The sequence below is a fragment of the Hipposideros armiger genome, unplaced genomic scaffold (assembly GCF_001890085.2).
Source record: "Hipposideros armiger isolate ML-2016 unplaced genomic scaffold, ASM189008v1 scaffold_242, whole genome shotgun sequence".
Classification (NCBI taxonomy): Eukaryota; Metazoa; Chordata; class Mammalia; order Chiroptera; family Hipposideridae; genus Hipposideros; species Hipposideros armiger.
The window spans coordinates 1634032-1768471 of record NW_017731592.1 but is presented as its reverse complement, the minus strand read 5'-3'; the positions used below and the strand labels follow the sequence as shown (position 1 = coordinate 1768471).

Here is a 134440-nt window from a genome sequence, read left to right as displayed (position 1 = left end):
AGTGGGGTTATTACAGGCAGAAGGCACAGAGGTGGGGAGCCCAGGGTGTTCAGGAAGGTCAGGTAGTTCAGTGTGTAGCTCAGCAAGGAGGTTGAGGCACTGGGGCAGGGTTGGGCCTGTGCCCTTGCCACACAGTGCAGTTCCCAGCAGACATCACCAGCTGTCTGGGGTCACAGACAGGCCAGCCCCAGCGCCAGTCTCAGGGATGATGCAGACACAGAACAGTTGAATTCAGCGAGCTGGGAAAGTGAGCCTTTCAAGGCCTGCAGAGGCAGGGAGCTGGGGAAGTGCAGGCTGAGACCTGCCTGGAGACTCAGGGCAGCACACTCCTGGGGGTGAGAGGAGGACCCGGGAGAAGGGTTTGCCAGGCAGAGGTGACCATGTGGCTAGGGAGAGCCTGGAGCACTTCAGGAAGGCTGCAGCCCCCTCCAAGAGAGATGTGTGCTGTATGTAGGGCAAGGTGGTGGGAGTGACAGGAAGACCAGAGGGCAGAAGGAGGTGAAAGGCCAGCCTCTAGGTAGGGCTGAGCAGGTGGCCCCGATCTCAGGGTCTCTCCTGGTTCCCCAGCGGTGTGCATATGATGGTAGCCACCCCTGGGCGCCTCATGGATTTGCTGCAAAAGAAGATGGTCAGCCTGGACATCTGTCGCTACCTGGCTCTGGACGAGGCTGACCGCATGATCGACATGGGCTTCGAGGGCGACATCCGCACCATCTTCTCTTACTTCAAGGTGCCCTTCCCTGCCTGGCCAGGGCACTCCTGCCACCTTCCCCCTGTGCGCCTCTGTCAACTGTGGAGGGCCCTGAGGCCCTGCGCTGCCTACCCACTGTCCCCCATGCCCTCAGCCCCAGCCCTCCTTTTTCTCAGGGCCAGCGGCAGACCCTACTCTTCAGTGCCACCATGCCTAAGAAGATACAGAACTTTGCCAAGAGTGCCCTGGTAAAGCCTGTCACCATCAATGTGGGGCGCGCCGGGGCCGCCAGCCTAGATGTCATCCAGGTGGGCAAGTCCTGGAGGGCAGTCTCACCTCTGAGGGCAGGGTCTGGCAAGGCTCCCTTTGAAGCTGATTGGAGCAAGGTGGGCGGTCCACCTTGTGGGCGCTGGAGGTTTCATTATTTGAAGTCCCAGCCCTTAGCAGGAAACATTCTTAGGGTCCCTGGCCCTTGGCGGCAAGAGGCTGCTGGTCACCTCCCAGCTGGGACTGGGGCCCAGCCTCTCTGGTGGGCCATGCTGGTGAGCTTGTTCTCAGGACCACCTGACCTGGCCCCTCTGGTGGCAGGAGGTGGAATATGTGAAGGAAGAGGCCAAGATGGTATACCTGCTCGAGTGCCTGCAGAAGACACCCCCGCCTGTGAGTATAGCCAGGCTGGCCCAGGACACCCCAGATGAGGGAAGAGGGCAGTAGGGACAGCACATGGGAGAGGGTCGGGGACACCTGGGCAGAGGCAGTCGCCGTGACGCATTGGCCTTCCTGGACAGGTGCTCATCTTTGCAGAGAAGAAGGCAGATGTGGACGCCATCCATGAGTACCTGCTGCTCAAGGGGGTCGAGGCCGTGGCCATCCATGGGGGCAAAGGTCAGGGTGGCATCTGCATAGGCATGGATGGTGCTGCCATTGCTGCCCCTCACCTAACCTTCCCCTGCCTGGCCGGCTTGCCGCTACTCCCCAGACTCTTGCTATTGTTCTAACTGCTCCCGCCTCACCCTCTCCAGACCAGGAGGAACGGACCAAGGCCATCGAAGCTTTCCGGGAGGGCAAGAAGGATGTCCTAGTGGCCACAGATGTAGCCTCCAAGGGTTTGGACTTCCCTGCCATCCAGCATGTCATCAATTATGACATGCCTGAGGAAATCGAGAACTACGGTGGGAGCTTGGGGGGAACGTGGGGGGTTGGGCTGCAGGCTCGGCTCCAGCCCTGGGCAGTGGGCCAGAAGCTGTCTCCTCTCTCTGCAGTGCATAGAATTGGCCGTACCGGGCGCTCAGGAAACACAGGCATCGCCACCACCTTCATTAACAAGGCCTGCGGTGAGTATCCCAGAGCCACCACAGCTGTCCCCTGGGTCTTCCAGCTCCTGGTTACAGGGTTGGACCTAATGGCACCCCACTGCCCCACAGACGAGTCAGTGCTCATGGACCTCAAAGCCCTGCTGCTGGAGGCCAAGCAGAAGGTGCCACCTGTGCTACAAGTGCTGCACTGCGGTGACGAGTCCATGCTGGACATTGGAGGTAACTGCGGAGCGGGAGACACTAGTCCAGAGGGGGGGCATGACGGGAACACCAGGTCCACCCTGCACATCAGTGGACTAGGGAGACTGAAGGAGGACCAAGGTCTGGGGAGTGGAACTTGGCCCTGTCACCATGCTGACCCCCTCCCCCTATACCCCATACTCCCAGGAGAGCGTGGCTGTGCATTCTGCGGGGGCCTGGGCCATCGGATCACCGACTGCCCCAAACTTGAAGCCATGCAGACCAAGCAGGTCAGCAACATTGGCCGCAAGGACTACCTGGCCCACAGCTCCATGGACTTCTAGCTGCCTGCCGCCTCTCCTCTCTCCAGAGGCCTCAGTCCCGGGCTTCCAGCCACCTCCCACACACCAGCCCCCTGGACAAGAAGCCAGCATCCTCAGCCCAGTTGGCCTGGGCTGGGCCAGGCCACGCCTGGCTGCCTGCGCCCTGTGGCCCCAGAATTACTATTTTTGCTTCTCTTTACCCCAGCTGCCATTAAAGCACAAGCCTCTGTGGTCTGAGCCCCAGCCCTGCCTCTGTGTTTCACCTCGTCCGCCCCCTGCTTCCTAGTAGCCTCACCCTCTGACCTCGAGAGCCTGGGCGTCTCACTCACCTCAGCCAACACCCAGCCAGCTCGGTTGTGGAAGGAGCCGCCTAGCTGCCCCCCCTACCCCACCCCACCCCCAGTGCCAGCTGGATTTGTGACTCAGAGGGACCACATCGGTGGACAAGGGGAAATCGGTGGTCGGGTTTTCAGGTCTCTGGTTGACTATCGTAACCTCCAGCCCTGCCGCAGCCTCCCTCTTCCTGTCAGTTGTGTGAAGCTCCTAGGGCTTCTGGAGCCCCTTGGGAGGCGACCCAGCCTCAGGCTCCCTGCCCGCTTGCCCACCTGTGCAGGCTCCCAGGAGGGAACCCTCCGCCCTGTTTGCTGAGGGGCAGCAGATGCCACAGGAGACTGCTACAGGCACTTTCTGGCACACTGCTCAGCTTTGCTGGGCAGCTCACAGGTGAGTGGCAGAGAGATCAGACTTGGTCATGGGCGGCAGTCACAAGAATGTTGGCAAATGCATGGGATTTCAACATCTGGCGAGGAGTAGGCAGAGGACTAGCACTGGTGGCAGCTCCTCTGTGCCGGGCACTTCATGTGCAGGCCACATGCTTATCCCAGCAGGACAGCCGTTGCCCAAGCCATGTTTGTCACTTGGTGTGTGGCCTTGGGCAAGTTACTTAATGTTTCTGAGCCTTGATTTCCTCATCATTGAAATGTCAGTGAGAATGCAAAGGGCCTGGTGTGTGGGGCTGAAGCTTGGGGCTTCTTGGGCCACAATGGGCACAAAGCCAGGTGTGGGAGACCTTTGGAAAAGATTTCCTGCCCAAGAAGATACACACCCTATATGTATGTGACCCCCAAACTATATTTCTCAGCCTGTTTACACATTCCTTCCCATAGGTGGCATTGAATGAGTGACATGAGGCTGTCCCCAGAATCAGATTCACACACAGCCCTGATACTGGCCTCCGGTAAGGCACAAAAATAGGCCACCAGGAAGAAGCAAAGCTTAAAAAGCATGTGAGCTCTCCAGGGGCCCACTGGGGCATGCCATCTGCACTCAGATGGGCAGGACCATGCCATGAGGACTGGGGCGCGCTGCTGGGGCCTTTATGCTCTCAGCATGGGGTGGTCAGAGGAGGCCTCCCAGAGGAAGAGGCAGCCAGCGCCCAGAGAGCACTGTGATGAGGGGGCCTCTTTGGACGGGGGAGAGGTGAGGCTAGGACGCAGCACCTTGAGTGCTGGGCTGAGGAGCCCAGGCTAGACCTGAGGGCAGTGGAGAACCAGGAAGCATTTAGGAAGGGGAGAGGGGTGGGCCCAGGTGAGCCAGTGGTTCAAAGGGAGACGCAGGTCTGTGGAGTAGCCTGTTTCTTCCTTTTCCTCTGAATGAATTTATTCCTGCTTTACTTTCATTTCCCTGGCAGGACCACGGCTGCTCTGTCTATGAAGTAGCCTGCTTCTTGCCTTTCCTTAAAAATAAAAAAAAAAGGAGATGCACAGGCTGGCAGTGGATGAGGGCAGCGAAGGTGGAGGGAGGGAGTGAATATTAGAAATATTCCAAGATAAGGACCAGCCAACCAACCAGGGCTCCAAGTGGGAAAGCAAGGAGTTTGCCAGTCTGGCTGGAGAAGGGTGCTGGGGCTGTGGGAATACCAGGCCCCAGGGTGCACAAATGTCCCCAGGGTGGACAGGGGAGGGGTCTGAGCCCATGACTAGGGAGCCAGCCTGCAGGTCAGATGCTCACACCCAGCTGACCCAGGTGCAGGCATGGGTCATTTGCCCTCAGGTGCTCCAAGGCCCCTGCCAGGCACACGGCACGTTGACCAGTCCAGTCGGAACCCCAAGGAAGAAATATGCCCCCAACTGCTATCCTAGCTCTTTTACTGGAGATGGGGTTCCCCTCCCCCAGTCATGCAGCTGCCTCTCTGGACAGAGGGAGGGGAAGTGGCCAGAAGGGGAAGTGTGAGGAGTTCCCCTCAGCCTGTAACCAGTCTCCTCAGGCCCTCGGAGTGGTGGACCCGCAGCCTTGCCCCGGCCATGGAGCCTCTGGAGACCCCTATCAAGGACGGCATCCTCTACCAGCAGCACGTCAAGTTCGGCAAGGTGGGGACCCTGGCTGCCAGGCAGCTGCCTAGAACAAACGGTGGGCCTCCACCCCAGACTGGGACAGCCCACCCAGGCCTGGGAGAATGGACGTGGGAGTCAGGGTGGGGGATCCAACCCAGCGGTTGGGGTGGGTAGAGACCTGTCCTCAACCTGAGCAGGTGGGCTGAGCCTGAGCAGGCTTTAGTGAGACCCTGCCTCATTTACAGATAGGGAAGCCACGGGACAGGAGGGTCTAAGAACCCAAACCTTGGGGGCAGGGCAGAGTGGGGAGGCTGGCTACTCCAACAGCATTCCAACCCTTCCAGGGCCAGGCCAGTCCAGGGGCTGAGCTGGTAGAGCCCCACCCTGCAGAAGAGGGCTCAACTCCTCCCAGCCTGTCATGGGACATAGTGGGGGGGTTTACCTTCAGGCAGCAGGCCCTACACCCCCGCAGCTCAGCTGCAGCTGCTGCCCAGGCAGATAAACCGTCTGTTTCCTTTGCTTGACGCTATTTGCATGTTTCCTTCCTTACCATCATGAAAGGGTGGTCTCAGTCAGCCCCAGTCCTTGTCCTGTGGCCTAAGTAACCTTTTTGGGAGGTGGGGGGAGGGAGGTCCACCAACATAACCGGCAGTGTCGGGTGGTCTGTTCCAGCTGCTAGATGCTTTACAGACATAATCTACAATAGTAGAAGCCCCACCCTGGCCGCCTCATGAGAAGACCAGGACACTAGTGCTTATGAGGGTACCAATTAGGAAAGTGTGGGGTAGATCTGAACCCAGGGCTAACTGAAAGACTATTCTCCCTGCTGGGTTGGCTGTGGTAAGGCCTTTTCTGAGGCCCTGAGGAGTTGGGGGAGGCAGAGGCCCGCCTGAGTGGCCAGAAGCATTTGCTGAGCAGCTTGTGCTGAGCTGAACTGCAGGGAAGGTCTTCACCCCCATCCTTCTCTCCCCCAGAAGTCCTGGCGGAAGGTGTGGGGTCTGCTGTATGCAGGAGGCCCATCAGGCGTGGCACGGCTGGAGAGCTGGGAGTTCCGGGATGGTGGCCTTGGGCCAGCAGGTGACAGGTCTGCAGGTCCCGGCCGGCGTGGGGAGCGGAGGGTCATTCGCCTAGCTGACTGTGTGTCTGTGCTGCCGGCTGACGGTGAGAGCTGCCCCCGGGACACCAGTGCCTTCCTGCTCACCACCACCGAGCGAAGCCACCTGCTGGCTGCACAGCACCGCCAGGAATGGATGGGCCCCATCTGCCAACTGGCCTTTCCGGTGAGCACAGGGCAGGAGGGCAGGGCATTCAGGGGCTGGCCCAGGGGAACTGCCTCCCCCCCACACACCTTATTCATTCCATGCTCACTCATTCTGTCACTTAGCAAGTAACTGCCAAGTACCTATGAGCCTGGAAAACAGCCCAGAAGCCACAGAACAAATCTCAGATGGCCATACGAGCTATGGAGAAAATGCCAGGCTGGGGTGGGACTAGGAGTGAACCAGGGGACATTAGGCAGGATGGTCCAGGAAGGCCTCTCAGAAGGGGACGGTGGGCCTGAGTCCTCAAGGACAACCAACCAGGCAAACATCTGAGGAAACAATGTCCCAGACACTGAGGTCAAAGGAGTGTCCCGAATAGAAGGAGCAACATGGTCAAAAGCCCTGAGGCAGGGAGAAGGTTAGTGTGTTCAAGGGGCAGAAAGCAGGCAGTGTGGCTGGAGGGCAAGGAGTGCAAGGGCTGAGAACCAGCTGAAACCACCTTGGGCCACATGTGGAGTTTGGGGTTTTATTCCGAGTGAGAGGAGAAGCTTTTGGGATTGAGTCAATGACTGAGAGTTTTAAAGCTTTACAGGGTCTGTAATGGACCAAAAGGAAATGAGTCTGTGGTTTCTCAAAAACTGAAACAGAGTTACCACCTGACCCAACAATTCCCAAGAGAATTGAAGCAGATGTTCAAACAGCACTTGTAGTAGAATGTTCAGAGAAGCACTATTCTCAGTAGCCCAAAGGGACAAACAACCTAAATGTCTGTCAGCTGATCATGGATAAAGTGAATGTGGTCTGTCTACACAATGGAATATTACTCGGCCACAAAAAGGAAGCAGCACTGACACAGGCTACACTGTGAATGAACCTTGAAAACATGAAGCCAGACGCAAAAAGACATGTATTATATGATTCCATTTACATGAAATACCCAGAATAGGCAACTCCATTGCAACAGAAAGCAGGTTGGTGTTTCCCAGAGGCTTTCAAAGTAGAGGAATGAAAAGTTCTGGAACTCCATAAAGGTGATAATTGCACAATCTTGTGACTTTATTCAAAGCCACTGAATTACTTTAAAATGGTTAAAATAGAAAATTTTATATTGTATATTTAAATTTTTTAATTAAAATTTTTTTAATTTTAAAAATTTGAAAAAAAGAAGGAAAATGAACAGGAGCAAGGAGACCAGTGAGGAACCCATTGCATTTGACCCTGGCCATACTACCCAGGGCCAACCAAGGTGGTGGTGGTAGAGGTGCTGAGAGTCAGGGCCCAAGTGTGTGAAGGGATGAGGGGTAGGGAGGGGTGAGATGGAGCCAGAGGCCTGGGGGAGGACGCTCCTGCCCCTTCACTGCTCTAAGCTATGGGGGACACACATGGGCTGGCCTGGCCCCTGGCCTAGTGCAAGGGTGAGGGGGCCACCCTGTTGTCAGTGCCTCTGCTTTACAGCTCTCAGCACCCTCCAGGGGGAGCAGGGGTGATTGCAGAGGGAGAAATTAGCTCAGGGGGTGCCCAGGGTGCAGTGTGTCAGGGGCAGAGCTGGGATTGGTGCCAGGTCCCTGGGTGGACTTACTTGTCACAGAGTCCCAAGTGCCATTTTTCCCCATGAGAAAGGATGCAGGAAGCGGAGGAGGGATGACTCTAACCTCTGTTGTTGACCCATTCCCCAGGGCACAGGGGAATCTTCCTCTGGACCAGGGGAGGCGGAGGCTCCCAAGCGGGATCTGGTTCCCATGGAGGAGAACGCTATCTACTCCTCCTGGCAGGAAGGTGAGTCAGGAAGGTGTAGGGGCAGCCTCAGCACCACCGCCGCCGGGGCTGGGGCCTCTGGAGGACCCATCAGCTGTGCCTTCTGCCTGCAGTGGGCAAGTTTCCAGTGGTGGTGCAGAGGACCGAGGCGGCTGCCCGCTGCCAGCTGAAGGGGCCCTATATCCTGCTGCTGGGCCAGGACGCCATCCAGCTGAGTGAGCCGGCCAGCCCGCAGGCCCTCTACTCCTGGCCCTACCGCTTCCTCCGCAAGTTTGGCTCTGACAAGGTGAGGGGCTGAGCCTGCAGGGAGTGGGGGTGGCAGGTGGCCCCTTGGCCACTGACCCAACGATGTCACCTGTGCCCAGGGCGTGTTCTCCTTCGAAGCTGGCCGCCGCTGTGACTCGGGCGAAGGCCTCTTCGCCTTCAGCAGCCCCAGAGCCCGAGACCTGTGCGGGGTCGTGGCCGCTGCCATTGCTCGCCAGCGGGAGCTGCTGCCTGAACTGGCAGCGCCACGGCCCTGCCCCCTGCCACGGGCCACCTCCCTACCCTCGCTGGACCCCCCTGGGGAGTTGCGGGAGGTGCCCCCCGGGCCCGACCTGCCTGGTTCCCAGAGGGTGCGGCTGGCCGAGCCTGGACCACAGAGCCTGCCCCCGCTGCCCACTGAGCCCGGGCTGTATGCGTCCGTGTGCAAGCGGGCCAGCGGGCCTCCGCGTGCCGCCGAGCACCTCTATGAGAACCTGTGTGCGCTGGAGGCCGGCCCCACACCGCCCAACCTGGGGGACCCAGTGCAGGAAGGACCCGGCGGCCGCAGCCCCCCAGACAGCCCCATCTACCACAACAGCGAGGACCTGGGCTGGCCCAGCCCGGCCCACGACAGCAGCCTGGAGGCCCAGTACCGGCGGCTGCTGGAGCTGGAGCTGGGCAGCAATGGTGACGAAGCCGAGGGCTCCTGCCGCCCCATTGCTCACTCGGGCTTCAAGGCCAAGCTGGTGACGCTGCTGAGCCGGGAGCGGAAGAAGGGCCCCGCCCCCTGTGACCGGCCCTGAATACCTGGAGAAGCCTGGCTGGGACAGGAGGGCAGGCAAACAATGGACATCTGGGGACACATCCCTGCATCCACTCTGGCCTTTGGGGACACTGCAGGTGGCCTGGGGAGGCCCCTCAGGAGCCCTGCCCGCCCTTGAGTGTGTAGTGTACAGGTCTGTTGAGAATAAAGCCTTCAGCTCCCCACTTGGTCCTGTGTTCTAGCCCACAGCCCGCACCTCCTCGCTTTAGCTCCTTGCAGTGGCATTGGGGTCCACACAGGCACACAGACCCTCCCTCATATGTGTTGCAGCAAAAACCAGTGCCCTCTGCTGGGCTCTAGGGACATGGATGACCTGGACCTGACCTCTGCTGCCAGTAGGCTCTAGTCCAGTCCAGCAGGCAGGCAGGATGCAGATAATTATGGCTCCATACACAGCAGAAATGAGTTGGACAGTCGGGCAGAGGGAGAAGTGAGGTTTGCTGGTGGGAGAGGCATCCTCTGGATGGAATGGGAAGGGCAGGCAGGGAGCCTGGGGTTTCCAGGCCAAGGGTGGGCGTGGTGGGACCAAGGGAAGAACATGTACACAAATGCTCCAAGGGCCTGAGCGGAAGTTGGTGCCCAACATGAGAGGCCTGATGGTCCTGCAGAGTTTGGTCTAATCCTCAGTGGAGGGACAGACTAAGGAAGGAGCAGTATGGAGACAGAATTTGAGGGAGCCAAACTGGAAACCACCAGAAAGTCTGAGCTGGGAAGGAGGTGATGGGCATGGGGGAAGCAGGTGAAAGGGACTTCAAAAACATGCACACCCAAAACCCCTGTTCCCACTGAGACACTTAACTGCACATTCACTCTGGGGAACCCCTGGCCTCAGTTTCCTCAACTGTCAAGACTAAAGACTATATACCAGGCATGCATTCATTCATTTTTAACTGCGTGTTTTACCATCTGCCCACTCTGCATTAGGCGCTGGGGACATGGCCGTGTTCAAGGAGCCCACGTCCCAGAGGGAGATAAGCAAGTCTCATGAAGACTTTAGTGCCTGCCTTACTGTCCTCCCCTCACGCTACTCCTGTCACCACCCCTGGGACCTCCATGTACACAAGCACCATGCCCCTGAGGACCTGGCCTGCTGGCCCCTTGACAACTCTGCTCCAGCTGCCCATACCTTTGGCACATCCTGAACCTTGTCTTCATGACAGCGATGCTCCATTGTCACTTCACAGTAACAGTCATTTCCAAGCATCTGCCTCTAGCCACCTCCTCCTGTCCTTCTGGCCCACTGCCTCTAGCATGGCACACACGGCTCCTCCTCAGCTGCGCGGAACCACAGTGACCCTTCTCTCACTGTCTGTACGACTGTTGTCCACAATTCCATCCTTGTCCTACTTAGATTCTGTGCTCCCCTAACGGAGTCACCCCCTGCACGTCTGTCTTCTTCCAACTTATTTGTCCAGCAAAGCCCCAGCCTCCAACAGTGCCAGGCAGTTGCCCATGGCCAGAGAAATTCATGTAACCAGGCTGACTGCATTCTTTTCACCAGAGACAGTCTCACCATACTGCCCAGAGATCCTATGTCCCAGAGTAGCTGCTTTTTTTATCCCCAAGACCTTCGCCTTCTCTCCATCCCTGCCAATTCCCACCTTGCAGATACCCAGACAAACAGTGGCAACAGAAGTGAACAGCCTCCACCTCTCACCATCTTACCTACAAGTGCACCTGCAAGTATACCTGCACCATCTCCTTCCTGACCTATGTTGGAAGGAATATCTGTTCCTAAGACGTTCGTGCTCTAACCCCAGCTGTTTTCACCTCCTCAGAGCTCGCAAACTGAGCTGTTTCCTCTCTCCTCAACCCATGAATTCCATCATCATCATTTCCAGCCTCACCAACATGTTCTATAATTTCACATCTTTAAAAGAAACCTTTCCTTGACCTCGAATTCTCCTTCAGCGCCTCCCCACTTCTCTGTTCCTCTTCACAGAGAAAGTCATCAAAAGAGTTTTTGATTACTCTCATTTCCACTTTCTTTCCTCCCATTCTCCCTTCCAACTCGTCTCCCAGTGGTGCCCACGACGTCATTACATGGCTCTTATTGGGATCACCAACCTCCTTGTTTGCCAAAAGCAGAGCAACTGGTCTCCCTTTGTGACCAGGACTCTCCCCACTTCTCAGCAGCACTTGACACCCCTCTTTCACTCAGTTTCTCTCCTCTGCACGAGCTCTGCCCAGGGCTCTGGCCTCAGACACAGTGTAACTCAACCCTGGCTGCACAGAATCACCTGGGAGCCTTCAAAAAATGCCCACACCTGGGCCCACACCCAGGGGATAGGGCTTCAGTCCAGCTGTTTCTTCAATTCCCCAGGTGATTGCAGTGTGTATCCAGGGTTCAGAATCATTATCCTAAGTGAGCCAATCCTGTCTCCATGTCTTACAGACGTGGCACGTCTTCAGCACAGACCTCTCCTTGCCAATGAGCTCTGGATTTAAGCGTGCAGCTGTGCAAGACTCTGGGTGTCTAAGATTCATCTCCAAATGTCATGTGAAGGGAGGTTGGGGGAAGGGGACTGTGTGCAGTGCTGTCCCAGGGTGTCTGTGGCCACAGAAGACAAAGCCTGGAAGGATGTTGCAGCCACGGCGAGGGAAATTTTGGGCCCACTTATGGACATTCCTTCTGATGGTAACGTCTTCCCATGAGCCAACTGGCTGCCTGTCGTAGAGAATGCTGAGACAAGGAGGCTCCCAGTCAAGTGGCTGCAGCAGGGGCCCCTCCACCCCACGGTGGCAAGCCAGCCCTTGCCAGCTCAGCAAATCCCAGTTCACATTGAAGATTACCCAGAGAGTCAGAGACATAGCCAGAACTAGGACCCAGGACTCTGGGTACCCAATCTGGTGTGCTTTCCTTTATTACAAATCTAAGCCTCTTTGTTTCATGGCAGTTGCTGTGAGGTTCCCACCAGACCAGAAGCGAAAGTCTTCAGAAACAAATCTCTGGGATTTTAGGGGCCTTGCCCTGCAGCTCCACGTGTTCTGGCCACCAGGGGGCAGTGTGTCCTAGCCCAGTGCCTGTCTCTACCCCGGCAGCCTATGCAGGGAGATCTAGTGGGCTTCCAAGTGTGAGTCTTGCATAGTCCCTGGGGTCCTGTCTGCTAGAGGACTGCCAGGATCCCAGGCTGACCCTTCTTCCTTTGCTCATTTGCTGTTTCACTCTCTCCATCCTTCCTTCACAGTAGGGACATTGTGGGCAGGCACTGGGGAAATGATGGACAAGTCAGACAAGCCCCTGCTTTCATGGGACTGACATTTTAAAGGGGACAAAAGGCAATGAAGAAACAAACGCTTAATATAATGTCAGATGGTAGTGAGTGCCATGGGGAGAAATAAAGCAGGATACGGACTAGTGCATGATGTAGGTGAGGTGTCAGGGGGCTGCTGTTTTAGATAGCATGATCAGGGAAAGCTCTTCAGAGGCAACATCTCGGCAGACACCTGGACAAAGTGAGAGAGCCTGTTGTTTAGATAACTGGGAGAAAGTGTTTCAAGCAGAAGGAGCCTCAAGTGCAAAGGCCCTGAGGCAGGAATATGTTTGACATGTTGGAGAAACAGTGAGGAGGACAGAGGGGCTGGAATGGAGTGACTAAGGAGGAGAGAGGTAGGAGGTGGAACCAGTTTATTAGTGTCATGTACATCTTAAGGACTTTAGTTTTATTTTAGGTGCAACATGAGCCCACTGGAATGCTAAAAGCCAAAGGTGATGTGGTACGATTTCTGCTTTAAAAATATCACTTTGGCTGCTGCAAGAAGATTCTGGAGTGGGTAAGAAGAAGCAAGGAGATGTGTTAGGAGACTGCTAAGGGGTCTCCTAACGGGTGGCAGCAACAACGGTGGCAGTAGTGGCCAGATGTGGGACATATTCTGAAGGTGAATTTGCAGAATTTGGAGTATGACAGAGAAGAGAAAGGAAGGATACCTTCATAGTTTTTACTGAACCAAGTGGATGAGTAGTGGTGCCATTTAATGAGGTGAGGAAGGAGCTAGGGAGTTGAGAAATCACAAGTTTAAATTGGGACATAATGATTTGAAATATCTAGTAGACATCAAGTAGAGAGGTTGGACAGGTGGGTGGCTATTAGAGCCTGGAGATCTTGGGAGGAGGTCAGGGCTAGACACATAACTTGGTAGTCCTTGGCATATAGGTGTTATTGAAGGCCACAGGAGGGGGTCTCAGAGAGTAGGTGTAGAGCGAAAAGATCTGATGGCCAGGTTGGGGAACAGATGAGGACCTCCCAAGGAGGGGGAGAAGCAGCAGCAATGGAACAGGAGGAGGCATGAGGCCTGGGAAAGACAGAGTGAGCCTGGACCAGTGCTCCTCCTACGTGGGGTCAGAGAAAACCTGAGAAAGCACCATTGATTTGATAACTCAGGGGTCTTTGGAGACCTTGAGAGGAGGGAATTAATTCAGAGAATTGGAGTGGGGAGGACAAGAGCCTGACTGGAGTGGATTCAAGAGAGAACAGGAGGAAAGCAAGTCGAGACAGGGTGACAGACAACTCCTTCGAGGAATTTCACTCTTAAGGGGAGTAAAATAAAAGTCATAGCTGGACAGGGACATAGGGTAAAGAGAAGATTTCTTTAAACACGGGACTCTTACAGCAGTTTGTGTAGTGAGGGGGGTGATACAAAAGAGGGGGGAATGATGGCAGAAGGGGGAGAACAGCAGCAGCCATGTCCTAGAAGGAACTGAGTTCACTCACCTGCACACTCCCCCTTCCTGCTCAATTTCCCCCCTCCGCCTACGCTAGTTGCCTAGGCTGAGCAGGGACGGAGGAGCAAAGGGACTCTGCCACCCCACTAGAGGCGCTGCCCGCTTTGGAGCGGAGTACCAGGACACAGCCCATCTCAACAATGTGGGACCAACACTGAGCGGTGCTACTGCCCAGGGTCAGGGGCTGGGAGCGAGGGCAGGGCTACAGGTCAGGTTCAGGGCCCAGCCAAGGGGCCCCTCCACTTCCGTCCGCTCCTGCCTTTATTTTCTGCGTTCCGTAGTCAGTGCTCTGTAAACCTTGCTTCAAACTTCCCTGTACCCCCACTCTGAACTGACCCCTATTCGATGTGTGCAACCCACCAATTCCCTCTGATTTAAAAATTCTGGAGCCGCCGATGGCTGAGCCTTACGCCAAACAATGCCTGTCTTCACGGCGGCCCTGCGAGGCGAGCATTACCGTCCCCATTTTCCGAGGAGGAAATTAAGTTTCAGAGACAACTGTTTCCAAAGGCGGCTGGCTTTCTTCTCAGTCGGCCAGCGGGAGGCGCAAGGGGCTGGGCGAGTGGCGTCGCGAAGCCCAGGCCCCGCCCAGACCCCATCCAGGCCCCGCCCCAGCCCCAGCCTCAGCGAGCGGACCCCTGGTGGGCTGTGTTTTTTCTGCTCAAAGAGTGATCGGACTTCATGATTGGGCGGGGCGGAAGGATTGGGTGGGGCTTCCCACGGCCAGAGGGGTCAGTCGTGGGCGTGACTTAGATGGGGCGTGGCCTAGGGTACCGCCCCCTTCCGCGGTCTCAAAGCGGACAGCAGCAGCGGGGGCGGGGTCAGAAGACGGCAGCCGGTCTCAACGCGGCTCCTTGGAACCCGCTGCAGAGCAGCGCCCCGGAGGGGCAGCGCAGGTACTGGAGACCGCGCGGGCGTTTGGGGCTGGGCCAGGGAGGGGGCTGCTGGGGAACACAAAGAGCATTAGGGGTCATGGCCAGCACTGAGCTTCCTCCCGCGGGCCCGGGCCCCTGCCTTCGACCCCGCCTCCGCCTTCCTGCCGCGAAGCCTGCTGCGGCGGGGCCGATTGGCGCCTGCCCTGCTTCCTGCCCCGGGACTCGGCCAATACGTAGAGCCCAGGCAGGGGGACCCGAGGGAAACTGAGTCACGTCTGAATATAGCAGGCCTGTGTGGGAGGCGCCCCTCCCACTGAGCTCCAGGATGAATCCCCTTTCTGGCCATGTTTTGGGGTCCAAACCCCCACCAATCTTTGCAGGGGCGGCACCCCTGCCCGCCTCCCCTTCCTGCAGCGCCCAGGGGTCCCGCCCTGGCTCGACTGGTCCCGGAATGGCTAGGACCCACTCCAGCCGCCTCCCTCCTTACCCCTCCCCCCCCGAGTCCCGAGCCCCCGGGTGCTCCCTCCGCTGGCTCTCTGCACAGTGTCAGCTTACACGCCTTATATAGTCCGAGCAGGCTCCAGCCGCGGCCTGCCTGCTGGGACCTGGGGGCGGGGGAGAGGAGCGCCGGCCCCTGACTCACCCCACCGTACGAAATTCAAGGCTGGCTTTGAGGGAGGCCGTGCCACATTAGCTCTGCCGCCCACTCCTGGATGAAAAGAACCTCAAGCCTAGATGCGGCTCCGCTCACCCTCAACAGTCCCTGGGGGAGCGGGGTTGCTCCTGTCTTTCCATAGTGAGACCTGCCTGCCAACAGCCCAGACAGACCTGACAAGGTGCTTGCCTACCTGTGCCCTGGGTCTGCTCAGCGTCTGCCCAGCGTCTGCCCGTGCCTGCCTGGCACCGGTCCAAGGCTGCTGCACGGAGCTCGCCTGCCTGTGCACCCACCATACCAGCCACTCACCTTTCTCTTCTCAGGAGAAGGCACCATGGATTCCTTCAAGGTGGTGCTGGAGGGGCCAGCACCTTGGGGCTTTCGGCTTCAGGGGGGCAAGGACTTCAATGTGCCTCTCTCCATCTCTCGGGTAAGCCTAGGTTGGGGAAGGGGCTCCCTCAGGAATCTTTGGGTGCTCAAGTGTGTATGGGAGGTGCAGGAGGGATCTGAGCAGGAGTGAAACAGGGTCAATAGGCCAGGAGGTATCTAGGTCCAGAGGTGTGGCAGGCATCTGCCATGAAGACCCCCAACTGGGATACTGGGAGAGGAGCCCCACACTTCCCCAGCACTGCGCCAGACCTGATGATATTCCATGAAGCTCCTGGGGCTACCTCTGAGGTCTCTAGAAAGTGTCTAAGCTGCTTGAGGGAGCAATATGTGGAGCCAGGCTCCAGGCAGGGCACTCTTGACTGCAGGATCTCACTTCAACCTCGTTGCCACCCAGAAAATAGCCATTATCATCCTGTTTTTCCAGATGAGAGAATTCAGGGCTGAGAGATGGAAGGGCTCTTTCTGAGATTCCGTGGTTAAGCAGGTATTGAAATTAAGGCACTGGGGTAGCTGCAGTTTTTGTGGGTAGGACGGGGGGCGGGTCCTGCAGCCTGTGTGAGGACCTCCATCCCCACCCACTGGTCCCATTCGGGATGCAGTGGCCTTTGACCCCACGTGGGTGTGGAATGAGATCTAGGGCTCTAACTTCAGCTCCTGAGAGCCTACCCTGGTGGGGGCGGAGCTGGGGGCTGGCTCCTCCCTGTGGCAGGGGGATTGCCTTATAAGCCAAAGAATGCAACCCCACACTGGGATGGCCCACTGGTGGCTGTAGTCTGCAGAGCTGAAAAAGGTTGGCCTAGGCCTGGACCCCTGAACCCCATCATTGGGTGCCTCAGCTGGTGACCGCCAGTCCATGGCTTCAGTTGTAGGGCACAGAGAACAAACTGCCTACCCAAACACAGTGAGGCCTGCCCTTGGGCTGTCTGACTAGCCTAGGGGTTAGGAGGGGGTGGGGACTTCCTGCCCCCACATCCGCCTGTCCAGAGAGGCCCACCCAAGCATCTGGTGGGCAGGCAGCTGTTGGCAGGAAACCCAGGGCAAGCACAGCCCAGAGGGGGCCAGAAGGTTGTCTAGGCACTGCCCAGCCTTAGAGGTGCCCCAAGGCGGAGTCTGTCTCTGGGAGTTGGGCTTGGTGGCTGGGGCAGGGAGTTGGTTACTGTTTTTCCCAGGGACTTTTCAGAGGGCTTCCCCTGGAAACTGCCTGGCCAGCAGGGTAGCTAAAGGCAATGGTCCCCCTACCACATGCACATACCCCCCTATACAATCCTCAAGCCTTGCAGCCCTGAAAACCTATCCTTTATACCCCTCCCTGGGAAAGTGCTAGCTAGTGTGGCTGGGGAGCTGTAGGGCTTGGCTGGCCTCTGAGCCTCACTCAGTTTCTTCATTGGAGGGGATAGGCAGCGTGGTAGCCTGGGGGATGAACTTTGGGATGTGGCCTGTTGGGGGCACTCTTGGCTCCCTTGTCAGCAGCCCCAGCATGTGGGTGGGGCCATCATCTGAGCCCAGCCCTGGAGTTGGACCTGGGCCCTAGTGGATGGGTGGGTGGGGTGGTCTTTTATGAGCTGGGGCGGTTCTCTCCTCTCCTCTGACCCCAGCATGGAGGGAGGGACTCGGGCTGGCTGTGGGCCCAGGCCTGGGAGATGAGGTAACGTCTGGGACTGGGGGGTTGGGCTGCTCAGTGGAGCCCTCAGGCTGAGTCACCCCCCACCCCATGCAGCGTCCAGCCCCCTGGCTTTTTTCCCCTCCTTGGTCCCTCTGGCCTCCTTGCTTCTCTCTCCAGCCAGCATCCCTTCCTGCCCTCCTGGTTCTCTCCTGTTTTTCTCTCCACTTCTCTGACCACTCCCCTAGCCCTCATGTGCTTCCTGTCCGCCTCACTCCCACTCTTGGGAAGAAGGTAGCTCCTGCTCCCCACCCGCTCTGGGATCCAGTGGCTCCTGCCCACCCAAGACCCCCACCTCAAGCTCAGCCCACACTTCCCAGGAGCCAGCCCTGTGGGTAGGGAGTGGCTGGACCAGGTTTCCCTTCTACTGACTCACCGTGACCTTGAGTAAGTCACTTCCCCTCAAGGGTGTCACTTTCCCATGCCCATTTTAAGGGGTTAGATTGAACTAAAGGTGAGATAGGGGATCCAGGCTCCAAACTCAACCCGGGGGCTCAGGGAGTCTTTCCAGGTAGGCCAACCAATGAATTGGGCCCCTCAGCAGAGATGGCTTGGTGTAGTAGAGCCTTAGGGTCAGGGTCCTGGCCCTACCTCTTGCTAGCTGGGCAACTTGAGACAAGTTACTTAACCTCTCTGTTTTCCCATGTGTAAAGTGGGTATCATCCCAGACTACTACACAGGGTTGTTGGAGGATTCAGTGTCAATACTATGTGCTCCATAAAATCTTACTATTTAGCAGGTGAAGAAGGAGCCATCCCATCTTACACTTCCTACTCTCAAGCATGAAATAGAGCCATCAAACCCCTTTCTCCTTTCTTGCCCCAGTGCTGTCATTCTCGAATCTGGTCCCTCTGCCCTCTGTCTGCACACCAACCCACCTGAGGAGCCTCCTGGGGCTGTAGGTAGCCTGTACCCCCCACCCCTCCACTATACCCCTTCCCTGCTGTGAAGTATGAATCTCTCTTCCAATACTTCCCCACAGAAAGCCCACTCATGTCAGATGGCTGGGCAGACCTGGGGACTTAGAGCCATGAACAGCAGCACCACCCCCATCAGGCAGGGCCCAGTGGGGTTTGTCGAGGTCACTTCTATCAGGGACCTGGGAAATAACCCCACCCCAGGCCTTCAAACTGCTAATGGCCCCTCCAACCTCAAGGCCCAATCCTGGTTCCGCCCACCCCCGCCCCACCTTCAGGCCTTCATAAATGGATTGTCTCACCCCCTGGGCAGCACATGCCACTCTTTTCACCAAGGCCCAGCACTTTCCAGAAGTCATCCTTGATGGTCACAGCTCACACTGGTGGAGACCATTCCTTCCAGCCTACTATTGCCCCTCATTTGCCACAGTAGCCAGGAATCCCCAACCAGAGCCCAAAGAATCGGAGGGATGGGTGATGTGGCAATTGAAGGCTTGGGGTGACATTCATTTACAGCCAAGAAGCCCCAGCTGACACCATGGGCCCCCTTCAGGCAGGCACTGTTCATTGAGAACCTGGAGATGAAGGGGGCCTATTCCTGGCTCTCAGAGGGTCCTGGCAGATCCCTGCACATGGCCCCAAGGCCAGGGTTGCTGGGAGTGTAAGAGGTCAGTGAGAGCACCCAGGGGTGTCAGGGAGGAACTTGCCACATGCATAAACCAGAGGGAATGCCTGGTGGTTGAACAGCCTGGGCCAGCTGTGGTTGGAGCTGAGAAGCCTGGAGTGTGGGGAGGGTCATGGAGGTGAATAACTAAATAAACACAGTGATTGTGAAACTGCTGAGACACACCCCTCCCAGATCTCTTTAGTATCCAGCAGCTGCCCAGAATATGTTGAATGAAGAGGCCTCTGGGTTCTGGAAGTGGGGCAGCTTAAGCAGGTTGACAACTGTTGGCCTCAGTTTGGTCTGTAGTCTTGTGCCCGTCTCTCTACAGCTCACTCCTGGAGGCAAAGCTGCACAAGCCGGCGTGGCAGTGGGCGACTGGGTGCTGAGCATCGATGGTGAGAATGCGGGAAGCCTCACGCACATCGAAGCCCAGAACAAGATCCGAGCCTGTGGGGAGCGCCTCAGCCTGGGTCTCAGCAGGTATGTGAGCTATAACCCACCCGGCAGGTGGGAGCACCCTCAGGCCTGGCCCACTCATTCCTTCCCCTTCTTCTCCAGGGCTCAGCCGGCTCAGAGCAAACCGCAGAAGGTAGGTGACTGGCCTGGGCCATCCAGGCAGGTGGGGTGGGATTGGATTCTCAGCCTCGGTACCCCCATCCCTGGCACCAGAGAGAGTGTGTGGTGGGGAACTGGGAGTTTGTTTGGGGGCTGCCGCACGGTCCTGGCACCACGCATGTTTGCCTGTCTGTCCACGCTGCCTCTGCCGGCCTGTGCTGTAAGCCGCCTTGTGGGCTGAGTTCATCACTCCCAAGTGGGCCCCTTGAAACCTGAGTCGCTCCCTCCCCCCAAGCCTCATCCAGATGTGTGGGGGCGGGGCTAGAGTGCCTCTGTCCTCTCTGCGCCAGGGGGCACCCCCATCTCAGGCCCAGGGTCCCACCACCATCTGCCCCCGCACCGTCCTGCCCCCACCCTGTCCCGCTCTGTCTTCGCCCAGGCCCTGGCCCCTGCCGCGGACCCCCCGCGGTACACCTTTGCACCCAGTGCTTCCCTCAACAAGACGGCCCGGCCCTTCGGGGCGCCCCTGCCCGCTGACAGCGCCCCGCAGCAGAATGGGTACGTCCCGCCTGCCCACTGCCCACGTCATTAGTCTATCTGTCCGTCCACTCGCTGCTGCTCTGTCTGCTCTGCGCCCAGCCCGGCCTTCTAGCACCGTTTGGCAGTGACCCCTGGCGGCTGGCTGCAGGCTCAGGGCCCATCCTAGGGTGTGGCTCCTGCCCTATTGGAAGCTCAGAGCCAGACAGCGCCGACCGCCCGCGGCCTGGGGTTGGGGTGTGGTGTTGGGCCCACTGAGCCCTAGACACTCAGTGCAGCCTTGCCCCTGGCCACTCTGACCCCTTGCTATCTTTTTTCTTTTCCTGTGTCTGTCCCTTTGTTCCTTTGTCCCATCTGTCTTATTTCCTTCACAGGTGCAGACCCCTGACAAGTCAGTGAGCCCCCCTCCTCTGCCTGTTCCTCTCTTCCTTCCTGTTGGCATCTGGGCGGTGGCCCCTCCCCACCCTGGCTTCCTCTCACCCTGATTGCCCTCCTCCCCTCTCACTTCTCTACCCCCCTATCCACTCAGCAGAGCCCCAGCATTGCCCTTCCCCACTTTCTCATCACTATGCCCACATGTACCAATTCCAGGGAGGGTCTGCCCCCACGGCCCGCCCCCAACATGAGGTTCTGAGCCACACCCTCCCCACAGACAGCCGCTCCGACTGCTGGTCCCAGATGCCAGCAAGCAGCGGCTGATGGAGGACACGGAGGACTGGCGGCCGCGGCCCGGGACAGGCCAGTCCCGTTCCTTCCGCATCCTCGCCCACCTCACGGGCACCGAGTTCAGTAAGTGGCAGCCCAGGGCAGGGCACTCTCCTTCTGGACCCCAGCCTGGGTATGGGCTCACCTGGAGCCCACTCGGCACCCTGTGACCCTCTGCCAGGGCTCAGGGCTGGGGTGGCCTTCTGCCTTCTCTTGGTCAATGCCTGCCTCTGCCCTCTCAGTGCAAGACCCGGATGAGGAGCACCTGAAGAAGTCAAGGTAAAAGACAGGCACGAGCACCTCTGTCTCATCTCCTGCCTTTCCCATTTCAGCCACCACCCTGTGTCTGCTCCTGGGGGTCTCCAGGCGGGGCTGTCCACTCTCCATCTCTCCATCTTTCCTTCCTTCTTTTTTCCCTCCGTTCCTCCCTTCCCTCCCTCCCTCCCTCCTTCCTTTCCTCTTTCCTTCCTTCCTTCCTTCTCCCTCCCTCCTCCCTTGCATCTCTCCTTCCTTCTACTTCCTCTTCCTTCTCTCTCTGCCCCTTAGGGAAAAGTATGTCCTGGAGCTGCAGAGCCCACGCTACACCCGCCTCCGGGATTGGCACCACCAGCGCTCTGCCCACGTGCTCAACGTGCAGTCATAGCCTGGCGCTCGCCGGCTGGCTGCCCTCTCTGCCTCTCTCTCTGTGTTCCTCCTGCCCAGGGCACCCCAGCTTCTGCCTACCTAACCCATCATTTTCCTGCCCCTGGACTGAGCCTCCTGCTGTCCCGGCCCTGGCTGCCTGCCTGGCACAAGGCCTGGCTCTGTCTGCCACTGTCCTCCCTCTTTGCCCTCTGGTACTGCTGTCTGTCAGGTCTGTGCTGACTCAGGCATGGAAATAAACACTCTCAGCCCTGCTTTCTCTGCCTGTTTTCTGTCTTCGTGGGCTGGGTTTGTATTTTGGGTGTGGGAGTATTAGATGGTTCAGACCCAGTGTGAACCCTGCCAGTCTGGGTCTCAGTGGGAGGGGATACCTGGCAAAGGGGGCCTTGTCATCAGAGCTGGATCACAGGAATGAAGGAGCCCCAAGAGCTGCCCCAGAAGAGCCCTGCTCCACCTCCCAGCCCTATACAACAGACCAGCCTGCTGGAACCTGGCTAAGAGAAGCTGCTTTACCCATCCCTAACCCAGTGGGACCTGGGGTCCAGCCCAACAGCTCTTATGCACCCAGGCATCTCCCATGGGGCCAGCAGAAGCAAGGTTGGGGGGCAGGGGTCACATTAGGAGCCCCAGCTGTGCAGGGCCTTGAATAGCAGATCTTGCAGCCAGGTGCCCAGGACAGAAGCCCCAGTCCCAGCCTCAGCTACACCCCAGGAACCCTGGCCTGGTGAGGAGAGTGGGCTTGGGCCTGGGGAAGGGTGGGTAGCCACAGGGGGGTGGGAGGGTGGGCCTCCCCCAAGCTGCCCTGGGCTCTACCCCCTGTCCTTTGCCATCCCTGGGCACCCCCCTGGAATCACTTTCCTTGGCCCTGGCAGGCCCTACAACCCCCAGCCCCACCAGCCGCCCACCCTGGGCTGTGGACCCTGCGTTTGCTGAGCGCTACGCCCCAGACAAGACAAGCACGGTGTTGACCCGGCACAGTCAACCCGCCACACCCACTCCTCTGCAGAACCGCACCTCCATCGTGCAGGCAGCTGCTGGAGGGGGCACAGGAGGGGGCGGTGGCAGCAATGGCAAGACTCCCGTGTGCCACCAGTGCCACAAGGTCATCCGGTGGGTGGCTCTGTTTTTTTTCCTACTCTGGCCTTTCCTGTCCTGACGCCTGGTCCTAGTGTCTTTCCAACCTCTGCTCCCCTATCTATCTCCCCACTCATCTCAGCTGCTGCTACAGGAGGATAGGATTTAGTTTGCATTTGGAGTGGGGGTAGGGACCTGGCCTGGGTCCTCAGATTCTGAATCCTGCGTCACTTCCCTCCTTCCCTGCTTCCTCCCCTCAGCCTCTGTCAGCATTTGCCCCTGTGAAATGGAGGAAGTGCCAGTGATGCATCAGAACTGCACCGCTAGGCTTCCTGCTCTCGGGTGAGGGAGGGCCTGCCCCTCTCAGCCCCTCTCAGCCCCTCTGCCTCTCCCTCCTGCTCACTCAGTCTGTCTCCGCTAAGCCTCTGCTATCAGAACAGACATGCCAGAGGCCCCTCCTCTTTACTGCTCCCTGGGACCCAGCAGGGTCACACAGCCCCCCAGAATCAGTGTACCAGGTTCTGGAGTCTACCTAGTTCTCAGCCCCAGCCCTGCTCTCGAATGCTGTCAGTTCTGAAGCTCTGCAGAGTACCCCCATTTATCTGGGACTTGGGACCAGATGGAACAGACAGGTAGGACAGAATGGGAACCAGGGTCAGCTCAGGTACCCACTCGTCTTTAGGGCTCATTGGCACTCTGGGCCTCCTGCCCCCCAGGGCTCCAGTTCGTGGGTTTATCTCATTAGACCCAAGTCAGCAGCCCCACCCAGTGTAACCCTCCTCCCTGTCCCAGCACTGCCCCACTCCCTCATTTCCTGTCACAAAGCAATGCAGCTTCATTCTCACTGTGTGACCTTGGTAAGTCACCTCCCAATTCTGTTTTCTCTCCTCTTTGGGAAATGGGGAGAATGGACTTCCCCTTCCAGGCTTCAGAACAGGTGTTCAGTAAACCCCCTTTGGCTCAGCCAGGAGTCCCCACCTCATTTGCCCTGCCCTCCCCCTCAGGGGCCGCTACCTGGTGGCACTGGGCCACGCATACCACCCTGAGGAGTTTGTGTGCAGCCAGTGTGGGATGGTCTTGGAAGAGGGCGGCTTCTTCGAGGAGAAGGGTGCCACCTTCTGCCCGCCCTGCTATGACATGCGCTATGCACCCAACTGTGCCAAGTGCAAGAAGAAGATCACAGGCGTAAGTGGGACTGGCGGATGGGTGGGAAAGCAAGCCTGACCCCGACCCAGATAGCATTGAGAAGTGGTTGAGCGACGCCCACACCTGGGGGCTCTCCCTGGGATCCTTTGCAGCCTAATAAATGGGCTGCTCTGTTGGCCTCACTTTGCATTAGCCAGGATCCTCTTAATAACAAAAATGTATTGGCTCAAAAAACTGGCAAGCCCAGGGGACGCTAACTTTAGGCCCATCTTGCTGCAGGTCCTGAGATCATCAGGACTCTTTCTACCCTTTGCCTCTGTTTTCATCTGTGTTGGTTTCATTCCCAGCTTGCCTTTTCCCTAGAAGGCAACAAAGATGGAGCCATAGCGGCTTCAAGTGACACCTCCCCAGCTTAGCACCACAGAGTGAACAAGGGCTACACTTCTGGGCCAGTGGATGCATCACAAATCCCAGTGCTGCTGCTCATTGGCCTGGCTGGTGTCACATGCCCATCTCCGACTCCAAACCCCGTGACTCTGATTGGCCAGGCCTGGGTGCCACCCACCCAGAAGCCGAAACCAGACAGCCCCACCTGAACTACAGTCTGAGAATGAGGGAGGACTGGTTCCCTGAATTAAAACTAGCATGATGGGGCGGCTGGGTGGCTCAGTTCATTAGAGTGCGTGCTCTGAACAACAAGGTTGCTGGTTCAGTCCCCGCATGGGCCACTTTGAGCTGCACCCTCCTTAAAAAAAAAAACGAAACAAAAAACTAATATGATGTTCCCTGAAGAAGGGAAGTTAGTGCCGGTCAGGCCAAAATAAGAGGTGGCTGCTGTGTCAGTGGCATTGCATTCAGCTACAATAACAGAAAACCCCACGAGAGAGATTTAAGCAGAAGGGGTTATACCTAAATTATAAGGATTCCAGGGCTGGAACAGCAGCTCAAAGAGGCTTTTCCTGCCTCTTTGCTCCCACATCCTTAGCATGCAGACCTTGGTCCCCAAGCTTATCCTATCATGGTCACCAGATGAGCTCAAGCTCCAGGCCTTGTATTCTTGTTGCCGACAGGAAGGAAGCGGAAGGGACAAATGGGATTCTTTTAATGAGGTTTTGCCTTTTGACTCTGGAAGAAAGCATGCATCTTAGATCTCAGTGTTGGAACTGTTACCCTCTGGGCCCCTGGGCCACAGGTCAAACCCAGTACTTTGGCTTTCATGCTCCATAAGAGAAGATGGGGGTTAGTTGTGATAGACTTTTGAGAGGCTGGTCCACAATGTCTGCGCCCCTGATGCATAAGAAAAACAGGAGACTCAGAGATCACTTGATGTGCTTGAAGGTTGCAGGACTAGTAAGTGGCAAAGCCAAAAATTCAGACTCGAAACTTGTGATTCAAAATCCTAGTCTTCCCACTGAGGCTACACACACAGCATAGCCTGGCCGAGTTTCCTGTGGTGCCACCGACCTGCCACTGGAGTTGGGCTTGGAACTTAGATCAGCACATCATCTGATCTAAGAGTGACAGGCCATCTACCTCCCCCATTTGTTCTCTTTGTTAAGTGTGGGCAGTGTCCCATGTTGGGGACACCTCGTGAAGAGACAAGTGTGGGTCCTGCACTGGGGAGGGGCACATGAAGGATGTCAGACTGAGAGCAGAACCAGGGGAAAGGATACAGAACAGACAGAGGTGACAAGCTGAGGGGGTTCTTGTTGCCCATACATGGAAAATGAAGCCCAAAGACAGGCAGAAGCTGCCCAAGTCTGCACAGAGTGGGAGGGCTGAGCCTCAGACCCTGTTGACTCAAGCTTGTGCTCTTCGTGCCACTCATGCTTCTTATTTCTGAATCCAGAGGCAGAGCTGCCAGGCGTGGCCAGAGAGCTCTGTGGTGATACTCATATTAGTGAGGGTTACCTTGACCATGAGTGGTAGAGAACTCAAAATGATGACCGCTTATTTCTCACCTAAAAAAGTCCAGAGGTGGGCATCTGGAACTGGTCGGCGAACCCAGGCTCCTGTGTCTTGTTGCTCAGCCCTTCTTGGTACAGGCTTACTTACCACTCAGTCCATGGCTCTGGAGCTTCAGCCAAAATTTCCACCTTCCAGCCAGCAGGAAGTTGAAGAAGAGGAAGGAATGGAAGGCCCATGGTAGCCATCTTTAGAAGATGCTGCCACCCAGTCCTCTGCTTCCATCCCATTGGCCAGAACGTAGTCATATGACCCCACTGAGCTGCAAGAGAGGCTGGGAAATATAGTCTGTTTGGGGCAGCTATGTGCCCAGCAAAAAGTGGGGGTTCCATCATTACATGGGAGAATGGATATTATCACAGTTTTTGTCCTTTGTCCTTATAGTTGATGTGAGGCACTTACTGTGTGTAGGCGACCAGCTTCACAATCACACTATGAAGTCAGTTTGGTTATTCCATCTTATAGATGAGGGAATTTTGCCCAAGATCACAGCCAGTTCCCAGCCAACCTAGGCCACACCCCGTTGGACTGTTCTAGAAGAATGGGCTGGATCCCAGGACCCCTTGAACTGGGCATCTGGATTTGCTAACTACAGATCAAGGCTCTACTGTTTTGTTGTCTTTTTTTTTTGGTTAGTTTGTTTCAGGTGTAGGGGCCCTACTGTTCTGCCTATATTACACGGTTCTCTTGTCCTACCTCACCCCACCCTTGCAAGTCCTTGGGTACAGGGTTACCTCCCAGGCCACAGATGAGGAGCTGGCTCACAGGGCAGGCTGGCTCCTGGGTCTGGAGTAAGCTTTGATGCCAGACCATGCTCCTGCCCCTGCCCCTGCCCCGGCCCGAGCCACTGGTTCCATAGAGTAACCCTGAGGCCTCAGCTCCCCCTCTTGCAGGGATTCTAGGGCCTGACAGCCTAGGGAGCCCCCACCTCACCCTCAGGGGGTGGGGGACCAGAGGATGACCTCCCCAACCTGCCACAAGCTGTGTCTGGCACTGGGGACTTTGCCTGTGCTCGGAGCTCAGTGTGGAGCATGGGGAGACACAGTGATCAGATTGTCAGTGGAGTTGGAGAGAAACTCTGGAGGGTGGGGGACACATTAGAGGGGGGACCCATTGTGGTCTGGGGACCGTCTGGGACCCTGTGCTCTCAAGGCTCACCACTCACCACTAGCCCCCCTCACCCCGGTAATCCAACCACAGGTGCTGTTTCTTTTTGCCAACGTAGTATTCTCCCCACCACCACCACCTCACAGCCTTTGCACAGATTGTCGCCTGCCAGCAACGCTAGCACCCTCTTACCTCATTCCTTCTCATCTGGGACTCAAATATTACTTTCTCAGGAATACCTTCTCTGATGCCCACCAGGCCAGACACCCTTAGTTTACACACTACCCCCTAGTCCTTTTGTCCCATCTCTTCCTGAGATGTGAACTCCATGGGTTGGGCCAGGGGAGGTGGTCTGCAAACACTTGAAGGAGTGAATAGAAATGGCCTCTAAGCTGACTTAAAACCTGAGTAAGGGGGCTGGCTGAGTGGCTCAGTTGGTTACGAGCTTGCTCAAGAGTGCGAGCTCTGAGCAATAGGGCTGCCGGTTTGATTCCCACATGGGCTCTAACTGAGCCCCAGCTTAAAAAAAAATGAGTAGGAATTAACTTGGAGATGGATCAGGAAGAGAGTGCTGCAAGCAGAGGAACTAGCTTGTGTCACTAGGCAACACCTGGGAAGGTGTGCAGTGAGATGGGAGAGGTGGGTAGGGGCTGTGTTAGGAGTTTGGAGCTGGGGCTGGTGAAGTCAGGTGTGCCTCAGCAAGCCTCTGGGGCAGGGGAACAGCTAGAGAAGGAGGATGGAGGATGCCGGGCCCAGGGTTGGGGCAGTGGGGGTGGATGAGGCAGACAGATTTAGGAAGCTAAGGGGTAACATAGACATTGATAACTGGCTCATGGGTTCTTTTGAATACTGTTAGAAGCCCCAAGCCCCTGTCTTATCAGCGGACAGCAGAGTTCCTTCACCTTGACCCTTTGCTCCCTGAAAAGAGGCAACACAAGGCAGTGAGAAGAGCCAGCTGTGGAGTCAGCCAGATGTGGGCACAAAACCCATTTCTGCCATCCATTGGCTGTGTCACCTGGGTCAAATTGCTTTCTTTGGGCCTCACTCAAATGGGGGTGGCATTAAGTCCTGGCCAGGGTGGTTGTGAGGTGTATGTGAAATGGGACATAGATGTTGTACAGAGCACAAAAGGGCCATCTTGAGAGCTAGATGCTGCCCACGCTTAGGTCTAACTTGGTCCATACTGTCATTTTAAAATGGCCAGCATTTAAAAGTCACATTTCACTTTAACACATAAGATTTCAACCTGAGCTCTCTAGGCATTCCTGAATGAACCGGTCAGCAAGCCCTTGCAGCCAGGATAGGTGCTCCCCATGACAGTCCCCACAGGGCCCTATCTTGTATACCACCTGGCCCTGGCAGGCACTGGGTCGGGTTCCCAGCTTCAAATGTGGGGCCATCCTCATGACAATCCTGCCAAGAATGGGATTAGGTTCCAGTTCACAAGGGAACAAACCAAGTGTCAGGCTAAAGCTGATGGCCAAGTCACCCAGCTAAGAAGAAAAGCTGAACCCACAGATCTGACACCACCACACACACACACACACACACACACACCACACACCCCCACCCCCCACCCCCCGGCTTAAGGCTCCACACTGCCCTCTGCCTGCTCCAGGTCTGAATGCTGCTTCTGGGTTGGCTGGAGGTGGGGTTGGGGCTGCTGAGTCCTTGCTTCCAACGCCCTCCAGCAGAGCAGGCCAACTCAGAGCTCTTTGAGCACCCACAGGGCCAGGCTCTGGTGGGGAATCAGCTAACAGGACAGCTGATGTTTCCTGCCCTCCTGGACCTTACATTTGAGCAGGAAGAAGCGGGTGGAGGGGCAGATGATAGCAATAGATCTAACAGATAAATTGCCAGTAGTATGTTAGTAAGAGTGTTGCCATTAAAGGAAAGTGCAGGTTAAAGGTTCTGGGAGTGTAGCATTGGGAAGGCGGGTTGGAGTATGAGCCGGTGTTGTCAGAGTGAGCCACATGGATACGGTGACATCTGAGCAGAAACTTGGAGGAGGTAAAGGCTGAGCCTTGCAAATAACAGGCAGAGGGAGGGGACAGCTGGTGTGAAACCCTAAGATAGGGTGCCTGGTACTTCAACCACAGGCGAGAAGCTATGTGGGGGGAGCAGAGGGATAGACCAAACCTGCCAGCCTCTGGGTCCTTCCCAGGGCTCTGGGTTTTGCTCAGAAATGTGGAGCAGAGGGGAGCGTGACCTGGCCCGGGTTGATATTAGTCTTAGGAGCAGAGGAAGAAGCACCGAGGCTGGTTTTGTGCAGGAATGTCCAACACTCACATCCTGAATTAGGGAGGCCATAAGAAGCAGTCAGAATCAGGATGCATCTTGAAGATGGACCCAACAATTTTCTGGTGGACCTGATGTGGGGTGTGAAAGAAAGGGGAATTTGGCCTGTGCAGATAGAAGGATGGAGTTGCCAAAAATAGATGAGGACAGCTGAGGAAGGAGCGGGTTTGGGATGCGGAGATTGGGAGCTGAGCTTTGGACATGGCGAGTCAGAGGCATAGTGGGCACCACAGGTGGAGATGGAGAGGGAGGATGGGTGTGCGGACATAACATTACCATGGGAAGGAAGAGGACCCAGGGCCAGCTGTGTCCCCTGCTCTGGAGAAGAGGGGACTGAGCTGCCAGGTGACTGTTGCCTCCCAGGAAATCATGCATGCCCTGAAGATGACCTGGCATGTGCATTGCTTCACCTGCACGGCCTGCAAGACACCCATTCGGAACAGGGCCTTTTACATGGAGGAAGGGGCACCCTACTGCGAGCGAGGTAAGGGGTCCAGGCCAGGTAAAAGGGGCAGGGTGGGGTGAGGGCAGGTGAGAACACAGCCTCTCTTTCTCTCTGTTTCCATTTCCCCCAGACTATGAGAAGATGTTTGGCACAAAATGCCGAGGCTGTGACTTCAAGATCGACGCTGGGGACCGCTTCCTGGAGGCACTGGGCTTCAGCTGGCATGACACGTGCTTCGTGTGTGCAGTGAGTGCCCCCTCAGACTCGGGCCCCACCCCCAGTGCCCTCTGTTCTTCACCCACCACCTGCCTTTGAGATTCATGAGAGGTTGGGAAGGGGCCTCTTCTGCCTCCCCCCAACCCCATATGACTGGACCTTGGCTGTCCCCAGATATGTCAGATCAACCTGGAAGGAAAGACTTTCTACTCCAAGAAGGACAAGCCCCTTTGCAAGAGCCACGCCTTCTCCCACGTTTGAGCCCCTCCAACCCACTGCGGCCTCGCTGCCCAGCCAAAGGGGTCTCTGGTTCTGGAGTCATCGTCTCAGATTTCTGGGTAGGGCTGGCAAAGGTCACCCCAACCCCAACTCCTGGCCCAAGCCTGGGGTTCCCTGGGCCCTGACCCATCCCCTTCACCTCCCCCCCACTCCCTCCACCATCATCACACACCGGTGCTGGCCACGTTGGCCCCTGTTCACATCCAGTGCCACAGTAAACCTTTACCCACAATAAACCCGTGTCCCGTGTGTGCTTCCTCCTGTGCGGCAGGAATGGTGGGGTCTGAGGCGCACAGAAGGGTAGATTAAGCTGGTTTTCCTAGGGCTGACCATCCTGGTGGTACTGTGATAGGCTAATGGAGGGAAGGGAGCAAGGGGGATCCTGTGTGCTGGGCCCAGATGCCCACAGAAGTGGGGGGAGCCTAGTCTAACGTGGTGTGGAGGTCGGAGAAGAGGAGTTGAGGTGATCTGCAGAGGTGGGACTCAGTTGCCAGCTGCCATCCATCTGCTAGAGAGTTGCTGCAGAGGAAGGTGGGGCTGGAGGGGTGGCCCCAGGGTCTGGGAAGCCACAGTGGCAGCCTCAGGAGCTGGGGCTGTGTCCTGAGGGCAGGTTGGGGGGTGGGGTCAGGGCACAGAAGAGTTTGAAATAGTGAAGCAACCAGTTCAGACTTGTGTTGTAGAAAGAGCCCTGGCCGGGAGCTGGGTGGACAGAGGGAAGGAGCCTGGGAGGAGGGGTAGGGCCCAGGGGGAAGGGAGGAGCGAAAAGTGACATGGCAGAGACAGGACGCAGTGACAGGTCTCAGGGAGCCTAGAGTGGGGGCCCCGGGGATGAGGGGTGAGGTGAGAGGAAGGCAGGCAAGTTTGCTAGGCATCTGGAATATACCAGCCATTGCTTACACCATCCTCTGAGTAACCCTGTGAGGTGTCTGCAGTTACTCTCACTTTATAGATGAAAGGTTAGGAGATCTGACCAAGGTCACACAGCCACTGAGCTATGATCTAGGCCGGAAGCCAGGCCTGAAGCTTGTTGTACTGCCCTGGGACTGACTGGCATTGAGCCCCATTCACCAGTCAGTGCCCCACTGGGAAGCTTGCTTCTGCCTGGTACCTTGATGCTTGTTGACTGGTGTTGGCCCCGTCTATGCACTGCCTCTCGCTTCTTACTGGTACCTTCCACCACCCTAGGGGGACTGTCATCCTGCCCCAAGCCTGGACTGGAGAGGGACTGAGGAGAGGGCCCAAACTAGGCCAGGACGACTCAGCATGCCTGTGACCACCTGTTTTTCGGGTCCCCTGGCATGAACATGTGAAGTTGGCATTCTCAACTGGTCCTTGGGCCGATCCCCTTTAAGAGAAGGATCGGGGCAGCGTGGCTCAGTTGGTTAGAGCGCATGCTCTTTTTATTTTTACTTTTTTTTTTAAGATTTTATTATTAATTGGGGAAGGGGAACAATGTCGGGGAATTGGGGAAGGGGAGCAGCCAAGTTGTTGTCCTTCAATCTTAGTTGTGGAGGGCGCAGCTAGCTCAGCTCCAAGTCCAGTTGCCATCCAGCTGCCCATCAGCAGCTCGTAGTTGCTCAGCTCAAGGTGCCATGTTCAATCTTAGTTGCGGGTGGGCATAGCCCACCATCCCATGTGGGAGTTGAACCGGCAACCTTGTTGTTAGGAGCACGTGCTCTCACTAGCTGAGCCATCCTGCCATCTATTGGCAGCTCAGTGGCAGCTCAGCTCAGGAGCAGCTCACTGGCCCAAGTGGGAATCGAACTGGCGACCCTGTTTCTCAGAGCTTGTGCTCTTAACCAACTGAGTCACTCAGCCAGCCCCAGAGCACATGCTCTTAACAACAGGGTTGCCAGTTTGATTCTCACATGGGATGATGGACTGCGCCCCCTGCAACTAGATTGAAAACAGCGACTGGACTTGGAGCTGAGCTGTGCCCTTCACAATTAGATTGAAAACAATGACTTGACTTTGGAGCTGATGGGTCCTGGGAAAAAACACTGTTCCCCAATAAAGTTTAAAACAAAAACAGAGAAGAGAAGGATCTGTTGTGTTCTCTTGAGGACTCTGGGAAATGGGTGCAGGGCTTCCTGTGTTATTTGTATGATGTCTTGCCAGAGTCGAGAACAGTGCCTGACATAGTGGATGGCCAATAAATGTTTGTTAGGAGACTGAACGAGGTGCCTGAGGAACATTTAGGAAACAAATTCAGGGAGCAGCTGAAGATTGAAGTCTGGATTCACCTTGGATTCAATTCTGGAAAGAGCTTGGGACAGGTCTGGGGCAGTTATCACAGATGCTTGTAGTTGATGCCTAGAGAAGGCTGGGGAGCTGGAACAGGCAGGTCACACCAGAAGGAAAGCAGGTGGAATGTGGTTTTCTTTCAACCTAGATATCCCTAGCATATTAAACAGTATCTTTCACTTCCACAAAAAGTGTACTCTCTCCCACTTCTCTTGAACCATGAAGCCCTCAGTCCACCCTTGGTTTCCATAGATACAAGAGAGCAAGATGACAGGGGCAGATGATGAGTGCTGCTGGGAGCTGTCTCATGGGAGCCTTCCCACCTTCTTAGGGCAGCCACCCTCAGACTCAACCTAGGACTGCTACATGGGAATACCCAGCTGTGGCCAGATCTGCCAGTTGATCGACAGCGTCCACAGATTCAGACTTTCATGTGAAGTGTGGCTTTGTAATGTTGGCAACTAAATTAGATTTTAAAAATTCTATTTAAAAAATAATAAACGGGGGCCGGCCGAGTGGCACGATGGTTAGGGGCTGGCTTGGGATGCCAGAGGGCCCCGGTTCGGATCCCACATATGAGGGCCAGTGACGCTGCCCTCTACAGCTAAGATGCTGAACAACAGCTCCACCTGAAGCTGGGCTGCCGTGAGTCGCCGGCGACGGCGTAGGCTGCAGCCCCTGTGGCAGTGGATTGCCATGGGCTACCGTGTGTGGCCAGCAGCCAGCGTGAGCGGCCAGCAGCCGCAGTGAGCGGCCGTCCAGAAGCCGGCGACTGATCTGCCTCGCCCGGGAAGAGCACAATGATGGTGCCAACTTGGGCCAGTGAAGCAACGTCCTCTACAACTAGACTGAAGAACAAAAACGACAGCAACTTGTCTGTTCCCCTTCCCCCAATTCCCCAGCACTGTTCCCATCCCCCCAATACCCCAATAAAAATCTTAAAATAATAATAATAATAATAATAATAATAATAATATTAAACAGGTCAAATCCAGTGTGAGCACAGCTGGGGCCCCAACATAGAGAACATATGGGAGACCAGGAAGCACGAGCATCTCAGCTCTGTGCAAAGAAAGCAGGAGCCGCCAGAGGCCAAGAACAACCAGACAGCTGTGGGCTGGATGACCGGGCAGGGCAGCCAGCTCAGCTAGAGTGTTTCCAGAACCTGCCAACAGTGTCAACCAGGCAGATAAGGTCGAGGAGTCCCCATGGCATTTCGCAACAAGGTGACATTTGCCAGATCAGTTTAGCAGAGAGTTGGGGCGGTTGCCAGGGTTAGAGGAACAAGGGGGAAGGTGGTGAGGATGTGGAAAGAGAGTGCGGACAAGAGAGTGCGGACAGCTCTCTCAGCAGGCTGGGCTGTGGTGACCAGGAGGACCACCAGCAGCCACTCACAGCTGAGCGCCAAGAAGGGTGAAGGGAGCAAACTGGGAGGTATCTGCCAAGGGAAGGTGGTTGAAGAAGGGGAAAGTAGGGTGAAGAGCAGAGAGCTGGGGACTGAATCTCGGGAAAGAGGAACTCACCTAGATGGAAGTAAAAACAAGCATGGGGCACCTGTTCTGAATGGCTGCCTCTGCTAGGACCCACAGAGCAATCATTTAAGAGTATACCGTATTTCCCCATGTATAAGACGCTCCCATGTATAAGACACACCTTAATTTTTGGACCCCAGATTTGAAAAAAAAAATGTATTACATAAAGTTATTGAACTCAAGTTTTATTCATCATATAATTCATACAACTCCTCATCATTGCCTCTCATGGCCTTCTTCTGCTGTGGCGTTTTTAGTAGGGTTTCTTCTTCCCGTAGCCAGTCTCGGATTGTTTTCTCAGTTGGAGGAGGACCAAACTTACATTCAGCAGCACGATTTCCATCACTTCAAACTTGAATTCAGCACTGTACGAAAATCTTTTCTGAGCCATTTCTGGGCAGAACGTAGCAAAACGTAACCTACCGTAATATACCGGTAACAAGTACAAAACATTGAGCGCAAAGACAAATGCGAAAAAGCGGGTAATGCAAGTAAAAAAATCTGCAACCACTGTATAAGATGCATCCAGTTTTTACACCCAAAATTTTTCGAAAAAAGATGCATCTTATACATGGAGAAATATGGTATGTCATTTAATCATGAACACACACTTAACAGAGATGTCATTAAGTGCATATTTCAGATGAGGGACCTGAGGCTCAGAAACAGAAAGTGACCTGGCCAGAGCCACCCAGCCAGAGTGGTATGGGTCTGCTGCTTCAAGGCCGAAGTGCTCCCCACTGCACCTCCTGGCTGCCCCCCATCATAGAGCTGCAGGAATCAGTGTTCCAAAGCTGGGGTGCAAGGCTGTGTGGGTGGAAGCCAGGGCGACTGGGAAATGTCCTTGTATCAGGTAGGGGAGGCCATTTGCACCCTTGGAGAGTGTAGTCTCCCCAGGTGAAGGGGCAGAGCCCGTGGTAGGGGGCTGAGTGGGCAACTGAAGAAGCAGTGTGTAAGACAGGGGCTTTTTCCAGCTCAGAGCAGTTGGAGCTCATTCAAAGTCAGCAGGGAGAGAGGCGGTAGAAGGAGAGGAACTGAGTGCAGAGAACAGGCAGGAACTGATTATTCTGGTGCTGCCTCCTCAGTGCCAGGCCCTGCGTGGCCTTGGAACACATACAAGGTACACAACACCCTGTGGACCCCTCCAGGTAGCCCTGCTATGGGAAGGGAGCTGAGGCCAGCCCCATGCAAGCAGGGAGCAGCAGCGGGCCTGGGATTCTGACCTGATTGGGCCTGAGTCCAAAGCCAACCGAGAGTGGAGGTAGGGCCCCTCCCTAGCTGGGGACTAAGGGGGAGGTAGGGTTCCAGGGGCCCTGGTAGGATGAGAAGAAGCTTGCTGGGAGCCTGGGGAGGACTCAGGAGTCCGGGGCCACCCCTGGGAGATTGTGCAGTGGGGTAGCTACAGAGTGGTCAGGGAGGGTCCCAGGATGGGCCTGGGTCTCATGCTCAAAACCTGGGGGATTATGTCAACTCAGCTTTCACCCATTCCTCTTGCCACTGACAAAAATGACCACTACTTGGGGACTAGGTAGATTAAGAAGGACTCTTTCAGTGAAATTCAAACTAGTTTAGCAGAAACGGGGAGAATTTATCTCATTTAACTGAGAAGGTTAATGGCTTCAGATATGGTGGGATCTGGTACTGTGGGTCTCTCTGCTCTCTCTCCATCTCTCAGCACTGCTTTCCTAAGTGCTGGCTTTATTCTTAGGCGGCTCTCCCCATTATTGGCAAAGACACCCCTCAACCAGCTCCAGACCCACATCCTGCCAACTCAGCAGCCCCAGTGGAGGCTTTCTTAATGATTCCAGCAAAAGTCCCGGGGCTGATGCCCATTGGGCTGACTTGGGTCAAGTGTCCATCCCTGAAGTGGTCACTGGGTCTGACCCACCGGCCTGGATCACGTGCTCCCCTCTGGAACCTGTAGTGGAAAAATCAGCGGGAAGATAAGGGTAGGAATTGTGGAGGAGAGACCCTTGAGCTAGATCCAGCTATAATAGATCTGGACCGGAATAGAGACTGTCCCATGGACCCCTTCCCTGTGCCCCACCTCCTGCTGGTACCTGGAACAGGTCATTGCATACCCCGCCCCCCAAGCATGTAAGGCATTTTCCCCTTATCTGGGTGGGTCATACCCCAGGGCCCCATCCATCCTGCCCTGTCCTACATAACCCTTAGAGCCTGCCACGTGGCCTGGCTCTCATGGCTCCATGTCACCTCAGTGCCACTGCCCAAGATGCGCCTCTTATGTAAGTTCTCTTAATAAACTCTTGATATAATGCTGGAGTTGTCAGCCTTTTTCTTCAGTCTCTTGGCCCCGGGAAGTTTTACATAACAGGGATGCCTAACCATGGACATCCACTGCACTGGGCACTCGTCCTCCATGCCCAGGACTCCTGACCTCTGATTCTTCCCTAGACCCTACAGCTGTAGCGTGAGGAACTACTCCTGACTAAATTCCAAGCCAGGCCAGCCCCTACTTGTGGAAATGGGGGTGCTAGAAGGGGAAGTGGGAGGATATGTGGTATACTGAAGTGACGTGGGACAAACCTGTGTTCCCATCCAGACTTTGCCACTCACCAGTTCTGTCCCTCAGGGCAACTCACTGTCCCTCTCTGGGCCTCATTTTTCCCATCTGTAAAATAGTAATAACAACCAACATCTCAATGGTACCTGCTATGTGCAGTTGCCTTTTGAGCACTTTCTAGATACTGTTTTAACATCCTCAAACAGACCCTATGAGGTAGGTACCATCATTATCATCCCCATTTTGTAGCTGGAGATGAGTGAGGCAAGAAAGTTCAAGTAATGAGAGTCTAAGGTCACACGGTTAGCAAGGTCTGTGGGTTAGCAAGGTCTGGGCAGCAACTGGCTTGTCAGGAGCAGAGCTAATGTGGGGAAAGTGGCTGGCCCGGTGCCAGGGCCCATACCTGCAAGGATGAAGGGGCATTTTTGAAGGTGTGAAGGTATGAACTTGCAGAGTCAGGGTGAGGGCAGAGAAGGTTCCACAAGCCAGTGCTAAAAAAGTCCTGAGGCCAACGTATCAGCATTGAAGGCTTCCCTGAGGTGAGTGGGGAGCACAGAAGGGAAGATGGGCTTGGGAGGGAGGAGGACCGGGCTGGGAAAAGGAAGGGAGGGGTTCTCATTTTCTAAGCCTCCATCCAGTTACATTTTATCTTCACGGCATGTTACCAAAAAGGAAACTCAGAGTGGAAAAGCATTTTAGCCAAGATCACACAGCAAGTGACCAGCTTCAGATCTGAATTCTCCCTCTTTGTTGACTTTTGCACTCTGGGAACCCAGAAACCATCAGACCAGCCTCCCAGTGTGTTAGAGAAGCTCACTTCCTGGGTGGGAGAGTGCTGAGGGTGATAGACACAAAGGCCTGGTGGGAGGACGCCCAAGGAAGCATCCAACACCCACCCACCAAGGCTGGGTGTGTGGGTTTCCAGGAACGACAGGGACAGGGGGAGACAGGTAACAGATATACAAATTATAGGATGAAGATGTTGTGGAGGGGGAATGGTGAGAAGACCAGAAGGGGTGGGCTCCAGGGCAGCCAAGCAGGTGACCTTCTTGGTTCCACATATAAGGCCTCTCTGTACCATCTTTGTAATTTTTTATAAATCTAAAACTATTCTGAGTTGAGAAGCTTATATAAAAATATAAATGGTAAAGAGGGCGTGGCTGAAAAGAGACAGGAATTTGAGGAAGGGAGGGCATGCATGTGGGGCTTGTGTTGTAGATGTGAAATTGAGTGAGCAGGAGGCTGGGAAGGGGGCCAGGGCCAGGGAGGTGGGAGGAATTCTGAGCTGGGACAAGTCAAAGGAAGCAGGAAGGGGCTGAGACCTAAGATCTCCCCTTCAGCCCAGCTGTGGGTTCTCCTTCCCCAGAATCCTACTGACCCTGCCTAGGCCTTGCTCCAAGAGGGGGCTGTGGAGAAACTGCCAGGGCCAGGGATCCATGGGTATAGTGGGCATAGGCAGGGGTCTGTGAAATGTTTTGTTTTAAGAGGGTCTTCCTCTACAAAGTGCTGGGAACCACTGCTGGAGATCAATGCACACACTACTCTCCTTCTCTCTTGGCCAACTCAGAACTCAGAGGCCCAGCTAGACCACCTCCCAGACTGGATTAGGTAGTTTGCTCAGGTTCCATCACCTCCTCTGGGAAGATGAGGCTTTGCAGGTGCTGAGAAAGGCTTCTGAGACCTGGGGAGAATTTCGGGTCCCACCTCAACAAAGAGCAGACATGTTTCTGGAGGCACTGGCAGTGGTGCCCACTCTCCTGCCGGGGACTCCTCTGAGGCACTAGTTAGTGCTTTCTGTGCTCAGAGCTTTGGGAAATAAAGGTGCCAGGGGGCTGGTCCTGGAGGAACCATTCCCTGGGAGTCCGGGGTTAGATGCTGCTACCAGGGGGAAGTCTAATTGGGATCCTCTGGGAGGCATGAGGCTTGGGAGACAAGGCAAAGGATTTCCCGGGCTGGCCCCATCCGAGAGGGCCCAGGAGGCTGCTGGTAAAGGAGGGAGGCTCAGCCTAGGGCTGGGGCAGGGATGGTGGAAGAGGCTGGCGATGCTGGTGTAATAAGCTTGGTTGGGGCTGGGAATGGTCAAGGAGGCAGGAATGTAGAGGTGTGGTTGGGAACTAGGATCAGAATGACAGGATAGGCTGGAGCAAGGAGGGTGCAGCTAGGGATGAGGTGTGGAGAATGGGGGTGCGTGCTAAGCACAGAGTTGGGAATGGGGCTGGAATTGGGCTTTGGATACAGATAGCAGTGGACAGTGGCAGGATGGACGGAATGGGCCTTTCGGAGGTGGGGCTGGGCGGCAGAGGGGCCAGGCTGGCTGACCTGTGAACTGGATTGGGGCTGGAGGTTGGGATGGACCAGGAACGAGGCCAGGATGTAGATAATTAAGCACCGAATGGGGCTGGGCCGGATTGGAATGAAGTGGATTTGGGATCGGGACTGGGAGCTGATTAGAATGAAGCAGGGTTTGGAGAGGAGTTGGTGAGGTGGGGACAGGGATGGGTTTGGGGCCGGGGAAGAGGGTGAGTGCTTTGGTCTGGGGACACGGTAGGTGAGGGTTTGGGACGCGGGTGGATGGGCCTCAGGAGCAGAGGGGCAGGCTGGCCTGGGTGCGGACGCAGGGGCGGTGGGTGAGGAGCGCGGGGGCGCCCAGGGCAGGCCGGGAAGTGGGGGGCAGGCCTCCCCCTGGGCCGGGCCGGGGCGGCGCTAGGACCGAGCGTGGAGGGACGAGCCGGGCGGAGCCAGCGCCCCCCGCCCCCGGCCGCTGGCTCGCTCGACTCTCAACGCTGCAGAGGCTCCGAGGCGGCGGCGGTGACTCCCTCGTTCCCTCCCTCCTCCTCTGTCCGTCCGTCTGCGCGTCTGTCCGTTCGGCCTGGGTCCGGCCCGCAGTATGGCCGGCGTCAGCTTCAGCGGCCACCGCCTGGAGCTGCTGGCGGCGTACGAGGAGGTGATCCGGGAGGAGAGCGCGGCCGACTGGTGAGCCCCCGCCCCCGCCCCCTGGCCCCTTTGTCCCCGCGCCGCCGCGCCTTTGTTTCCTCCCGGCCCGCCGCCCGGCTGCTGGGAAGGGAGGGGGCGACCCCGAAATGGTGCAGCGGCCTGGGAGGGCCGGGAGGGACTGCCTTTGTGCGCGCCGGGGGAGGGGCCGGGCGGGGTGCTGTCGGCCCCGCGCGCCCCGAGGCTGCCCCAGGCGCGCGGTAAGCGCGGTGGCCCTACGCGGGCCGGAGAGGCGCAGGATCTGGACGTGTGGCCCGGGGCCGCATGGTCCTGCAGGAGCCCAGCCCCCGCCCTCTCCCTTGCCCCGGGCTCAGGGGACAGGTGTGCACCGAGCGGCCAAGGGCACCTTCGCTACCTTCTAGCGGGCGCGGACCGGGCGGGGACGGGGCGGGGACCCAGCTAGCGGAGCCAGCTCAGCCTGCCTGGCCCAGCACCGCCGGCCGGCCATAGCACAAAGGAACGCTAGGGCGGGGGAGGAGCAGAGCGGGCTGGGGGCCTCGGCGCCCCGCCCACCGGGGGGGGGGCTTTTCTTGGAGTTGGGGTGTGATGGAAAGACGTTCATTGCCACATGGCAACCGTCCAGTGACTCCTGTACCTCTCAGTGGTCGTGGAGAAGACAGAGATGAAGGGGATTGCAAGGACTGGGCAGCTGGGCTGGGAGATGCCAAGGGAGCCGGCTGGGGACCCTGGGAGGAAGCCCTCAGGCACACAAGCGTGGAGGGAGCCCCTAGAGAGAGATGAAGGGCTGAGTAGATCCACTGAGCCCCTAGCTCCATCGCACAGTGGCAAGGGGCTCTCAGCACCCTGGTGGAGGAGGAGCTGGGCTGCCCTCTTCCCCCTCCCCAGCTGTTGCCTCCCCCGAGCTCTGGGAGGGGTGGACCACCTGCTGTGAGGCTGGAGTCCCCTGGTGGTAGGAAAGCCAAGGGGTTTCCACACTGCCCCATTCAGGAATCATCCTCCCCAAAATACTCTTCTCTTGGGGCAGGTGCCTATTCCGTTCCCAGGCCTCTTCTCCTCCTGGCAGGCAGGAAACTGAGGCACAGAGTGAGGGCAGGCCTGAGGGACCTCACTTGAGCTGGCCTTACCCTCATCCTGGGAGGGCATTTTGGAAGGGACACTGACCTGGGGGCTGGAGGAGGGGACAAGTGGTGAGGTGTCCATGCCACGTTACTGCAGCACTGGCGGGCAGCCAGGCCTGGAGGGATAGATGCGGGAGACAAGCTTTCATGTCTTGCAGGTCAGTCACAGGAGAGGCCAGCACAGGCTAAGTGGGCAGGCGGCCCACCCGTTGTCCCAGCCCTACCCCTGGGGGCTGAGATCATGGGAGGAGTTCAGGGCAAGTGGCTGGCTTGGCCTAGTGGAGGAGCTGGCCTTGAGATACGATGGACCCTGCCTGAAGAGGGGCACAGTCCATCTCAGAATGCCCCCCTCATCCGCAGTCTGGGGTACTGTCTACCACTACCCCATTGCCCCTAACCTCCCCAAAGTAGAGCTCTGGAGGCCCAGTGCGAGGCCACACAACCAGTGCTGGCCCACATCCTCCTCAGTAGAGGCCTGGAATCCCACCACCCAGCAGCATCCATGTGGCCAAAGGGAGTTATTCATCACTGGCGTGCGTCACCCCCATCTGGATTGTGTGTGAGACACACACAGATGCACACACATAGCCTCGCACATGCACACATTTATTCACTCTCAAGGGCCTAGATAGCATTTTGTAAAAAGGGTATGAGGATCACATCCTGCATAGGGGTGCTTCCAGCACCGAGCCAGGGGTACAGTGGGGTCCCAGGACTCAGGGACGGACCCTACACTAAGTCCAGAGGAGGGTGTCTTGCGTAAAATTGCTGCCTGAGCAAAGGAGGCTTGTCACTGCCCTCTCTTACCTTGCCTCTGAGGGGGGCGGAGGAGCAGGAGGGGAGTGCTCACTCCTGTGGCAGGGCCTCTGAGATGGACCACTGCCCAGGTGCTGAGACCAGGGGACCCCAGGAAGTCAGGTTGTGTAGTGGGAAGAGCCAGTGTTGCCCTGAATGTGACATGACTCACTGTGTGACCACACGTAATCCTTGCTCCTCTCTTGTGTTCTTGAAAACAAGGAGACTCAACCATATCTGGGACATCAGGGCCCTTCTAGCTCTAACATCCTGAGAGTGTGATTGTCCTGAGGGGTCCACCTGCCCTCAGCCTCCCACCTTAGCTGACCCCAGCATCTCCCTGGAACTGTTACATACCCTCTAGCTCCCAACTCACCCCAGTCCAGTTTCTCTGGCCTAGATGGTTTCTTGGTATTCGTGCCAGGATCACAGGTACCGACTGGTGCCACTGTGAGCTGGTCCCTGGACCCAGAGAGTGAAGTGTGTTGGTTGACTGAGTCAGACATCCTGCCTCCACGAAGCTTAGGTCCAAGGCAGTGTCTCCAGGGGTTAGAGCTGATGAGACATGTAGATTCCTGGTTCCCCCCAGCCTGACTTCTTGCGGTTTCACCAGGTCCCGCCACCCAGGCTCAGGCCCAGTACCAGGCAGGTTCGGATGTATTTGAGAAGCACTGGTTTAGTGAGATCTGGGGCAGGCTCAGATGCCTTTTCCCATCCCTGCTGGGGTGTGATAAGTGCTCTGGGGAGGTGCGGCTCAGGGCACAGCTTCCTGAGGAGCTGGCATTGGGGCCCTGAGGGATTTCTATTGGGTGGGCATGTGGTAGAGAAACATATGCAAAGGCTCGAGGGTGGGAAATATCCAGAACTGTGTTTGGCATCCGCCAGCGGTCCAGTGTGACCCCAGTGTGTGGTGTGAATACAGAGGGTCTAGCTGAAAAGGCAGGCAGGTGGGGCTCAGGGTTGAAGGCCTGCTGAAGGCTTTGAACTTAGCTATGGTTTCGGTCAGGTCAGTGGCTGGAGCTGGAAAAGTGGCTGAAAGTGGGCAGGCAGGGGTTGAGGATGGAAGGGGCAGAGCATGTGTTCCTGGGAGTAGCAAGGGCCCTCAGAGCTTCTGAGAGGCTAATGGTCACCCCTGGGAGGTGTGCATGTCTGGAACAGTGTCTGGGAGCCAGAGTCTCAGAGTTCTGCCTCAGTTTCTCATCTTTGGACTGGGGAGGGGCAGACCCTGCTTCTCTGAGGACCCTTTGTTCCCAGTGATGGGTTAGGGCAGCCAGACAGATGGTGGGACAGCTGTGCTGGGAAGCAGCTGCTAGCACTGGGGCCCAGGCAACAGTTGGACTAGGAGCTCTGGGCCTCACAGCCCACCTGTGTCCCTTTCCGGAGGGAGGGATCCTGGAAATTGTGTGTGTGTGTGTGTGTGTGTGTGTGTGTGTGTGTGTGTGTGTTTGTCCATCTGTCCATCCTTCTCCTTCACTCGCTTCTTCCCTCTCCTCTCTTCTCTCTCCCCTTTCCCCTCCCTCCTTCCCTCTCTTCCTCCCTCCTTCATTTCCTCATCATACCTTCACTTTCCTCCTTTCTCTTCTCTTTCTTCCTCCTCTCCATTTCTCTCTCTGACTCTCTCCCTCCCTTTCTCTTCTCCATCTCCCTTGTGCTCCTGCCTCCCCGCCCTCCAAGCCCCTAGCCTCCTGCTTTGGTAGTAGGAAAAGGGTAGCTTGGGGAAGGAGCTGAGCCCTTTGGAGCATCTGCAACAGGGCCAGTCTTTCTTGCCCCAGGCCTGTCCTCCCAGGGGGTCCTCAGGAGCAGACATTTCTGCCTTCCTGTCTGTGAAATGGATGCTGTGCCATTACTGCCTAGCGAGAAAAAACTAAGGAGGAGGAAGGCTGCTAGGTCAGTTTTCTGGTGATGCTAAGGCAGAAGGAAAGGCCCGCAGTTTCAGGAGGCCAGGGCCTCAGCTGGGACAGAGGCGGCTTAGGAGCTAGAAGGCCAGAAGAGTGTGGTCACCCAGGGGCCAGAGTCTGGGCAAGAGTGAGCTGGGTGACCTCATCCCCATTTCAGAGAGGAGGAGACTGAGACCCAGGGCGGATCCCCAGGGTCCTTTGTGTTCAGGAGATTGCGGTTGGGATGGGCCAGTCATATGCCAGTTGCTGAGTTGCCATGGTTACCAGGGGATGCCCTTAGCCGAGTGAGCGCCAGGTTCTCTCCTCCCCCTTCCTTGCTGTTGTGGGGAGGGGCTGTGGGTACCAAGGCAGTGCCAGGTAGGTTCCTGGCAACAGCCAATGGGGATGAGGAACGCGGTAGCCAGGGAACAGTAACCAAGGAACCGTTGCCTTGGAATCTCCATCTCACACCTGCTTGGTGGGTTGTAGGCTGCCAGGGCCAGGGCTCTCAGGACACGACACATGGGCAGTGATTTCTACCCCCTCATTGCTTATTCCCTACCTAACCCAAGGCCCATTCTACCAGGTCCCAGGCCCTCCCCCTTACCAGTTGTCAGTTGGAGAGTGCTCAGCCAGAACCCTGTCCTGTCTTGCCCCCTCTGTGTTCCTCCTCCTCCTCCCTAGATCCATTCCCACCCCAGATTGGCGCCTGGGCCCTGACAGTTCTGAGCCACCTCTCCCTCTCCCCAGGGCTCTGTATACATATGAGGATGGCTCAGATGACCTCAAGCTTGCAGCATCAGGAGGTAAGAATTCCAGCCATTCCTTCTTCGCCTTCCTCTCCCGCCCCCTCCTCCTGTTTTTTTCCCCACCCGCCTGGCTCCAGGCCACCTTCTCTCGCCTGCATCCAGCAGACCCACGCTTATCTGGCGGGTGTCCTTCCTGGTCATCCCTAAGATCCCCAGGGTGGGGAGGGAGGGAGCCTTGTTTCCTTTTGGATTATGAGAAGACAGCCTCAGAGCGGAAGAGTGACTTGCCCAAAGTCACGCAGGGGGAGGGGGCCCAGCAGGGATGGCCCAGATCAGCCCCACTTTCTCCTGAACCTGAAGTCTTTATTTTACCTCACTGGGCACTAGTACCTCCTGAGACATGAGGATGTGTGAAGAACAAACAGTTCCTCAGTCCCACCCCAAATCAGGCGCTGGGGGGTTTAAAGGCAAAGCTAGTGCCTGCCCACCACTCTCACACCAGCAGAACTCCAGGTCCCCAGGGGTGCCTGCAGACCCACAAGAGGAGTCTTTCCTGTGGGTTCCAGGCCCTTTACAGGGTAAGGGGTCAGGAGACAGGTGTCCTGACACCCTCCTGATTCCCCCAGATGGGGGCTTGCAGGAGCTCTCGGGCCACTTTGAGAACCAGAAGGTGATGTACGGCTTCTGCAGCGTCAAGGACTCCCAGGCTGCTCTGCCAAAATACGTGCTCATCAACTGGGTATGCAGCTGTGGGCTGGGGAAGGGAACTGAGGCCCCAGAGCAGTCACTCTCCACCCTGCTCCACCCACTGACAATGCTGGAGAGAACCCCACTATAACCCTGGGAAGGGAGCTGGGCGCCTCAGGCTGCTGCCAGCCCTAGTCCTCTCCCAACCCCCTCTTTGTTGGGTACTTTGCAGGTCGGTGAGGATGTGCCTGATGCCCGCAAATGCGCTTGTGCCAGCCACGTGGCTAAAGTGGCTGAGTTCTTCCAGGTGCGAGTGGGGCCAGGGCTTGTCGGGGTGGTACCAGTCACCCAGGGCAGGGTCAGTATGCAGGTGGTAGTAACAGGAAGAAGCCATGCTGCCTGAACACACCTTCTTGCTGCAGGGTGTCGACGTGATTGTGAATGCCAGCAGCGTGGAAGACATAGATGCAGGTGCCATCGGGCAGCGGCTCTCCAACGGGCTGGCGCGGCTCTCCAGCCCTGTGCTGCACCGACTGCGGCTGCGCGAGGATGAGAACGCTGAGCCGGTGGTCAGTGTGTGCCTGGGGCCAGCTGGCCTTGCCCAGGGTTCTGCCCGCCCCACCCTTTCATTCCTCAAACTGTAGGGGTTGGAGCTCCTGGAGCACTCAGCCTGCTCTCTGAGCTCATGCCGGGCCATTTGACTCTGCAGGGCACCACCTATCAGAAAACTGATGCAGCTGTGGAAATGAAGCGGATTAACCGCGAGCAGTTCTGGGAGCAGGCCAAGGTGTGGCCCCCGACCCCAGTCTGCAGGCCTAGTTGACCCAACCCCATGTGACAGCTCTGGGCCTCTCCCCAGCTCCTTCCTTCAATAGTGTGTCCCTTCCCACACGCTCCCCCAGCCAGCTGAACGTGAGACGTATGCCTGGCGGGCTCACCCTATTTCCCAGAACCAGTACCTCCCCAGCCCTGGGTTGGGGGTGGGCAGGAGGAGCAGGGAGTCCCCAGGCTCAGGGCCTACACTGCCTTGGCACGCGTGGTTGCAGAAGGAGGAAGAGCTGAGGAAGGAGGAGGAGAGGAAGAAGGCCCTGGATGAGAGACTCAGGTTTGAGCAAGAGCGGATGGAGCAGGAGCGGCAGGAGCAGGAGGAGCGGGAGCGGCGCTACAGAGAGCGGGAGCAGCAGATTGAGGAGCACAGGTGTGCCCAGCTCCGCCCACCGAGGCCCCACCCCACGCCAGCAGGTCCACTTGGGCCTGTCCTAAGGGGTGCATGCTGGTTTATTTTCCCAGGAGGAAACAGCAGACTTTAGAAGCTGAAGAGGCCAAGAGGCGGTTGAAGGAGCAGTCTATCTTTGTAAGTTCTTAGCCAGGGCTCTCAGTCTCTTGGTCAGGGAAATGAGGATGGTGTTTGTGTTTTTGGGCTTTGTGGGAAGATCAGTGGCTTGGGGACCGTGTTGGGCATTTTGGGTACTGCTGCATGGGGTGTCATGGGGTGTCAGGCCTGCCACTTGACCACGTGGGGTCTGGCCCCTGACGGTAGAAAAAGACCTCCTTGGAGAAGCTTATACTTTAGACAAAGAAAAAATCTATCTTGACCCAGATCCTCACTGACCCCTTGTCCCCTCCCAGCAGGGCCTGAGTGGCTCAGTGTGGATCAGACATTCTTCCTGCACTTAGGGGGCTTAAGAACTGGTCCTTACAACCCAGTGCTGCAGAGTCACACAAATGAATCTGGGCTGGTGCTCTGAGCATCTAATACACTGTGTGTGTGTAGTGTCTCTTTCAGAGCAGTCCCTTGCTCCAGGGGTGCTGTCGGAACCTCCAAACATTGGGGTATCACATAGGGCCTGTGTTTTTTATTATTATTACTTTTTTAAGCTGAGCCATCCTGCCCCACGTGTTGGCAGCTCAGCGGCAGCTCAGCTCAGGCTGGGAATTGAACCGGCAGCCCTGTTGCTCAGAGCTCACTCTTGAGTGAGCTCTTAACCAACTGAGCCACTGGCTGGCCCTGCCATAGGGTCTGTGGATTGGCCTTTTAAAAATCACAGTGGAGTCAAATCCTCATCCTTTGAATGGAGTTTTGTATTTCAGAAATAGCTAAGGATGTTTAGAGCTGAGGATGGTACAGTTTAGGACAGGAGATGGGTGATAACTCAGGGCCACACCCACAGGAGACTAGGAGGGAGGAGGCAGGACACTCTGCAGGCACTGGCATTAAGTGGCTATCATAGGTTACTGCAATCTTATCAGCTCCTGGGCAGGTGAAGATGATGTGTGGTTGGTAAGCTCCAGCCACAATTATTCCTTCAACAAACCCCAGCCACCACCTGCCATGTGACAGGTGTTAGAAACATGCTGAAGAATAAGATGGGCAAGGCCTTTTTAAAATTAATTGATCAGTTTATTTTTATTATTTAAAAAAATTTTTATTGGGGAATTGGGGAAGGGGAACAGTCAAGTTGTCCTTCAATCTTAGTTGTGGAGGGCACAGCTAGCTCAGCTCCAAGTCCAGTCGCCGTCCAGCCGCCTGTCGGCAGCTCGTGACCGCTCAGCTCAAGGTGCCGCGTTCAATCTTAGTTGTAGGTGGGTGTAGCCCACTGTCCCATGTGGGAGTTGAACCAGCAACCTTGTTGTTAGGAGCATGTGCTCTCACCAGCTGAGCCATCCTGCCACCTGGTGGCAGCTCAGTGGCAGCTCAGCTCAGGTGCAGCTCACTGGCCCATGTGGGAATTGAACCAGCGACCCTGTTGCTCAGAGCTTGCTCTCTTAACCAACTGAGCCACTTGGCCGGCCCGAAACTTCCTAATTCTTAAGTGGAGGCAACTAATTAATGTGTTTTAAAAACATACTGGCAAAACAGGCCATGTTTGCGCCATATTCATCCAGTACTCATTGTGACTCATGAGAAACCCCTGGGGGATTTTAAGGTAGGAAAAATCATAGTTGAATCTGGATTTGGGGACGGTCCTTTCAGGGTGTATAGAGAAGAAATTAGGGGAAGAGAGCACGGAGGCAGGGGACTAATGAGGAAGCCTTGGTCATGATGCCGAGATCCAGGCAGCAGTGATGGTGGCGCAGTTGGCTGGGTGCTGGGATAGGAGGTTCAAGAAAAATTGGCTACAAAGCAGGGAGCACTCCTGGATGGTCCTGGGTGCCTGGTTGGATGTGGGGGTGAAGGAGCAGGAGGAGCTGAGCTAGGTGCCCAGGCACCTGTTCAGGCTAGAGATGAGGTGGCTGAGAGTCTTGTGCATGGAAAGAAGAAACCGTGTAACTGCGTGGTGAAGGGAACAGACGTGCCACCTCCAAGCCTTTTCCTGCCAGACCATGGAGGAAACATGGGCCTATAAGAAGGCCAGAGCTGCTGGTGGAGGTTCCCAGGATACTGTACCTTTGGTTTCCAGGGTGACCAGCAGGATGAAGAGGAAGAGACCCAGATGAAGAAGTCAGAGTCGGAGGTAGAGGTGAGAGTTGGTGGGACAGGGCATGTGAGGCCAGCAGGGGCTGCCTCAGTGGGGCCTGACCTGGCCCTGACCCTTTCCTCGTGCCTCCAGGAGGCAGCGGCCATTATTGCCCAGCGACCTGACAACCCACGGGAATTCTTCAAGCAGCAGGAACGGGTCGCATCGGCCTCTGCATCTGCAGGCAGCTGCGATGTGCCCTCTCCCTTCAACCACCGACCAGGTAGTCCCAGGTCCCACCCCACCTAACCTCAACTCCTCAGGTTTTGGCCTTGAGCCTCTTTGGCACCCTTTCTTGGAAGGGAAGCCTTGCCCAAGGACCCTTGGAGACAGACGGCAAGGTTGTTCATCAAGTATGCTTCCATCTACTGCCTCCCAGGTGGCAGGACTGAGAAGGCTGGGGGTGGGAGAGGTCTATGTCAAGCCTTGGCTGAGCAGTGGGCCCAGCTAGAGGTCACCTGAACAGCTTTGGCATGGGCTAAGGCGCCCCCTGGCTGTAGGGAGTGGCCCTGCGGGGGTTGAACCAAGCCCTGCCTGAGGGTTTTTGGTGCATGTGGGATGAGCTGGTGCCCTGGCTCTGGAGCCTGCACCCATTTTCCCTGTCTGGATTCTCCTTGCAGCTTCTGCCTCCCCCAAAGCACCCTTTTGCTCCCTGTCTGCTGGCCTGAGTGCTCCTGCGTGTGCTTGGTCTGTGTTGGGGTTCTAGGGTTGGGGCAGGCTCCTTGCTGTGTGTGGCTGGTGCCGGTGGGAGTCCTTTGACAGCTTGAGGCTATAGCCCAGCTTGGCTGAATGTGCACCCTGGCAAAAGGCAGCTTGGACATCCAGGGCCGGCCCTGGGGGCGGGTGAGGCCTTGGGGCCAGGGTGGGGGAGACTGACCCTCTCTTGTCCTCTGTCTCTCTCTCTCTGTCTGTCTCTCTCGGCAGGTCGTCCGTACTGCCCTTTCATAAAGGCATCGGACAGTGGGCCTTCCTCCTCCTCCTCTTCCTCTTCCTCCCCTCCACGGACTCCCTTTCCCTATATCACCTGTCACCGCACCCCAAACCTCTCTTCCTCCCTCCCATGTAGGTAGCAGCCCCAGGCCTCGGCAGGGGGGTAAGGAGGGCCCCGCTTCCCAGCAGCCCCCCCGCCCTCACTCCCCCAGCCTGACCGTTGATCTCTGGTGTTTGTCCCAAGAGCAGGTACTGCCTGCCTCTTTTCCCTGGCCCTGAAGGGGCACTGGCCTGGCTTACAGGTCTGGAGTTGTGGTCTGGCCCCTGGGGGGCCTGGGGAGCTCCCAGCCCCCACCCAGACTCCAGAGAAGAGGTGCTGACCAGGCCCCAAGGTGGAGAATCCTGGTCCCACCTGGCTCCGGCCCTCACTGACCATCTTGGGGGTTTGTTCCACAGGCAGCCACCTGGACAGCCTCCGGAGGATGGCACCCACCCCCATCCCCACTCGGAGCCCATCTGACTCCAGCACGGCCTCCACCCCTGTCTCTGAGCAGATTGAGCGGGCTCTGGATGAGGTCACGTCCTCACAGCCTCCACCACTGCCACCACCACCCCCAGCAGCCCAAGGTAAGTGAGGGGGCCCTAGCTGCACCAGGCCTCTCACCAGTCCCTATGCTGGAAACCCCACATGGCCATGATAACAACTCCCCAGGGATATGAGCCACCCATCACCCAGACTGCACTGCCCTGGAAGTGGCAGTCAGACCTGTCCTCTGAGCCTCAGTGTCTCTCCCTGGAGTGGGGATCAGGCCTTCCTCCCAGGGCTGCTGAGCTGCTTAAAAACAGTAGGTAAAGGGGCAGCAGGGCCCAGTGGGTGCTGGAGGGTGCATGGAGCTCTTAGTGGAGGCCTTCTTTCCGGAAGGTCATCGACTCCTCAGTGGGTGGGCCAGGTAGGTAGGGTGGCTTCCCAGGGCCTACATTCCTTCCTGAGGGAGCTGGTCACATCTGTCTCTTCCATTTTTGCTGTAACAGAGACCCAGGAGGCTGGCCCTGGCCTGGACAGCGAAGAGACCAGTAAGGAGGCCAGAATTGCAGCCCCTCAGGCCTGGGCTGGCCCCATGGAGGAGCCTCCTCAGGCACCAGAGCCTCCCCGGGGGCAAGGCAGCCCCACAGAGGACTTTATATTCATGGTGGCTCCGGAACAGGCTGTCCTGGCTACCCCTCTGGAGCCTGCCATAGCTGACACCGCTGTAGCAGACACCCTGGCAGCTGCTGCCATTGAAACCGACATTGCTGCTGCTGACACCGCTGTTGCCAACACTGTCACCTCTGCCAGCCTCATTGACCTATGGCCTGGCAACGGGGAAGGGGCCTCCGCACCCCAGGCTGAGCCTAGGGCCCTTACACCACCCTCGGGTGCTGAGGTCACTCTGGTGGAGATGCCCCTGTTGGATGAGGTGGTTCAGGAGCCACTGCTGCCAGCAGGTGAAGGCTGTACCAGTCTCCTCAATTTTGATGAGCTGCCTGAGCCGCCAGCCACCTTCTGTGACCCAGAGGAGACAGTAAAAGAGGAGCCCCTGGCTGCCCCCCAGGCCCCAGTTCTGCTCTCCGCTCTAGAGGAGCTGGATCAAGAGCCGGAGCCGGAGCTGGAGCCGGAGCCTGAGCCACACCTGCTGACCAATGGCGAGACCACCCAGAAGGAGGGGACCCAGGTGGGGCAGGGCAGCCTGGTGGGAGGGGTGGGAGTCAGGGCTGGAGCAGGGGACTGACCCTGCGTTGTTAGGCTTGCAGCAGTACCCCCCTTCTCTGGGACCCACATTATTGGGTGTAAGCTCCATTCCATTCCCCCTCCCTGGACCAAACTCTGCTTTTGTTCCCAAGGCAGGCATCTGTTTCACTGGCAACCGGGGATGGAATCACCGGTTGCCAGGGAAACGGGCTCAGGCTTGGTAGGTCAGTCCAAGCCTTGCTGGGTGGGACCCAGTGACCTGGTCCTTTTCTCCTACAGGCCAGTGAGGGGTACTTCAGCCAATCACAGGAGGAGGAGTTCGCTCAATCAGAAGACCTGTGTGCGAAGGCTCCGCCTCCTGTGTTCTACAACAAACCTCCAGGTAGTACTGAGATGATGGAGTGGAATTAGGGTCGGGGTGCTGGCTTCAAGTGTGGACAGGCACCCCACACACGTATACATAGCTGGCACAGCTCCCAGGGGTTGGAAGACATGGCTGTGGATCTGCTGTCTGTCTACTAACTCCCCTCCCTTCCCAACACCATAGAAATCGACATCACCTGCTGGGATGCAGATCCAGTCCCAGAAGAGGAGGAGGGCTTCGAGGGTGGAGATTAGCAGTGGTGCCTGCCCTCAGGCTGCCCTTGCCAAGGCCACCCACCTGCGCCAGCCTCTGGCCAGATGGCCTGCCGCGCCTGCACTGGAAGCAGCTCCGCCTGGCAACCACTCCGGATTCCGGCCCTGGCCGGGGACTTGGCCACTTCCCTACCCACAGGGCCTGACTTTTACAGCTTTTCTCTCCCTTTTTTTAAAAGTTGATAGGAGACTTGTACAGTTGACCGGTTTTTCTCCCGTTGGTAGTTGAGACGCTGTTGCAAATTCCACCCCCTCCCTGCCCGGTCCAGATTGTAGCGCTTAGTCCTCCCTGCTCACTCAGCTGGCCGGGGTGGAGGCCTCACCCTGCTTGGGGCCTGGCGTCGGGGGGAGCCCTGGTGGGAAAATGTCCCCCCACCTCTTTTCCTAGTTTTATGTTTCTTGGAAAAATATCACTTTGTATTCTCTGTCCAGGGCTTCAGATATTTTGCACGAATTTGAAAACATGGCAATAAACGGCTCGCGGGCTCTGGCTCCCTGGGACCCCCTCCCCGCCCTTCTCTTAACCCCTCCCCACCCGGCCCAAAGGAAGTAGCAGGCCCAGCTGGGGCCCCTCAGCTTCCCAGCCCTTTCCTGCCCTCCTCCTGCTGGGCGGGTCCCAGGCTGGAGGCCTTAGGCGCGATTCAGGTCAGGGCTATGGGTGGGGCCAGGGGCTTGGGTGGCCCCTCCCCAACTCCTCCCTCTTTGCTTGGGTTCCTTTTTCACATTCAGTAACTGTTTTTTGGAAAGCACAAACTTATGTAACGGGTCGTGCTCATGTCTGTTAATAAAGAAATCCAGATCCCTTCGGGCCTGCTGCTCCGGGCCTCCAAGGGCGGATCTGGGGTGGGCCGCCTGCCCTGACCCCCATTCCCAACTCTACACTTCCAAGGCCGCAGGGGTGCCCGCTCCGTGATTTCACGGGCAGGGAAAAGGGGGGTCTGAGGCTCCCGGGGGTAACCAGCCTGTGGTTTGAAGCAGGCTGACTTCAGATTTAGTTCTACACTATCTGGCCACTTTGCAGCGGAAAAGCGCATTCAGGTTTGGTCCTGCCAAGACCCATGCACACCTGGCCACCTGAACCTTGGACGCAAGCAGTGGGTGACCTCTCCGCTTGTACCAAACCAGATCACACACCTTTATTATCCTCAAAATGTAACAAACGGGGTAAGAAATCCCTCCCTCCCGCGCCCCCCCTCCCTCCCGCAGTCCAAGGGAAGCATTTAAAAAGCCCCACAGTCAGGCCAGGAGTCCGCGGGTGGGGCCCGGGACGCCGGGCGCCGCTCTATACGGCTGTAGTCCTCCCGAACAAGGGGATGGAGACCGGCAGGCGCCAAGCTCCGTGCTCCAGCGGCTCGCGGCTGCCGAGTTCCGAGTCGGTCCAGCTGGGGAAGACCCGGCGGCTGCGGTCCGCCTGCAGGCAGAGTGGAGGGCAAGGCGGCGCAGGCCGCGGGGCGCTGGGCAAGTGCAGCGCCGACGTGTAGCCTCGGTCAAGGAAGAGCGGCTTGTAGCTGGGCGGCGGCTGTTCCTGTTTCTCGGAGCTGTCGCGGCGGCTCAGAAAGGGCGTGACGATCTTGCGGTACAGGCCGCGCGTGTCCGTGAGCACCTCGCTGTAGGGCGGCGGCGGCTCGGCCATTAGCACCGCCTCTTCGTAGCATGGTGGCTTGGACATGTCCGATTCCGCTGCGGAATGGGAAGCGGTCCGAGGACGTGAGGCCACCCGTCCCCAGCCTCCCGCATAAGTCCTGGCCAGGCGCCAACCCCAGGCCCAGCCCACCCCCTCCTCCTGGGTTCTCGGGGGAGGCTGTACAGGGGAAACTGGGCGGGTCAGCCGTGAGCCCGCCCCGCGGCCGAGACCCCGCCCAGTTCGGTGGCTCGTGTCGGCCCTGGCGTAAGTCACTACTTACCTTGGCGCGGGTAGCTCCAGGGACGCGGCGGCACGGAGAGATGCGGCGGCGGTGGGTGCGGCAGCGCGTGGTGGTGTGCGTGCGGGTGCGCGTGCGGCTGCGCGGGCCCGTGGTGCAGCAGCGGGTGCACGTGCACATGCTGGTGCGCGTGTGCCGGCGCTTCGAGGCGGCCGCGGTGCGGCGGTGGCGGCGGCGCCAGGCCAGGAGGGCTGCCGGCCAGGCTGCCCTCGAGCTCGAGGGGCTCCAGCTCGAGGGCGCGCAGGTTCTGCTCACGCAGTCGTTCCTCCTGGCGCCGTTTGAGGCGGCGGCGCAGGAAGCTGCAGAAGCAGCAGAGTAGGACAATGAGCCCCCAGATGAGCCAGAAACCGGCGAAGCACGTGAGAAACGTGTAGGTGCCCTGAGACATAACCATGGCGGCGGCGCAGGCGGCGGGTCCTCGGCTGCTTCACTGGACACTGGGCTCCTCTACGTGGCCCCGGGCCCGCGCCACGCTCCCAGGCGCAGCCAGTGTCACCTGGGGACCCGCGGCTGGGGGCTGCCTGCGGCGGGGCTCAAGTCGTGCGCGCGCCGGCGGGGGGCAGCAGCAGTGGCGCCCGCTCCTTTCCATGGCGCCGGCGGGCGCGCGGGCGGGCCTCACCCGGGGCCGCGCGGGACCTGTGGGACAGACACAGGGCGCGATGAAGGCGCACTGCACTGCAGCCCCTGATGACTGCCCTGCCCACGCTGGTGCCCTGCGCAGTCCCGGGGAAGCCTCCTCTGCCGGAACCCCCGCACTCCCCGGGGGCCCGGTGACGTCACCGAGGATGACGTCACGCCTCGAGGTTTCCCGGGTTTTCCCAGATCAAAGATCCAGCCGCCACCGCTGAGCCGAGGGGACTCCAGGAAGGCCAACAGGGGGCGTGCGAAGGCCAGACTCGGCCTCTGAACGAGGGAGATGCGCTACCCGCTTCCCCGGGGTACAGGGTACCCCAGCCTAGAAAGGGTTTCCGAGGTCCGTGGGCAGGGCGCTTAAGAGGAGCCTCAGCGCCGCTTCGTACCGGCGGGGAAAGGGTGGCCCACCTCCTAGTGCTCCCACAAGCAGCCACTAGCCCCCAGCTTCAGCCCTGTGCAAGTGCCTGCTGGCCCCTGGCGTTCTATGTCTTGTACCTGCTCCCACCCAAGAACAAGACACGTTCTAATATCTTGTACCTGGCTGCCCAAAACATGGAATAACCCCGTCCGCACCGTGGCCTCCCAGCTGTCACTGCTCTTGCAGCGGGGCTTGGGCAGGTGGCTCCGGCTGCTACTGCATGCCACCTGCCTTTGTATGCGCGGATTGCCCGCCTGCCCTGCGTGGGCTATTCCCTCTCCTTTTCTCTAGGTCCCTCGGCTTGCCGAATCCCAGTTCGGTTGCCTCCTACTCTTGCTCAGTCCCTTTGGCCCTGCCCTTCTAATTCCAGAATGCCAGGTCACTTCCCTTCAATTCCTTTCTCTTTCTGCAGAGGAAAGGAAAAGTAGCTTGTCTTTGGTACCACCTGGTCCCACATCACTCCAGATGGGCACCTCTCCTTCCATCTCTTCACAGCAGGGTTGAGAGGAAAAACTTGCATCCTAAGAGGTATGTAGGAGGGAACCCTACATACCGGTGACAGATGGCAGGCGACTGACTTTTCACCACGCCCGCAGAACAGAAATGAGCCCTTCAGTGCTTATACCCAGGGGCTTTCACATACAACCCTTTGGGGTACCTGGAATTATTCCTATTTTACAGGTAAGGAAGGGGGGAAGCAATTAGCTATGTAGATGGCAGGTGGCAGTGCTATAATTTGAACCCAAGCCTGGCCACAATACCCTAGTCTAAGGTGGAAGAGTGCTGCTGCTTGAGCTGCTTTGTGGGTCTCTTCCAGGAGTCCCATGGATGCCCCTATCCTCAGTATGTCCAAGGCACACACACATTCAGGTCTGGGGGCCATGGTGGGCCTGAGCCCCAAGCTGAGGGCTCCACATCAAGCCATCTCAGACTGCTCTGGGGGGAAAGCCAGGCCACAGGCTACCCCAGATGGTTCCTGTCTGACTCCACAGCTGCCTTGTGCCATGTGCCACTTGGTGCCCATGCCAGTCCCTTTCTCCTGGGCCTGTGTTCCAGAACAGACAATGGCAGGAACAATAGCTCCACCCGCCCCCTCGTCAACCCTGCCATGAGGCTGCCATGGTGACGCAGCCCAGATAAAAACACGATGCTGCCAGTCACTGGGAATTAATTAAATCTGTTGTTCTCCTTTTCCTGAGCCCACAGGAATTTTCAGGAATGCTCTGAGGAAGCTGGCACTAACTAGGCCTGCAGAGCACGAACAGCTCTGGGTCAGAAAAGGCACTTCTGGGGCTGGAGGTGATGGAGTTTAGCTGAATTAGAAATGGACTGTCTACTGAGTGTCAGGCCTGGTTATCAGCCCCTTTCCATGTAGCATCTTGTGTGATCTCCAACACCAACTTCTCACTGGGAGTCCACTGGATAGATGTGACAAGCTCAGAGAGGGAAATGAACTTGCTTCAGGTCACACAGCTAATAAGGGGAGGAGCTAATATTTAGCCTGAGTCTGAATCCAAAGTCTGTGTCAAAACACCTTACCTCACATGACAACTGAGCTATACATGAAAAGCCCAGTGTATGTGAGCACTGGTACATGAGGACTTGGCAGCAATGGGAACACTGGGCAGACTGGCTAGCTTATAGCCAAAATGTACCTTCCTGTTCGTTCCCACCAAGGCCCAGAACCTTCTGGCCACCGACCCTCAGCTCAAGAGTAAGAAAAGGCGGGCCAGCCGAGTGGCTCAGCTGGTTAAGAGTTGGCTTAAGAGTACGAGCTCTGAGCAACAGGGCCACTGGTTTGATTCCCACATGGGCCCGACTGACACTGCACCTGAGCAGAGCCGTCGCTGAGCTACCACCAGGTGGCAGGATGGCTCAGCTGGTGTAACAACAAGATTGCCTGTTCAATGGTGGCCTATGCCCACCTGCAACTAAGACTGAACTCAGCACCTTGAACTGAGCTGCTGCTCGGATGGCTCAGTGGATAAGGTGCTCTTAACAATAAGGCTGCTGGTTCGACTCCCGCATGGGATGGTGGCTACGTCCACCTGCAACTAAGATTGAACACAGCACCTTGAGCTTAGAGGCCACGAGCTGCCGACAGGAAGCCAGATGGCGACTGGTGCCCTCCACAACGAAGACTGAAGAACAACAACTTGGCTGGTTCCCTTCCCCAATTCCCCAACACTGTTCCCCTCCCCCAACTCCCCAATAAAATATTAAAAAAAAAAAGAGTAGTAAAAGGCTACAGAGTGAAGGAGAGATGGGATAGCAGCTCCAGGGTTAACCAGGGACAAAAGACAGGGACCATGCCGAGGAGCTCAGCTCAGCTGGCTGGGCATTGGGACAGACTAGGACAGGCCACACCCAAGACCTGCTGGATACCACTATGGCGCCTTAGCCAGGAGGCAGGAACCACTGCTGCATTTTACAGACTAGGCCACTATGTGTCCAAGAGAGGAAGTCTCACAGCTGAGCTAGCCCTCTGACCCCACACTGATGCCAACGCCCAGTTTGAGTGGGCAGGACCCGTCTGAGGCCTGCTTCCTGCCCAGTATCTGGCCCACAGGAGTCACTCAGTCCATCTCATCTAACCCACAGTGGCTGCTCCATCCATCATCGTCAGGACATTCATTCAGAACTTTCTAAATGTGATTCTAGACCGGGCCAAGCTGCTCAAAGGCTCTCTGAGGAGCCTGTCATGCTCTTGCCCGTGTCTGGGGACCCTTCCTGCAGACCCTGCTATAGCCTCTTGCTCACAGCTGCTCACCTCCCCCAGCCCCTCCAAACCATTCACAGCAAATACCTGCTCCTTGTCCGACTCCGGCTGTGCTAGGAGTGGTACCTTCAGATGGACTCATCCTTAAGCCTGCCATTTTATGATTTGTTTTCTCTTTTCTTACTTTCTTGACAGTTAGTTAAACATTTTTAAGGATTCTATCTTGATTTATTTGTAGTTTGTGAGCATACTGCTTTGTATGGTTTTCTGAGACCACACGCTCACTGGGAGTACAGCAGGGGGATGAACGCAAGGCCCAGGGCGGGGAGTGAGTTTCTTAAACTCCATGTCACCTCAGTCTCCTCCTCAGTGACCATGGTGAAGACTGAGCTAATCCATGCAAAGGGCTTGGAGATGCTCAACAAACATTAGCTGATGATGGAGGCTTCTGAACTGGGGCTGCAAAGGTGTGTTTTTGTCCCCACGTTGCTCCCCGCCCAAGGGCTGGACACAGATCGTTGTCGCAATCATCCTATGAACTGGGTTAGCATTCTTCCCACTTGACAGATGAGAACACTTGGCTCAAAGAGACTAAGTGACACCCAAGGTCACCCAAATCTCTCATTTTTGGGCCTGGTGCTACCCTGCAGGCACCTACGATACTCCCCCTCTGCATGAAGAACCTCAGCACCCCAACCTCAGACCCCAAAGATCTGCTACTGGGTTGTTTATCTCAGCAGAGGGCCCACCAGTCACTCCATCCACCAAGTCCTCAGTGCAGTGTGCCTTCATCTGTCCACTTCCTTTGGTCCCCCTTCCAGGACACCAGCATCTCACCTAGGCCCCTATTACCATGCCTGCCACTTCTCTCTCTACTTCCGCACTGTGCTCCTGCCCAGCTCACCCACTCTCTCCACATTGCTCATCCCCCCAGGCCCTCTCTGGCCTAAACCCTCCAGCCACTTCCCACTGCCTCAGGAGACAGCCCAGCTCTTTAACATGGTTAGACTGAGTGTCTCTCAAACTGGCGTGAGCCTCAGAGCCACGTGGAGCTTGTTAAGAGAGAATGCTGGACTCCCCGTGTGGTAGGTCTGGGGTGGGGCTGGAGAGTTTGCAATTCTAACAAACTCCCAGCAGATGCTAGTGTTGCTGGTCCAGGGAGCAAGTTGAGAACCACTGACCTAGATCGTGGCCTCTGAGACGAGCTCCCTCTAAGACCTCTTGAGCCTCACCTCTCAGCACCTGGTGCCCCATCTTGCACTGCCTAGCATTCTGCTTTTTCTCCCCCAGGGGCCTGCCACACAGCCCCGCTGCTCTGGCGCCAGTGCTTACCACTGAGCCTCATGGCCTCATCTGTCACTTCCCTGGACAAGTCAGCACCGAAACACCCCACCTCCCAGGGCTGGATGAGCAGCACAGTGATTTCACAGTGTTCTGCAGTAGCCTGTGTCCACCACCAGAGGCTGCGTCTGTCTGATCATCTGACACACAGTAGCTCAAAAACCACTTGTTGAAAGGAGTGACTGACTGGAGGTGCCCAGTTACCTGTTTGGTCTTTTAGCCGTAGAGACAAGGAACACATCAAGAGCTGGGTCTGCATCCAATTCATTCCTGAGAAATGTTGGCCATTCATCAAAATGTCACTGAGAGAGAAGCTGTCACCCAGCTCTTGGCCCTTGCAGGGTGGTTTATAAGCAAGCTGAGGACCATACATCTAAGTGAATAAAAGGAAAGACTACATGGAGACACATGCAAGGGCTCTGGGTGGGCAAAGGGAAGCCCAGGCAGCTGGGGCTCTGGGTCATGAGGTTCCTTGGATGTGTGGCCAAAGCTGCTGTTCAGGTGAAGGGACAGGGACTAAGACCAGGGACAGAGGAGGGAGGGAGGAGAGTGGGGTGGAATAAGGTGGCTGCCAAACTGTGCTGTGTGACCTGCACACGCCAGGCCTGCTGCTAGCCTCTTTACATTCACTATCTCAGTGACACTCAGGAGGTGGCTGTTGCCACCCCCATTCTACAGACAAGGAGCTGGGGCCGGCTCAGACCCACATAGCCAAGTGGTTGTGAAACCCAAGTGACGGCAAAGTCCGCCATCCTAGCAGGAAGGGCATTTCAGGGAGGCACTGGTGACATTTTTACACTCCTCCCACACCAAGACAGATGAACTGAAGCCAGAGAGAGATGACGGGAATTGTCCCAGCTGCCACAGCCAGCCAGATGTGGAGCTGGCCAGAACCTCTTTTCCAGCTAGAGCAAGGTACTGGCTTGGCACCCTTACCTGTAGATAGCATCTCTGTGACCCAACCCTGGCACCAGGCTAGGAACCTAAGGCTTGGGGAACTGCAAACAGGACAACAGAGACTGGGGACCCAGCGACTTGTGGGCACAGACACTTTACTTGGGTAAGTATCTACTATACTCAGATCCATCCCTCTAAGGGAGTTGGCTGCACCTTGGGGGTGGAAGGGGGATGAGGATCCCCTCTTTTGTGGGTAGCCTGGTGTTAACACACAGAGCACTGAAGGGGGCGCCCTGGGTTCAAATGTTGTTTCTGCCCTGCCTGGGCTGTGTGACCCCATCCCAGTTATTCTCATGCCTGAGACGCAGATTCCTCACATGTAAGACAGGGATGATGAGACTTGCCGAGCAGCATAAGGGAGGCACAAAACTGATGAGGGAGATGAAAAGAATTCAAGACCAGCATACACGGCTACACACAACAAACCAAATGCCAGCACCCTGCAGCCTCAAAAGGTTCAAAAAATGTGGAAACCAGCCTATGGCGCTACGTCTATACATGCTCGAGGGTGGCCTGGCAAAAAGTGCTGTCATTTTACCGTGGACCAGAGATCTCAGCCTCGTGACTCTCAGGCTAGACATGGCTGCGTTCTGTGGGCCCACAAGAAATTTTTTAAAATATTCTGATTAGTTGCCAACATTTTAAAACAAGATTATACATAAAAGTATGGATTTCTGGCTCATCTTGAAAATTGGACAATTTGGTCATACCAAATGCACATTCTCATATGGTGACACAAACTGCAGCTGAGTAGCTTCCTGGCCCACCTCACTCATTCCATTGCCCCCTGGGCCCTGGAGGCATTTGGGTCTCCAACCCCTGAGCTAGACTGAGCACCCACAGGGGCCAGCACCACATGAGCTCATCTTTGCTAAATTCCTTCTCCCACAGCCTGGCTGCAAGCTGATCAGGCCATAGAGCCCACAAACAAAGGACTAGGGCCTGGGGACAGTTTCCCAGGGGACTGAGGCAGCCCTCTTCCTGCTTGGTCTTCCCTAGAGAGAGAAAATGGAGGGAGGAAGGGAGAGAGCCAGCCCGGCAACAGCACAGTCCTATAGAGCATCTGAAGAGCAAGAACTGGCCTGATATTTCTGGAAGAAGGAAAGGTGTACCAAGGTCAGAAAGACAGCATTTGTTCACTGGAAGAATGTGAAAGAAGGTTAAGAATGCTCCTCTAGAAGGTTCTACAGATCTTTCCTGCCTTGCTCACAAGAGATGTGAAGTAGGCAGAGGGGCTGTGCCAATAGACAAACCTGCACTGAAAACCTGGTTGTGTGACCTTGGGCAAGTCACTATCTTCCTGAGCCTCGAAGCCTTCACCTCTACAGTGGGAATGATAAACTTACCTTGCACAACTGTTGTAAGGATTAGGAGACAATGGATGCAGAGCCCTTACCACAGGTCTCACACAGAGCAGGAAGGGAATGAAAGGGGCCTGTGAATAATCCCCAAAGCACTGCTGCCTGTTGGAGGGAGACTAGGGCTTGACTCAGGGTACCACCCATCTATGGGCATCTATGCCAAGGCCTCAAATGCCTGGGGCAATGGTCACCTCTGGTGGCCGGGATACCTCCCTGGATGGGAAAGAAAAGCCAAAGGTGGTGGTGGTCAAGGCCTTTGGTTGGCAGGGGCTGGCATCTGCTGAGTCAAGCAGGTGAGAGCTGGCCAGAGGGTCATTTTCCCCCCCAGCATGCTGCCCACTGAGGGGAGGTTGGAAGGGAAGCCAGAGGTCATTTCCTCTGACTCAACTGGCCATTCTCCTCCCAGAGGAATCCCCTGGGGGTCAGAGCATCTCCATGCAATGCTGGCCTGCCTGCCCACCAACCTGCATGCTACCCAGCACAGTCTGGGCTTTGTGCTCAGACAAGAAAGGGACACTTGTGATCCAGACAATGGGCCGGGCGCTCCCATCTGGCCGGGGCTTCAGCTTCCCGGGGTCAGCAGTGTCTTTTCCTCTGCCCCTGCCCACGCTGCTCCCACCCCACCCTGGAGAACGGTGGCTTGGAACACTGAGCAGAGACCCACCACCGGCCCAAGCCGCATTTGGCACATGACCCGGCCATGAGGAGGAGGGATGTGAGCTTCTTTCCTCTCTCCTGGTAAGGAACATACCTCTGGGGCACCCAACTTGGTCGCCTCATTTCGCAGACGGGTGGTGGTAGCGACGGTGGGGATGGCAGGGCACAGACCCCGGACCCAGCCTTCATGGCTCCTCCTGCCGCGGCAGGCCAGGACACCCCCACGTTTGCAGCCACCCCAGAAGCCCTGCTGAGACGACTGCAGCCACGTGGGAGCCAGATCGTGCCCGTGGGGCGCTCGCCCCCCACCCCCACCCTCGACCGTCTGTGGAGGCAGGCACACCCAGACCGGCCAGGGGGGCGAAGTTCCCTCCACCGCGAGAGGGAGAGCCCTCGTATCCCCTCTCCCCCTGCGACCCGAGGCTGCGGCCCCGCGTGGGATGGGGGAGGGGTGGGAGGGGGCGTCGCCGCCCTGCAGTCGCGTTGCCGGGGAGCGCAACCCCGTTGCTGTGGCAACCGTTTCCAAGCGAACCGGTGGCTGCTCTCGCCCCGCTCCGGCTCCCTCGCTCATTGGCGCCCTCCCTCTTCCTGCCTCCCTCCCTCTGGTGTGGGCTGGGGGTGGCGCTGGCCGGGGCGGGGGTCTAGGGCGGCGACCCGGGGCCAGGGAGTGGAGCGGCCGGCCGGGAGGGGCCAGCCACGGGACAGTCTTCCGCCCTCACTCCGTGCCCGCCCGCTCGCCGCCGCCGCCGCCGCCGCCGCCGCAGTACTCACGGGCCCAGACATCCTCCTGGAGCTTGTCCTCCTGGCTCTGGGCGGCGCGGGCCCCGCGGACAGAGCCCCCGGCCGGGAGCAGCGGCCGGGAGCAGAATACGGTAGCGCTGGGTTGCTGACTGCCAGCGAAGGCAGCTCGGAACGCTGGCTGGAGCCGCGGGGCGCGCGCACGGGCGCGTACACGGCGCGTCCCGAGTCCGGCGTGCGCGCGCGCAGCCGCTAGCATAGGGCTCCCGCCCCCCACAGCCGAGGAGGCTATCCCTGGAGCCAAAGGCACAAGACCCTCACCCACCTGCAGCGCCGGGCTCGCCTTGCATAGAGAATGCGCACGCCAAGCCGCACACCTGGCAACAGGCTATCCAGGCCGGACCCACGCAGGCGGATCCGGTACACACAATCGGCGGAGCACACGGGATGCTTAGCCAAGCAGCTGAAGTCCAGACCCCTGAGACACATACATACACACAGCTCAGCCCGGAAACCACGCACACGTTCAGACCCTGGCCGCATACTGACAGGCACTGCATACACGCAATAGGCACAGCTTGGAGCAGGCAGGTACCCCAGTGTGGCTCCAACTCATGAATTCATGGCCCCCTCCAACTGTGTCCCCAGCAAGCATACATCACCACATGCCTACTTAGAAGTAGCAGGAGGAGGAGAACCAAGTGCTGGATCCATAACGCTGCTCATACCCAGGAACAGAAGTGAGCCTAGGGAAGGCCCCACTGTTTAGGCCGAACCTGGCTGTCAACCAGCATCTTTTTTTTAAAGATTTTTATTGGGGAATTTGGGGGATAGGAACAGTGCTGGGGAATTGGGGGAAGGGGAACAGACAAGTTGCTGTCTTTTTGTTCTTCCGTCTAGTTGTGGAGGACATCGCTTCACCAGCCCAAGTTGGCACCATCATTGCGCTCTTCCCGGGCGAGGCAGATCAGTCGCCGGCTTCTGGAAGGCCACTCACGGAGGTTGCTGGCCGCTCACGCTGGCTGCTGGCTACACACGGTAGCCCATGGCAACCCACTGCCACAGGGGCTGCAGCCTACGCCGACGCCGGCGACGGCGACTCATGGCAGCCCAGCTCCAGGTTGAGCTGTTGTTCAGCATCTTAGCTGTGGAGGGCAGTGTCACTGGCCCTCATATGTGGGATCCGAACCGGGGCCCTCTGGCGTCCCAAACCAGTTCTTAACGATCGCGCCACTCGGCCGGCCCAGCATCTTTTTTTTTTTAAAGAAAGTTTTATTGGGAAACAGGACCCATCAGCTCCAAAACAAGTAGTTGTTTCAATCTAGTTATGGAGGGCACAGCTCCTTGGCCCATGTGGAAATCAAACCAGCAACCTTGGTGTTATGAGCCTGTGCTCTAACCACCTAAGCTAATCGGCCACCCCTGTCCACCAGCAACTTAACTGAGTTCTGTCTCATCTGAGGAAATCGTTGCACACCAGGGAGTCATCGTAGTGGACCTGTGAACCCAAGTGCCCTGCTCTCCAATGTAGTGGGTAGCCTATTCCGACTCCTTGGGTTTGTAGTCGGGCTCAGCAATGCAAAGACACAAACATGGCCATAGCATTTTGCTTTTAGGGGTTGTGCCCTGATGAGAATGGGGTCTGTGACTAAGACCCAGGAGCTGTGCCACTTCTGGTCACAGCTCTAGGTGTGTGCATGCAGCAGGTGTAAGCCCAGCCCCATCTAAACCACATGGACTGAGAGGGGTTCCCCAAAGGAAACTTGGGATACTTTTGTACATGCTGGGCAGATACCCTAACATGTTAAAATTCTTCAGAGGCTCCCCTGCCTTGCAGAGGCCCCATATCCTTTCAGCTTTCAAAGCCCTGCATAGCTGCGTCTCATGACTTCGGCTCCACCCCCACCTACCCCACCCCCAGCCATCCTAAACCACTATCCAGTTGGCTCCTTCACCCAGGTCCTATGTCCTAGAGGGCACCAACTCTGACACCTACATGGCCCCTAGCCCCAACACTGGCAGCTCCAGGATTATCTCTGCCACAGTGCTGACCACACTGGGTTCCACTGTTCCCATCTGCCTCCCTACAAGACTGAGCTCCAAGGTGGCAGGGGCCTTGTCTCCATCTGAATCCCCAGTTCCCACCTCAGAGCTGGATGGGCAGGTGAGCTTAGGAAAAGCTTGTTGGGAAGTCAATTCTGGGAGTTTCCTCTGCTAAAGGTCCATTGTGAGCATTCAGGTGAGCTGAACCCTAGTCAAGAAGTTTCCTGAATGCTTCCCTAGCCCAAGGGGGTTTGGTGGGTCTGAAACCACTGCAAGCTGTGTGCCCCAAGGTCCTACTTACCCACCTGGCACCCACTCACCCCTGCCCAGGGCTAGGCTTTGGCCTCTGAGCACTGATACCTAATAACTACCCGCTCTCCCCAAAGCTTGGAAGAGAGAGGCAAATGCACCTTGGGCCCCAACATGCCTCAAGGGCAGGATCCAGCTTCATCTTCAGCTGGCTTCCTTTCTACTCTTCAACAGCCACTCACCAGCTGGAAGACCTTGTCAAGGCCCTTTCCCTTCTTTTTTCTGCAAGTTTTCTTGATAGAGGAGGCAGCGCACACACTCCACTCACCATCAAGAGCTGGGACAGCACAAGAGGGCCCTTCTGCTAAGTTGCTGCCTAGAGCCTTCTGGCTGCCCTTGAGATAGCTGTCAGCTTGGCACCCAGCACCCACTCCCCTGGCAGGGAAGTCCTGCCAGTGACCTAGAGGCTCAAGGAGGGTATCTGGCTGTTTCAGTGGATTCTTGTAGCCACCCTGTGAGGCAAGAGGTATCACACTCATCTTTCCAGACAAGGGGAGGGCCTATGCAAAGCCAGCTTGAAAAGTGAACCAGGCTGGGATTTGAACCCAAAACAGCAAAGCTCAGGTGGCCTCTATAGCACAGGGTGCCTCGCCAAAGCAATGAACAAACCCTTATGGTGGTTACGGGGCATACTTGGGGTGGGGAGGGAAGGGATGCCGCAGCACGGCCTGGGGTCACTGGGAGATTATGGAGCGACGGGTCTGTGAAATCTGGGTCAGACTTGTGGTCAACAGGCTGTCACCCCAAATCTTTGCATAAATGGGATGCTATGGAATGGAATACTTGCCCCATCCCTCTCTGGCTCCAGCTGAATGTCTCTTTCAAGACCTGGCTCAAGTGCTATCTTCAGAGGATCCTCCCTGTAGCCCACATGGTTTGGTCCTCACCTACCCCTGCTACAGACTAACTCCCAATAGCATCCTTGTCTCACCTTTGCCCAGCCACATTTCTGCTTCAAGGGCAAAGCCGAGGAGTGGTTCTAATGCATGTGTGTTGGCCATGGGCCAGGAACACAGCAGGGGTCCAGGTAAGACAGCCGGGGCAGCTGTTCCTAACAGCAGCTCCCACCTTGCTCCTCAGGCGGCTCCAAACCACAAGTGATGGCAAGGCCACCTTGGTCTTAGGGGGGACACTACCAGCGAAGCCTGCCTCTCCAGCACAGGCAGAGCCAGACATCCATGCCCCAGTGTGGATCCCAGGCGTCTTCCCCCAGGACTCATCCCATTTAGGAAGTTGAGCAATCCACTGGGTGAGACCAAGGGCCACCAAGGCCTGGCTGCCTGGAGAGGTTGCCCCAAGGGCAGCCCTGAGGGCTCCGGGGCCTTACTGGAGGGGCAGCCCTGCCAGGCCCACCTCCAATCCTTCCCCACTACCAGCAGGGCCAGAGAAGCAGAGACCCCTGGACACCAGGAGCAAGAAAGAGGCAGGCAGGGGTAGTTGGCCAGGTTTGTGCTCAGACTGTATTCACATAGAGACACGTGGCAACTTACATTGGACAAAATGAGTAATAAAAATTGGCTTTAAATATGGAAAAACCAGGGTCCTATAATCCCATGCTACCCCACACTGGGACTAGGATGGCCATCACAGTCTGTGAAAGGCTGGGCTGGGGTCTGGGGTGCAGGCACACAGCCTCAGCCAGCCCTTCTCTCCCTCTCTCTCTCTCTCTCTCACACACACACACACATATGTACACTCACTCGCACACGCTCACACACACACCGCACAGGCACATAGGGAGGGGTGGATTATTGCTGGGCACAAGTGTCTATTGTTATGAGAGGAGTCTGGAATGTTTGAGGGTTGGCCAGGGACACCCCCCACACACACCTGGGATGGGGCATTTCTGCAAGAGTTGTCTTCAGGACAGGGCCTAGCATGAAGGATGAGGCACCCTGGGAGCTAGAAGGCAGAGGCAGACCCATCTGGGACAGCCTGGGCAGTGGACTGATGGATCCCAGGGTCAGCCCAATCTCTGGTCACACTTTGGCATAGGCCTTGGGGACGCACAGGCCCCAGATCCAGCTCTGACAAGCGCTGAGAAGGGACAGCATTGGGCCCCAGAGATGGTGGCCTGAGTCCAGGGCAGCTGGGGCAGGCACGAGTCTCACTTGGAAGTCGGTGATGGTGAGCACAGTGCTGGGGGCCCAGGGGCCTGAGGAACCTTGGAGTTTGGCAGTGGCCCCTCTGCCAGCTCCAGTGTGGGTCTTCAGAATGCTCTAGTTGCTATATACATCCGTACAAATACATAAATACAGAAAGCCCCGAGCCCCATGGATGAGAGCTGAAGGGACGCACCTTTGTCCCAGGGACAGCCCAGGCCTTGCCAAACTCAGCCAGACCAGAGGCTGAGGCGCAGAGGACCCTGGGGACAGCTCCAGCTGCGTTCCCCAGGTCACAACTTGAGTGGACAATGGGGGGGAACCACTGTGCAAAACTGTCAACAGCACTCAGAGTAGCTGCTACCGCCAACCGCCGGTGGGGGCCTCAGGCTGGGGGCTAGAGGCGGGTGGGGAGCTCTTCGTCACTGTCACTGCAGTTCCCACAGCAATCCTGGAGAGTGGGGAAGACATGAAGGGAGAGAGGCAGAGCAAGCGCCATTAGCCACCAGTGCCATCACTGGGTGGCCCTGCCAGGGCAGGCCAGGAGCTGCTCAGGGCCTGGAGCAGCAGCTCAGGCCAGACACATGTTGGACATCAATGCAGAGGTTGCTGACCACAGGCTGAAATAAGGGGGACCAGGTGGGCCCCAGGCTCTGCCAGGGCAAGGCCCCGTCCAGCCCCTCTCCCCTGGGGCCGGTGGAGGCAGGGCATGGGGAGACAGATGGCTAAGCAAGGCTAGCAGCTTGAAGGTGCTGGGGTGCAGGGAATGAAAACAGTGGGGAGGGGAAGGTGGGGAGCGGGCACCGGACTTCTTTCACCCACATCTCGCCTCTGCCATGGAAGGGCTGCCCGTGGCTCCCCGAGGCCAGGCAGCAAGGCCAACCCACGGGGAGCCCACACTGCTCACCTCTGGAAAGAGAAAAGAGGCCATGAGCCCAGCCAGGGGTCGGGGACAGGTGGGAATAAGGCCAGAGACCCTGGGCACCGCTGGCATGGCTGGAGGAGGCCCACTCACAGCACATGTGGGCACGGGCTCGGCCTCCCCCCCACCATCCCTTGAAGCCAGGCTGGAGGCCCAGGTAGGACACTACTGGGGGTTACCTGGCGACTGAAGAGTCTTTGCAGCAGTCCCTTCTTGGGGGGCGCAGGCGGCTGGCCCTTCCAATCCAGGTCTGGGGGAACCGAGCCATCCAGCCCGAAGACATTCAGCTCCTGGAAGCACTCGGTCTCCACCATCTGCCGTAGGACAGGCAGCTGTGAGAGCTGCCCCCAGGGCTGCCCCCTGGAGCCCACCCTACCAGCTGGGCAGGCCCCACCTCATTCTGCCAGGGGATGGGCACGCTGCCGGTGGCAAACTTCTGGTAGAAGTCCTGGTCGGTGGGCTCCAGCTCCACACCCTTAACCGTGGAGAACTGTTCGATGTCCAGGACATCCTTGCAGTAAATGGCCTGGGGCTGGGGGCACAAAGACAGCGCAGTCAGATAGGAATACTACATGCGCACAGGAGGACAGCTCAGCCCTGAGAATTGCTCCAGCCTTCGTCTGGTTGTGCTCTGCCCCTTGCAGCTCTCTGGTTTGGAGTAGGAAACTGGCACCCCTTGCACTTCCTAAGCATGGCAATCCCTTCTCTCTGAGGCCCAGTGTTCCCTTTGTAAACTGGGGATCATTCTCCCTCACTGACCTGCCGCAGCCAGCCAGCCCCCAGTGCCCGGTGGGACCATTAATGGGCGCCTCCTCCATCTGCACACGGCTGTAGGGTGTGCACCTGGCGAGGTGAGAGCAGGCTGAACCTCAGCAGGCCCTTTTGGCAGGGCACCCTCTGTCCTGGGTTGTTCAATAGCTTGCTCCATCCCCTCATACTTCACAGCCAACCAGAGGATTAGAACAGCCCTCCCACACCCCCAGCACTCGGCTGGGGGGAGCCCACCTCACTCCAGGTAACTTTTTTTCCCATCATTACATTGTTTTCTAAATCCTACTATTAAGGATGTCAATTAAAACATCACCATAGAAAACGGAGTAGCTGCTTTGGAAAAGTCTGGCAGTTCCCCAAAGGTTAAACATAGCATTATATGAGCCAGCAACTCCACTCCAAGGTGTATACCCAGGAGAAATGAAAACATACATCCACACAAAAATTTCTATCTGCATGCAGAGCAGCATTATTCATAAGAGCCCCAAAGTGGAAACAACGCCCATGTCCATCAGCTGATGAAGACAAACATAATGTGGCATAGTCATACACTGGACTACTATTCAGTCAGAAAAAGGAACCGGTATTTACTACAATACTGATGAACCTAGAAAACATTATGCAAAGTGAAGGAAGCCAGACACAAAAGGACTGTATAGTATATGATTCCATTCATCTGAAATGTCCAGAATAGGCAAATATATAGTGACAGAAAGTAGATTAGTGGTTGCCAGGGGAAGGGGAGAATGGGGAGTGACTGCTAATGGGTATAGGTTTTTTTTTGAGGGAGGGGAGGGGTGATTAAAAAAATGTTCTAAAACTGATTGTGGTGAGGGTTGTACAATTCTGAATATGCTAAAAACCATTTATTTAGTGATATACATTAACTGAGTAAATTTATGGTATGTGAATTAAATCCCAATAAAGCTGTTAAATACTATATTGCTTTTCACCTGCTGCTTTCTAAAAAGTTAAAGTCCAAGGCACTGATTTTCTCTCTAACCTTGAATAAAAGATGGGGCAGCGGGATGGTTTCAAGGTTAAATGAGATGTGTATGGGAAGCAGGACTGGCAGCGCCGAAGTAGGCTGCTGATATCAGGCTCAACTGCCCACAGCAATGCCCACATCACAGGGTGCTAGTGAAGCCTATATGACACAATCCTTCAGAGGTGGCAGCTCCCTAGCGAGTCCCCCACTTCCACTCACCCCCTCTATGGCCCAGCCCCACACCTCACATTCCTGCTCAATATTCCCCAAAGACCCCCATCACACTTAGAAGAGATGTCTGTCACACTGGCCCCTAACGATTGTATCATCTCAAGACTGGTCCCTGCCCTAGGACCTCACTGGTTGGCTGTTCCTTCTCCCTGGAATGCTTATTCTACGAATCTTGGCAGGGTTCTCTCCTTTCTATATTTTAGGCTTCTGCTTAACCATCAGCTCCTCAGAGACCATCCTGTCTAAAAATACACCCCTCCCCCATCATTCCTTATCTTCTTCTTAGCCTGCTTATTCTTCACTGTTGCACTTCACATTACTTAATTTTTTTCACTTGCTGGTTTATTTTGGTGTGTATTTCCACTAGAACATGAAGGTAGGACTGGGTCCTAGTGACATCTTTATCTCTGAAGTCTGGCGCACCTGGGCACTCAGATATTTGTTGAATGAATAAACAATCGCATATGTGGTTGACAGCCATCAACCTGACCTACCCATCACCTTCCTGCCTCCCCAGTGTTCCTGGTGAACTTTCAATCATAGGACCCAGTCCACTTACACATGGGAGGGGAGCAAGCACATGATCTAATCTTGACCAATCAGAACATTCTGTGACTTTCTTTAAACCGAGAAGCCTGAATTCGGTGGGAGGACAGTCAACAGGGTGAAGCAGAGCCAAGAGACGGAGTCCTGGCAAGCTGGCGTGAAGCCCTGATGTCGGGGACTAGCTAACCAAGTAAACCAATAAGCTCCACGTCGGGTCCTACCTGGGCCTCCAACCTGGCTCTAACTGTAGGTTGGGCTTCTGCCATCTGGAATCTGATGACTCAAGGATATTCTTGCCTGCAGGATGCCTGACCCACAGAGATGCTCAGTAAATGGGTAAGAATCTACAAGGGGGAGTATTTGCCCACAGAAGGGAAGTCAGCACTGCCAGGTGTGGTGGGCATCTGATGCTCTGCCAGCCCAACACCCCCGCCTCCTGCTGTCAATGGCATCTTGGCTTTCCTGTGAGGAATTAAGTCTCCCCCATTGGCAGTGGTTCAGGTGGGTGTGATCCAGGTGTGGACACTGAGGGGTCTCTGAGCAATCAGAAGCCATGAGCCTCAGACTTAGGTCCCTCCCCACGCCCCCTTTTAGGACTTCTTTTGAAATTATTGGGCAAGAGGTGCTGTCTACTGGAGTGGCTGAGCTGGTAGGATGTGGGCCTGAGCTGCTGCCACACCCTGGGGAGAACTGCCTGCTGGTGAAGACTGCACATTGACCAGTACAGGGAGGAGGGAGAGGAAGAGAAAATTCTTACAACATGCTGGAGCCCCAGATGTGCTTTGCCAAGGTCAGACATCTCCTGGGGATTTTCACTTTCATGAGCCCAGGGAATTATGTCTTGTAGACTAAAGCACTTGGCTTGGGTTTTCCGAAATTTGCACTGAAGGTGTCCTGACTCCCCATGAGTCCCCAGCCCCTACCCCGCATTGGCCCTGCCCTCAGCTGAAGTGGGTGGCACTCACATCAGGTTTGAAGGGTGGCTCCAGCATGCCCGCACCCAGACGCTTGAAGTTCAGCTTCTTAAAGAGAGGGTGCTCCTTCACCTCACGGGCACCGCCCCCACAACACCCCAGGCGCTCAGCAGGGTTCTTGCAGAGAAGCTGTAGTAGGGGAGGGGTGATCAGGGTGGCCTCGGGAGAGGTGCCCCTGCCCTGCCCCTGGCCGGGCCTCCCGCTGTCTGCCATACCTGGGAGCAGAGTGAGCGGGCCTGTGGGGAGAAGCGTTCGCAGTACTCCTCGGCCACCTCCTTCACCAGCCGTTCCACCTCCTCCCTCTTGATCTTCTTTTTCCTCTGCTGGAAGGGTGACTGGCCTGCGATCATCTCATATAAGAGGCAGCCCAGTGCCCACCAGTCTGGGCTAAATGTGTACCGTTCGTTCTTCACCACCTCTGGAGCTGGAAGGTATCAGGTATCAGGGGTGAAAGGAGTTAGGGGTGCCCCAGAAATGCCCAGTGCACATCAAGACAGATCAGTTCAAACATTCAGCCAGGCAGGCACTGTCAGTGACCTGGTGGGGACTGTGGTGAGTAGGAGAGCACACACCCCATCAAAGGGAGCTGATGCGGCCCTGTGAGGGGCTGAGTCTTCCAATTTTTCAAGAGAAGTCAGAAATCCATATTTTTAATGTGAAGCTGTTTGGCTTACTCAATGTTGGCAACCAATTCCAATTGTTTGAAAAACAATTTGATTGAAACACAAACGTAGGCCAAATGAGGTCTGTATGGCTACCAGTTTACAACCTGTGGATTTTGTATTGGAGAGAGGAAAGGAGGAGGAAAGTCATTTGCTAGATGACTGCCAGCGAGGGCAGGGCTTGAGGCGGGCTTTTCTCTACTGCCTCTTTTCATCTTCGAGGCAACCCTGGCAGCAGGTATGACTGCTTTACAGTCAGGGAAAGTGAGCCTGGGAGAACTGGAGGGTCTGGCCCAAGGACACACAACAAGCAAGGGGCAGGGGGCATACTTGGGGCCCTGTTTACGGTGTCATGTCGTCCCTGAGGAGAACTGGGGGCCTCATCTTGGCCCCTCCCCAGATGGGCAGGTCAGGGACAACAGACACAGGTTTGAGTCCCTTCTTGTCCTTCACTGGTAGCCACCTGCAGGCCCACCAATAGCTCAGTAAGTATTTAGTGACTGAATGATGTGGGTTCACACGTGTATGGGGCCCTGGCTGAGTTTTGAGCTCCTAATCTATAAAAGGACATTAGCTCTATTCCCCGAGACACAGAAGACTCCCAAACAGACATGGTGAGGCCAGGCCCAGCACAGTGAAGGGACTCACCCATGTAGCCCACGGTGCCCACACGGCCTTTGATGGTCTGGCCCTCGGGTACGTGCACAGCCAACCCCAGGTCAGAGATGCGGATGTGACCTGAATGTGGGTGGAGAAGCGGAGGGTGCATTAAGCAAGCGGGCCAGACCCCATCCCACTCCACTCCGCCCCAGCTGTGGCTCCCCACTCACCATGATCATCCAGTAGGATGTTCTCTGGCTTCAGGTCCCTGTGGGAGAGAAGGGCAGAGTCAGATGCTGCACAATTTGCCAGGCAGCCAGACAGGGCTACCCCTTCTCAGCTCATTCGCCTCCTGGGATGGGATGTGGAACAAGGTGTAGGAGCCATTTGCTGCCAGGGCAACAGACAGCCCTGCCCCTCCCTGGAAGCAGCCCCAGCACGAGGGAGCAGAAGATGGATCTATGGAGCCAGGACTCCTGGGACTTGCTAGGCAAGTGGAAGGCAGCTCCCACCCAGGGAAGCTCCCCAGATATCACCAGTAGCCTTGGCTCACCCCTGGTATTGAAGGGCTCCCCCCGTGGCACCTCCACCCTTTGGTGGCTGACTCTGCCTTTTCTGTCTGTCAAATGGGGCTGCTCATGCATCCCCTCCTGGGGCTGTTGCAAGGCTCAAATGAAATCATCACCAGTAACAGTAACAGGCAGCGCTCTCTCTGCTAAGCCCTGAGTGCCAGGCTCCAGTATACTTGACCGCATTATCTCACTCCGTCCCTGTGATAACCCACCATGCAGGAATTATATAGCCTCTACTTCCCAGGAAAGGAAATGATGTTGGGAACAGGAATTGGGGTGTAGCAATGCTGGGATTCACACCCGGGCCCCAGAGCCTGGGTTCTGAGCCTCTCCAGTTTGCCCAGTGTGGGTGATGAAAAGCCCACAGCCAGAGCCGCGCAGGGCTTAGAACAGGCTTGTGGCTGCGTGACGGCCCCAGCATACTCACATCCTTCCACCACCTCCACCCGGGCCCAGCTGCAGCACCTGGCAGGGAAGCCAAGCCCCACCTGTACACGATGCGCTCCCGGTGCAGGTCCTCCAGGCCACAGCAGATCTCCGCGGCGTAGAAGACAGCCCGTGCCTCGGGGAAGCCAGCCTGGCCCATGTGGTAGATGTGGAACTTGAGGTCGCCTCCGTTCATCAGTGTCAGCACCAGGCACAGCGCATCCTTGGTCTCATAGGCATAAGCCAAGCTCACCTGTGGCCGGGGGGGAACCCGAGCCCTCAGGCAGGGGCCACAGGCCACCTGGTGGAGGGGCTGGTACTAGCCACCCAAAAAATCTTTCTTGGTGCCACTCCTGGGGGCCTAGCCTGCTCCCCAGGCCTGGTGTCAACACCCCAAACCCGCCCTTCCCAGGCATCTCCAAGAGTGGGAGTCGGTGCCTGGAGGGGGCCGGCTGAGGGGAAGACCTCAGCCTGGTGAGTGGGGAAGGCAAGCTGGTGGCCAGGGGGCAGGGTGGGGTCTCCTGTCTGTACTTACTACAAACCTACTGTTCACTTTCTCCAGGATTTGCTTCTCATTGAGCGCCATGGCCTCCCCTTTCCGCTTCTTGATTCGCTTCTTCTCCAGCTTTTTGCAGGCATACATCTTGCCTGTTGCCCGCACCTGGCAGGCACACACCTATAGCGAGGGTAGATGGGGCAAATGGGAACCAGCGGTGCCCTTGTTGGGGGTACAGGGACTCAGAGAGGGGTAAGGGGCTGGTCCAGGACCCACCTCACCCCTCCCCTCCCCAGCCCTGTACTCTGCAGGGGTCTCTGGGCTGGCCACTCACCTCACCAAAGCCACCTTTGCCCAAAACTCGGTACTGCCTGAAGGTGTTTTTGGTCACTGGCTGCCTGTGGGCAAGAGGTTGGGGAGCAAATGGCTGAGCAGGGGCCCAAGGCCCATGACAGCCCCAAGAACCTGGCCTGCCCTGGCTCAGCCTTCAAGGAGCTCACCTTTCCAGCCACTTCCACTGCAGGAAACGGTTGAAGTAGATGCTGTCGAGGTAGTCGGCAAAAGGGGCCATGCTCAGGTACTCATGAGTCACCCTGTTGAGAATGCCCATCCTGCTAGTCAGCCCGATACCCCAGGTTCTCGGCTTGATGGGCCAGGCCCTGTCAAGTGCACGCTCAGCCCGAAAGACAGCATCCTCTGCCAACCCTCCCGCTAACCCACCTAGGATGGAGACACACACCCATGCTGAAGCTGAGGATGCTACAGAGAGGGGAGGCAACCTGCCCAAGGTCACACAGCAAGGTCAAGGCTGGAATGAGAGACTGAATCCCCTCACCAGCAGCTGAGCTGTTCACAGCCTTCTAGGCCCACGGAAGCCCCCTCTTCAGGACACAATTCTAGGCCTATGGGAAGAAGAGGCTTACCGGGTGAGCTCCTGGAAGAGGTCTTTGTAGGGCCCCTGCTCCAGCTGCTGGGTACAGTTAGTCACCAGTTGCCGGGGGACCTCAGGGATGAGGTCAGGACCCTGGGGATAGGACACAGACAGGTCAGTGCAGGGGCCCCATTGGCCAGCTGCCTACTTCTAGGGCAGAGATGGCAGTTATCTCGAGCCTGTGCTAGGGGCAGCTGCAGCCCCATGGTGTGCTAGCCTACCCTGTTGCTAAATTCAGTTCCTGCTGCGACCCTTGAGGCAGAGCCACTGGCAGGCTGCCTGGCCCACCCTCCTGGGCTCTGTGCCCGCAGTGCTGCCTGGTGAGCCTGGAACAGTTCCAGTGCATCTCTGCCCAGGCAGTGGTCATTCTTCTACCCATTACTGAGCTCTGCCCACTGCCATCATCCTACCACCACTGCTCACTCACCGTGGGGCTCAGAAAATTCTGCATTAGCCGCTGCCCACATGACTTCCGCTTCTCATCAGGGGTCACTTCATACTCAGCCTGTAGGGCGGAAGGTGGAGAGGCTTGGGTATGGGGGATGTGACAGGCCTGGGGTGCTGGGGCACACAGGGTCTGGGACCTCTGCCCACGCTGGGCCTCAGGGCTGGTCTGCACTCACCACCCCATCCAGGAAGGCAGTGCAGCGGGTCAGCTCAGGCCTTGTCGCACAGAACTCTCGGAACAGCAGGCGCCCGATGGGTTGCCGCTCGCACAGGCTGTGATAGTCACGCTCTGCAGGCAGACATGGGAGCTGCTGGGTTCCCGGACCTAGAACCTGCTGGTGGGGCACTGATGTCCACACCACCAGGCCCTGGGCCCCAACAGCAGCTTCTAGCCCTGCACTTATGGCACCCATTATCTCCTACTACATCATAGCTTGGGACTCTTGAGGCCCAGAGAGGCTAAGTGATTAGTCCAAGGTCACACAGCTAGGAGTGTGGCTCCACAGCTGGGACCCTCATCTCCCCCAACTGTCTCTGGTTCATAACACTTGCATTCGTCACAGTGTTGGGGTTGGGTGTGGTCTGTAAGGTTCCGGCCAGGCCCAGGCTGAGCCCACACCTGCTGCCTGCCTGGCGAAAGTACGGGAGGAAGCTGTGGCTTCCGGTGAACTAGAGGCTAGGCCTCCTTCCCAGGCAGTGGAAGCCGTCACAATATACTCCTTGCCCATGTGCAGGCTGTCAGAGGGGCCTGAGCAACCTCCAGTGCTGCTCAGACCAGGGGCCACAGCCCAGATGAGCAGGAACAGGGGTTTTGGGCCCTTCGGCTCAAGGCTTTGCTGAGCTCCCGGGACTGGACTGGGTGGGGCTGAGCACAGGTCTGGGGCTACCGACGCAGTCAATCTGTGGGCTTGTTCCAGCCCCCACTGCATCCTCTGTCCTGAGCCCTGCTCCCCCTAGGCCTGGCCCTTCCTTCCTCTGCTTCTCTCAGACTGCCCCAAATCTGACCCTGCCCTACTCCCCACACCCACCCCAACCACCTTCTGCTGTCCTGTTTGCTCTCTGCCCTCCACGCATCCCAAGCCCAGGAACTGAAACTAGGCTGGGTGGTGCAGCTTCCATCTTCCTGCTCCCCGGACCCTCCAACCCTGCCGTTCTGCACCAGGGTGAGGTCTCAGGGGAGGTTCCCTGGCACCAGCAGGTCCTCCTGGCCTCAGCGCCTCCTGGTCTTCACCCAGGCCTCACCAAGGCTGAGCCGCAGTTCTTCACACTGGCTGATGTGCGGGAACTGCAGCATCTGCCGCCATTTCTTGCTTTTGCCTTTGCGATTCCCGCCACCACCTGTGGGAGCAAACAGGCGCTGAGTTGGGCTGCCTTGGTGCCTCCCTTCTACCCTCAGTGCAGTCCAGAGGTCTAAAGGGCCCAACCTCAGCACAGCCCACTCTAGAGGGTGCCTTGGGCCTTTTTTGCATGTGCTCCAACATGCCCTCACTGAGTTTCAGGACACTTGTGGTCCCCTGGGCCCTCCTGCTAGGGGCTACTGGGCTGGAAGAGCCAAGAGGGTCAGCAGTAAGGTCAGGATGCAGGGGGAAGGTGGGGTTTCTGGGCAGCATCAGCTGCTTCCTACCAGGTAGTTTCTCAAGTGAAGAAAGAAGGATATGACAGTGGTGGGACCTGTGTAAGTCAAGACCCAGAAGAGAGAGATTCTAGGACATATAGGATATGCCTGAGAGCTGCGACAGCCAGAGAGCAGCCTGGGTCACCGGGCCCTGCATCAGAGCTATCGGAGACTCAAACAAGGTGGTAGCAGGAGGGATGGCACTCAGGATCCCCACTCCTGCACACAAGGGCTTCCCTGGCCTTGATACCTGCCTCATTTTACCTAGCTGACCCCCACCTGTAGCTGCTGAGAACAGAGTAACAGCTCAAATGCTTACAGAGCCATACAGGTATGGTGACTGTGGACCAGATGGGAGACAACAAGGAGTGGTGAGGAGTATGGTGAACTGGACCAGGCATGCCCCTTGTAACAGGCAGCTGTAGCACAAGTCCAGCTGTTGCTTGGTTGCTGCTGGGTGGGAATGCTGGCTCAGTGTGGCCAGCTCTTTTGAGTTTTCAAAAGCAGCTAGGAATCTGGACTGTTACATGAAATATTGGTGCATATTTAAAAAAAACACCCACTGCAGTCAAATAAATAAAACATTTTATTAAGAGAGCTAGCCAGATGTGGCCCGTGGGCCACGAGGTTGAGAATGATAGAGGGGGCCTGAATCTTGGAGTCATAGACCTTGGTTGGAATTCCAAGTCACACTTTAGGCTCATCACTTGCCCCCTATGAACCTTAATTTCCCATGTGTACTTTGGGTCCAAAGCCACCTCTGGAGGTGTTGTGAGGGTGACTAGGAGAGTCTGTGTCCTGCACCCAGTAGGGCTGTGGCAAGAGGTAGGTCCTCAGCTCCAACAACTCAATGGCAACCTCAAGCTACCACTTTCCCTTGCCTGGCCTCAGTTTCCCCTATGGTTTACCCAGCCTTGTTTCCATCAGGCCCGGCTGAAGGCAGGGGGAATGGGCTGCCTTCTAGGGAGGAAGCAGGGCTGGGTCCCTCAATGGGCTCCCCTACCTAAGCTGCCTGGAGGAGGAAGTGTTGCAGGGTACCCATTGGGAAACCTACTAGCAACCCTCCTTCAGCCTGCACCCAGAATATCCCCCAGTCGTTGCTTCACTGTGAGTGAGTAACAGACCCCCACCCCCAACTAGGCAAGGCCTCCCCACAAGGGGAACTCCTCCCCACCCCCACAGGTCCCTCACCCAACCCTCCATCCGCCTGCCTCCCCCATCAGTTACTTCCTCCTCCCCCTCCTCCCAGCCACATTAAGGCAGCAGCAGAGTCACATGCAAATATCTTGTCCTGGAACTGCCACCAGAGTCAGTGGGGCTCCTCCCCACCCTAGCCTGGTTTCCTTGCTGTGCCTCTGGGCACCTGGGAAAGGAACAACTAAGTGACCCCAGGGCAGTCCCACTTCATCCTCACAGCAGCTCTGCTAGACCTGGCCCAATTTCATAAGACCCTGAAATGAATCAATTTGTCCAAGCTCACAAAACCTGGAGGTGCCAGAGCCAGGATTCGAACCCAGCACCCTGGCACCATAACCCAAGCTCCTTTCCCAACCCAAATATGCCAGGGAATCCATTAGGTGTCAACGCAATACATACACCAAGGGTTCCCAAACCACTTAGGGCCTCAGCTCACTTGGGAAGCTGGCAAAGACCCAGCCCCAAACTGTCAGCCACTTCATTAAGGGGTTCCGATGCAGCCAGTCCACGGGCTAGGGTTCAGGACTCTGTGACAATTGGGCTTTCCTTTAGTTTTCATGTCCTGTCCACAAAAAAGGTTACTGAAGTTCAGAGAAAAGACTTATCTAGAGCCACACAGGTGGGAGGGCCAGGGCCAGGTGAGGTGAGGGTTCTCCAGTGGAGGCATGGGTCCCCAGTCTGGCCATACCCTTCTACACCTCACTCATGCCTGAGGAAGCGTCTGAAGATGTCCCTAGTCTCTGGCCAGGCAAGGCAGTGCTCTCAGCAGCCTGAGGCCTGAACTGGCTATAGCCCTAGGAAGGAGGCCTGGCCAGGCTCTCCTCACCCCTCCTCCCTGGCTGGCTGGATGACGAGGCAGAACAGAATCGGCAGATGCCCCCAGAAGCTGGGAGGAAGGCCTAGCCCCGGACTCGGACTCGATAAGGGACAGAAGATAAGGAAAGGCACTAAGGACCCAGCCTGCCATGCCCATTTCCAGACAGCACTTCCCTGAGGTCAACAAGCTCTGGGCAGGCAGAGGGCATCAGATGCTGTGCTAGCTGGGGACTCCCCTGGGCTTCCTACAGACTGTGTGGGGGCATCCTATGTCCTAGGCCTGGGTCAATCACAGTCTCGCTATGTGAGCTCGGGGCTAGTCCCTGGTCTGAGCCTTTTCCATCAGTAAAACGGGGCAGGAAGGTGAAGTAGATGACTCTTTCAGACTGGAAGCCCAGCAAAGAGTGGAAAAATGTCACGACCTCCCTGCCCTAGAGTTCCAAAAAGGGTCGTGCTCACTACTGGTCCCCAGCACCCTGGACAGGACACAGCACAGAGTGAGTGGTGATTAAGTTACCATGGTGGACAATAGCAAGAGAGGTGCAGGCTGACCACAAGGCAGTGAGGACCAGTTCTGGCGGCTCTTCTGTGTCCCCCAGGACCCTCTAGAGCAGATGCCTGCTAACATTTGGGGTTGGAGCCATGAGGAGCTCAGTACACACTCAGTTCACCAGACGGGCTCCCTCTGCCAGGCCTTGCACTTACAGTCCTCCCAGCCCAGCAAGCTCTCTTCCTTTAAAGCTGGCTCCCACTTATGTCTGTGTCCGTTTGCCCCACTAGACCCTGGGCTTCCTGAGGGCAAAAATCGTGACCTATTCTTCGGTCTCCAGTGTCATGAGACACCCAGCAAGTGGAGGTCATGTTGGTAGCATATGTATCTAGCAGCTTCCCCAAGTCGGGTGGCCGTTCATTCATTCTCCAAACCTTTAGCCTGCACCAATTCTGTGGCGTTCCAGGCTGTGCGCCGGGGTCTGGGCCCCAGGCACGTGGGGTTAGGCTGTCCCTTCCTGGGGCATCTTCTCATCTTCCACTTGGGAGAGGCCTCAGAGAAGGTCTTGGGGCCCACCGATGCCTCTTCCTTTCACTCCTCTCTCCTTCCCTCACCCTCTCATCCTTCCCCCACCGCGAGGGCGGCGGCCTGACCCCCGTCCCCTTCCTGAGCCCCGGCTACCCGGGGCAGGTGCGGAGGAGGACGCTGTACCGGAAGGGCTAGTGTCTGAGCCGGGTGTGGGGGCACTGAGCACGCTGCCCTAGAGGATCAGGCGGCTGGGGCGCCCCGCCGAGCTCGGAGGCCGCGCGTTCGCGTCCTTCGCACCCCGCCGCCCGCCCGGCCGCCTCACCTTCCCGGGCCTTAAGTAGCACCGTGTTTGCTACGATGTTCTCGAGCTCCATGGGCTGCGGCGCCACCGGGCCGCGCCGCCGGCCAGGATCGCGCGCGGGAGCCGGTGCCGGATGGCGATCGGCGCGGCTCCGCTCGGCTCGCAGTGACCGCGCCGCGGCCTCCCCGGCCTCCCCGGCCGCCGCCGCCCGCCGCGCACTCTCCGCCCCCTCCCGGAGGCCACCCAGTCGCCGGCCACCCCGCCCCGCCCCACCCCACCCTCTGTTTACTTTACTCGACCAATAACCCGGCGGGCGCTCCCCGCGCCGTCTACCCATTAGACAGCCTCTTTATCATCCTCCGCCCTCTGAGCCTGGGATTCGCTCAAAGGGGCAAGGAGGCGGGACTTAATACGTCATCTCTTCCTGGTTGGTTTGAGGTGTGGTTCGGCCCCTAGGTTCGAATTTCTGGGTCTTCGTAGGATACCGAACTGCCAATTAGGGCCGAGCCCTCCTGGAACAACGGAGGTGGGTCCTCTGGGTCACGCCCTGGAGGCCGGATGTTCAGTCTTTCTCAGCAATGCACTCTGATTGGGCCATCAGATGGGGGTGTAGCCCGGGTCCCTGGAGCGCGCCTTGGCTTTTCTAGGGTTTGTAGGGGCTAGATACACTTAATAGGATATCCTGGGCCTCTGGGCCGCGAGCTGGTTTGGGCTATGTGTCCGGCAGTATTCCTATGGGTCGGACCATCCTGGAGGGCACACATCAGAAGCGGGGAGAGGCCCAGAAGAGGCTGGCGGCCTCCCCAACGGATCCCAGCGGCCTCTAGCACGGCCGCCGCTGGCGCCCCCGCCCCGCCCCCGCAGCCGGATGTTTTGATTTCTCTCCTCCCACACGGCCTCGCCCGCCCTAGGCCTCTGCTGCCTTATAAGGCAGCACTACTACGAGAAGTTGGGATGAGCTCACACCCATTATACAGGTGGGGAGCTGAGGCACCGGAGGTCCTGTGGCTGGCTGCAGGCCGAAGACTAGTAAGAAAACAAGGCCGAAATTTTACAGCTAATCAACACCTAGGTCAACATCCTACTCCCTCCACCCCCATTTCACACACCAGAAAACAGACTTACCCAAACTCAGCGAGTAAGGCAGAGCCGAATTCAACTAGGCTTCTGTTACCTATCCATTCATTCATCCAAAAATACAGAGCATCCGCTTTGTGCCAGGCACCAAGCCAGGTGCTGGGAAATACAGTGGTGTCAGTAAGATAGCCAAGCTCCCCTGCTTACATGCTACATACAATAGAAGGGGAATAAAGATGATAATCCTGTAAGTAAATAAATAAACACGACGGTCTCAGAGTGATAAGTGATATTAAGACTGAAAATTAATAACAGGAAACCATTTAAAATGGAGTCGGGAGGCCAGAAAGGGGAACCCCATTGCACTACCACTGCACATCAATTACAGACCTGAAGAGTCAATTATGGACCCCAACAGGAAGCGACACACCTTACAAGTTGATACTACTTTACTCCAGCAGGAGGAAGAAGATTTCCTTTCTTGCCCAGCAACACAACAGATAAGAAACCGGACTGGACCCTGAACTGTCCCTTTCCTCCAGTGGACTTTCTTTTAAAACAACTTCTCCCAACTTCCTCCTCTTTATAAAATAACATTCCTCTCCTTTGCTTCTTGAACTTGCCTATGGTTTTGTTACAGCATGCTTGTCACAAATTGCAGTTCCCTGCTATCCCGGAATAAACCCCTTTTGCTGGTAAAATAACTGGTGATTTTATTTTTTAGGACAAGACAAAAGAATGAGTCAGGGGAAATGGTGTCAGGGTGTGACATTTGAGCAGATTCAACCACACAGAGATCTGGAGGAACAGAGCTCCAAGTAAAGGCAACAGCAAGTGCAAGGGCTCTGGTGTGTTCATGGAATAGGAAGAAGGCCTGTGTAGTTTCAGGGCCCAAGGATCTGAAGATCAGATAAAGGAGGAAGGACGCTAGTTAGGTGGTGGAAAGCTTTGCAGACCATGGTGAGGAGTTTGTTTTTCTTAATTGAAATGTGAAACCTCTGAAAGGATGATTTACACTTAAAAAGATAACTCTAGCTAGTGTACTTTAAGGGGGCCAAGAAGGAAGCAGAGAGAGCAGTTGGGAGGAGGCTGCGGAATTCCAGGGGTGAGAGGATGGTGGCTTGGACCAAGAAGGAGGCAATGGAGATGGAGACAAGTGCATGGATGTAGGATACATTTGGGAGGAAAGGTAAGTACCCTGAAAGAGGGAAACCTAATGGCTAGTACGACAAAGGGCAAGTACCTCACTCAATGAAGGCTGTTGTGTGCAAGTGACACCTGAGAGTTAAGTAAGAATGTGCAGATTTCAGGGGTAACTGGAGAGGGGAAGGAAAGAGCCTTCTGGACAGAGGGCCAGTGCATATTCAAAGCTCTGTAAAGGAAGGCAGTAAGGCTCAGGCATTTGGCCCCTGAGGGCAGAGCACTGGGCTAGAATTCCAAGTGCACATTGGAGTGGGCATGGAGGCCAAGAAATGAGGTTAGGCCTTGGAAGGGCCTGGATCAGGGAGCTCTTTGGAAGCCAGGTAAAGAGTTTGGACTTCATTTTGAGAGTAGTGGGGCGCTATTGAAGGTGTTTTAAGCCAGGGAGCAGTGTGATCAGAGTTGCTTATAATGAGCCGCATTGTGGAAGACCTGCTGGGGGTAGGGATTAAGGGTCGGAGAAAGGGGCTTAGGCTGACTTGTAAACACCTGTTGTTTGGGTGCCCAGCATCTGAACACCCCTCCTCTTTAGGAGGAAACATGAAATGCAGAGATAGGCCCTGCTTTCCACTATGGAAATCAGAGAAGAGGCAGAATTTTCTAAGGTCCCTGGTAGCTGGCACATGTTTCCAACACTTCCAATTAGGTATAGTAAGTCCCCGACTTACGAACGAGTTCTGTTCCAGGAGATCTTTCATAAGTCCGACAAAGTGAGTCTTATACACCTTTGACACAAATATACAATGTAAAGCCAATGGTTGAACGATTCATGTTATAAGAATGAGCGGCATCTATCGTCTTTTCACCTTAGTCCAATCTCTCAATTATTTTCACTTTTGTTTCCATGGTTATTGCTTTGCGCTTCCTAGCAGTCCCCTCCACATCACCACTGCGTTTCTTCTTGTTTCCAGACATCCTGGGCTCTGATTGAGCACTGTACTACTGTACACTAATGCACTATATCATAAGCATACAGCAGCACAACTGTGACAATGTCTGGCAGACAAGTGAGCTACTTCTGCAATTAGTTTGCATCTGCGAATGTTCGTAATATGAGATCCGTTCGTATCTGTGAAAGTTCGCAACTTGAATGTTCTTAAGTCGGGGACTTACTGTATTTGTATCCAATGCAAGTGATTAACATAAGACATCAGAGGGACCATTTAGGATTCATTGCAGAGGCAGTGAAAAGGGAGGGGGAGGTGGTCAAGCCAGGCCCTTCCTGGGCATGGGGATTTCGCAAGCACCCAGGAGCATCTAATCAATTCCTTCCTTGTTTGCTTGTTACCCAGGATTATCTTCGTTGTTTGCAGCCAAGTATCCTGAGTAAGACAGGTGGGAGGCCTTTTAGGAGTAATCATTAGAGAGAGGAATGACGGTGCCCTGTGCTACCACAGTGGCGAGGAGGTACCACAGGCAAGTGGCCATATTGAAAGTGATGATGCAGCTGGGATAAACAGGACTTGGTGGCTGATATGGGGTGAAGAGAAGAAGATGTCACGCAAAGCTCTCAGGTTCTGGCTCATTCTCCACTTACAGCAAAGTGATTTTTTAAAGGGGGCATTTAGCACCCCTCATCGGAGAGATGCATTTCTAGGAATTTCTCCTACAAATATAATGTATAATGTCACCCAGGCAAAACCAGAAAAGGATGTTCAAGGTTATTCCTTGCAGCTTTGTCCAAAAAGATGGACTGCACTAATTATCCTAAATAGGGACTGATTGAGTAAAATTTGGTCTTTTCCAGTACAGAAATTATGTAGCTGCTAAAAAAAAAAGTGTGGGGATGCGCTTCTTGCACCGATAGACATAATCTTCAAGATATATCATTAAGTGAAAAGAACACAGTGCAGAGCAGCGTGTAAGATTTGCTACCATTTTTATGGAAAGGGTCAGGATAGGCTAGGTTATGCTGCAGTAACAAACAACCTCTAAATTTCAGTGACTTAAAACAAGTTTATTTCTCGGGCCGATCACATGTCCAACTCAGGATGTTGGGAGGTGGGGAGGGCCATCAGGGCCATCACTCAAGGACCCAGGATGGCAGGGGCTCCATTTCCATTTGTGTTTCTACAGTGGCAGCTGGAGAAAGGAAATGTTCTATGGTCCTTAAAACTTGAATCGTTCTATGGTCCTTAAAACTTGCGTGTGAAAGTGACACAAGTCCCTTCTGCTCACATTTCATCTGCCAAGGTAAACCACATGGTCACAACTGACTTGAAAGGGGTACAACACTACAGGGAAAGATTGTATTTTCCAAAGATGAGCCTGGCAGTAAACTCCCATCCCACAGGCACTTCAGCAATGTGACCTTGCCATCCCCACATCAAGAGGTGGGCTCTAACTTCCCTGTCCCTTGTGACTCTTGTCACAGTAGAACCTGGTGGAAGTGATGGCATATGAGTTCTGAAGCTAGGTGAGAAAAGGCCACGCAGCCTGCTGCTCTGGCAGTGCTGATTCTCTGGAAGCTTCTCTCGGGATGTTCCCTCGGAATCAATGGCCAGGCTGTTAGAAACCCAAACCGAATGGAAAGGCCACAGGTAGGTGCTCTGCTCCTGAAGACATTCCCATCGCAGCACCATGCATGTGAGTGAGGAAGCCTCCAGGCGATTCCAGCTCCTGGCCTTTAGGATCAGCCCCAACCCTTCAAATATCCCCCCAGGAAGGTCTCCTGGCCTTTGCGGCAGAGAGACGAAGCTAACTCTGCTGGGTCCTGCCTGAATTCCCAACCTTGCAAAATCCATGCGCATAATAAAATAGTTGTAGTTTTATGCCACTAAGTTGGGAGTGGTTTTTTTCACAGAAATGGATGCTTGGAACAACAACTATATGCCTGGAAGGAGAATATTATGGGTAATATTTGGTGAACAACACCAACAACTACCACAGTTGGATTTGCTTTGATGGAGTGCCTCTGGAAGGCCCCATGAGGCCTGGGAACGTTGATTGCTTCTAGGAAGGGGAATGAAGTGGCTGGGGACGGGGGTGGGAGGGAGGCCTTATGTCGTGTACCCTTTTGGACTTTTTTTTTTTTTCCGTTGGGGAATTGGGGGGATGGGAACAGTGCTGGGGAATTGGGGGAAGGGGAACAGACAAGTTGCTGTCGTTTTTGTTCTTCAGTATAGTTGTGGAGGACATTGCTTCACTGGCCCAAGTTGGCACCATCATTGCGCTCTTCCCAGGAGAGGCAGATCAGTCGCTGGCTTCTGGACGGCCGCTCACTGCGGCTGCTGGCCGCTCATGCTGGCTGCTGGCTACACACGGTAGCCCATGGCAACCCACTGCAGCTGGGGCTGCAGCCTACGCCGTCGCCGGCGACTCACAGCAGCCCAGCTCCAGGTCGAGCTGCTGTTCAGCATCTTAGCTGTGGAGGGCAGTGTCACTGGCCCTCATATGTGGGATCCGAACCAGGGCCCTCTGGCGTTCCAAGCCAGCTCTTAACCAAAGCGCCACTCGGCCGGCCCCCTTTTGGACTTTTAATCTTGTATCACAAGACTGTACTGTTTATTTTAAAAACCTGCTCAGAATCCTCTAGCAGCTTCCTGGGGTGGGTGGGCAGCCTCTCAGATGGCCCCAGTGATCCCCCTTCCTTATATTTCCCCCTAACATGACCCCCTTCCCATGAGCATGGGCTGGACCCAATGACTCACTTTTAATGAAAAGAATGCAGCAAAAGTGATGGAATGTCACTTCCAAGATTAGGTTACTAAAAGGCCCTGGTTTCCATTTTAGGCAACTACTCTCACCTCCTCACTGGCTCACTCTGAGGGAAGCCAGCTGTCACGTTTTGAGCTTCCCTGTGGAAAGGCCTACATGGCAGAGAACTAAGGTCTCCCGCCAACAGCCTTGTGAATGAACTTGGAAGTGGATCCTACTGTCAAGATGACTGCAGCCTTGTGAGGGATTGACCCAGAGGCACCCAGTTTAACAGTGTCCAGGTTCTTGACTCACAGAAACTGTGACACAATAAATATTTGTTGCTTAGGCTACTAAATTTGGGAGCAGTTTGTTATCTGTTATTAGCAGCAATAGACAACTAATACACTTCCTGTTACACTTAAAAATAAAACCCAAGCTCCTGCCCATGGCTTACTGAGGCCCAACTTGATTGGGCCCATGTAGCTCTCCAACTTTCTGTCATACCCCTCTCCCTCTTGTTGTCTTGTGTGAAGGTTAGCTACACATTGACCTTCTTTCTGCATTCACCTGGAGCTGCACTTCCAATACAGTAACTACTAGCCACATGTGCCTGCTTAAATTGAAATTAATTAAAATGAAATAAAATGATATTTAGTTCCTCAGTCACACTAGTCCTATTTCAAGTGCTCAATAGTCATGTGTGTTAGTGGCTACCATATTTGCCAATGCAGATAGGGAATGTTTCCATCATCACAGGAAGTTTTGTCAGACAGCACTGGTCTGGGGGAAGGAGTGGGTTCCATTTTTGCAAAGGTTCCATGGTGACAGCCTGAATGACTGAGAGAAAAGTGGCACCCCTACCTGAGAAGGAATGAAAGGTGATGGCCTGGGTACCTTCTGATATCTCCTAAACTTGTCTTTGAACAGGCAGTTCTGCCTGTTCTGCCAGTTCTGCCCCAAGTCTGTGCTACAGAGTACTGGGGTTTGTTTGTGTCTGCATGTATCCAGGCACTTGTGAGCAGGAACTTGATGGTTTCCCACTTCTCTTCCCATAGACCCACACCCCAGCTGTAGAAGACAGAAGCCAGGGCAAGAAGATGATACCTTTCTGCTCTGGTCCAAAGCAGATGATGGAAGAGCCCCAGATGTACAGGGAGGACTGGGGCATGTGTGTATACATTGCTGAGAAGGGGGAGGGTGTTCACATGGGGAAGTTTCTTCATAAACTTCTATAGATTGGGTCCCAACCATATGCCAGGCTCTGCCTTTTCACATGCATTCCCATGCAAACATCTCAACAACTCTGCCAGGCAGTGTGAGTGCCCATCCCCCTCTAAAGAGGGGTGTCAATTAAGGTTCAAAGATGCTGAGTCCCTGATCCAGGGTCATGCTGGGGGCTCAGTGGCCAAGATGGGATTTGAAGATTTCCTGAGTCAAGTTTATTGCTGTTTTTCTACCTCCAGTCCCTGCTTCTAAGGCCATTATTTTCCTATTCTTTAAGCTACTAACTTACAGAGCTGATCGTGAGAAGTTTTGTTTTGTTTTAGGAACTTCCTGGTGACAATGTATGAATTCTTGCATCAGTTAGGACTTCTGGCCGCAATTAAAACTGGCTTAAGCAAAAAAGGAAATTTATTGGTTCAAGTAACTGAAAAGTATAGGTGGTAGTTCTGACTTTAAGGGTCTTGGACCCCAGGTCTCAAATGGTATCACTCAAAATTTGTCTTTGCCACATTCTGATTCTGCGTTTAATCTTTGTTGTCTTTATTCTTAGGCAGGTTTTCCCTCTGAAATATTAAAGATGGCTGCCAGCAGCTTCAAGCTCACTTTTTTTTTTTAAAGATTTTTTTTATTAGGGAATTGGGGGATGGGAACAGTGCTGGGGAATTGGGGGAAGGGGAACAGACAAGTTGCTGTCATTTTGTTCTTCAGTCTAGTTGTGGAGGACATTGCTTCACTGGCCCAAGTTGGCACCATCATTGCGCTCTTCCCGGGCGAGGCAGATCGGTCGCCGGCTTCTGGACGGCCGCTCACTGCGGCTGCTGGCCGCTCACGCTGGCTGCTGGCTACATACAGTAGCCCATGGCAACCCACTGCAGCAGGGGCTGCAGCCTACGCCATCGCCGGAGACTCAAGGCAACCCAGCTCCAGGTTGAGCTGTTGTTCAGCATCTTAGCTGTGGAGGGCAGTGTCACTGGCCCTCATATGTGGGATCCGAACCAGGGCCCTCTGGCGTCCCAAGCCAGCTCTTAACCAATGTGCCACTTGGCTGGCCCACTTTTTTTGTTTTTTAAGATTTTATTGGGGAATTGGGGAAGGGGAACAGCTAAGTTGTTGTCCCTCAATCTTAGTTGTGGAGGGCGCAGCTAGCTCAGTTCCAAGTCCAGTCACCATCTGGCCGCCCTTTGGCAGCCAGAGGCCACTCAGCTCAAGGTACCGTGTTCAGTCTTAGTTGCAGGTGGGCATAGCCCACCATCCCATGTGGGAGTGGAACTGGCAACCTTGTTGTTAGGAGCATGTGCTCTCACCAGCTGAGTCATCCTGCCACCTGTTGGCAGCTCTGCTCAGGCGCTGCTAATTGGCCCATGTGGGAATCAAACCGGCAATCCTGCTGCTCAGAGCTCGCGCTCCCAACCAACTGAACCACTAGGCCGGCCCCCAAGCTCACTTCTTACCAATGTGGCAACTTATATAAAAAGAGAAAGCTTCTATCGTGATGATTCCAGAAAAAATCCTGGGGCTGCCTCTCACTGGTTTGATTTGAATCAGGTGTTCATTTTGAACCAATCACTGAGGAGAGAGAGAGAGAGACAGTGTTCTGGTTGATTAGGTCTGGATTACGTGTCCACTCACCTCAGCTGAGGGATGGGGTAAACTTTATTTTATCCATGGTAGATAAAATTGATGGTGGTGGGGAGGGAATGAGTGCTTCCCCAGAAAAACACTGAGGGTCTAAAGGGTTCCTGGACCCAATTCACAGACACCAGCAGGGTGTCTGAGCATTCAACTCAATTCTGACACTATCTACCTGGAGATAGAACCAGATTTCACAGGTAAAGGGCTCAGTCCCACAAGACCACCCTCCACTTTAGACACCAGGTTTTTATCTGTGCTTCTGACCAACTGGCTATAAATCAGAGATTCTTATGACTCTCTCCTTGGGTCCGACTAATTTGCTAGAATGGCTCACAGAACTCAGGAAAACCCATTTACTCACTAGGTTATCAATTCATTACAAAGGATATTAAAAGATACAAATCAACAGTCAGATGAAGAGACATATAGGATGAAGTACTGAACAAAAGAGCTTCTGTGTTCATGGAGGTTGGGGCCCTGCATTGTGGCACGTGAAAGTGTTCTGGTTTTACAACATGGCAATTCTCCTAAAAATGGCTCATGAGCTGCCCTTTTGGGTTTTTATGGAGGCTTCATTACATAGTCATGATTGACTAAGTCATTGGCCAATAGCTATTTTATTTAACCTTAAGCCCCTCTCTCCTCCCTGGAAATCAGGGGGTGGAGGCTGAAAGTTCCAATCTTCTGATCACATGGTTGGCTCCTACTGGCAACCAGCACCTACCCTTGGGTGGAGTACAAAAGTCATAACAAGAGAAATTCCCACAGGTTTCAGAGCTGTGAGCCAGAAACTGTGGATGAAGACCAAATAAATGTGAAAAATATATTTCGGTCATCTGGATGACCATACTATCTATATATCTATATCTATATCTATATCTATATCTATATATCTATATATCTATCATCTATATATCATCTATATCTATATCATCAATATCTATATAATCTATATTATCTAACTATCTATGAGTTTGGACAATTAAGTTCCCGAACTTGTTGCAACGATGTTGCTAACTTTTTTCGATATCAGAGGGATTATTGATTATGAATGTGTACCAACTGGACAAACAGTTAACCAAGTTTACTATTTGGAAGTGCTGAACAGGCTGCTTTAAAAAGTTAGATGACCTGAACTTTTCACCAATTCATGGCTTTTGCATCACAACAATGCACCAGCTCGCATGACGTTGCCTGTGAGGGAGTTTTTAGCCAGTAAACAATTAACTGTATTGAAACACCCTCCCTACTCACCTGGCCTGGCCCCAATGACTTTTTTCTTTACCCAAAGATATAGGAAATATTGAAAGAAAGACATTTTAATGACATTCATGACATCAAAGTTAATATGATGACAGCTTTGATGGGCATTCCAGAAAAAGAGTTCCAAAATTGCTTTGATGGGTGGACTAGGTGCTGGCATAGGTGCATAGCTTCCCAAGGGGAGTACTTCGAAGGTGACCGTAGTGACATTCAGCAATGAGGTATGTAGCACTTTTTCTAGGATGAGTTCGCGAACTTCATTGTCAGACCGTGTATCTGTCTATGTGTATTATAAATCACAATGTTACAGAGCCATTACTACAAAGAGGGACAATGAATGCTAAACAGGTGTGGACAATAAAGGGGGCATATACAGAAAGTAACCTCACAGGGTGATCTGATCATAAATTCCTAACTGGGCAGGTCACAATGCGTAGTCACAACCCCAGGCCTATGACTTATTTAGTAAAAGGCTAATCTTTGCCTTAAGCAGCCCTGCCTATTGTTTCTGTGCATCCAGGTTAACACACATTTGAAATGTCAGAACTAATCCTCTTTTCCGGACCCCTGGAAGGGTAACCACTTTCAAGGGAGCACATGCTTTCTCCCACCTCCATGTAATCTTCCATATGGTCCCTCCTTAATTCCAAATGTGTAAAAACAGCTGCAAAACTGCCATTCTCCAGAGCATCTGAGATCTCGCTTCCTGGCAATGTCGTAAGTTTGGCTCAAATAAATTCTTATAAAAATTCCCTACAGGTTTGGATATTTCTTATGTGGACACAGGGGAAATGATAGATGTCCACCACAGGCTCTCAAGTTGTGTTCCACCACTATAGTCACCTTGAATTTTCTGGAAGTCAAAGAAAGGGGCAGTAGGAATGAAGAGAAGTGGAGGGATTTGAGAAATATTTAGGCAGTGGAATAAACAACTTGGTGGCTGGTTAACTTGAGACATCAGGAAGAAAGAGAGAGTTCTTGGCTGCAAGCAACAGAAAATTACTCTAGCTATTCAAACAAAAGGAAATTTACTTTACACAAAGGTTCTCAGGAGTTCAGCATCAACTAGAAGAAATAGGCTGGAAATAGGCAAGAATTAAGTGTCCCCTAGAGGACCAGGAAGCAGGAATTACAGCAGACACTGTAGTTGTCCAACTAATACCCATGTTACTCCTTTTCCGTTTGCAGAGTCTCAATTCTGATCCAGTGGCCATTTTACCTCACACACTTCTGATCTTACTCCAGGGTTGACTGGTCTAAGCCAATTGTAAAGATCTCCTACTCTGAGCAGGGATTGGTTTAGGGGTGTCAGGTGACTCAGTCCTGGCCAATGAGCCATGACGGGAGAGGTCTTCTTGGGATTTTTATGAGGAAGGTGTCTTTATTTCTAAGGATTTTTTGGAAATTTCTTCTTCACTGGAGTTTATGTGATTCCTGGAGCTGTGGCATCCATCTCATGACTATTAGGGTTTGCACACTGAGGACCATTGAAAAGAAAAAAAGAAGAAAGAAGTTGGGTTCTTGATGACATTGTTAAACCACTGAAAGCACGGTTCCTGGAGACCCTCTACTCTAGATCTCTTGTGATCACGACACCAAGTGGAAAAAGAACCCCACTTGGGATCTGCAGAAGGGGCTTCTGGCCCGTGTGTAACAAATGGCAACTATGAAGGGACTGGTGGCCTGATCACCTGCCACTCCGTTTGGGGAAGCCAGGTCGACCCTTTGTCCTTTCTCCAGGCTAATAAGTGCTGAAAGAAAGGCAGGAACTATAAAATGGAACTCTATTAACAACCAGGGATGGAAAAGGGAAAGCTGGCAAGTGGAAGTGGGTACCAAGGAAAAGAGGCCCTGGACTTAAATAGCTGAGGACTCTTGCCTGAACCCAAGGTTGTGCTAGGGAGTGCCCTGCACAAGGTCTCTGGTTCCTTGTCCAGTAATGAGCTCCTACAGTGTTCCAGGAAAAGGTGAAAGAGGAACCATCATATCCACAAGTTCAGTAGTTCTCTCCAGGGGACTAGTCTCTCTCTCTCTCTCTCTCTCTCTCTCTCTCTCTCTCTCTCTTTTCCCCCCTCTCTCTCTCTCATCTTTTTTCTCTCCTCTGAAAACCTAGGTTTGTCCACTTACTTCCTCTCCCTTCTGCACTGTGTTGTCCCCTTCACTGGCACCCAATACTAGCTCAGCCAACACAGTGAGACTAGCTACAAGTGTTACCATAGACTCAAAGGGTCTGCTTGCCTGCGCACGTTCAAGCCAAATAAGATACGAGCAGGAGTTTGCAGCAAAGAAAGTAAAGGTTTATTTAAGGAGTTGGTGCCAAGCCTGAGACACAGGTGAGCAAGTGCTCTCAAAAACATAGTTCTTGAGGCAGGCGGTTAGCTCAGTTGGTTAGAGCGCAGTGCTCACGACACCAAGGTTGCTGGTTCAATCCCCACATGGACCACTGAGATACATCCTCCACAACTAGATTGAAACAACTACTTGACTTGGAGCTGATGGGTCCTGGAAAAACACGCTGTTCCCCTATAAAGAAATTCAAAACAAAACAAAACAAAACAAAACAAAACATGGCTCCCCTATGATTTCTAGTGGCTAGATTACATAAGGGAAAAATTGCTAATCGTAGTTACTATGGTAGTTGGGGTTGTAGGCTCTATTGATTGGTTGGGGCTAAGGCAGGCAGCAATTGATCATGGCTTCAGGTTCTGGTGTCAGTCATGGCATTGTTCAGTCTGGTTTCCAGGGGATGCGGTCCATGGGGCTGTTCTGCTTTCATGGGTCCGGAGCTGAAACATAACTGAGGCCAAGGTGTCTTTGTTTGACTAAAACTTATTCTAGCTCAAGGTTTAGTTATTATATCCTGGTCACGGTTGATAGACCTGAAGCTTTATTCTTTTTTTTTAAAAGATTTTATTGGAGAATTGGGGGAGAGGAACAGTGTTGGGGAATCGGGGAAGGAGAACAGACAAGTTACTGTCCTTTTGTTCTTCAGTCTAGTTGTGGAAGACGTTGCTTCACTGGCCCATGTTGGTATTGTGATCATTGCACTCTTCCCGGGTGAGGCACATCGGTCGCCCGCCATTGGACAGCCGCTCATGGTGTCTCACAGCAGCTCACACTGACTGCCGGCTGCCCATGCTGGTTGTCAGCCACTCATGGTAGCTTACGGCAGCCCACTGCAGCAGGGGCTGCAGCCTACGCCATCACTGGCGACTCACGGTAGCCCAGCTCCAGGTCGAGTTGTTGTTCACCATCATAGCTGTAGAGGGCGCAGCGTCACTGGCCCTCATGTGGGATCTGAACCAGGGCCCTGCTGCTCAGAGCTGGCACTCCCAAGCCAACTTTTAACCAACGTGCCACTTGGCTGGCCCCTGAAGCTTTATTCTTAAGTGAGTTTGACACTGACTAGAACCTAATATCCTAAGGGCTTAATAATTAAAAGGAGAGGACATACAATATATGTACAGTAGGAGGATCTGGGCAAAGAATGCAAGGGAGTCATAGTTGTATCAGGCTCACTTGGAATAAACCAGAATGCATGCTAAACAAATAAAATTCACACGTGGTTACACAAGACTATGAGGAAGGGGAAGGGGAGATTTGAGAAGTCCTCACTGGAAATGGGGATGACATAATAGCTATCAACATTTCCTTCTCTTCAGATCTCTATAATTGGAAAGGTCATTCCAATGGGTAACAAAAGGACCCAGAGGGATTCCTAAATCTAATAAGGGGCATCTTCCAAGCCCATTAGCCCAACTTGGGGAGACATTCAAACTTTCTTGAATGTTCTCCTCACTGGAGAAGAAAAAGCCCTAGTCATTACCAAGGCCAGGGAGGAAGCTGACAAGGTAACAGGGATAATGCCAGACATCAAACATATCGGCCTGGCATCCAGGCAGTCCCAGAGGTGGACCTTGAATAGAATCACAGAGATGAGGAGGGGTACAACCCTTTCCCATTTTAAATCTATGATCCTAAGAGGGGTTCAGGTAGCAGAGGGCAAAGGCCTATAAATTGGAATACAATTCAGGAGATTATCCAAGGACCTAAGGAAAACCCCTCTGCCTTCATGGAAAGACTCCGAAAATGCTTTCACATTTATATTAATACTGACCCTGATTTGATAGAGGGAGCAGCCATCTTTTGGTCCCACTTCATAACTTAAACTGCCCCTGAAATCTGGAGGAAACTACAGAAACTAGAATTAGAACCAACCACTCCCTCCTCAAGACTGGTAGAACTGGCGTTTGGGTGTCAACCATCAGGATCTGGAGGCCAAAGCTAAGGAGGAATGGAGAGCTAAGAGGGCAGCCAATATTTTGGTCCTCTCACCCTGCAGGGTTGGCCAGAGCCCAGGGGATGACAGGGTCCTCCTGATAGAGACGCTACAACTCTGGTAAGTCACACAAACTCCCAACCAGGGGGATCAAGGAGACCCCAGAGACTAGGAGCCCACCAACATGCACTCTGCAAAAAGGAGGGTCACTGGAAAAGAGAATGCCTCCAACTCTTCCCACAGAAGCCACATGATCCACAAGGCCCTGACCCATCCTGCCAGATGGCACAATCTGTGGGAGAAGAAGACAAGAGGGGCCATGAGCATCTCATAAGGCCCAAAAATCACCCCTGAGGAACCTTGGTGGATCTGATCAGAGTGGAGGGGAAGAGCGACTGCTTGGCAGAGAGCCTCCTACTTACTTGGTCTTGAACACCTGGCAAAAAAATAGAACCCAAACAATTGTACTTTAATGGGAGTAGAAGGAATGTCAAAGAACAGGCCATCTCTAGGGCCTTTAGAATGTAGTTTAAAGAGACAGAGGGCCGGCTGGGTGGCGCGTTGGTTAAGAGTTGGCTTGGGACACCAGCTCTGAGCAGCAGAGCCCCAGTTGGGATCCCACATTAGGGCCAGTAACACTGCGCCCTTTACAGCTAAGATGGTGAACAACAGCTCAACCTAAAGCTGGGCTGCCGTGAGTCTCCGGCGACGGCATAGGCTGCAGTTAAGCTGCAGTGGGCTGTCATAAGCGTGAGCAGCCGGCAGCCAGCGTGAGCTGCCAAGAGCTGCTGTGAGCGGCCGACCAATGGCCAGCAACCGATCTGCCTCACCCGGGAAGAGCGCAATGATCACAATACCAACATGGGTCAGTGAAGTGATGTCTTCCACAGCTAGACTGAAGAACAAAAGGACAGCGACTTGTCTGTTCTCCTTCCCCGATTCCCCAATGCTGTTCCCCTCTCCCAATTCCCCAATAAAATCTTTAAAAAAACACACAAAAAAGAGACAGGGAAGCTAACCTTTAGACAACCTCTAACTATCTGGACTCCCCATCACACTCAGTCTCTCACAAGGAAGGGGGACAACATAGCTACCCCTAGGGACAACCCCTAAACCACATGTTATACTCCTAAACAACTCAAATTTAACCCTCAAAGTCTGTAATACAGTAAACCCAGCCACCTTCCTCCCTATAGAACAGAACAATTTAACTCACAATTACCTAGCCATATCAAAAGAGGTATATTCCAACTGGCAGGACCTCAAAAGCAAGATGTACTGTGGTTTCCCTTCTCAAGACCATGGAGACTGGTGCTCTGCTACCAGGTGGCTCTGCCCAAAGGGCCAAACTAGTCACCTTAACCAGAGCTTTAGAGTTGGAAAAGGATAAAATTCTTAATTTATCTGCTGACTCTAAATATGCGTATCCCGTTTTACATGAGCATGGGCTGTATGGAAAGAAAGAGGAATGTTAACCTCTGAAAATAAACAGGTTAAACAGAGCACTGAGATTCTATGCCCCTTAGAAGCTATTAAAATGCCCCAGCAGGTAGCTGTAATACACTGTCAGGGACATGGAAAGGGGGACGCTGAAGTCATACAGGAAAACAATAGGGCAGAACTGGCAGCCCCACATGTGGCCATATAGGGAACTGCCTTCCAATTGTCTTTATTACCATCAACCCCAATCCCCACTCATATACTCCCATCTATTCCCCAAAAGGACATGAAGAAGCTCTTAAATGGGGCTATGTTAAGAGCTCTCACCACCCAGGATGGTTAATAAGCCCGCAAGGGCAATTTCTCTCTCCAAGAGCTGTAGCTCAACAAGCTGTTGGAGAAGACCACCAGGCCACTCATTTTGGTCAGGAGACACTCTATAACTAACTGGCTATGCAAAATAATGGTAGCCCCTACCTTCTGAGGCTTAGTCCAGGAGGCAATTGAAGTGTGTTCTACTTACTATCTAAACAATCCTAACACCCATCCCACCAGGGCCCTTGGAAAACAGGTTCATCCAACTCATTATCAAGGCTCCAACCTGGGGAAGATCGGTAAATTGATTCTACTGCCAGGCCAAGGGCTCAGGGGAACTTCAAATATCTACTGGTGCTTCCTGACACTTTCGGGATGGTTACAAGCCCTCCCCATCCGAACCGAAACCACGTTAGAGGTCGAAGAAGACTCTTTTAAAAGAAATTATCCCAAGATTTGGGTTACTATGCTCCAGCCAGAGTGACAATGAGCCAGCCTTTGTATTGGCCATCACTAAAGACATCTCCAAGGTCTTAGCCATCAAATGGCACTTCCACTCTGCCTGGAGACCCCAATCCTCAAGAAAGGTAGAAGACCAACCAAACACTCAAAAGGACCTTTGCCAAGCTATGTCAGGAGACCTCTCTCCCCTGGATTTCTCTCCTCCCCATAGCTCTGAAAAGGTAACAGATAGCTCCAAAACGGAAACTTAAGCTAAGCCCCTATAAATTCATGTATGGCAGGCCTATCCAATCTAGACCTGGTTTGCCACCTAGATTGGAGACATAGTCAAGAACCTCAAGACCTTTGGGAAACCAGGGATTACCGTCCCTCTCTGACTTGACTTTCCAACCTGGAGATTGTGTCTACTTAAAAATTTAGAGGGAAAACAGGCCCCAAGGTCAATTAGAGATTAAATAAAAAGGGCTTTATTTAATAATTCTAACACCCAACTCTATCCTTAAGTCACAGAGAATAATGTCTTAGGTCCACTACACAAGGGTAAAGTAGGTGACCAGCCCAGAGCCTGAGACACGCGAAGATCCACAATATTCCTGCAAGCCTATACCAGACCTCAAACTGTTGTTCTAGAAGAATAACAAACCAGATAACTAACCTTCTAATACTTTGTTAACTAGCACCAATCTATAGCCTCCTCTTCACTATAGGGCTCCTATTTGCTACTTTGAAGGGTATTCTTCTCCCCCCCCCCAATAACTCTTTTATACCATAATGAAGCTCTTCTGCCCTCTCCCATTAATAAACCTCATGTGGTGAGTAAGGGTACCCCAACCCTATCGCTATGGGAAACAAATGCCCTACCTAACTTCTCCCGCATCATCGCACTAGGAAACAATATATCTCGGTACTGGATTTGTCACCGCCATCCCCACACCAAGGGTAACTGTCCTCAATACCATCCAATCAAAATAGTAGTGAACCTCACATTTCACTCAGGCTCCCCCAAATCTTTTCCTAACAGCTCTCCCATAGTCGTCAGACTAGACAAAACAGACACAAACCTTGAATGCATACACCTCACCCAAATTTTTAAGCGGTCTAGCAGAACTGGGGTTAGAGAACTTTTCTGTAATTCCTCAGAAACCCAATGCCTAGACTGCCAAAGTGGTCAGCCTATAAAAACTAGGGCTTCCTCCCTTTCCCCGCTAACATTCAATACCTCTCTGCGGTGCACTCTTAATGCAACCCATTGGTGTCCTGCTAGCCGTAAGATGAAGGATGGGAAAGAAGCAACAAGCCCCCGGGGTCGATGTACAGTTTGGGAAGGGCTTGAAAACAAATCTTGGCGACTCTACTACCTACCTCCTAAATCTGAGAGGGCACCAATAGGGCTCAGGGACCCCGAGTTTTGGGGAGGCCTCTTACCCTCCTGCTGTAATAAAAGTCCATCTTAGGACCCAGTCTTAATCATAAGGTATAACTCCACCTCCCCTCGCCAAGCCTGTACACTCCCAAGATATGTCTTCCTATGTGGCCCCAGGTCTAAAGGCCTCCCCAGCCAAGGGAGGCCCATCCCAACTTTTCCCCCGCTCCTAGCTATAGCTTATCCATGATCAGACAACTCTCAACATGAAGACCGTTGTACCCTAAGACTCCTAGTTCCTGCAGGCATCTCCATACACAATCAAACTACAGATGGTAATAACACAAGGTATGAGCTACAGCCAGGAGGTAATCAGACAAATTTAAGATTAGCTAGGGAAAAATTTCACTCCTCGAATGGGGCCCCTGCCATCACCACCTCCAGTTAGAAGAAGCTACAGAAGACAGAACTTCATCCCTCAGCACTAATTCAAGAATGAAGAGCGAAAAATAAGAAAGGGGGAATTTGTTACCCCACAGGAGGTCTGTGATGAACCCCTCCTGGCTCTAACTCTATTTGTCGGTGAGGAAAGGCAGGCCTGTGGATAGTTGTTAAGTACTCACCCAATCCGGTTGAGACGAAGATGGCTGCCTAAGTGACCCCCAAAGGACTTCAAAGCTCAGTATAATCTAATCTCTGTGCTAAATGACATACCTACTGGTGCCATGACAGTTGACGATCATCATGACAACAGGGGGAAGAGACCATAAAAGGACAAAAAGAAGGCAGAACCCTGATTCCGAGAAAACCGCCACTCCTTTCCCAGAAAACCCATGAATATTCCTCCCATCTATTTATATAAACCTCCTTCTCATTTCCATTATTCTATTTAGACAACCCCCCAACCCCTAACTGAGGAGAAGCTGATGTGAGAGCAAGACTCCCATGTCTCCACTCTCTCCGGCCATGGAATAAAGCTTGTGCGGTTAAGGTTCCCTTTTGGTCTTGTTATTGGCTTCACAGAAGGGGCTTCTGGCCCCTGGGTAACAAAATGATGACTTTGAATTTCTTTCCTGTTTAAGCTTGTGTTTTCAATGGTATCCTGGCATTACTTGTAGCAGGGACAATTTGGTCAGGGCACAGGTCGTGCAGTGCTAGACCTCCAAAAAACAAAATTCAACTGAGTAAATCTGGAGATCTAATTGGCTTTATTCAGCGATTCATGCATCAGGCAGCATCCCATCCAGCAACTAGAAGGGCCCTCTGAGGAGTTGTACAAAGTGGAAGGATTTTATAGTGATAAAGATGAACTGGAACTTGAAGAAAACATAATAGGGCAGGAGGGCCTATGGAAGGAGGTAAGGCTTATGGACGTTCACTCGGGAACCCTACAGGAAGAACTGGGAATTTAAGGAAATTAATCAGGCTGGGAGGTATGTAGGGGGAGCTGGGTTCTTTGAACTCTAGGGTCCTAACTTCCTTTTCATAAAATTCCGTGGTTCTAACTTCCTGTCTCCCTGCCCTTTATATGCAGAGGGTGCCAAAAAAATGTATACACACTTTAAGAAAAGAAAAAACTATTAAAATTGTAGTGCTCAATATATACCGATAACAAAAGATGAATACAAGTCACATTTGACTTCTGCAATTACAAGAGATGCTCAAAGTGGTTACCATCAGCGTCCAGACACTGATTACGGCAAACTACTGCTTGAGCAACTCTGACCAAAGTGTCCATTTGTATACATTTTTTTGGCACTTCCAGTATATCCGCCATCTTGGCATAGGGCAGAATGTGCACATGGCTCATTGGGTCTGCATGTTCTCATGTTGCTGCAGTACTTTTCCCTTTTCCTGAATAAATCCTTTTGGTGACAGACTACCTAGTCGATGTTATTGTTCAGTCGTTCTAACTTCCTTTATAATAAAACTCTATGGTTCTGGGCCAGCCCGGTGGCTCAGTTGGTTAGAGTGCATGCTATTAACAACAAGATTGCAGGTTTAACTCCCTCATGGGATGGTGGGCTGCATGCCGCCTCTACTAGGTTGAAAGCAGTGGCTGGACTTGGAGCTGAGCTTGGTCCTCCACAACTAAGATTGAAGGGCATCAACTTGATTTGGAGCTGATGGGTCCTGGAAAAACATAATGTTCACCTTCCCCAATTCCCCAATAAAATCTTTTAAAAAACCCATAAAACAAAAAAACAACTCTATGGCTCTAATTCCCTTTTCCCCTTCCTTAAATACTCCTCCATCTTGGCTCCCAGGCCAAAATGTGCAAGTGGCTTGCTATCTCTGCATGTGCTGGATTGCAACCTTTTTCTTTTTCCTGAATAAATCCTTTTTGGTGATAAAATACCTAGTTGATATTATTTTTAAGTCAACGATAGGAAGAAGGGTGGGGCAAGGAAGCTATTAGGAAAAGAAAGGATTCTTTTTGGGCCTGGACATCTTTTCTTTGGAGGGAGAGAAGGGGAAAAGTTTTTTATTATGGAGATTGCCTCTTCTTTCTATGGGGGATGGAGACAGCCTATGTGATAGGTTACCTTTCCGGTGTTGACCAGAAAATTCCATACTAACTGATTAAGATTATGTTTGTGGGAGAAGTTGAAGCTGCAATTAGATCAGGTTTGGTATCATGGGCTTTTGGCACAAGTGATGCCATTTTGGGCCTGTGGGTTTTTTGTTTGTTTGTTTGTTTGTTTGTTTGTTTGTGTTTTTAAACAGGTCTCTCTGGCTATGCTATGGTAGGGAGAGGTTTACTTGGTCCATCAGGTTTCCATAGTGGGAGATGGTCAGTAGAAATTACTCTTTCACCACACAGTGGGGGAAGGGTGGCTTCCCAAATAGAAACTGGGAGACTAGAGAAAGAACAGGAAATAGATGTTGAGCACCGAAATCCCCATGAGTGTCCATCTTCAGTCCCAAAGGACTTCATGCCCCATCTCACATTCCCTACAAGGCACCCTGTGCTCAGCTCATTTCCCATCTGACACGCTACATTTCGGCTTTGTGAAGTTGTGTTACTCACTCTGCTCAAGAGCTCTCCCTCCCCCTCCCCCACAAATCCTTATTCATCCTGGAGACCTGTTCTGAAGGCCCCTCCAGTTCCAAGGGCAAGCAGGCTTCTCATGAGAAGGAAGGGGCCAGTATGAAATTGGCCCTGGGCTGTGGTCTGTACTCAGGTGCAATCAAGAACTAAGACACAGGGCCAGCTGAATGGCTCAGTTGGTTAAGAGCTCACTCAAGAGTTTGAGTTCTGAGCAACAGCAATTCGATTCCCGGCCTGAGCTGAGCAGCTGCTGAGCTGCTGAGCAGAGTGGCTCAGCTTAAAAAAATAAATTAATTAATTAAAAAAAAAAAAAGAACTCAGATGCTTTCACTTTAATGACCTCGTCTGTATATCAGGCCTCCCCGAGCAGTGACAAAGATGGACATCAACATCTTCAGGCTTGCATTTTTAGCAACTAAAGTGGGAAGAAAGTATCTCTTTTCCCAAAGTTCTGGCGGAAGTTCCAAGGCTGACTCTGACTGGCCAAACTTGTATATATGCTTCTCCCTGAACCAATTGCTGTGGTCTACAGATACCAGGCTCTTATTGGTCAGACAGAGGCCACACCCCCAGCCCTGGATGGGAGGGTAGAGCTGGCAGCACAGGGACTCATGGAGGGAATAAAGGAGTGGTTCCCAAAGGAAAAATCAGGGTGTCATTACTGAACCAACGGTAATGGATGTTGGGTAGGGAAAACAGCATGTGTTGACCCTATCACCCTCCTTTATGCTCCAAGTGCACATTTTAGTATCCCTTGTTTTAGCTTTTTTCCCATAGGATCATTTACTTTCTTGACTAATTTTCTGTGGTTGGTAGAATTCTAATATGACCCCTGAGATTCTCACTCCCTGGTGTACACTTACCTTCTCCCAGTTATTCATTCAAATGCTAATCTAGATGCTTTTGTGGAAGAATGCTGTAAATGTAATTAAAGCCCCAAATTAGTTGACCTTAAGATAGGGAAATTATTCTTGGTGAGCCTGACCTAATCAAGTGACCCCTTAAAAGGGACAGGGTTCTTCCTGGCAAAGGAGATTCAACATGCGAGAGAGAGTCAACATGGGGGAGACTCTGTTGGCTTGGAAGATTGAGGGGCCATATGTCAAGAAATGCAGGGCTGGACAAGTGGCTCAGTTGGTTAAGAGCTCAAGCTCTGAGCAACAGGGTCGCCGGTTCAATTCCCACATGGGCCAGTGAGCTGCGCCCGAGCTGAGCTGCCAACAGGTGGCCAGATGGCTCAGTGATTAGAGCATGCGCTCTTAGCAACAAGGTTTCCGGTTCAACTCCCGCATGGGATGGTGAGCTGCGCTCCCTGCAACTAAGATTGAACATGGCACTTTGAGTTGAGTGGTCGCAAGCTGCCGACAGGCGGCCGGATGGCGACTGGACTTGGAGCTGAGCTAGCTGCGCCCTCCACAACTAAGATTCAAGGACAACAACTTGGCTGTTCCCCCTCCCCAATTCCCCAATAAAAATCTTAAAAAAAAAAAAGAAAGAAAAAGAAAAAGAAATGCAGGCAGCTTCGAGGAGCTAACGGTGGCCCCTGGCTGACAGTCTGCAAAAGAAGCAGGGACCTCAGTCTTACAAATGCAGTGAACTGAATTCTGGCAACAATCTGAATAGTTTGAAGGTGTATTTTCCCCGAGAGCCTCCAGAGAACTCAGCCATGGTCTCAATTTTGTGATACTCTGAGCAGAAAACCCAGTCACACAGCGCTGGACTTTCCACTTACAGGTTTGTGAACTAATAAGTGGATATTGTTTTAAGTTGTGAAGCTTCGGTTCATTTTAAGCAACAATAGAAAATAACCACACTTCCCAATGGACCCTAAGATCACTACAATAGGGAGCTTCTCTTGGGTCTCCTTAACCTCCTCATTCCCAGTGGGACATGGCACACAAGAAGTCCTTCTTCCTGCTTCCAGTCCCACTATCTGGGAAAGAGAGGGGTAACCAAGCTCTTCATCATTCTATCCTGAACCCCCAACTTCCAACTTCCTCGCCATTGGAGGCGTGCCAAAGAAGCTGCTCTGATTGGCTTTCCACAAACAACCTGTGCCCCACAAGGCCCAGGAGGGCAGCTTGACCAATCTCCGCTCTCCAGGCCTCAGAGACCTTTGGCCAACTCTATTGATCTGGACTCCTGGGCTGGCAGTTGGACCAACGGACAGACGCCATGAGGGCTCTGCTGCTCCTAGGGTCCCTGCTGGTGAGCCTGGAGCCGGCACTTTCGGTGAGGGCTGTGGGAACCAAGAGGATTGTACTGAGGTGGTCCCGGGGGTCCTTATCACAGCCTTGGTCTCTGCACATGACCAGCCCAGAAGGCTCAGGCAGAGGAGAGAGACAGCTAGAGCCTATAGATATGAGGGCATGGCCAGCGTTTCTGGGGGAGAAGGGCCTTGAGAAGCAGGGAGGAAGAAAGGGTCCAGATCTTGTGAGGCAATCTCTGTATTTCTGGGCTGGGAACTAGCATGGGATCAGGGGCAAGCTATGACTTTCTGGGAAAATTCCTTGCCTTCCTCTCTCCCCTTGTAGGCTCCACCTTGGAAAGCCCCCAGTGTACATGAGCACGTAGCGGATGAACACACAGTGGGTAAGTAGCCCAGCTCTGCCTCCTAAGATACTCTTGGGTGGGAATGGGTATGGTTGGGAGTACACCAATGGTCAGTCTCTTGCATCAAGGAGTGGAATCCTGGGCACAACCATCACTCTTGTCCCCAGAGTCATCTGGCTGACATTCAGACCTGAGGGCCTGCTGTGCCCATGGGCGCTGGGGGCCCAGAGTGATAGCGAGTTATGTGCTGCTTTGAGGGCAGGGCTTGGGCTCCTTTGAGGGCAGCTGAGTGCCCATTCCACGGCCTGCCAGTCTTCCTCAGTTTCCCCAGCCTCCCTTCTTCTTTTCCTTTCCTCGATACATCTCGCAGGCATCAGTCTTGCCACACAGAGGCCAGGGCCCTCCATAGACAAGAAAGGATCAAGAGCCGGACTCTGGAGCTCAAATATCTCTGAGTCCTGGCTTCATCACTGATGAGCTGGGTGACTCTGGGCAAATGACTTGACTTCTCCAAACTCCCCCATCTGTAAAACCAGGCTGGTAATAGTAAACCTCTTAAGGTTGTTGGGAAGGAGAAATGAGTCATAAATCCATGTAAGGCACTCAGTCACCATCAGCTGCATGGTAAACGCTTAAAACATATTAGCTTTTCTTATTAAGCTCCCTTTTAGGTGGGGGTTGGTCTGCCATCTCCCACCTCCTCAAACCCTGCCATAGCTCCCCACTGCCTTCATTCTCCCAAGCACTAAAGGGTAGTGAACTCATCGCCCCTGGCGGTGAGCCTGGTGGGGTCAGGCCCAGCCCCTTAGCATGACACTGAGGCTCACTCAGCACATCAAACCCTGACTGCCTCAGCCTCCTCTCATCACTTCACACCCAGCCAAACTGCTCTCTGTCCTCTTGTCTGATCCAACCTAGGTGCCCTGCCCTTGTCTAATCACCTGCTTAGGATGATCCTCCTCTCTATCCATCCCATTTGCATCTTTTTGTTGTTGTTGTTGTTGTTGTTAAGATTTTATTGTGGAATTGGAGAAGGAGAACAGTGTTGGGGAATTGGGGAAGGGGAACAGCCAAGTTGTTGTCCTTGAATCTTAGTTGTGGAGGGCGCAGCTAGCTCAGCTCCAGGTCCAGTTGCCATCCAGCCACCCAGCTCAAGGTGCTGTGTTCAGACTTAGTTGTGGGTGGGCGTAGCCCACCACCCACGTGGGAGTTGAACTGGAAACCTGGAAACTTTGTTGCTAAGAGCGCACACTCTAACCACTGAGCAAGCCACTGAGCCATCCGGCCACCTGGCAGCAGCTCAGGGCAGCTCAGCTCAAGGTGCCATGTTCAATCTTAGTTGCGGGTATGTGTAGCCCATTGTCCCATGCAGGAGTTGAACCAGCAACCCTGTTGCTCAGAGCTCAAGCTCTTAACCAACTGAGCCACTCAGCAGGCCCTCCATTTGCATTTTAAAAGTCCATCTCAGACCCCTCCCTCTTCCTTTGCTGTCCTGTCCCTCAGCAATTGCTATTGTGCCTTTAACAACAAAATAGCAACTAATGTTTATTGAGCAGGTACTCTGGGCCAGGTTAAGTGTTTTATAGGTGTAATCTCATTTAAACCTCACAACGCTCCTCTGAAGTAGATACAGTCAATTCTTGTTATTTGTGGTAGTCACATTCTATAAAGTCACTGCGAACACTGAATTAGCAAATATGTTGAACTAAAGGAAATATAGGGTTGGGTTCCTGTGAGCCTCTCGTCACAATGTTTTCATCAACTGTCAATATATAACCTTGTTTTATGTGTGATTCTGTCTAAAGACATCTTGCTTAATATGTATTATTGATTCGTTAACAGTGAAGTCACAGCCAAAGGTACTATAACTCATGCCTGATGAAACTTATCTAAGACACATATATTCTCCATAAGGCCCATCACAGCCCACTTGTACTTTGGAACACAAGACAGCACTTCAGCACTATGGGGGTCATTTTCAACAGCAAAATCACCTACCAAAAGCATAAAATGTGAAAAATGTGGCACTCAATAGACTGTGAAAAGGACGTTTGTTTACAGTAGGAGAGCTGAAACAAGAAGCAGAGTGTCACCAGGTTTGACCTCTTCTAGGAATGTATTCTTCTGCTAACTCAAATTTTTCATTGCTTTGTACATGTCTGTGAATGGCCGTGAAAGCTCCTCAAGAATTGGTTTGGGGGTTACAAATACATTTTTGCAAGAAGGCAGATTCACAAATACAGAATCTGTGAATGATGAGGCTCGACTGTACAATTAAAAAAATTATGTTTATTGCCAAAACTTTAGAAATTACAGAAATGCAAAAGAAGAAGAAAGTCATCCATAATCCACCATCTTCCAAAAACCACTCTTACAAATTTTGAAAATGTTCTAGATTTCTTTATTATGCATACGTATTTGTATAAAAATAGGACCATACTGACATGCTGTTTGCAACTTGTTCTTTGTTTAAATTATTAACACTTTTTTGTACTAATATACCTACATCATTATTTTAAAAAGTTTTTTTGTGGTAAAATCCACACAACATAAAATTTATCTTAACCGTTTTAAGTGCACAGTTAAGTGGTATTAAGTACATTTATATTGTGCAAACATCATCACCACCCATCTTCAGAAATCTTTTTATCATGCAAAACTGAAACTTTTCAACTGTATAATCATGGCCATTTTACAGAGAGGAAACTAAGGTTCAGAGTGGTCAAGTGACTTCAACATTTAATAAGTATTTATGAAGTGCCTACTTTGTGGCAAGCACTCTTCTAAAGTGGGGAACTGCCTAAGGTAACACAGACTTGCCTAAGGTAACACAGCTAGTAGGTGCTGGAGTCGGAGTGCTCCAGCTGTCTGACTCTGGAACCCAACTTCTTAAGCAGGATGCTTGAAGGTACAATGATCTTTTCGAAGGTCTGTCCTTTTTCAAGTAGACCCTGAGGGTGGTGTCTGGAAGGTTGGGCACAGGGAACAGTCTCAGAGAGTGTTATCCTTGCAGTTCTCACTGTCACTGGGGAGCCCTGCCACTTCCCTTTCCAGTACAACCGGCAGCTGTACCACAAATGCGCCCACAGAGGCTGGCCTGGCTCCCGGCCCTGGTAAGACAACCCAGAAGGGGTTGGAGCAGGGGTCTAGGCAGATGGACCCTGCCCATCCTTCTCCCTAAGGAACCCTGCTTGGAGAGAGGGGGCTGTGATAGGGGAGGGCGGGCCAGCCCCCTGGGCAGAGCTGGGAGCCTTATCTTTTTCTCCAGGTGTGCTACTACCCCCAACTTCGAGCAGGATCAGCGATGGGCATACTGCTTGGAGCCCAAGAAAGTGCAAGGTGCCACACATAGCCTCTGGGGTGGCCCAAGGCCCTCTTCTCCCCACTAGTTACTCTCTTGGGCATCATCAGACCCTACACACCTGGGATTCTGGGTGCACCCAGCTCCTTCCCTCCCTCCAGGGGGAGAATTTCTGGGAGGGGGATAGCCTCATTTTGCAGGTGGGTAAGCTAAGGCCTAGAAACAAGGGCATAAAACAAGCAGGTTCAGGTATGGACATGGCTCCTATCTGCCTGACTCAGGCTCCTCCCTCTCTTCCTCCCCCTGTGTCCAACTCTCAGACCACTGCAGCAAACACAACCCCTGCCAGCACGGAGGGACCTGTGTGAACATGCCAAGAGGCCCACACTGCATCTGTCCAGAACACTTCACGGGGCAGCACTGCCAGAGAGGTAAGGAGATGCCAAGAGCCAGGGAGGGGGGCTGGGAAACAGGAGCAGGCTTGGCCTACTGAAGAGGTCCCTGGACCCCTGGAGACTTGGCATGGTCCCAGCCTCTCCTGAGACCACCGCCCCACTTTATTCCCAGAGAAGTGCTTTGAGCCTCAGCTTCTCCAGTTCTTCCATGAGAATGAAACATGGTATAGTCTTGAGCCCGCGGGTATGACCAAGTGCCAGTGCCAGGGTCCCCGAGCACACTGCAAGCCGCTGGCCAGCCAGGGTGAGTGGATCGGTTGGGAAATGGGCCGGGAGGACTTCCAAAGGTCAGAGGCCAGGAGGAGAAAATACCAGGAGGCCGGGGTGTGTCTGTGAAAGGAGAGCCTCTTCTGGGTCTTTGGGCCCACAGGTGGCTCACTGTGCTCCTTCTCCCAGTCTGCCGCACCAACCCATGCCTCAACGGGGGCCGCTGCCTAGAGTCGGAGGGCCACCGTCTGTGTAGTTGCCCGGAGGGGTACGCAGGACGAAACTGCGACGTGGGTGAGTTAGGGCATACGGGAAACAGAAGCCCCGCTCCCACGTGGGGACAGCATGCGGAGAGGAACGAGAGAGTGGCTGAGAGGGCGGCAGGACCATACTATCCCCTGGCTGCAGGAGCCTCCTCTCTCCCCAGACACTGTGGCGAGCTGCTACGACGGCCGCGGGCTCAGCTATCGAGGCAAAGCAGAGATCACGCTCTCTGGCGCTCGGTGTCAGCCTTGGGCCTCGGAGGCCACCTATCGGAACCTGACTGCAGAGCAAGCACTAAACTGGGGCCTGGGCGACCATGCCTTCTGCCGGTGCGCCGAGTGTTGCAGGGCAAGGCATCCCCTTCCTCCCCATCTGGGGCTCTGGGGCTCTCCACGCTCTAACAGTGCTCCCTCCTGTGGTTACAGGAATCCGGACAATGATACCCGCCCGTGGTGTTTCGTATGGAGGAGCGACCGGCTGAGCTGGGAATACTGCCGCCTGGCACAGTGCCAAGCCCTAGCCCGGGCACCTCCCCGGACACCACTTGTGCACCAGGACCTCCCCTTGCCCCCTCTCAGAGAGAACGACTATCTAGGCCTTGCCTTCGATGACAGGTAATAGGGAAGGGGCGGAAGTCCTAGCAGAGAGGGCGCGGGCGAGCTACGTTCCAGCCGCTCGTGGATCTCCCTGTCCTTAGCCCTGACATCTCCAGAATCTTGAGCGAGGGGCCGGCGCAGCGGATTCCCTTGCCCGGAACAAGCCCGGCAGGCTGTGGTCAGCGGCTCCGGAAACGGCTGTCCTCGTTGAGCCGCGTCTTCGGGGGACTGGTGGCGCTGCCTGGAGCTCACCCCTATATCGCCGCGCTATACTGGGGCCATAATTTCTGCGCTGGCAGCCTTATTGCCTCCTGCTGGGTGCTAACCGCGGCTCACTGCCTGCAGAACCGGCCAGTACCGAGATCCCAGCGCCAGCCCGGGACCTGGCTCCTCTCCTCCGTGCCCAGCTTCCGAGTGACACCCGAATCCCTTCCCTAAGTTCCCCCCTTTCCCCTCAAGAGCTCCCAGGAGGAAGCCGAAACCCAGGAAGGGGCTTGGGAAGGGGGGCACCCCAAGGCCGCTTGTGGCCGGCTCTGATCACGCGTCTTCTCCCCACCCTGCCCGCAGGCCGGCGCCGGAGGAGCTGACGGTGGTGCTGGGCCAGGACCGCTTTAACCAGAGCTGTGCGCAGTGCCAGACGCTGGCGGTGCGCGCCTATCGCCTGCACGAGGCCTTCTCGACCATCACCTACCAGCACGACCTGGGTGCGTAGGGTCGCCCCGCGGGGATCAGGGAAATGAATCGTGGGGAGGGCTTGGAGCCCGGCGTCTCGGGCCTCACACTCCTCCCCGCCCGGGTTAGCGCTGCTGCACCTGCAGGAAAGCGCGGATGGCAGCTGCGCGCGCCCGTCGCCTTCGGTTCAGCCCTTGTGCCTGCCGAGCAGTGCCGCTTACTCCGCCGAACACGAGGCCGCGCTCTGCGAGGTCGCCGGCTGGGGGCACCAGTTCGAGGGTAGGCAGAACGGCTAGGGGCGGGAGGAAGACCTCTGGTCACTGGGGTAGTCCAGAAAAGCCCGAAGCATTGGTACCACCAGGGACAGGAGGCTCTGAACTGGTGTGTTGTGAGGATGTGCAGGACCCTTGTCTCAGCAGCCCGCTCCTCTCAGGGCCTGGGATTCACTGTTGGGGCCCCCAAATTTCCTGAGGGGTACGGGGAGAATCCTACTTGCTCTTTGGGCGCTGGGCTAAAAGGCTAAAGGACACCGGCCCCGCGCTCAAGCAGGGTGGATAGATGGGGAGCAAGGTTCCTACACGCTGACTAGGAAGGGGGGTGAACGTCCAAAGCAGCCCTGCTCTGCCCTGCCCATTCACATCCCGCTTCTTTCGCGCCTCAGTTTCTTGATCTGTGAAATAGGGTTACCGGGAACTCCCTCCCTCACGAGGTTGCTGTGAGGGAGGCTGGAAATCAGTGGGTTTGGAAGCGCCTGGCGCAGTCAGTTCCACGGCCGAGGGGCAAGCCAAGTCCAGAGGGGTGTGAACAAAGAGCTTTCGGTTTCCAGGGGCGGAGGAATATTCTAGCTTCCTGCAAGAGGCGCAGGTACCGCTCATCCCTCAGGAGCACTGCTCCGCCCCCGATGTGCACGGTACCGCCTTCACCTCCGGCATGCTCTGCGCGGGCTTCCTGGAGGGCGGCACCGACGCGTGCCAGGTGAATCCTTGGGCCGCTTGGCGCCCTCCTCAGACCCCGTCAAGTGCAGACCCCAGGCCAAGGATGCTGAGCCGCGTTTCCTCGATCCAGGGTGACTCCGGGGGCCCGCTGGTGTGTGAGGATGAGTCCGTAGAGCGTAAGCTCGTCCTGCGAGGCATCATCAGCTGGGGCTCGGGTTGTGGCGACCGCAACAAGCCAGGTGTATACACCGATGTGACCTACTACCTGACCTGGATCCAGGAGCACACTGCTTCCTGACCTCCCAGGAATTGGTCTTACCCTCCTGCGCGATTCTGGATGGGAGAATGGCTGGGGCACGATCCTGGACGGCAAGGATTGTGTTCCAGTTCCGCCAGCCCAGTGCCAGGCATGGCGAGGGCACTCAATAAAGTGCTTTTGGAAATGCTTGAGAGGCACAGCTGTTAGGGATCCTGCTGGGAAATGCCAAGACAGTAAACCCGTGCACAGCTTCTCCACACCCCTCAGAACAGGATCTATCGATATCTTATGCAAGATTTAGATTCACGTCCAGCTGACATTTACTGAGCCGTGTGTACCCAGCCCTGAGCAAGGTGATTCCACATATTATTCCTCGTTTGAAACTTACTAATATTTTAAGTTTATGGAGATGTTCTCAGCCTTGACTGTACATCAGAATCACCTGGGGGAACTTTTTGAGCCCATGCCCCCAATCTGTCTCAGATCAATTAAATCAGTACGTATTTCTAGGGATGGGGAGTGAGCAGTGGTATGTTTTAAAAACTTCATAGTGCAGCTGGGGTTGAGAACCATGGTCATAAATGCTTAACTTTAAAACAGTAATGTGGACTCTTCGGGTTGGCGACTGAGGAAGAAGCCCCCCGCAACTGCTGTCCAACACACGCTAGGGCAGTGGGTCGCAAAGTGTGGTCCCTAGACCAGAGGTAGCAGGGTTGGCAGGGAACTTGTTAGAAGTGCATATTTTCAGGCTACACGTCATACTACTGAATCAAACTGAGTTGGGGCCTGGCGATGTGTTTAATAGTTTTCTAGGAGAGTCTAATGCTCCTAACGTTTGAGAACCACATTCTGGAGGTTGAATGGTTACCAGGCCAAGAGGTCCGATTGTCCAGACATGGCATCTTTCGTTTCGTTTTTAAATACATGTGTACAGTACTTGATGGGTCATTTAGTTGGATTTGGGGGATTATTTTGACTTTCTTGCGATCCCCTCCTTCAGGCTAAATTTAGACTTCACCAAGGAGTAAGATGTGAACCCCTGCTCCCATTCTCCCGCAGAAGGTAGCCGCTCTGTGACATTGCCGTGCCTCAACGTCACAACCCCGCCCCCACATACGTTACAGTGCCCTGGGAGTTCTAGGCTGAAGCAGCTCGGCATCCCTCAAAAGCGCAAGGGGAGGGGCATACTTTGAGCCAGAATGGGAGAGTGGAAAGGCTATATCAGTGCGGTGCTGCGGGATCAGCGAATCGACGATGTGGCCATCGTGGGTCACTCGGACAATCGCTGCGTGTGGGCCTCTAGGCCTGGGGGCCTGTTGGCAGCCATCTCACCGCAGGAAGTGGGTGTGCTCACAGGGCCTGACCGGAGCACCTTCCTGCAGGCGGGCCTGAGCCTGGCGGGCCGCCGCTGCTGCGTCATCCGAGACCACCTGCTGGCAGAGGGCGACGGAGTGTTGGACGCACGCACGAAGGGGCTGGATGGGCGCGCTGTCTGCGTGGGCCACACCCCACGCGCACTCCTTGTGCTCATGGGCCGGCGGGGTGTGCATGGGGGCATCCTCAACAAGAGGGCGCATGAGCTGATCCGTGGGCTGCGCACTCACAGCACCTAGCAGGCAGCCAGGCAGCAGAGGATCCAAAGTAAAGTCATATTTGGGCATGGCAGACTCATCCTTGGTTTGAGGGGCGTGGGGGATGATGATGATGATGAAGAAGAAGATGATGAAGAAGACGAAGAAGAAGACACCAGTATCATGGAAGATACTTGCAGAAGGATTACCTGGTGGGGCTGGGATTTTGAGTCCAGAGGCTTCCCAGCTTCCTGTACCCTAGAACCAGCCCTTCCATTTGTTCCCCTGCAGAGGCCTCTGACCTGACTCCCCAGGCCAGAGTCCAGGGGCCTTTACGCCTTCCCCAGGGTCCTTGAGACACCACAGCTGAGCAAGAGTCCCAGGGAGCAGCCTTCTCAAACCCTGGAGCTCAGGCCTGAGCATCCTTTCCCACAAAGCTTTCCTCACCTCTGGGCAGCACAAACCATAAAAGGGGTCCCTTTCCCACCCTCCCACACCCTTCCCCAGGCTGGAGGTTAGTGTACTCCTCACACCCTCCACTTGGCAGGAGGGAGCAAGGGTTGCAAGTGGGTGACAAGGTGCGTCTGGTAAGTTAGGGAACAGCTCTGGGACTCCCAGGCCCTGGCCCTTGCATCTCTCCCCACATACCTCAAAGGGTGTGGAGTAGGAGAATGTGACCAAGACAATAACAACCAGGTCTAGGCCCTACAGCCTTCCTGCCACCTTGGGGTCCAAAGATTCCAGAGATGTCCCTGGATTAGCGTGAGGAATTTTGGCACCTTCCACCCCTTGACTCTCCCTCTGCAGGCTTCAGCTGGGGGGGAGGCTATGGAGGAATAGGAATTGAAAACTTGGTTGGCTTTAAATGAGGCCTGGTTTATTGCCAAAGATAGAAGACAAAGGTGGGAGGAAGGGTGGCTGGTCCCTGTCCCCTGTGCACTGGGACACAGGACATGGCCTCTCTTGTCCACCTCCACCCTCTTAGCCCCCTCCCTCAGTGATCCTGACAAGCCCCCACCTGTCACTTGTTTTCTGGAGAACTGATCTTGTCCCCAAAAGAGGGAGGGTGGAAGTCAGAGGCAAGGAGAGACCAGAGGAGGTCAGCCTGGTAGGTCGGGGGTTGGAGGTTCAGAGTGCCATCCTGACACTTGCTTTGGGGGTGGCCCCAGGTCCTGGAGTGCTTCTAGGGAGTCTGAAATGTAGGTTGGACTCACTAAGGTAGGGCCAGGCAGGTTGTTGGAGTGAGTTTGCAGGCTGGCTCTTCCAGAACACAGCGGGCTGTCTTTGGGAGGGGAGATAGTGCTGCTGAACCCCAAACCATGGTCTCTCCTTCCCCACCAGATGAGAGCAAACAGGATTCCAAATACAGAACAAAAGTTTAATTCTTATTTTTAATCAGGCAGTGTTGGGAAAGGGCATTTTAGTGGTGATTCAGAAAGCTGGGTGAGGATGAGAATGGTATTATGATGGAAGGAAGGTGGCCAGGAGGGGGTGAGAATTCAGCCAGTGACTCAGCCACCATATCTGTACACGAGCAAACAGCTGCAAGTCACTACTTAGACCCACCCCTAGTCCTGCCCAGCCCCGCTGGAGTTGTGTGGACACAAGGACACAAGCATAGGCCTCCAAACATATGTGCAAAGGACAGGAAATTATACCCGGGTATCCTGCAGCCTGCACAGAGCCCCCACAGGTACACTATCATGTACACATGAGCAGGCTGACACACAGGCTCACACATCAGCTCTCAGCTATACAGCCCAGACCTCTGAGGACCTGCACAAGGACATGCCCATGCCCACCGTACACAGACACACTCCTCTGTCTTTCCACCTCGGGCACCAGATATGGGCTCTTCCCCATCCCAGGTGGCAGTCTGGTCCGAAGCTTAGAGGCGGGTGGCATTGTGGTGAGCAGGCAGGGCAAGGCGGGGGGATGGTGTGGCGGGAGGAAGCTCCTCCAGGAAGACCCTGGCGGGCAGTGGGGGTGAGTGGGGCAGTGGGGGTGAGCGGGGCTCGGGCCTGGCATAGCACAGGGTGGCGCGGGTGATGAGGCGGTCCAGGGGCTTCAGGGAGTGCATCCAGTGGGGCAGGAAGTCCCACGTCTGCAGCCACTTGGGCAGGTGCCGGGGGCTGCGACTCTGCAGAATGCTGATAAACACCACAAAGGCCAGCAGGGCCCCAAAGGGTGCTCCCACACCTACCATGGCCCACCAGCCTGCCATGGAGATGCCAAACACCAGTGAGGGCAGCAGCAGGAAGCACAGCAGGAGGTAGAGGACTGCAAACCAGCGGTACTTGGCAGTGCGTTTACCCAGCGCCTTGGCCATGCGGATGGGCAGGCGTGTGCAGGGCACTGGGTACCACAGCAGGATACCCGAGATGTTGAAGAAGAAGTGGCAGAGGGCAATCTGCAGGGGAGAGGGCAAAGGGTCTGAGGTGGGCACAGGCTCGGCTGGCTCCAGAGTCAGGCGGGCAGGAACAGATAATAGGGGCCCAGCCTGGCCTGGGCAGCAGGAAACTCACCGCTTAGGGGTGCTATGCCTCCAGTGAAATATGAAAACACTTCTGGGCCAGCTGACAAATAACCACTGCCCTGAACGCTCCACATCTCCCCCACGGACCCCTCTCCCAGGAATTCCCCAGCAGCTCCTGCCCAAATCCAGAAGCTAAAAGATTTCTCCTCGTTAGTTTCTGGCGGCCTCCTGCTGGGTCTCTGCCCCGGCCCCAGCCCCTGGCTTGTCATTACGCCTTTGCTCCTAGGACAGCAACCCCTCTGGCGTGTGTCCCCCTACTCAACCTGATCCCTCAGACTGGGCCAGGTCCCCTCTTACAGCACCCCTTCTTAAGAGGGCACATCCCGCCCACTGTTTATTAGTGTGATTCTAAGTCATATCTTCTTGTAGATGCCAGGGTCCTGAGGGTGGCACCAGCTCTACTTTGCCTGTATGGTTGCCCCAGAGCCTGGCATAGTGGGTGGCCCCTATTCAACAGTTAAAATGATTTGTTACATGTTATCCCACCCTGGGCCAGTGCCATGCCCCAATCCCAGCCCGGTCCTGCCTCTGGCAGGCCTACTCTCCCAGGCACACCTGGAAGGCACTGGACAGCTTCTCCCGGGGACTGGCCAGTGCAGCCAGGATGGCCGTGGTGGTGGTGCCAATGTTGGATCCCAGCGTGAGGGGGTAGGCACGCTCGACGCTGATCATACCCAGGCCTGGGGGACAGAGGGCAGGATGTGGTCTCCCTGCTCCCCCTCAGCCCTTTCCCTGCTAGCCCCCCTTCAGCATGGGCACTCACCAATGAGTGGGGTGATGGCCGAGGTGAACACAGAACTGCTCTGGACAACGAAGGTCATGCCAGCACCCACTACCATGGCAAAGTAGCCTGTGGCCCAGGTGAAGGGGGCGGGGAAGTCTGCGAGGAAACCCGTCCTAGCATGATCAGTGGGGGAACATTGGAAGGGGAGCCAAGACCTTTCTTGGGGAGGAGGTCTTGGATGCCAGTTTCCAAGGGGACCTTGTCAGTTCCTGCTCAACTGCGGTGGCTTCTACTGGCCCTTTGATCTTGAATTAAAGACCCTTTTCAGACTGGCTCCATCACACTTTTGCCCAGGCTGTTCCCTCTGCCCCGATACCCTCCTCACTCCTAAATGTTCACCCTGAGGGCTCAGTGTGGATATCACTGCCACTGAAAACCCCTTCTTGACCCAGCCCTTGTTTCTCCATCCTCTGAGCTCCCTTCCAGCATTTGTCATGCAGCCTCTACCTGTGCCAAGCAGTTCTGAAAGCTCAGAATGAAGCTTAAAATGAAAATCAGATGGTGTCACTCCCCGGCCCCCCAACCCTCCAGGTGCTCCCATTATCCTTAACAAAGTCCAGGCTCTGAGCACAGCCTGTGGCCCGTGATCTGATCCTCCATTTTCTCGATGACCTCTCCCTGCCTCTCTCAGCCTCCCTTACTGAGCTCCCACCATGCAACTGGCCACCTTTCTGGGCCACAAACCTGCCCAGCTGGCTCCTGCTTCAGAGCCTTTGTGCTTGCTGTTCCCTTCACCCGGAAGGCACTTCAGCCACATTTGGACTCCTCATCTAGATTTCTGCTCAAATGTCACCTCCTCACAGAGGCCACTGAGCACCCATCAAAAGCAGCCTCTTCCAAACTCTATTCTGTTGCCATTTTTGCTTTCTCCTTGGCAGTTAACTCTCTTTTTCTCTGAATGTATCCCCCCTGATAATTTGTTTTTCATTGCCCTCCCTCCCTCTGGGCCCCGAGCCCCGAGGGCAGGATCCAGGATCCATCTCTGTGCACCTCACCTCTGCATCCCTGGCACCATCCCATGCTTGGCACAACGTAGGGGCTTGATGACCATTTGTTAGTTAATCAAATCAAACAGTGGCCTCTGAGAATCTCTCTAGAGCCACCTGCTGGAATGGGACCATAGCCAGAGGCAGCCACAGATATCTAGCTGTCAGCACCTCAGGGGCCTAGAGATCACCCAGTCCAACCTCTTCTTTGCTCACATGGAGGAACTGAGGCTCAAGGATGGTAGGGTTTTACCCAGATCACAGTGAGGCAGTGGCAGGACTTAGCGAGATCTGAAAGGGCCCGTCCTGGGGCCTGTCCACCCACTTCTTGGACTCACCGGTGTTAATAACCTTCTGAATGACCTTGGCCACCTGGCCCTTGAGCAGGGAGTTTAGCATCTTGACGAGGAGAATGAGGCAGGTACACAGGAGCACCAGGGAGCCAGCCAGCAGGATGAGCCCCACGGCCAGGTCAGGCAGCCCGGTGTCCACAAAGAGGTGGTTGCCTATGTGTGTATGGGGGGTGTCAAGCTGCTGAGAACTGAGCCCCCACCTTGCTTCCAGCCCCCCACCATTGCCACCCCCTTCAGCTTGGAGCCCAAGGCCCCACCTCAGTCTCCTGAAACCTCAACATTAGGCCTGATCCAAGCCCAGGAGCTGGGCTGGTTTGCAGCCATCCTTCCCAGGGCTGGAAGCAGCAGTGACCAAGAGGGAGATGGCGCTATCTCTGCCAGGCTCTGCCCCTGCCAGGCCAGACCTCTCCCAACATGCAGTCACTCACATTTCTCCATGGTGTCATTTCCAAGGGTCGGACTCGTGTTGGCCTCTGCCCTGGGCATGATGGTGGGAGCCTAGATTAAGAGGAAGGTGACTTAGAGAATTTAGGAAAAAGCAGTCTGGGGTTGGAGCTAACATGGAGACTAAGGAGAGATGGGGGCGGAGGGTAAAGGAATCGTGATAGGCCTCCTGGCTATGTGCCTTTGGGTGGTTTGCTTGCCCTCTCTGAGCTTATCTGCTCTGCTGAAAAGATGGAGGTAAAAATACATGCCATACAAGAATCTGGCCATGGTCAGCCCTCTGAAATTTTTTGTTTGTTTGTTTTTTTGTTTTGATTTTGTGGAGGGCAGTGTCACCGGCCCTCACATGTGGGATCCAAACCGGGGCCCTCTGGCATCCCAAGCCAGCTCTTAACCATCGCGCCACTCGGCCGGCCCAACCCTCTGAAATTTTGCCTCATTAGTCCACTAATCTGGCTCTCTCTGGGCTCGTGATCCGGTGGCTTCTTGTCCTTGTTTCTCCCACCTCTCCTTGGCTTTGGATGCTGCTGACCATGGTTTTCTTCTTCTGAAAATTCTTCTTTCCCCATCTTTTATTACCAATCCCTCTCAGTGGGCCCTCTTCCCCAGCATCCTTGCCCCATCCTCTTCCCTGAGGCACCTTGTCCAAGCTCCATTTTCTTCTGGCTGAATTCCTTATTTGGAGAGGGGCAGGGGGCAGGGGGCAGGGTGGGCCTCTGAGAGTCCAGGCCCCACATCGCTTCCCTCCCCTACCTACTATCAGTGAAGTGAGTGAGGTTTCTGGGGAGGCCCCCCAATTCAGAGGACCCAGGGCCAGGCAGGTAGCCTAAGTGAGGGGCTCAGGCTGAGTGTGGAGATGGTGGGGGGAGTGTGCTGGGCTTTAGGGGCAGCAGCTATTCAGCTCCAGGCCACTGTCACCATCCAAGGACACAGCCCACATGGCCAAAGGGCCTTATCTACAGGAGAAACCACAACTCTCTAGTTTCAGATAAATGTAAATTTTTGCAATCTGTAAATGTTGGCAGCCACCTTAAGGCATGCTTTACAACTCTGAAGACCAGTCTGGTCTGCAGACACTAATTTGTAGCCTCGTTGGGTTAAAGAGTTATTTTTTTAAATGCAACCTGGGGTGCCTTCCCCCCAGATCTTTTAAAGGAGAAAGTGGGCTTGGCTTGGCTGGGGAGCCGCCATCTCACAGAAGCCCCAGAAGGGACAGTTACTTCCAGCGCCTCTGGTAAAATGCAAGAGTCACTACTTTTCTCGTGTCTCCATAAATGTGTTCTGCCTCTTCTGGGAGTTGATATGGGTGCTGGTTCCCTTTCCACCTCCATCCCCAGCTCTGCATCCCATACCTCTCTGACCTCCCCCGGTGCTGAGGGTAGGGCGCAGGTGGGGTCCTGGCACTTCAATGTTACAGCTCCTTTAGGTTTGATTCTAAACTGTGTCATTTAAAAACTGTGCAATAGAGGTAAGACCTACTTATAGCACCTGGCTTTAAATTGGGAGAGCCAGGTGTAAGGGAGAGTGCCATGGGTGAGGTACAGAGGCATCTTTTGAGGACTTGATGTCAGGCATATCTGAATTCAAATCCTGCTGCTTGTAACAACTACTTTGGGCACGTCACGCAACCTTCCTGAGCCTGTTTTCTCTAAAGCAGGACAATAAAAGAGCTGTTAAAAATGTTATAGGAGAAAATGAGTGTGAAACGCTCACCAAAGGGCCTAGCTTATGACAAGCCTTCAGCAAATTGTGCCTCCAAATAATGACAGTTTCCTCCCTTGGCCCATCTGGGATTACACAGTGGAAAGGGTGTGTTGTGTGATTGACTTCCTAGTTCAGGATCAGTGGCTCCTGCAGATGTTTCTGAAGGTTTTGGCCCAGTTGGGAAGGAGCTTGGTGGACATTCCTGGGAGGCCTCAGCCTAAGGTCCTGAAAGACAGATGACTCCCTGAGATGGGTGGGTGCCTGACCAGCCTGTACCCTACTGACTTTCCCTGGGCTGGGCCTGGGATTCTCTTGGGGGAGGGGCCTGTGGGATCCTGGGAGGCTGGAGGAAGATAGGAGCAGTGCTGGGCCAGGGCAAGGACCAGGGCAAAAACCCGGGATTTTGGAAACTTGATCTTCCTGCCTGAGGTTGTATGGCCCTGGCTGAGGTCACAGGGGGAGTCCAGAGACTATAAGGGGAAGAAGACTATAAGAGAGAAGGTAGAAGCTCCAGCCTAGATAAAGAGCTAGCAGGCCCAGGGCCTGGGGCATACTCCCAGGATGTGCCCATCCTTCCTGGGCCTGGGGTCATGGTGGAGGTGAGATGGGGAAGTGGGAGGGAGAACGTGATAGGCGTGGTGAATTCTGTGGGCAGAACAGAATGGTGAGCCTCAGACAACCCTGGGCTCAAAACTCAGCTGAGCCACTTCCAGCTGTGTGACACTGGACCAAGTACATAACCTCTCTGGGCCTCAGTTTCCTCCTCTGCAGCAAGAGGTCCACAATGCTGCCCACCTCTCCCTAGGGGCTAGTTTTGAGGAATCTTGGAAGAGAGAGTTGGGATTTAAATGCCTGCAGAGCCACCCCAAATTAAGGAGGCACCTCTGGAAAATGAAGGAGATGATTAACCTCACAAAGGAATCCCGGGATCCATGAATCCTTCCGCTGGGGAGAAAGGCCCAGGATGTGGGCCTGCGCAATAGTTTCTCCTCCAGGGGAAGGGGAACTCTAGGGTCTTTGTTTCTGGAGCAAAAGGAGAGCACTGTGCCAGCAGCGCCATCTGGTGGTGAAGAGAACTCTTTAGCGCAGCACCTACCATCACTGAAGGGTCTCTGAGTTGCTGCGGTTGCCTGGTGGCACTCAGTTATGATGGGCAGAGTGGGGAATGGACATGAATGGTGGGACACCAGACTGGTGTCTGGAAGAGGCAGCAAGATGGAGATTCAGGAATGCAGGCTCCAAATTCCCCCAGGATTTTTGTCCTTCAATCGCATGGACTTGGGCCTTAGTTTCTCTGAGCCTTAGTTTCCTCATCTGTAAAATGGGGATGCTTCCAAGGTTGCAAGTCCTCAAAAGATGCTAAACCAGGCAGGTATGGTTGACAATCCACAGTGTGAGAACAAAAGAAGGTCATTCCCAAGATAATGTCAGGCCCACAGAGCACCAAGAGGTGTTGGAACACTAAAATTGCCTCTGGTTTTTCTTTCATCATCTGGACACTCACAGGCTCCCAATCCTTTCTTTGGTGACACAGCTCCCTGGAGACTGGTTTGGGTGAAGTCGGGTCCAGCTTGATGAAAGCTGGAGGCAACGGGGATAGGTTGGAAGGGAGCACAGGGAGATTCAGTGGCCAGAGGAAAACTCGAGTCCAGTGCAGGAGGAGCCGCCAGCACATATCACCTCCCAAGAGCGAACACAAAGCTGCATGAGCCACATTCCCATGGAAACTGTCCCACAGAGAGGGTGAAAACAGGGAGCTCAGATCTCACCCCAGAGCAACTTTCCAGGCCAAGGAAATTGCTCTTAAGGAAAAGGTCTCCTGGGAGAGCTGAGCAAAGAAACCAGTGCTCAGGCAGGTGGCAGCTGGAGCAGTGAGGACAGCCCTGGTCCAGCGACCTTGGGTAGGTTGCTTCACATGGAAGACAGGGTGCTCAGGATGCTCATGTCCACCTCACCAGCATGGCAGGAGGATTCCATCAGTGGTACGTGCTGCAGGGGAACCTGCTGGGTGCAGGTGGGCAGCAGGTTTCAGAGCAGCAAGTGGGGTGGCCCAGGAGCTCCCTTCCATCCCTTGTTTTTTGTGACGATATCAAAGTGTGTGATTTCTCTCACTCCAGGTTTTGCTATGAAGTAGAGAGGATTATGATGATTCGGAGAGCCCGGGGAGTGCCCCGCAAGCCTGTGAGAAGGTGGAGGTTGTTAGAGAAGTCACAATGCCAGAGTAAAAGCTGCCTGCACAGGCCTTTTGATGTCAAACTGCTTTGGACACTCAGCAGGGCTGAGCCGGAGCTTTGCGCCACTCAGATGCAAGGGAACCTCCCAGGGCCGGTTGAAAGGCTGCTCTCTGTTCAAGCCGCAGGGGAGAAAGGCTCAGTGACATCAAGTAACAAGTGGAGATGATGAGGGGGAAAGGCTTTGGCTTTGGGTTTCCTTATATGTTGTTCTAAATGGAGTTGTTCTTGTGTGTAATAATCAAGGGAAAGTAGGTACTGTGGATATTATGGTTTTGATGAAGCATTTTCCCATTTACGGCTGAGTGAGAAAGTGTGCTAATTGCCTGCTTCCTTGTTAGCCTGGTGTAATGGCCGGTCCATGAGTGTCCAACTCATCCAAAAAGATTGTCATTTTGGGCAGCAGAAGCCAAGAAGCAGCAGAAACCGTGTGGAAGGATGAGGGGACACACGCTTGTGGGAGTCTCCAAGGGAAGGACCCCCAATGTTGGCGCAATGGGCTGTTGTGTCTCCAGTGAGGTCTCCACGTGGCCCACCTGTCCTGCTCCTGGGCTAGCGTCCTATTAGTCCTCCATTCACTCTCTGCCCTCCTCCCGAAAACATGGCAGAGTTGAGTCACTAACCCCCTGGGACTCCTAGTGGGGAAGAGAGTGCCCTGGAAGGTGAGTCCTGTGCTCAGGGACCTGACAGCAGTACAAGCTCTGACAAGTTTCCTAGCCTCTTGGAGCCCATTTCTCTATCTGTGAAACCAGAGGATTAAACTGGATCAGTGGTTCTTAAACTTGAGTGTGGAGCAGATGTAGAGGGCTTGTTGAAACTAGGCTGCTAGGCCCGCACCCCTAAGTTTTTTCTGATTTAGTAGGTTGAGGGAAGGGCCTAATACTTTGTATCTCTTACAGGCTTCCAGTTAGTACAGGTGCCACTGGTACACACTTTGAGAACCACTGGGCTAGATCAATTACATGCCAACCCTAATTGATTGTTAATGGCTGTCTAAAGCCATTGTGAGGCTGGGAGAGATTAGCAATGTCTGTCATAGGTGCAGTCTCACAGTAAAAGTGAGATGTATTTGCCCACTTGAGGCTAATGATCTCTAGGGCCTACTTGGAGCATTTTGAACAGATGGTGACGCTAACAGTCAGCTGTCCTCTCATCTGGGGCCAGACCTGGGACTCACCTCCATGGGGTCTGGGAGGCACCAGATTCGAATGAGACTGTGGTTCCTCAGGGCCTCATCACCGGTGGCAATGCTGGTAATAACGGACTTGTCCAGCTGTGGGCAAGATGTGGGTGAGGGGAGTGAGGGTGGGGCCTTCTCTGTTCCCCAGTGCCCCCCATGCCAGCCCTGCTTCTACCTGGATGATGAGCTTAGTGAAGGGCTCCGTGATGATCTTCAGCAGGTCAGGGGCATCTCGGCCACCCCGTATGTTGAAGCAGGCCACCACGAGTCGAGTGATGTGGTGCAGGTACCCAGTGGCAGCCTCCAGGGGCAGCAAGACCAGAACTGACAGCCAGTTAAAGCAGTCGTGCACGGTGGCCCCTGCGAATGCCCTGGGCAGGGAGGCCACATTGCAGGGCAGGCCCTTCATGCTGGAGCTCCTGGCATCAGGGCAGGGACCACCCTCCCCCAACAAGCACAGGCCTCTCACCACTCTACCCCCCTTACCGCCGAAAGTCAGTCCTGTCCCCTGCCTGCATCAGGGCCACGATGGTGTTGGTGACTGAGGTACCGATGTTGGAGCCCATGATGATGGGGATGGCAGAGCTCACCTCCAGCACTGGGAGAAGAGGGAACCTCTTAACTAACTGGGTCACTCAGTTCCTGTTCCCACAACACTTCCTTCTATACCCACTCAACATCTGGGCCTCCAGCGGGCATTCCTGCCATGCTGCTGACTGCATGCCTCAGTGTCACAGGTACATGTGGGTACATGCTGTGTGTTTATATGTATGTGCATGCATGTGAACCAATGCACATGCACTGCACATGCACATATGTGAACGTGTGTGGGTGTGTACACATGAGGCCATGTGTCCTATATGCAAATGTGTGTCTTACTTGTGTGAGCACACGTGTACATGAGTGTGACGGTCAGCTTCGTGTGTCAGCTTGGCAAGGCTATTGTACCCAGTTATTCAATCCAACAATAATCTAGATGGTGTCATGAAGGTGTTTTGCAGGTGTGATTCACCTCTACAACCAGCTGACCTTAAGTAACGGAGATTAACCTCAATAATCAGGGTGGGCCTCACCCAATGAGATAAAAGGCCATCCGAGCTCATCTGAAGCTTCCCTGAGGATGAAGACATTCCACCTGTGCACTGCAGCATGGGCTTCTGCCTGAGTTCTGGCCCGCCCTTCCCCATGGCCTGCCTGCCAGCTCTGGGCATGCCTAGCCAGCCCCACAATCATGTAAGCCAATTCCTTGCAATAAATCACATAAATATCTTCTGCAAGTCCTGTTTCTCTGACTTCTTTGGTTCTGTTTCCCTAACTGTGGAATGAGTAACTGTGTGGTGGTACGGAGGTGAGCCTTGCTGGGGCTGTGCCCTACCCCCCCCCCATTTGCCACCCTTCCAGCTCCTGGGGCACCCCTCCTTGCTGAGAGTCCTTGGCAAGGCCTTGGAGGACAGAGTGGGAGACACCAGAGCTCTGCCCTTTGCCCTTAGCCCCCTGTCCCCATTCTTGCCCCCTGCCCCCCAGCCCTGACATGCCCTCCCAGTCCTCCTGTCCAGCACACCCAGCTCCCCACACTTTCCCTGGCCCTGGTGGGCCAACTCACAGCCGGAGGAGACCATGCTGACAATGATGGACGTGGAGGTGCTGGAGCTCTGCACCAGCACAGTCACCAGGATGCCCACCACCAGCCCCGCCACAGGGTTGGACAGGATGACATTGTCTTTGAAGATGTCGCCAGCCACCTTCCCTGGGAAGCATGAGCCAGTGCTGTCTGAGGCCCTTCAAGGACCCTTCCCTAGCTCCCTCCCCTGGCCCTACCTCCAGCCAGCTGGAAGGCTGAGCTGAGCACATCCAGGGAGCAGACGAAGAGATAGAGGAAAGCGAGCATCAATGGCACCTTGAGGAGGGTCAGGCCAGCCCGAGGCAGCTTCTGGGCCAGTCCTGGCTCTGGAGATGGGACAGCTGTGAGCACAGTAGCCAGAGGGCTGGGACAGTGACTGCTGATGCCCTGCCACGCCCCACCCAGGCCCACCTGGCTTCTGCTCCTCCTCCAGGGCCAGCTTGGCAGGCAAGGGGTCATGGAACTCCAGAACCTCCCCAAAGGAGCAGCTGTGCTCGGCGAGGGCCATGGGGCCCAGGCTGGGGAAGGCATAGGCGGAGGTTCCTGGGATCCTGTGCAGGACTGCGGAGGGAGGCTGGTCAGGAGTTCTCAGAGGCCTCAGGTTCCGGGGGAAGGCAGGGGGGTGGGCGGAGGGGTGGAGGCCTCACCCGGGATGTGGGCAGTGGAGGGCAAGCAGGGTCTGGGGGTGGGAGCACACTCACCCTGAGGGCTGGGCACATAGGCAAAGGCTGCCCCATGCATCATGTGCCCCCCGCGGACTGGGAGTGGGGAGACAGCAGGGCTCCCCAGCCTCTCTCCGTAGGGCATCATCCTGGGCACACACTGTGGGGCCTGCAGCAACACTGAATGACAACTCTTGTGTCCTGGAAACTCACACACACTCACACACCCACACCCACATCCATACTTACTCACTTACACCAATACTCATGGCATGTAATCCTAAACTACACACCCATAGAAACCCCCCTCCCCCCCACCGCACACACACCCGGGGATGCACACTCAGGCGCTCAGGATGAGTTCAGGCATTCATTCATTTAGCAAGTATTTATCGAACATCAACTCTATTCCAGGCACTGAGCTAGATGCTGGGGTACAGTCAGTGGTGACTAAATATAGACACAACTCCTGCCCCCAGGAAGCTCAAAATATGGTACAAAGACAGATGTCAATGAAATAATCCCTTAAATAAATGGAAAATGACAATGGGACAAGTGTTCTAATGACAGATATGGGTGCCTGTGATGGACGGGTGGGCTCTTAGAGGAGGAAAGAGGGAATCAAGCTGAAAAGAATGGTCAGTAGGAGTTACTGGAAGGAGAGAAGGGGAAGGACAGATGTGCAAAGGCCGTGTGCAGGGAGGAGCTGAGAATGCCCAGTGGCTGGAGGGAGCCAGCGAACATGCTAGCGGAGGGCTGGGCCATGTAGGAGTCTTGACCGCCCTGAGTGGTGAGGAACCATGGACACCTGCTTGCTCACGGGGCCAGCTGGGCGCGAACTCAGGGAAGGGTCCACTGGCCTGGATCTCAATTTCCTGGGTTCCCCTCACAAGTGAAATTTTTTCCGCATCCAACCCCCACCCCACCCCCCAACAATAAACAAACCCTGCTGCCCTTCTCCTATGAATCAGGCTCAGACCAGGAATGGTTTAGGTAAGGAGGGCCTCCCACCCTGTCCCCAAGTCTGGGAAGCCCAGGCTTACTTTAGCCCCCCCCCTCCCGAACTGCCCCAGGAGCTCTTGGCTATTGGGGTGGGAGTGCTCCAGTCTGCTTCAGCAGTCCCCCACCCCCACCCCCAACATTGTCCCAAGGATTCTTGGCTGTGGGGTTGGGGTGTGTGTCAAGCTGAATTCCCAGCCCTGGAAGAGCATAAGTCCTTTTTACTTTGGGGAGTGAGCTAGACTGGGCTGGGTCTGAGATGTTGTGGGGGCACAGTTAGGACAGAAGTGAGAAGACTGGGGTAATGGGCTATTTCTTACTAAGAGTAGGGGATGAGGTTGGGACGAGAAGGCCCTGGGCTCACCTTGGGGCTCTGTGTTTCAGCTCCGGCTCAGCTGCTCAGGGACGTCCCAGAGGAGCTGGGACCCTCCTCTTTATACCCGCTGGTCTAGGGCAAAGTTCCTAAAACCCTAGCTGCCCTCTCTCTGTGCCCAGATTGACCTCACCCCTGAGATTCCTCCCAGTTAATTGCTAATCGTCAGCTCTGCAGGGGGAGTCTGTAGTCAGGCTACCCCTCCCCCACACAGAGAGTCAGCCTGAACCACCACCCAGATCCAGCGATGGCATGGAACATTCCCTGCCCCCAGGCAGAGACCCTGAAGCCACTCAGGCACCTTGTTCCCAGGGTCCCTAAAGAGATTCCATAGCTCCAGTCCCTTCCCCTCATTTTTTTTTTAAAAGATTTTATTGGAGAATTGGGGGAGGGAACAGCACTGGGGAATTGAGGAAAGGGACCAGACAAGTTGCTGTCCTTTTGTTCTTCAGTCTAGTTGTGGAGGATGTTGCTTCACTGGCCCATGTTGGTATTATCATTGTGCTCTTCCTGGCTGAGGCAGATCGGTCGTTGGCCACTGGACGGCCGCTCATAGCGGCTCACGGCAGCTCATGCCAGCTGCCGGCTGCTGGCTGCTCACGCTGGCTGCTGGCCACTCACGGTAGCTGACCGCAGCCCACTGCAGCCCATTGCAGCTTACACAGTCACTGGCGACTCACGGCAGCCCAGCTCCAGGTCGACCTGTTGTTCACCATCTTAGCTGTAGAGGGTGCAGTGTCACTGACCCATGTGGGATCCAAACCAGTGGCCCTGCTGCTCAGAGCTTGCGCTCCCAAGCCAACTCTTAACCAACGAGCTACTCGGCCAGCCCCCTTCCCCTCATTCTTGGCATGACAGGACTCCCCAGGGAGTGACCCAAATGTCCTGTGGTGTCTGTAGGTCTGTATGTCTTGGGTGAAGGGGGGGGGTGTTTGGAGGAGAAGGAGTATGTGATGAAGGAAGGAACAGGAAACAAGCCCGGAGAAGCTGCATAGCATGAAATCTTGGAGTGTCTCCAATGCCTGACCATTGATCCAGGATGTGAGTCTAACAGAATGTGAAGCTCCTGGCCAGACCTGGAAGGACCCGTGTGCATTTTACAATGGTCCCTCTGGGGGTGTGTGGGGGGTGGGGATGTGGATTGAGATGTGTCACAGGGAACAAGTCTGAAAGCAGAGACCAGTTAAGAGGCTGATGAGGTGGTCCAGGTGAGAGATGATGAGGTCTGAACCAAGGTGGGAACAGGAGGCATGGAGAGAAGAGGATGCATCCTAGGGATACTTGGGCAGTAGAATTGGTGATGGGAGAAGTGGGAGGGGAGGAAATTTATCACTGTTGGATTTGTGGGTTGGGAAGCTGATGAAACCCAGAGGGGTCTAAGGAAGCCTTTCAGAAGCTTGTTTCCCTTTCACAGGATGGTGGAGCCTGAATTGGGGACCAGGTTCACAGAGAGATGAGGCGGAAGCTTCCTTTAGACTAAGGGGTCATGGTTTGATCAGATTCAGCAATGGTGGTTCCATTTAGGATCAGTTTGGCAACTGTCTGACTAACCTACCTAACATCATCCATCCATCCATCCATCCATCCATCCATCCATCCATCCACCTAGCCACCAGCTGGCTATATGCCTGTCCATCCATTTCTAAGCACATTCGTTGAGTTTCTACTCTATGCTGAGCCAAGATTGGCAAGGCCAGTTTCTGTCTTGGTCCAAGCAATGGTCCAATCCCTGAGTCAGCCTGGGATTCTGAGGCCAGTCATCTCACCTCCCTGAGCTGTAGTCCCTTCACCTATAAAATGGCAATTAGCTCAGCTTTTTCATTGAGCTATAGAATTCAATGAGATAAATGATTCACTCTGTGTCTAGAGCAGAGTCCCTCAGTATGTTTGTGCTCTTCAGGCTCTCATGCCCTTTTCACTGTCTCCAGGATGGCTGAAGTGTCCTGGCCATTAAATGGCCCCATCTCCTCTAGATTCTCAGTCCCGTTTCAGGCCCACAACTCCTCTTGGCTCATCAGCTACCCTCTGTTTGCTCAGGGTCCCCTGAGCTGCAGTCCTACTCAACATTGAATGTATTTTATTAGGGTGACACAGACCCAGCCTTTTTCCATCAAGGAAGGTAGACATTTCTGCACAGTTCCCTCTGTAATGTGACAAAGGTTAACTAGTTAGTGCTTAATTTGCAGCGTGCTGTAGAGTTGTACACTGTGTAATGCTCAGAATGGACTCTGTCGAAGTGACTAAGAGCAGAGAACACGGGAAGCTTGGGTTTGGATCCCAGGTCCATCACATCGTGGCTATGTCAGTTTAGGCCACAGAACCCACAGGGGAGAGAAGGGGGTGGCGGCTGGGGTTGATTTGGTAGAGTAACCATAAGTCCTGGTTTTCCTGGCCAAGTTCTGGTATGACTGTTGGCCCAGCATCCCCCTTCAGTATGAAAAGTGCCCTGCTTAGGACCATAAGTCATATACAAGGTGTGATCAAACAATATGGTGAATGTTGAAATATAAAAAAAAATTACAGTAAAAGACACATTGCCATTAATCCCCCTCAAAATACTCCCCCTCACTTCCAACACACTTATCCCATCATTCTTGCCACTTTCTGAAGCAGTTCTGAGAGTCCTCTTTTGTGAGTATCTTTAGTTGTGCTTTCATGGCTGCCTCGATGTTTTGAATCATTTTGACTTTGGGGAAGAGCCAGAAGTAGCACAGTGCCAGATCTGGTGAGTAAGGTGGATGAGGACAAACCATAACGTTTTTATTTGACAGAAATTGCCGTATACCAGAAGCCATGTGTGACATGGAGCATTGTCATGATGGAGGATGATTTACGGCACCCTTTAAAACACACTTTCTCTCAACCGTAGTTCTCACCCGACCGACTGAACCGAACAAGTTGAAACTTGTCACACACTGTTACTAAGGTTCCACATGCCACTTCCTGTTTTTTCTTTTTCAAAGATTTTTATTGGGGAATTGGGGGGATGGGAATAGCGCTGGGGAATTGGGGGAAGGGGAACAGACAAGTTGCTGTCCTTTTGTTCTTCAGTCTAGTTGTGGAGGACTTTGCTTCATTGGCCCAACTTGGCACCATCATTGCACTCTTCCTGGTCGAGGCAGATCAGTCGCCGGCTTCTGGACGGCCGCTCACGCTGGCTGCTGGCTACACACGGTAGCCCATGGCAACCCACTGCAGCAGGGGCTGCAGCCTACGCCGTCGCCAGCGACTCACGGCAGCCCAGCTCCAGGTTGAGCTGTTGTTCAGCATCTTAGCTGTAGAGGGCAGCGTCACTGGCCCTCATATGTGGGATCCGAACCAGGGCCCTCTGGCGTCCCAAGCCAGTTCTTAACCATCGTGCCACTCGGCTGGCCCGCCACTTCCTGTTTTGAAGATCCCTGCCTTTCTGTTGGATGGCACTCAGCAGCAGCATTCACCATAGTTTTTGACACAACAGAAAGGCTCCGTGTCACACATCACTTTTGGTATGGCAATTTCTGTCAAATAAAAACATTACGGTGTGTCCTCATTCACCTTATTCACGGGATCTGGCACTGTGTGACTTCTGGCTCTTTCCCAAAGTCAAAAGGTAAATGCTTTGAATCGATTTAGGACATTGAGGCAGCCATAACAGCACAACTAAATGACAGAGGACTTCCAGAGCTGCTTCAGAAAGTGGCAAGAACGATGGGATAAGTGTGTTCGAAGCGAGGGGGATTAATGGGAGTGTGTCTTTTACTGTGATAAATTGTTTTTTTAATTTAAACATTCACCATATTTTTCATCGCACCTCATAGTCTTATGGCTTGTTTTGGGAGATTCTGGGAAACTGAGGAAGGGAATCAGCCACCTGGTGCTTACTACAAAAGCCTCCTTTCATAGCAAAGGAAAATAAAAGCGACCCTGCTTCTCAGAAACATTGCTGTGATATTTAGAACAGTACATTTTGCCCTTTTCTCTCTGCCTTTTCTTTAAAAAAAAAATTTTTAATGAGTTTATTTGAGCCAAACTGATGACATGCTGTGAAGCAAGATCTTAAATGTTCCTGAGAATGACCTTTTTGCGGTTTCTTTTATATATTTGGAATTGAGGTGGGATCTCTCTGCCTTTTTAACCTGCTTGGGATTTCACTATCTATGAAATACTGCATCTCGCTCTTTATTCATATGCCATTAAGCCTTCTCCTGTGTCTTGACACTTGGCACAGATGTGGTTGCATCACATTGTGTCATGAACCCTAATTGATGTAGGAACCTCTTCAACCTAGAGGGAGTGATTTGGGCTAGGTTGGGGTTCATTCATGGGTGGAGGGGCGTCCTCAAGCTAGGGAAATGCAGTCGTTACTGAGTTCTTGTGTGGGAGTTGTCCTTAGGCTCAGAGGCCCTGTTAAAGTCACATTAGGGATGGGTCAGAGGCTGTCTAAGCCTGAGCACCCCAACCCAGGAGCACCTGACCCCCCACATTGGGTCCAGAGACTCCAGATCGCAGGCCCTCTTCCCAACACACTCCCCTGTCCTACTCAGACCCTGCGCAGAAGCAGCCGTAGCCAAGGCACTCCTTGTGAACCAGGGTGCTTCTCCTTTTCAATAAGGTTATGCTCTTTGACAGTTTAGATGCCCCCCTTCTCTGCTGTCATGGAGCTCAGGGGTTAGTGGAGAAGGCAGTTACTGATCAAATCCATCACAAGAGATATCATTACAAAATACTGTGGGCTTATACATCCAAAATATTCCCCAAAATTCTGGGGGTGGGCTGGGGCTGCTATAGCTCTAGCAAAAGCCCCAACACATGGGAACTGACCAGGGCTGCATCTGGAACTCCTGAAAGCAGCACAGAAGGTGGCCGCACTCCAGCCCCAAGCCTCTCAGCACCTCTGCTCATTTCAACCTCCTTCCTGCTCATGGCCTGCCTCCTCTCTGTCTATGACAGATTCTGTGTTTCCCCCTGAAGGGTGACTCCTGCCCTATTTAGTCATGTGCACTCTGGCCACAGCCCCCCCCCCCCCCCCCCCCCAGATCTCTAGACCTGGAGCCTGGGTGATTGGTGGTGTCTCACTTTGAGTAAAGGCTTCCAGGAGGAGTTGTTGTCCTGGGGGGAAGATGCCAAGATCGGTCTGTACTGTGGTGTCTGAGGGGCCTCTGGTGCGAGCAGTTGCATCTGTGAGTCTGAAGCACACAACATGCTCCTTACCCCTCATGGGGCCTCTTGCTTATCCCGGCCCCAGGTAGCAGCATGTGGTCCATCGAGCTGGAAATGGAGTAGGCATCTTGAAACCTCCTCCTCCACCTCCTCATCTCCAATCCACCACCCAATTCTCCTGATTTTCCTTCTCCAGGAGCTCTGGGCCACCCTCTCTCACCTGGGTTATTGCAATAGCCTCCCAAGTGCTCTCCCTGGTCTGCCCTCGCTCCTTACAATCCAGTCTCCAACAAAGCAGCCAGCCAGCTTTGCAGTTCTCATCATGTCACCCCTCTCCCTTTTAAAACCTGCCCCTGCTAGCCTCTCAATATAAAGACAGCATCTGTCACAGCCTGGGGACTCAAAGTGACTTGGCTCCCCCTGTGAATGCACCCCTTCAGGGAGAGTATGCACACTGAGAAGAGCTGGGGCCCAGGGCTGAGCCCAGAGGAATCCCCACATTTCTGGGAGGCCAGAGGAAGAGGGGCCAGCAAAGGAAACTGCGATCCCCGCCTGCAGCTGGGACCAGGAGGAAGAACAGAAAAGTGTAGTCCAGAAGTCGGAGTCGCCACATTTTGAGAGACACCCTAGTGAGCTATGTCTGTGGAGAGGGCAGCTATTGTGAGAGCAGAGCGGATTTAGTGACGGGAGCGTGCTGGGGGAGGAGGCAGCTTGCTATGAGTGGGAAGCGCAGACATCATGGCCAGTGTGAATGTGACAGGCTGACAGATACTGAATTTCATCACACCAACGAAATCGATTTTCCCAGGAGCAGCATGGCTGCTGACCGGAGTAGATACGATGCCAAGAACAAGTGTGCAAGTCCAGGAACGGAGCAAGCTGTGGAGGCGGGCACAGCCAGCTGTCTCTGCAATTTTCCACTAAGATCCATTGCTCCTTAAATATATACAGTTTTCTGCAGGACCTAAAGTTTGAGGACAATCAAGGGAGGAGAAGCTAACACTCCAGGTCATCCGTCCAGGAACTGGATATTTTTGGGATCTGGCTAATGAGCAGTGTAATCCCATAGCAGAGTTCCTCATCAACACAGTTTGAGAACTGCCTCTTCTTACCACCGTGTTTATTTATTCACCCAATACATAAGCCCCACTGAGTCAGCATGGTGCTACTGTACGTTGGGAATACGGCAGCGAGCATTCCGTTCCAGCAGTCAGGCCAGCATGGGTTGCACACGGACACAGATGGTGTGCACTGCACACACATGGACACATCTTCTTTGATCTGTGGTCAAGGCATCCCTTCTGACCTGAGGGCTGGGTGACAGAGCAAGGGCCACTTGCCCTTCCCTTTGGGGAACAGAGCAATTCCTCTCCTGGCCCTCTTGACTTTGTCCTCTCTTGGAGAGCCTGGACTTGAATCTGAGGCGCTGGCACAGAGCAGGCAAGGCTCTGAGACATGGTCCCATCCAAGCCCCATTTTCCAAGACTACATTAGGTCCGGTGGGGCAGGGCAAGGGCAGCTGACCTGAGAATGTCCTGTGATTGTTTGGGTGATAAGTGCCCTGGGTAATGATTAATCCTGGTGGACCAGGCACTGGTCACACATTGACTGATAAGGCCAAAGTCTGTGGCCAAAAGAGCTGAGGCTGCTTCAGGCTTTTGTCAGAAATCACCTCTTCCCCTGCAGTTCCCTTCCTCATGTTGCTTCAGCCCCGTGCTTGTCACGCTGGCCCAGGGGACCAGGCCTGAGCGTGAGGCTGTGGACAGCATGTTCCCAGATGGCAGTCCCAGGCTCTGCCTGCTAGGTCCCAGACCTGAAACTCTGAGGTCTGGCTTTAGACTTAGGTCCTGGGCTCCAGCTTCTGGGGTCCCCACTCTGGTCGTGGCCTGTAACAGGGAGCTCTAGGTCCTGCCTGTAAGTTCTCAGGTCTAAGCTCTGGATTCTGAGTCCGGGCTTTAGACTCCAGTTCTAGGCTTTGTACTCCAGGCTCCAAGCTCCTGTTCCACACTCCACGTTCTGGATTCTGAGTCTGGGTGCTGGGTTCCTTCCGCCCCTCAGCACCTGGGCAGGAAGATAGTAGCCTCATTGGCTAGTAGGGTTACCCCTCCTCACCCATCTCAGCTGGCCAGGACTTCATACTGACAGCTGGCACCCTGGGCTAGTCTGGAAGGGGTACACTGGTTCTATGGTGGATTTCCTTGGCTTCTGCTTCTGCTCTACCCCAAGCCAGTTCTCTGGAGACAGGATCTGAGATGGCCACAGAGCACCCTTTGCCCCAACCCTGCGGGACCCACAGGACACATACACATTAATGTCCCCAGATCTTCTTGGACCCCCTAGGACTAACAGGGACATGAATGGCACCTCCGGTGGTTGTGCAGCTGTAGGGGTCTGGGCCCAGCCGGGCCTGTATCTGATTTAATGTAACCAACCGTGGCTGTTCCTCCCTATCCTAGTCTGTGTTTCCTTGTGGAAGCTGAATTCCAGCCTCTAATCCCCCCGGAAGTCAGTCACCTGACCACCAGGCCAGGGCCCCTGTGGGGTGCACCTTGTGCTCACTCTAGGGGCGGGGGTGGCTGCTAGGGAGCACCAACCCATGGCTGCATCAGCACTTTTAGTGGGCTCCAGGTGAGCAGTCCGTGCCTCTACCTGCCCCGACCCTGGCCCAGAACCCAGGTCGCTGTGAGCCCCATGCTGGCCCCGTGCCCATTTTATATCATCCCCTTCCCCAGCCCCAAGGCCACTAAGTGAGGTTGGGGACAAGAGATGGGACAAAATTCTCTCTCAGAGGCTTGGAGCCACATGGGTTTAGGTCCCAGGTGTCCTCAACGAAGCCACACCTGCTGGCTCAGCCTGTGTCTTCTGTAAGATGGGGGTGCTGGAGGTTGCAGAGCGGCCAGCAAATGTGTGGTCTCTCCCTTCCTTCCCGCTGGGTGCTGGGTATACAGGCCAACACCCCTCTAGGCTTTCTACCTGGTGGGATGAGGGCAAGCAGTTCTGCGAACTTTCCCGACCACCTAGGAGTCTAGCTCATGCAGTGGCTTTGGAACACAGGCTGGGATGGAGGACCCAGGGCCTCAAGGGGTTCTGGGAACATAGAAACCGGAAAGAGGGGACCAGGTTTCCCTCAGCCCAGGGCTGCTGCAGCGGACATGTGGGAGGAGGGGCTCATAGAGAGGACTGTGGCAGAGGGACACACCCAGCCAGCCAAAACGGGCCTCCGGGCGTGGTGGGCTGAAGTCCCCAAAGGAAGAGTTGGGCTCTACTTCTGGAGAAAGAGATGGCGGGCCAGCAGTAACAATTAAGTGGCCTTGGGAAGTTGTGTTATGATGATTTTTAACCTCATCCTTTTAAAAAAGTAAAGCTAAGGTGAAAGTCTCCTTTGACCACTATCTCCAATCCTGGTGCCCTCCCAATCTGCCTGGCAGTTTGGCATGTATCCTTCTGGAACATTCTCTCCCTTTTCTGTACCTTCATAAGTGCCTGCGTGTTTGTGGTTTATTTAAAGATTTCATGAATTGCCCTGCTTTTCTTTTTTAACCTAATAATAACACATCTTGGAGAACTTTCCACATCAGGACACACTGTACCCAGTTCTTTACCTGCTATGTGACATTGCAGAGCATGGACACAACACCACCTGTTGTGTTACCTGACTTCCCACCCCCATCCACATTTGGCTGTTTGCCAGTATTTGGGTCATAGACAACCTTGCAGGAATAGGTCTCTTCCTGTCTGGGAATGAGTGACTCTCTAGCGGCACTGCTGGGGTCACATGAGGTGTGTTTTTAATTTTTAGCAGAAACTCCCAAACTGCCCCCCCAGAGAAGCTATATCAATGTGCCCTCCATGGAAGGGCCCTGGCTCCCCATGGGGGTTGCTACAGCATCTGGGCCCTCCCTGGGGTGTGTCACCACGTCAGACAACCTAAGTGCTGGTTAAG

General features: G+C 54.5%; 9 protein-coding genes across 24 annotated transcripts in view; 6 read left to right on the top strand and 3 right to left on the bottom strand.

Annotated features, from left to right (window-relative positions):
• The window catches only part of DDX41 (DEAD-box helicase 41), a 5396-nt gene extending 2658 nt beyond the window's left edge, over positions 1-2738 (top strand). The window contains exons 10-17 of the mRNA XM_019655646.1: positions 568-730; positions 868-999; positions 1280-1351; positions 1480-1576; positions 1714-1863; positions 1954-2025; positions 2116-2226; positions 2395-2738. Coding sequence (XP_019511191.1) covers positions 568-730; positions 868-999; positions 1280-1351; positions 1480-1576; positions 1714-1863; positions 1954-2025; positions 2116-2226; positions 2395-2531 — 934 coding nt within the window. The 3' untranslated portion in view covers positions 2532-2738. The remainder of the gene's footprint in view (positions 1-567; positions 731-867; positions 1000-1279; positions 1352-1479; positions 1577-1713; positions 1864-1953; positions 2026-2115; positions 2227-2394) is intronic.
• A 100-nt stretch (positions 2739-2838) lies between these two features.
• DOK3 (docking protein 3) lies at positions 2839-9090 on the top strand. 3 transcript variants are annotated; one of them, XM_019655649.1, is made up of 7 exons: positions 2839-3233; positions 3677-3747; positions 4777-4879; positions 5818-6123; positions 7782-7881; positions 7974-8146; positions 8226-9090. In XM_019655649.1, the coding sequence occupies exons 3-7, from the start codon at positions 4814-4816 to the stop codon at positions 8904-8906; spliced, it is 1326 nt and encodes a 441-aa protein (XP_019511194.1). In that variant the 5' UTR covers positions 2839-3233; positions 3677-3747; positions 4777-4813; the 3' UTR covers positions 8907-9090. The 3 variants fall into 3 exon arrangements, with proteins under 3 accessions (XP_019511194.1, XP_019511192.1, XP_019511193.1); XM_019655647.1 differs by having other exon boundaries at positions 3677-3989; XM_019655648.1 differs by lacking the exon at positions 2839-3233 and having other exon boundaries at positions 3254-3989.
• Positions 9091-14445: 5355 nt separating this feature from the next.
• Positions 14446-30018, top strand: PDLIM7 (PDZ and LIM domain 7). Of its 3 annotated transcripts, none has more exons than XM_019655655.1 (13): positions 14446-14545; positions 15503-15609; positions 19142-19293; positions 19372-19402; positions 20280-20296; positions 20558-20694; positions 20853-20889; positions 21915-21976; positions 22125-22362; positions 23331-23511; positions 29206-29326; positions 29418-29533; positions 29678-30018. In XM_019655655.1, exons 2-13 carry the CDS (start codon positions 15514-15516, stop codon positions 29762-29764), a joined length of 1275 nt encoding a protein of 424 aa, XP_019511200.1. In that variant the 5' UTR covers positions 14446-14545; positions 15503-15513; the 3' UTR covers positions 29765-30018. The 3 variants fall into 3 exon arrangements, with proteins under 3 accessions (XP_019511200.1, XP_019511199.1, XP_019511201.1); XM_019655654.1 differs by lacking the exon at positions 20280-20296 and adding an exon at positions 19808-19926; XM_019655656.1 differs by lacking the exons at positions 20280-20296; positions 21915-21976; positions 22125-22362; ... (2 more) ...; positions 29418-29533; positions 29678-30018 and adding exons at positions 19808-19926; positions 21157-21507.
• An 8637-nt stretch (positions 30019-38655) lies between these two features.
• DBN1 (drebrin 1) lies at positions 38656-51818 on the top strand. Of its 3 annotated transcripts, none has more exons than XM_019655521.1 (15): positions 38656-39055; positions 43575-43630; positions 44200-44312; positions 44493-44567; positions 44683-44829; positions 44970-45047; positions 45307-45458; positions 45551-45614; positions 47662-47721; positions 47812-47941; positions 48643-48780; positions 49105-49275; positions 49681-50360; positions 50657-50759; positions 50925-51818. In XM_019655521.1, the coding sequence occupies exons 1-15, from the start codon at positions 38970-38972 to the stop codon at positions 50993-50995; spliced, it is 2124 nt and encodes a 707-aa protein (XP_019511066.1). In that variant the 5' UTR covers positions 38656-38969; the 3' UTR covers positions 50996-51818. The 3 variants fall into 3 exon arrangements, with proteins under 3 accessions (XP_019511066.1, XP_019511067.1, XP_019511068.1); XM_019655523.1 differs by having other exon boundaries at positions 38986-39055; positions 43509-43630; XM_019655522.1 differs by lacking the exon at positions 48643-48780.
• Positions 51819-52124: 306 nt separating this feature from the next.
• Positions 52125-61879, bottom strand: PRR7 (proline rich 7, synaptic). 5 transcript variants are annotated; one of them, XM_019655530.1, is made up of 4 exons: positions 61793-61807; positions 58251-58419; positions 52918-53571; positions 52125-52693 (listed from the first exon to the last, which is right to left on the bottom strand). In XM_019655530.1, the coding sequence occupies exons 3-4, from the start codon at positions 53327-53329 to the stop codon at positions 52296-52298; spliced, it is 810 nt and encodes a 269-aa protein (XP_019511075.1). In that variant the 5' UTR covers positions 53330-53571; positions 58251-58419; positions 61793-61807; the 3' UTR covers positions 52125-52295. The 5 variants fall into 5 exon arrangements, with proteins under 5 accessions (XP_019511075.1, XP_019511072.1, XP_019511074.1 ...); XM_019655527.1 differs by lacking the exon at positions 58251-58419 and having other exon boundaries at positions 61793-61879; XM_019655529.1 differs by lacking the exons at positions 58251-58419; positions 61793-61807 and adding an exon at positions 61116-61188.
• A 3666-nt stretch (positions 61880-65545) lies between these two features.
• Positions 65546-79946, bottom strand: GRK6 (G protein-coupled receptor kinase 6). 2 transcript variants are annotated; one of them, XM_019655660.1, is made up of 16 exons: positions 79748-79946; positions 76022-76117; positions 74956-75068; positions 74760-74837; positions 74325-74425; positions 73902-73994; positions 73736-73799; positions 73441-73581; positions 72968-73158; positions 72138-72175; positions 71956-72045; positions 70861-71069; positions 70637-70774; positions 67530-67667; positions 67315-67449; positions 65546-66664 (listed from the first exon to the last, which is right to left on the bottom strand). In XM_019655660.1, exons 1-16 carry the CDS (start codon positions 79797-79799, stop codon positions 66611-66613), a joined length of 1731 nt encoding a protein of 576 aa, XP_019511205.1. In that variant the 5' UTR covers positions 79800-79946; the 3' UTR covers positions 65546-66610. The 2 variants fall into 2 exon arrangements, with proteins under 2 accessions (XP_019511205.1, XP_019511206.1); XM_019655661.1 differs by having other exon boundaries at positions 66579-67122.
• Positions 79947-102817: 22871 nt separating this feature from the next.
• On the top strand, positions 102818-110102 carry F12 (coagulation factor XII). Of its 3 annotated transcripts, none has more exons than XM_019655541.1 (14): positions 102818-102904; positions 103207-103264; positions 106239-106338; positions 106494-106564; positions 106847-106957; positions 107094-107225; positions 107378-107482; positions 107616-107781; positions 107878-108066; positions 108150-108398; positions 108616-108752; positions 108850-108999; positions 109547-109584; positions 109786-110102. In XM_019655541.1, exons 1-14 carry the CDS (start codon positions 102848-102850, stop codon positions 109951-109953), a joined length of 1731 nt encoding a protein of 576 aa, XP_019511086.1. In that variant the 5' UTR covers positions 102818-102847; the 3' UTR covers positions 109954-110102. The 3 variants fall into 3 exon arrangements, with proteins under 3 accessions (XP_019511086.1, XP_019511085.1, XP_019511087.1); XM_019655540.1 differs by having other exon boundaries at positions 109547-109695; XM_019655542.1 differs by lacking the exons at positions 109547-109584; positions 109786-110102 and adding an exon at positions 109402-109539.
• Positions 110103-110206: 104 nt separating this feature from the next.
• On the top strand, positions 110207-111560 carry PFN3 (profilin 3). The gene has a single exon (XM_019655543.1). The coding sequence runs from the start codon at positions 111114-111116 to the stop codon at positions 111525-111527; it is 414 nt and encodes a 137-aa protein (XP_019511088.1). The 5' UTR covers positions 110207-111113; the 3' UTR covers positions 111528-111560.
• Positions 111561-112857: 1297 nt separating this feature from the next.
• SLC34A1 (solute carrier family 34 member 1) lies at positions 112858-125428 on the bottom strand. Of its 3 annotated transcripts, none has more exons than XM_019655533.1 (13): positions 125350-125428; positions 124026-124155; positions 123736-123885; positions 123522-123650; positions 123307-123450; positions 122190-122301; positions 121879-122074; positions 121701-121796; positions 116573-116642; positions 116130-116297; positions 114785-114901; positions 114577-114701; positions 112858-113895 (listed from the first exon to the last, which is right to left on the bottom strand). In XM_019655533.1, the coding sequence occupies exons 2-13, from the start codon at positions 124132-124134 to the stop codon at positions 113374-113376; spliced, it is 1938 nt and encodes a 645-aa protein (XP_019511078.1). In that variant the 5' UTR covers positions 124135-124155; positions 125350-125428; the 3' UTR covers positions 112858-113373. The 3 variants fall into 3 exon arrangements, with proteins under 3 accessions (XP_019511078.1, XP_019511079.1, XP_019511080.1); XM_019655534.1 differs by having other exon boundaries at positions 124026-124166; positions 125350-125404; XM_019655535.1 differs by lacking the exons at positions 112858-113895; positions 114577-114701; positions 114785-114901; positions 116130-116297; positions 116573-116642 and adding an exon at positions 116653-120471.
• Positions 125429-134440: the final 9012 nt, after the last annotated feature.

What these genes read in the sequence shown, in the direction of transcription:
- DOK3 (XM_019655647.1), top strand. Translation starts at nt 3,889, where the DNA reads ATGCTCTCAGCATGGGGTGGTCAGAGGAGGCCTCCCAGAGGAAGAGGC. An exon ending in AGCACGTCAAGTTCGGCAAG is followed by an intron (nt 4,880 to 5,817) that starts GTGGGGACCCTG and finishes TCTCTCCCCCAG; the next exon opens with AAGTCCTGGCGGAAGGTGTG. An exon ending in GCAAGTTTGGCTCTGACAAG is followed by an intron (nt 8,147 to 8,225) that starts GTGAGGGGCTGA and finishes ACCTGTGCCCAG; the next exon opens with GGCGTGTTCTCCTTCGAAGC.
- PDLIM7 (XM_019655654.1), top strand. Translation starts at nt 15,514, where the DNA reads ATGGATTCCTTCAAGGTGGTGCTGGAGGGGCCAGCACCTTGGGGCTTT. An exon ending in CCTCACGGGCACCGAGTTCA is followed by an intron (nt 20,695 to 20,852) that starts GTAAGTGGCAGC and finishes CTGCCCTCTCAG; the next exon opens with TGCAAGACCCGGATGAGGAG. An exon ending in CAGTGCCACAAGGTCATCCG is followed by an intron (nt 22,363 to 23,330) that starts GTGGGTGGCTCT and finishes CCTCCCCCTCAG; the next exon opens with GGGCCGCTACCTGGTGGCAC.
- DBN1 (XM_019655521.1), top strand. Translation starts at nt 38,970, where the DNA reads ATGGCCGGCGTCAGCTTCAGCGGCCACCGCCTGGAGCTGCTGGCGGCG. An exon ending in GAGGAGAGCGCGGCCGACTG is followed by an intron (nt 39,056 to 43,574) that starts GTGAGCCCCCGC and finishes CCCTCTCCCCAG; the next exon opens with GGCTCTGTATACATATGAGG. An exon ending in AGTTCTGGGAGCAGGCCAAG is followed by an intron (nt 45,048 to 45,306) that starts GTGTGGCCCCCG and finishes GCGTGGTTGCAG; the next exon opens with AAGGAGGAAGAGCTGAGGAA.
- PRR7 (XM_019655527.1), bottom strand. Translation starts at nt 53,329, where the DNA reads ATGGTTATGTCTCAGGGCACCTACACGTTTCTCACGTGCTTCGCCGGT. An exon ending in CTGGAGCTACCCGCGCCAAG is followed by an intron (nt 52,694 to 52,917) that starts GTAAGTAGTGAC and finishes CCCATTCCGCAG; the next exon opens with CGGAATCGGACATGTCCAAG.
- GRK6 (XM_019655660.1), bottom strand. Translation starts at nt 79,799, where the DNA reads ATGGAGCTCGAGAACATCGTAGCAAACACGGTGCTACTTAAGGCCCGG. An exon ending in GCAAAGGTGGCTTTGGTGAG is followed by an intron (nt 73,582 to 73,735) that starts GTGAGTGGCCAG and finishes CCCTCGCTATAG; the next exon opens with GTGTGTGCCTGCCAGGTGCG. An exon ending in AGCCACCCTTCAAACCTGAT is followed by an intron (nt 67,668 to 70,636) that starts GTGAGTGCCACC and finishes TTGTGCCCCCAG; the next exon opens with CCCCAGGCCATTTACTGCAA.
- F12 (XM_019655540.1), top strand. Translation starts at nt 102,848, where the DNA reads ATGAGGGCTCTGCTGCTCCTAGGGTCCCTGCTGGTGAGCCTGGAGCCG. An exon ending in GGAGCCCAAGAAAGTGCAAG is followed by an intron (nt 106,565 to 106,846) that starts GTGCCACACATA and finishes TCCAACTCTCAG; the next exon opens with ACCACTGCAGCAAACACAAC. An exon ending in CACCTACCAGCACGACCTGG is followed by an intron (nt 108,753 to 108,849) that starts GTGCGTAGGGTC and finishes CGCCCGGGTTAG; the next exon opens with CGCTGCTGCACCTGCAGGAA.
- PFN3 (XM_019655543.1), top strand. Translation starts at nt 111,114, where the DNA reads ATGGGAGAGTGGAAAGGCTATATCAGTGCGGTGCTGCGGGATCAGCGA.
- SLC34A1 (XM_019655533.1), bottom strand. Translation starts at nt 124,134, where the DNA reads ATGATGCCCTACGGAGAGAGGCTGGGGAGCCCTGCTGTCTCCCCACTC. An exon ending in GACAGGACTGACTTTCGGCG is followed by an intron (nt 122,075 to 122,189) that starts GTAAGGGGGGTA and finishes CTCCCTGCCCAG; the next exon opens with GGCATTCGCAGGGGCCACCG. An exon ending in GCCTCCCAGACCCCATGGAG is followed by an intron (nt 116,643 to 121,700) that starts GTGAGTCCCAGG and finishes CTCTTAATCTAG; the next exon opens with GCTCCCACCATCATGCCCAG.